The sequence below is a fragment of the Notolepis coatsorum genome, assembly GCF_963971535.1.
Source record: "Notolepis coatsorum genome assembly, chromosome: 13".
Taxonomy (NCBI): Eukaryota; Metazoa; Chordata; class Actinopteri; order Aulopiformes; family Paralepididae; genus Notolepis; species Notolepis coatsorum.
In genome coordinates this window covers 125,297,930-125,442,108 of record NC_140177.1, presented here as the reverse complement: position 1 = coordinate 125,442,108, position 144,179 = coordinate 125,297,930, and the positions used below count along the sequence as shown (strand labels likewise).

General features: G+C 44.0%; 4 protein-coding genes across 4 annotated transcripts in view; 3 read left to right on the top strand and 1 right to left on the bottom strand.

Moving 5' to 3' along the window:
• Positions 1 to 1,095, top strand: part of eif3f (eukaryotic translation initiation factor 3, subunit F) — a 19,838-nt gene extending 18,743 nt beyond the window's left edge. Inside the window, exons 7-8 of the mRNA XM_084326994.1 lie at positions 587 to 700; positions 920 to 1,095. Coding sequence (XP_084183120.1) covers positions 587 to 700; positions 920 to 997 — 192 coding nt within the window. The 3' untranslated portion in view covers positions 998 to 1,095. The remainder of the gene's footprint in view (positions 1 to 586; positions 701 to 919) is intronic.
• Positions 1,096 to 1,221: 126 nt separating this feature from the next.
• apooa (apolipoprotein O, a) lies at positions 1,222 to 2,317 on the bottom strand. Its single transcript, XM_084326995.1, has one exon. The coding sequence runs from the start codon at positions 2,282 to 2,284 to the stop codon at positions 1,643 to 1,645; it is 642 nt and encodes a 213-aa protein (XP_084183121.1). The 5' UTR covers positions 2,285 to 2,317; the 3' UTR covers positions 1,222 to 1,642.
• An 864-nt stretch (positions 2,318 to 3,181) lies between these two features.
• dnaaf6 (dynein axonemal assembly factor 6) lies at positions 3,182 to 10,523 on the top strand (the record flags this gene model as incomplete). Its single annotated transcript, XM_084327794.1, has 5 exons — positions 3,182 to 3,188; positions 4,899 to 5,004; positions 8,971 to 9,067; positions 10,049 to 10,134; positions 10,282 to 10,523. 5 exons carry the CDS (start codon positions 3,182 to 3,184, stop codon positions 10,409 to 10,411), a joined length of 426 nt encoding a protein of 141 aa, XP_084183920.1. The 3' UTR covers positions 10,412 to 10,523.
• Positions 10,524 to 30,257: 19,734 nt separating this feature from the next.
• Positions 30,258 to 142,892, top strand: pip4p1a (phosphatidylinositol-4,5-bisphosphate 4-phosphatase 1a). Its single transcript, XM_084326900.1, has 7 exons — positions 30,258 to 30,426; positions 32,263 to 32,456; positions 54,353 to 54,459; positions 61,364 to 61,469; positions 121,319 to 121,371; positions 128,437 to 128,527; positions 141,582 to 142,892. The coding sequence occupies exons 1-7, from the start codon at positions 30,306 to 30,308 to the stop codon at positions 141,723 to 141,725; spliced, it is 816 nt and encodes a 271-aa protein (XP_084183026.1). The 5' UTR covers positions 30,258 to 30,305; the 3' UTR covers positions 141,726 to 142,892.
• The last annotated feature ends 1,287 nt before the right edge of the window (positions 142,893 to 144,179 follow it).

Sequence of the window (144,179 nt, the reverse complement as noted above, 5' to 3'; positions counted from 1 at the left end):
GTTAGCCACAATCTGTGCTGTTCCTTGTACTAGCTCTGTCTAGTTAGCCACAATCTGTGCTGTTCCTTGTACTAGCTCTGGCTAGTTAGCCACAATCTGTGCTGTTCCTTGTACTAGCTCTGGCTAGTTAGCCACAATCTGTGCTGTTCCTTGTACTAGCTCTGGCTAGTTAGCCACAATCTGTGCTGGTCCTTGTACTAGTCACAAACTAATGCAAGGTCAATGGGATCAAGCTCCTGTCTTTAAAAGCCGACTGAAGCTAACTGAAATCTGTTTTGTGTGCACTGTAGTGTGGAGTAAATTTCAGTTCACTTTAGTCCGCTTTTACCAAACTAGTATTAGCCAAGCTAGTGCGAGGTACAGCATGGACTGTACCGACACCAATCTGCAACATCGTTGAGGAGTAAGAACAGGGCTATGGTGGTAAAAAAAAAAATGAACTATGCCTTTTAACCCTTTCACTACCACACCACAGGTTAACCTTCTGTAGTGTGAAAGTGTTAGCTGTCTGTAGTGCAGTAGTGAAAGGGTTAACCTGTATTGTGGCAGTGAAAGGGTTAAGTTAGTTGTGGCCTGTCTTTCTCAGTCTGGCAAAGTGACGGCAGATAACGGCGTCGGACGCTTCCTGATGGACCTGATCAACAAGGTGCCCACCATCTCAGCCGAGGACTTTGAGACCATGCTCAATTCCAACATCAATGTAGGTGTCGCCAAACTGTTGGAAACCTGAAACTTTTATATGAATTTATAGAATAAGAAGTTGAGATTTACGATACTTGCTTATACCAGTGTATCCTGCTTGCTTCTCCGTCCTTTTATCGTCGTTCACTGTAGCGTTTTGCACATTAGCTCACTCTGCCTTGATCAAAAGCCTTTTCAAAGACTGATTCCTGTTTATTGTTTTGTTTTTCTGTTGCAGGACCTGTTGATGGTGACTTATCTGTCCAACCTCACCCAAGCACAGATCGCCCTCAACGAGAAGCTGGTGCTGCTCTGAGCACTAAATGAGTTAGCATTTTCTTTGAAGTGATTGATATTTAATTTTTGTACACCTTTTCTTTTTTTTGGCTGAGAAATAAAGGTGTCAAACAGTCACTTATTGGTCTTCCTTGATGCTTTAGTCACTTATACCAATACTCAAATTAATGTTGTCAAAAAAAACACAATTTCTCAATGAAAATACAATGATATAGGGGGGGGAAGGTATAAAGAGACTTTAGATAATGTTATGTTTTTATGGTGATTAAGATGTACACACATGTACTTATTTACTATTGTCATATTGCACAGAAAACAGATTTGACATGGACCATTCAAGGTATCCGATTCAGCAGTGTATAGGCAATAATTATTTGATACGATTCTTAGGCAACATACAATTAGGATACATTTGTAACTAACGACACAGACTCTAAATATGTATAAATATACATTCAAATCAGAATTGTAATTGAGATATAAACCCCTGTGTAAGGCCATACCCCTCCTGAGATACAAAGAGCTTTAGTGCAAAAAGCTGGGCATGACAAAAGTCACAATTATTGCTAGTCTCATGACGTACATTAGACCATTAGTACTAGTGCATTAACAAGAACGGCTGCTAATCTGCTATGGGGTTGATCTGGGTACACCGCCACTGTGATTAACATTCCGAGCCAGTGGCCGTGCTCTTCTCCGGCTTCTCTTGTTCGAGTTGCTTCTCTGCCACTGGTTTGCTGTTGGTTTTCGCTATTTTGTCGATGGCAACGTAGCTCTTCAGTGCCCAGTCATACACCGCGTCCCCCACCGACTTGGTGAAGGCGACCGCCGCCTCGGGGTAGTACAGGGAGGCGCCCACGGTCACCAGGCCCGCCGGGTAGACGAGCTTCTTAATCCTGGAGCCTCTGGCGAAAAACAGGCCCACGACACCGGCGAAACCGATCACTCCAGCCCGGGGGTAGAAATCCGCCGGGCGGTTTGTGAGAAAAGCGTAGCTCTCGTTTCCAATCTCCAGGGCCCCTTGGAACCTCGGTTGAACTTTCCCGTAGGCGCCTTGACACCAGGTCGAGAGCGGCTCCGCCATGTTCCTGAGGGCGGCGAGCCCCTGCTCCAGCCGGCCCGGGGCCCCGCGGTCCTCCACGTACCGACACTTGTGCTCCAGGGCCGCGGTGTAGAGAGAGAGCTCGTCTCTGTTCACAGTGGTATTATTGATCGGTTGATTGTCTTCTTCAGTGGCAGCGAACACCGTGATCGACATGACCCGCAGAGCCCCCGACACGGCGCCCACACCCGTCACCTTGAGCATGGCTGCAGACACTACGGGGTCCGGACGGGGACAAATCAGTCGCTGCCTTTTGCTTCTACTCTCGGTCAAGAGAACTGAGCGAAGTCGTTATTATTACTACTGTAATTCCCCCCATCGCCATGCTTTCATTATTAGTTAACCCCTTTCAGGAACGATCTCACAATGAGATTAGAATTTTGATAACTATGCCACAGTTCTCAATCACTATGAATTGAAAATGGGGGACCCTGATGTAAACAAGACTAAAGTCTTTCTCTGGTCTGCATCCCCGGCTTAACAATTGTGTGTATTGAGCCGTACTGTATTGTACCCATTCTGCAATCTGTTAAATAAAGTTTTCATTCATTCAGGTGACGGGTCACTGAAACTTTGTTTAAATCGTAAACGTGGTACCCCATTGGGTATAGCCTTGTGTTTTCAAGCCACGACGAGCCAATTAAAGCATTCTTTGGAATGAAGATGTTTATTTATTTATTTTTGGCCAGTTAAAATTATAATAAAGCTATAGCCTACACGCTCAAAATATTTAGGCATAATTGATTTCGTATGCAAACAAGACTAAAGTCTTTCTCTGGTCTGCATCCCCTTAACAATTGTGTGTATTGAGCTGTACTGTATTGTACCCATTCTGCAATCTGTTAATAAAGTTTTCAATCAATCAAACTTGTGTGTCGCTCGCTTTCTCCACAAGTATGTGACGTCAATTTGGTTTCCATGGCAGCGGGGAAGCCTTGCGTCTAACAAAAAACAAAGTCTTGCGTCTCCTAGGTATAGGCAAGTGGTAATACGACTTTACTTGTGAATTATTTAGGCAAACAATGTCTTAACCCTTCGTTTTGTTCACGACTGCCTCACCACTTAAAACAATATCAACAATATCACAGCAGTTTGGTAAGAATGGATGGTCTGGGAGTATCATCATTGCAGGCACTTTCTGCCTTGCTATCTACTCGGCAGGACGACGATGACGAGGAAGATTATTGTAAAGTAAGGAGATAACTTTACATTGTTACAGTTGGTGGTAAGATTGGTTTGATTGATTGAATTTGATTGAAAACTTTATTAACAGATTGCAGAATGGGTACAGTATACAGTACTGTATCCCAGTGTACCCAACCCCCCCCCACCCAACCTCCTCCAATGTACAGTTTCTACGTCAAATGTATATACTCCCTTTTCCTGACTCCTTCTGTATCACAAACAGTACTGTATTTGCAAATCTGGTATGTCATAAATGTATAGATGTAGCAGTACTGACTATCTGTATGTCATGTATGTCATATATGTCCTGATGAATTGAAAATGGGGGACCCTGATGTAAACAAGACGAAAGTCTTTCTCTGGTCTACATCCCCTTAACAATTGTATGTATTGAGCTGTACTGTATTGTACCCATTCTGCAATCTGTTAATAAAGTTTTCAATCAATCAATCAACAGCTCAATACATACAATTGTTAAGGGGATGCAGACCAGAGAAAGACTTTCGTCTTGTTTACATCAGGGTCCCCCATTTTCAATTCACCATAACATATATGACATACATTACATACAGATAGACAGTACTGCTACATCTATACATTTATGACATACCAGATTTGCAAATACAGTACTGTTTGTGATACGAAACGAGTCCAGAAAAGAGTATATACATTTGACATAGAAACTGTACATTGGAGGAGGTTGGGTAGGGGGGGGGGGTGGGGGGGCTGTACATTGGAGGGGGGGGGGGGTACACTACAACTGAACAAGCAAAACTGTACATTGGAATATTGACAAGACCATACTTGGTAATTTACTGTACATTGGGGGGGGGGGGGGGAGGGGGTGGTTGTGTTAGGACATTTACAGGGGCCAGTTTCGAATTGCAGTCTCTCGTAGGTGCTCTTTGAGAGTGGTTTTGAAAGTGGGTAGTGATTCACATTCCTTTACAGCTTTGGGTAGGGCGTTCCACATTGATGTGGCATAATTGCGAAACGTGTTTAGTCCCTTGTTTGAGCCGTATCTGGGTTTAACATGATTAGTGGAGCTCCCTCTGGTGTTGTGATCGTGGTATTCACTGACCTTTGGGAAGTATTTTGACATGTACATGGGTACCTTGGTCGTGTAGTGTATCTTGTAGACCAGGCCCATTGCAAGTTGCTGTACTCTGGTGTATGTTCATGTTCCTTAGGCCATGTCAACCTTTTCATGTCAAGGACCCCAATTTCATATGATTTTGTCACAGGGACGGACCCGCATCTGAGAAGATAATTGCTGAAATAATTCCATAATCTATAGGTGGGGAGATGACAGTGGAGAGAGTGAAACCTATATGATCATAATAGTGATTCTTACACATTCTCTCAACGGGATATCTTCTAGTGAATAAAATATTAGATATTTGAGAACCACTGCCTTAGGCAATCTTGGCTAATAATAATTTGTAATCCTAACAGAACGTCAAACCCTCTGCCTATTTGGGTCCCGGACATATTGGCCCTCCACTCAAAGTCAGCAAAGATAGAGAAGGTAAGATTCTGTTCCTTGTTTATAATTAATTTGTTGTTAGAATTAGCTACATCGCAATAGACACACACCAGATGGCGTGCTCAAGTGTTGTTTGTTCTCCCACAGTGTCAACAACCTACATGAAGGAGAACAGTAAAGATATCTGGAGTGAGGAGGAGGTAGCGGAAGGCTCCCAGTACGATGACCTGGCTGACCTGCGTCCACAGCCAGAGTAAGACAACGTGCCTATAATACATATATAAACTGGACTTTTTTGAAGTCTTTATTTGGGCAGCACACACACAAACCGGCACTGTCCGCTTCCATTCATTGTGCTAAGCTAGGCTAACGTGCAGCCAGATAGCTTTCTACTGAACGCACAGAGAGGAAACTGGTATCTATCTTATTGTCTCTCTCTGGAGAAGACGATAAGCTAATTTCCCAAAATGTTGGCGTGTTCCTTTAAAACCTTTGTGACATAATTTGTACGAGTTAACTAGCTATTAAGTTATTATAAAATATCTACTATGGTTGCCTTTGTGCAGGCTGAGCCATAAAAGCAAGTGGAAAAGGACAGAACGTCTGTAGGACGTCAAGCATACAACGTAATAAATACATTAAAAAATATAATAAATGCAGAATATGGACTGCATTTATATAGGATTGTTTCGTTCGTTTCGTTTCACTGTTTAATTTCATGTGGAAATTAGTTTTTGGTCTCACCATTGAACAAACAACAATGACAATGACGGCAGACATTATACATATACATACATCTGTAACGGGGAAGTGCAGAGAACGTAGGAATACAACACATCAACAACAACCAAATCAAATCAAATCAAATTTATTTATAGGGCCCGACAACACACGTTAATGTCCCCATGGGCCGTACAGGTCTTCTTTAAACAAGTCAAGAAGACAACATAACAATAAGTCAAGAACAGAACAAGAACACCATAAGGTCCAAACATTTTTTAGATGAATGCAAATAAATGAAAGAATGCAAGCACTCCCAGACATACCCCACGCGAAGGTAAGGAAAAACTCACTAAAACCTAACAATAGGGAAAAAAAGCTCCACAGGCAGTGTGGAGGAGAGAAACCTTAGAAGGGCCATTCAAGGGGGGATCTCCCTTCTTAGATGTCGGTGATAGTAGTGTTGCAGACGGACAGTTGGTAAGCATGCACTCATGTGTGTAGTGAAACACAGATGAGTGCATGCAATAGCAACTGTACATTTTGAAAAATTAAAGATAGAGCTAATAGCGATAGCAACTGAACATTTTGAAAGATTAAAGATAGAGTTGATAGCGGATCTATTTGAGGCACAGGGGCGGCGCAAAGAGGGTCACGTCCTCCCCGTCTTAGTCACGGGACATTCAACACTCCGGTCGTTGCTCAGGGACAGCCGGAGACAGGGAGATAGGGGGTGGTGCAGAGAGGGTCGCGAACTCCCCGACATCATCGCGGGACATCCGGCACTCCGGTCACCACTACGAGACCTCCGGAGACAGGGGGGCACGCAGAGGGGGTCGCAATCTCCCGGCCTTCGTCACGGGACGTCCAACACTCCGGTCAACACTCCAGGACAGCAAGTCATAGGAAGACAGGGAGACGGGACAGGCGTTAGACAGCTCATGAGATTGTAGTAGGCGGACATAGCAATAGATACAAGTGGTAGGCATATATGTGAATGGAGTAGATATATGAAGTAAGCGTATTATGTGAATAGAATAGAAGTACTTAACCCAGCAATGAAACCGCGTTGACTGTTAATCTGTTAACAGTCTGTTAATCAGTTGACAGGACCACAGACAGACGGCGGTGAATAACTGATCCAAGGCCTCGGAGGTGCATGTAGAGCAGTCACTACAAGCTTGGCCAAGACCCCGAGGCATCCATCACCTTAGTCAGCGCCAGGAGACGGGTACTCAGAGAGAAGGGGGAGGGAGGGAGGGGGGGGGGGGGGGGGGAAGAGTTAGAGAGTTCCCATGTTTGTGGTGCTGCAAAGGAGCAGACATGCAGTACCCTGTAGTGCCATGTAGTACCCCGTAGTGCCATGTAGTATCCTATAGTACCCCATAGTGCCATGTAGTACCCCGTAGTATCCTGTACTACCCTGTAGTGCCATGTAGTACCCTGTGGTGCCTTGTGGTACCATGTAGTACCCCGTAGTGCCATGTAGTTCCATGTAGTGCCATGTAGAGCTATGTGGTACCATGTAGTACCCTGTACCCTAACTAAACTACCCTATAGTAAACTACCCAGTGGTACCATGTAGTACCCTGTACCATAACTAAACTACACAGATTAATCTAAAGGTCAGTCCCCGACCAGGTGAGATCAAGGTAGGTTGAAGGAGAGAGAGAAAAGATGAGTCTTAAGCAGGGATTTAAAAGCTTCGACAGAGCAGGCGCCCCTGATGACGGCAGGTAATTTGTTCCACAGGTAGGGAGCGCGGTAGACAAAGGCTCTGTGGCCGGCGGATCTCTTTTTAACCCTAGGGGTCGATAGAAGCCCCGCATTTTGTGAGCGCAGAGCACGAGCGGGCGAGTATCGGGAGATTAGATCGGATAGATAGAGCGGTGCAAGCCCATTTAAAATTTTGTAGGTGAGGAGTAGCACTTTAAAGTCAGAGCGGGCTTGGATAGGAAGCCAATGTAGCGCGGACAAAACTGGTGTGATGTGATCAAATTTTCTAGTTCTAGTTAGTATCCGTGCAGCCGCATTTTGCACGAGTTGAAGATTTTTGATGCTTGAATTAGGTAGGCCTGAAAAAAGTGCATTACAGTAGTCCAGACGTGATGAGACAAAAGCATGAATCAGGGTTTCAGCATCAGCCAGAGTTAAAATGGGGCGTATTTTTGCGATATTACGAAGATGGAAGAATGCAATTTTGGTGACATTTTTTATATGTGCATTAAATGAGAGGGAGGAATCAAAAATGACTCAGAGGTTTTTTATGGTGGAGCTCTGGGATACATGACAAGTATCAAAGTTGAGGGAGATGTCCTGAAACAGGCCTCTGTGGTTTGGGGGGCCAACAATTAACATCTCAGTTTTATCTGCATTAAGGAGTAGAAAGTTTTGCGACATCCATTTTTTGACGGCAAGCAAGCAGGCCTCAAGGTTTTGTAGTTGGGAGGAATCATTTGGCTTAATAGGTATATATAATTGGGTGTCATCAGCGTAAAAATGAAAGTTTATGCCAAATTTGCGTATGATATCGCCGAGGGGTAGCATGTAAATCGAAAATAGCAAAGGGCCCAGGACAGAGCCTTGTCCCACCGCATTGCACTGGGAGGGTCTCAGATGTTAAATCATTATAGACCACGCAGTGTGTTCTATCGGTTAGATAGGATTTAAACCAAGCTAGTGCGAGACCCCGAATGCCAACATGATTCTCAAGCCGACCTAGAAGAATCGAGTGATCGATAGTGTCAAAGGCTGCACTGAGATCAAGCAATAAGAGCACAGAGGTGAGGTTTGAGTCAAGAGAGAGCAGTAAGTCATTTGTGACTTTGGTAACCGCCGTTTCGGTGGAGTGTAAGGCTCTAAAGCCAGATTGAAATGATTCATTAAGATTATTGTTTGATAAATGGTCAGTAAGTTGCGTTGCGACGATCCGTTCTAACACTTTGGATAGGAATGGGAGATTGGAGATAGGTCTGTAATTTTTCAAGATTAGAGGGTCGAGGTTCGGTTTTTTAAGTAGTGGTTTAATGACGGCTGATTTAAAGGCCAGGGGCACCACGCCAGTAGACAAAGAGGTGTTGAAGATATTGAGTAGGGCAGGGCCTAGAGTTGGGAAGAGTTTTTTGATGAGAGTTGCTGGGAGAGGGTCAAACAGACAGGTTGAAGGTTTAGCCGCGCCAACCAGTTTAGAGAGGGCACTAAGTGAGACGTTTTCAAGGCAGCATAGCATATGACTGGAATCAATAGAATCAAAGTCACAACCACTTTTAACCAAAGTGTTTTACAACTTATGCCTCACGTTCACCCATTCACTCACACGCCGACAGCAGAGGCGGCCATGCAAGGTGCCGTACCATAGGGTCCAGATTCCCACTCCAATGCCAATTACTACTGGCTCACAAGCCTTTCTGTGTTCATTATGGGTTCTCACAGATGAGCTGTCACATTGGTGCGACAAGATGAATATTAATTGTGTGTGTGTGTGCGTGTGCATGCACAGATATGAAATCATCTTGAAGCAGACTGTGCGGACAGAGGATCTGTTCTTGGGAATGAGCAGAAAGGACCCATCTTCCATGTGTTGTGAAGCCATACTGGTAACTATTGATGTGAAGCCATACTGGTAACTATTGATGTGAAGCCATACTGGTAACTATTGATGTGAAGCCATACTGGTAACTGTCGTTGTGAAGCCATACTGGTAACTGTCGTTGTGAAGCCATACTGGTAACTGTCGTTGTGAAGCCATACTGGTAACTGTCGTTGTGAAGCCATACTGGTAACTATTGATGTGAAGCCATACTGGTAACTGTCGTTGTGAAGCCATACTGGTAACTGTCGTTGTGAAGCCATACTGGTAACTGTCGTTGTGAAGCCATACTGGTAACTGTCGTTGTGAAGCCATACTGGTAACTATTGATGTGAAGCCATACTGGTAACTGTCGTTGTGAAGCCATACTGGTAACTGTCGTTGTGAAGCCATACTGGTAACTGTTGTTGTGAAGCCATACTGGTAACTGTCGTTGTGAAGCCATACTGGTAACTGTTGTTGTGAAGCCATACTGGTAACAGTCGTTGTGAAGCCATACTGGTAACTGTCGTTGTGAAGCCATACTGGTAACTGTCGTTGTGAAGCCATACTGGTAACTATTGATGTGAAGCCATACTGGTAACTATTGATGTGAAGCCATACTGGTAACTATTGATGTGAAGCCATACTGGTAACTGTCGTTGTGAAGCCATACTGGTAACTGTTGTTGTGAAGCCATACTGGTAACTGTCGTTGTGAAGCCATACTTGTAACTGTTGTTGTGAAGCCATACTGGTAACTGTTGTTGTGAAGCCATACTGGTAACTGTTGTTGTGAAGCCATACTGGTAACTGTTGTTGTTTTCTTTCCCTTAATAAAACGACCCCATCACCTGCTTTAATTGGCATTGAATAGTGGAATCAGAATACACCAAATGATAATCAATAATTATGTATGTTCTTGAATGTTTATATTCAAGTGTACATTATTGAATATGTGTCTAATCATTGTTGCAACGTTAACACTGTTAACTCTCCTCCCCTCTCAGGTGAAAGTCAAGCTGCCAGACACCAAAGCGACAGATGTGTTCCTGGATGTAAAAGAGAAATTCCTTGATCTGCGGACACCAAAATAGTAAAGGATGCACTTTTATCCCTTGATGGGGAGAAACCCAGTCCAAATTCAAATGGCTCTCCCTTTATCTCACACTATCCAATCCCAGATGTTGATTTAACAGATCTCTCTCTCTCTCCACAACCTGTTTTCTTCTTCTCTCTACAGTAAACTAGGTCTCCATCTTCCCCACCCGGTCCACAGCCAGGAGGGAAAGGCCCAGTTCTACAGTGATCGAGAGGAGCTAGAGATCACTTTACTAATGAACCGCCCCATGGACTCTATCAACCTGCAATGAGAAAGACAAACAGTTTTCACACTTCATCTAGTGTTCAGGGAATGTTGAATGTACAAGGGAAATGTTCACTGTGATGTAAAAAAAAAAAAAAAAAAAAAAAAGAGCAACAAAACCATGCTACTCTGCCCCCTCAACAGATTCCTATATTCAAGGGAGACCCTGGGCCTATGGAGTACAGGCTATTCATCAGGGCCTTTGAACACGGAGTGGAGGACAAGACAGATAGTAACAGGGCAGGGGAGGAAACTAACTTTTTGGCTTACCAGCCAACTGGCGAGTAGATGATTTTTTTTACCAGCCAAACTGATTTTTTTACCAGCCAAAAATAAATCGCTAATTGTGATAATTACTTCTTTGTATGTCTTCGTCTAAATTTATTGTCAATCATAGTAATAATCACACCGTGTCTCTACTCTTTAACATATTTATTAGCATAAAACATTAATAACAGTGTCTCTACTCTTCACAATATTAACATAAAACATATTAACATGAAAGAGGGAACTATTCTGGACTGGGTTGGGCTGAACTGGGCAGTGAAAGATGTTGGGTTGGGCAGGGAAAGTTGGGCTGGTCTAGGTTGGACTGGGTTGGGCAGTGAAAGATGCTGGGCTGGACTGGGTTAGGCTGGGTTGGGCTGTGCTGGGTTGCACTGGACTGGGTTGGGCAGTGAAAGATGCTGGACTGGGTTAGGCTGTGCTGGGTTGCACTGGACTGGGTAGGGCTGGACAAGAGATGCTGGAATGGTCTGGACTAAATACTGGATTGAGCGGGGCATTGTGAGTGTTCATTTTCCCCCTTCCCCTCCCAAACTGTTCCTACAATTGTTTTATGTTGCATGATGAATACATTTATTATGTATTGTATTTTTGTGTTTAAATATCAACATTATCTGTCCATCCTCAATAAATACTATCAATATAATACTCCTGACTTCATCTGGTATTTTCAAACGCACACACACAGAATGCCCCTCCCCCAGTCCCCACACAGAAAGGGAGACTGCCCCCCTCCCTCCTTCCCCTCTCTGTCTCCTGTTCTCTCTCAGGGTTAGCTGCTTAGCTTAGTTAGCATAAGCAGCTAACGTAACGTTAATTTAGATATTTAACGCGACGTGGGCATAAAGGAATGGCGGCGATGCAAAGCATGTTAGATGCATTTGACCCGTTGCGGGGGAAAACTGCACAGACTTATATCGGGTCGCAAAATAGGCGCTCTGTAGTGCTGTTCTGCTGTAATGTCTACACAGAGTTTCACACTACTATCCGTATCCGGCGGATACGACTCGCCGGATTTTCAAAATAAGAGTATCGCAATATGAACCAATCCTTTTTTGTTTTGTTTTGTTTACTCGCCAGTGTAGCGAGTGGTCTTCATGAATCACTCGCCAAACATAGAAAATACTCGCATTTGGCGAGTAAAATTTCCTCCCCTGTAACAGAGACCGGCTGTACTTCATGGAGCAGTACACGGATGGACAGCCAAGAGAGCTGATAAGAAGTTGTCTTCACATGGAACCAGAGCGAGGCTATCGCGAGGCAAGGAGGCTCTTGAAAGAACATTTTGGAAATGGATACAAGATCTCAATGGCGTATATAGACAAGGCACTGAACTGGCCTACTATCAAGTCCGATGACGGAGCGGCGCTCCACTCCTTTGGCCTCTATCTCACTGGATGCCTCAACGCTATGGCTGACGTGGAGTACATGCAGGAGCTTGACAGCATATCAAATATGCGTGCCATCACAGCCAAGCTTCCGTACAAGCAGAGAGAGCGGTGGAGAAGCAAAGCCTATGCTCTTCTAGAGAAAGATCATCGTAGCGCTAAGTTCAGCGACCTTGCCGACTTTGTCAACCTACAAGCCAAAGAAGCCCTACACCCTCTCTTCGGCAACATCACAGATGGAAACAAGAGCCAAGCTAAGGCTGTGGTTACACACAGGGCAATTTTCGTTTCATTTTCAGGGTCAGTTTAGCTTTTCAGAACGCAACGTAATGGCAGGCAAGTTAGACATAGTTTTTGCCTCCTGAGCACAGTGATGTTTATACATGTAGTACAATGCCAAAGCAGTAGGTGGCAGTAGGTGGCGATGTAGTTCAAACATGAAGGCCAATCAGAAAAGTTGAATGTGCCAATACACTTCCTGCAAAAAAACAACAAACCACCATCTTTAAATGCCTCGCGTGAGCCATTTAGCCAACGTAGCATTTATTTTTCAGCAAAGAAAGTGCAATAAAAGTGCAATAAACAAAACGGATACATTCACTGTGTGTTCTGCCTCATTTGTTGATGAAACAAAACTAACATCAACACAATTGACCACCAAGAGTGGAGTTTAGTCTCACAAAAAGATCGTCGCTGATTGTTAGCTTACGTGCTAACATGATTGGAATATGCCAGTACAACAGTATAGCATTGTGGCTAGCAGCTTGGTAACGTTAATGCTAGCAGAATGAATGGATGTAAACTTTATTTAACAGATTGCAGAATGGGTACAATACAATACGGCTCAATACAAACAATTGTTAAGGGAATGCAGACTGTTGTAGCTTGGACTGGGCTCCAATAACTTGACAACACATGGTAGCCGCAGCTCCTTGGGACAGCTCTGCTGTAAACACTGGAAATAACCGTGCGGGTCTCTACTGCGCATGGGCGTTGAGCAACAACGGCTCCGTATCCGGCTTGCGCAGATTACATGGCAGCATTGTCTGCGAGTTTTGGCGAGTATCCAAAACGGAAACACAATTTCAGCGTTGCCAGTAGGGCAACGCGTTATCCTGCCAAAACGGTGTTTCTTTTTAACTTGGACAGCAAACGTAATCATTCAGCAACAAAAACGTTGCTGGATTCAGCAGTGTAACCATGACATCACAGATGGAAACAAGAGCCAAGCTAAGGCTCACAAAGATGAGAAGACTTCCAGAAAGAGCGGCGCTCGGGGAAGCTTCACAACAGCTGCTACAGCAGTCCAGAACCCGGCAGAGACTAAAGCAAGGACCAAGGGGGATACACTCTGTGCCTTCTCCAACCCTTGCCTCTTCTGCCAAGGAGAACAGCATGCCATGGAGCAATGCAACAAGATGAAGAAGTCTCTTCACAAGGAGAAGATAGATTTTCTCAAGAGTAAAGGCCTATGTTTCAGCTGTCTGAAACGGGGTCACATGAGCAAGGCCTGCCAAGAAAAGATAAGCTGCCAAGTCTGCCAGCTTACCCACCCTACAAGTTCAAGTTTCAAGTTTCTTTAATAGTTGTCATACAGAAGTACAGAATACTTTCATACAAAATGCTTCTTACTGTTACGCTCCAGAGACTGTGCTAGACAAGATAGTATCAAATAACATAGTATAGCATGTAATTTAGAAGAAGAAAATGAGGTCACAGTGTTCGGTATAGACATATGTACAATGTTCTGAGTTACCATATAATATACAATACTATGCAGTGTACTAATGTACAGCACTATATAGTGCAAAGCAGAAATGGGATGAGGTACAATTTAGGTACAATTTACAGTAAGGTGTACGAGTTGTAGTGCAATCCTTCATCAATAAATATAAAGCGTGGGGAGTGGGTGCTACAGTGTGTTTGTTTAAAGTGGGTGTGTGCTATAAAGTGTGTGGAGTGGGTGCTACAGTGTGTTTGTTTAAAGTGAGTGTGTGCGTGTGGATGTGTGTGCTATGTGCGTTTGGTGGTTGTTGTTGTGTAGTGTTCATTGTTCGTTTAGCAGCCTGATGGCCTGGGGATAGAAGCTTCTTCTGAGTCTTTCTGTGCTCGCCTTGAGACTCCGGTATCGCTTGCCTGACCGCAGCAGTTCAAAGAGGCAGTTGTTCGGGTGACTGGAGTCTTTAATGATTCTCTTAGCCTTGCCCTTGCAACGCTTGTTGTAAATGTTCTGGAGGGTGGGGAGCCCCCCTCCAATTGTGCGTTCGGCTGAACGTGTCACTCTTTGTAGTCTGCTTCGGTCTTGTGCAGTGCTATTCCCAAACCAGGAGGTGATGTTGCCGGTCAAGATGCTCTCTATTGTACATGAGTAGAAGTTCTTAAGGATCTTCTGACTGACTTGGAACTTCCTTAGGCGCCTGAGGAAGTAGAGGCGTTGTCGTGCCTTCTTCACAACACTGTCAATGTGTGTGGTCCATGTCAAGTCCTCGGATATGTAGGCTCCGAGGTACTTAAAGCTGTTGACTCTCTCAACCGGTGCCCCGTCGATGCTGAGGGGGCTGTAGTCCTTGACCCCCGACCTCCTGAAGTCCACAATCATCTCCTTTGTTTTGCTGACGTTCAGGGAGAGGCTGTTTTCCTGGCACCATCCCGCCAGGACCTTGACCTCTTCCAGGTAGGCCCTCTCGTCGTTGGCAGAGATCAGGCCCACCACCACTGTGTCGTCAGCAAATTTGATGATTGTATTGCTACTCCGCTGAGCCACACAGTCGTGTGTGTACAGGGAGTAGAGGAGGGGACTCAGAACACAGCCCTGGGGGGCCCCTATGTTGAGGGTGATGGATGAGGAGGTGCAGTTGCCTGCTCTCACCACCTGGGGTCTGCCAGTCAGGAAGTCCAAGACCCACTGGCAGAGGTCATAGTTCAAGCCCAGGTCCCTGAGCTTGGCTATGAGTATGGAGGGGACTATGGTATTGAATGCCGAGCTGTAGTCGATGAATAGCATTCTCACATAGTTCCCCTGCCTCTTGTCCAGGTGTGATGCTGCTGTGTGCAGCACATGGGCTATGGCGTCCTCCGTGGACCTGTTGGGGCGGTATGCAAATTGCAGGGGGTCCATGTTGATGGGGAGGGAGGAGCAGATGTAGCCCTTTACTAGCTTCTCAAAGCACTTCATGGCTATGGAGGTGAGAGCTACAGGGCGGTAGTCGTTGAGGCAAGCAGGCTTGGATTTTTTGGGTACAGGGATAATAGTTGACTTCTTCAGGCAGGTGGGGATGACAGCCTGTTCTAAGGACAGGTTAAATATGTCAGTGAATACTGGGGCCAGTTGGTCGGCACAGACTTTTAGGACGCGGCCGGGGATGCCGTCCGGACCTGCTGCCTTCCTGATATTCACTTTTTTAAAGGTCCGCCTCACCTCATGCTCTGTTACCCTGAACACTGCGCCTCCATCAGCAGCCGACCCCCCCCCCCCCCCCATTGCCGTGGCTTGTGAGCTGGTGTTGTTATTACCAGCATCAAACCTCGCATAGAAGGTATTGAGGTCATTTGCTAAGGAGATGTAACTGTTCAGTTTGAGGGAGGCGCCTTTGTAGTCTGTCATCGTTCTACATATTAAGAACAAAGCTGCCTATGATGAAGCAAGGCACAAGAAGGAGACATCGGATGATGCGCCCAAAGAAAATAAGCACAGGGGTGGGGAAGAAGAAGGCGAAGCCAGTTCTATGGTCAGTGGATGCATCAATGCAGAAACGAGGACCTGCAGAGCTACTGGGGCCGGCAACGTCGAAAGCATCTTGGCTATCGTTCCGGTCCACATCAAAGCCAAGAAAGGCAACAAGATGGTGGCTACCTACACGTTCCTCGACCCAGGCAGCAACGTCACTTTCTGCACAGAGAAGTTAATGTCAGCGCTTAACGTCACCGACAGGAAGACAAGTATCCTGCTAAAGACCATGGGAGGCGAGCAGGTCGTGAGCAGCCAGATGGTGTCTGGTTTAGAAGTCTGTAGCTTGGATAGTGACAACTTTCTAGAGCTACCCAACACCTTCTCTCAGAAGTCAATACCTGCTCGTAAACAGAACATCCCACTGCAAGAGGAAGTCGATAAGTGGCCCCATCTCAGTGAAGTGCAAATACCGAAGATCCAGGCGGAGATAGGCCTTCTCATCGGGACTGACGTACCCAAGGCAATGGAACCATGGCAGGTGGTACCCAGCGTGGAAGAAGGGCCGTACGCGGTGAAAACGCGACTGGGCTGGATCGTCAATGGCCCCCTCAGAGGAGAAAAAGGCCATGAAACTACCAGTGGACTCATACAAGTCACGTCCAACCGCACATCCGTGGCCACGCTAGATGAACTTTGGAGTCAACAGTTCAAGAACGACTTCCCAGAGTGTCAAGACGACCGGCTTGAGAATTCGAGGGACAACATCCAGTTTCTGGAACTGGTCTCGCAGTCTGTGAAATTTACAGAGGGACACTACAGCATCGGCCTACCACTGAGGAACGCAGTCTTCAAGATGCCGAACAAGTAGTAGTTGAACAGCGAGCTCTCAACTTAAAGAAGAGGTTCACAAAGAATCCCCAGTTTCACGCTGATTACTCAGTGTTCGTCGACGACTGGATCGCAAAGGGCTACGCAGTCAAGGTTCCCAGTGAGGAGCTCAGCCGCAGCGATGGAAAAGTTTGGTACTTGCCACACCATGGCGTGTACCATGCCAAGAAGAGGAAGATCCGTGTGGTGTTCGACTGTGGGGCATCATTCCAAGGCACCACCTTGAACAACCAGCTGCTACAGGGGCCGGATCTAACGAGTACTCTCCTGGGTGTCGTCACTAGATTCAGGCAAGAGGAGGTGGCTGTCATGGCAGATGTGGAGGCCATGTCCCACCAAGTCAGGGTGCCGGTCAAGGATGCTGACCTTCTCCGGTTTCTCTGGTGGCCTTCCGGTAACATTAGCCAAGACCTAATAGAGTACAGAAGGAGAGTACACATATTCGGTGCCACCTCATCTCCTAGTTGTGCCAGCTTCGCCCTACAAAAGTGTGCACAAGACAACAGAGAACAGTACAGCCCTGCAGGGGTCGACACAGTGCTGCACAACTTCTACGTTGATGACTGCCTCAAGTCAGTTCATTCAGAAGAGGAGGCTGTGTCCCTGTGCAACGAATTAAGGGCTATCCTTGCCTCAGGAGGATTCCGGCTTACTAAGTGGGTGAGCAAGAGCCGAGCCGTGCTGTCCGCTATCCCGGCTGAGGAAAGGGCCGAACCTCTGAGGGAGTTAGATCTGGATCTGGACATGCTCCCGGTCGAGCGAGCTTTGGGAGTCCGGTGGTGTACTGAGAGCGACAACTTCAAGTTCAAGATTGTCCTACAAGAAAGACCACCCACAAGAAGAGGCATCCTCTCTATAGTTGGCTCAATCTACGATCCACTGGGCCTCCTAGCTCCAGTGGTCTTGACAGCGAAGAGGATCCTCCAAGAGCTCTGCAGATTCAAACTAGGATGGGATGACGACATCCCCGAGCACCTCGCTCTACAATGGTCCAGCTGGATGGAGGACCTTCGTCTGTTGGAGGATTTCAGAGTGCCTCGGAGTTTCAAGCCCAAGGGCTTCGGCGAGGCAACATTCAACCAGCTGCATCACTTTGCAGATGCTAGCCAAGAAGGCTACGGAACGGTGAGCTATCTGCTACAGAAGAGTGATGACACCACTCTCTGCCTTCGTCATGGCGAAAGCGAGAGTGGCCCCGCTCAAGCCCCTCACTATCCCGCGCATGGAGCTAGCAGCCGCTACCATGGCAGCGCGCATGGACAGGACCTTGAGATCCGAGCTGGAGCTCCACCTAAACAAATCTGTGTTCTGGTCCGACAGCACCACTGTGCTCAAATACATCGCAAACAGAACCAGTAGGTTTCGCACCTTCGTAGCGAATCGAGTGGAGACCATCTTGAAGCTGTCAGAAGTAGGACAGTGGCGGTATGTAAATACTGCAACAAATCCTGCTGACCACGCGTCGAGAGGACTCAATGTGGAATCATTCCTGCGCAATGAGACTTGGATACAGGGACCGGAATTCCTCACCAAGCCAGAAGAGGAATGGCCTCAGAACCCAGAACACCATGGGGACCTAAACACGGAGGACCCAGAGGTAAAGAACGCTGTGGTCAGCGCTACTTCTGAAGCTGAAGAGCAGTTCGACACAGTTCAGCAGTTCCCGGAATATTACTCCAGTTGGAACCGTCTCAAGAAGGCAGCCGGTTGGATGCTGAAGCTTAGAAGCACTCTGCTGATGCTGTGTCGCAAGAGGAAGGAGATTAATGCTTCGCTCACACAGTCTGAGGTACAGACACAGATGGAGATCTTCAAGGCAAGCCTGGAGAAGACCAACCTCACTGTGGAGAATATAAAGGAAGCAGAGCTCGAGATCATTTGTTACAGTCAGCGACAGAAATACTCAGAAGAAATCGCCACGCTTCGGAAAGGTGACTACGTCAAGATGAGCAGTCATATCGCTAAGCTCAAGCCAGTACTGCAAGATGGAATCCTCAGAGTAGGTGGAAGACTTGACAAATCGGCGATGCCTGAATAGGCTAAACACCCAGCCATCCTACCTAAGGATCTCCATGTGACGGAGCTTATACTCAGAGACATCCACCAGAATGTGGGTCACAGCGGTCATAACCACGTATTGTCCAAGCTGCGACTCAAGTTTTGGATCCCTGGAGCTCACGCAGCCATACGAAGAGTCCTCTCCAAGTGTGTAACCTGTCGACGCACACACAGTGCTGCTGGACAACAACAGATGGCGGATTTACCCCAGGACAGGGTTCTTCCAGATGATCCCCCTTTCACCAACACTGGGGTAGACTACTTCGGTCTGTTCGAAGTCAAATGCGGCAGAAGCGTTGTGAAGAGGTGGGGTTGCATCTTCACCTGTCTGGCTATCCGTGCTGTCCACATTGAGGTGGCATCGTCGTTGGACACCGACTCATTCATTGACGCTCTCCGTCGCTTCCTCGTGAGAAGAGGCCAGGTGAAAACGGGACTAACTTCGTTGGAGCGGAGCGCGAGCTAAGAAGAGCTATGGAACAATGGAATAGCTCCAAGATCGAGAACACTCTACGACAGAGGGGAATCCAATGGATTTTCAACCCCCCGACCGGTTCTCACCATGGCGGAGTCTGGGAGCGGATGATCAGGTCAGTCAGGAAGATTCTCAGCACCACCTTAAAGCTCCAGACTCTGGATGAAGAAGGCCTACACACCGTCTTGTGTGAGGCAGAAGCCATCATTAACAGTCGACCGATAACCAAGGCTTCTAGTGATCCGGACGACCTGGAAGCGCTTACCCCCAACCACCTCTTGCTCCTCCAGTCAAAGCCTTCGCTGCCTCCAGGCCTCTTCGTGAAAGAAGAGCGCTACTCCCGCAGGAAATGGAAACAAGTCCAGTATATGGCAGACATATTCTGGAAACAATGGACACAGGAATATCTACCTCAGCTCCAAGAGAGACAGAAGTGGGACACGTGTGTCACGCAACTTCGCTGAGGGAGACGTCGTCCTGATCATCGACAACTCTGGCCAGGGTCATCGAGGCGGTTCCTGACCAGCACGGGCTTGTGCGCCGGGTCCGTGTCAAGACGAAGACGACCACTTTAGATAGACCTATCACTAAGGTCTGTCTTCTCCAAGAAGCTGCATGAGGCGGTGGTAAAGACCGTCCTCCTATGGTGTGCCATGTACTAGTGACCTCTGGCACCAGGTATTGGTTATCCAGCAGCAGAGACACTTATCAGTTAAAATAGTGTTTGGTTTAGCTCCTTGTTTTTTAGTTGTTAGTAATTGTCTCTAGATTAGAAGTACAATTAGGGGCCGACTAGAGGAGCCAAAGCTATATGTTTAGGTTATTGTATTATGAATGTTTATTTTTATAACCTTACATTGAAACGGCATTAGGAATATTGATTGGATTTTTAGATAAAGTCATTGAACCGTCTTATTTGTCATAATAGAACATTCTAGAACATTTGTGATGTCACAGTATGATGTCATAATCAAACATTCTAGAACATTTGTGATGTCACAGTATGGTCATAATCAAACATTCTAGAAGATTTGTGATGTCACAGTATGATGTCATAACCAAACATTCTAGCCTTGCCTACCGTTTTGCTGTGGAAAGAGCCGGCAAGTTGATTTACGGCTTTCAGGTGTGGAGGAATTTGTCATGTGTCGAGTCGGCGGTGATTTTGGAGACTGGGAAAATACAGTTTTCTTACCTTGTAGTAGTGACGTGAATATTTAGGAAAATAGCTTTAGGATCACTTCTGTATTGATTGATTGATTGAAAAGTTTATTAACAGATTGCAGAATGGGTACAGTACAGTACAGCTCAATACTTCCTAATTTATGCAAATGACATGTCGTCAGCCTGTGACTGCAACTTGTTCCTGTTTGCGGACGACTCAGCCCTGCTGGTCTCTGACAAGAACAAGTTGCAGGTTGAAAAAACCCTCAGCTTGGAACTAGGCAAAATCTGCATATGGCTCGCTGATAACAAACTATCATTACACATGGGCAAAACAGAGTCCATTCTCTTCGGTTCAAATAACAAACTCAGCAAGACCGACGGCTTCTCAGTTACAGTGGGTGACAATATTGTCACAAGGAAAGACGAAATTACCTACCTGGGTTCCATCCTAGAGGCAAATCTTTCCTGTGACAAAATGGCATCCAATGTAATAAAAAAAAGTCAACCAACGAACTAGATTCTTGTACCGGATCTCCTCTCTGGTAAACAAGAATACCCTGAAGACTCTGGCAGGAGCACTCATTCAAGGGTACTATGACTATGCGTGCACCTCATGGTACCAAAGCACCTCAAAGGCGCTTAAAACAAAATTACAAACATCACAAAACAAACTGGTCAGACTACTACTTGACCTGAACCCCAGAACCCACCTCACCCCTGCCCACTTTGACAACCTAGGATGGCTTAGAGTAGAAGACAGAGTACAGCAACTTGCAATGGGCCTGGTCTACAAGATACACTATACGACCGGGGTGCCCATGTACATGTCAAAATACTTCCCAAAGGTCAGTGAATACCACAACCACTACACCAGAGGAAGCTCAACAAATCATGTTAAACCCAGATTCGGCTCAAACAAGGGACTAAACACGTTTCGCAATTATGCCACAACAATGTGGAATGCCCTACCTACCCAAAGCTGTAAAGGAATGTGAATCCCTGCCCACATTCAAAACCGCTCTTAAAGAGCACCTACGGGAGGCTGCAATTCGAAACTGGCCACCGTAAATGCCCAAAACCCCCACCACCTCCTAATAGACAGTCTCCTCCCCACCGCATGTATATATTCCCTCCCCGCCGTATGTATATTTCTCTCCCACCCACCCACCCCCTCCTAATGTACAGTCCCCTCCCCATCATATTTATATACTCTGTCAGGATCTAGGGGTAACAGTACTGTATATTTGAATACCGTTTATGTTACAAATGTATCAGTACTAAATACATATATGTCCCTATGCCATAAATGTCATGTATGTTGTGTATGTCATAAATGTCTATATGAATTGAAAATGGGGGACCCTGATGGAAACAAGACAAACGTATTTCTCAGGTCTGCATCCCCTTAACAATTGTATGTATTGAGCCGCACTGTATTGTACCCATTCTGCAATCTGTTAAATAAAGTTTTCATTCATTCATCATTCACATACAATTGTTAAGGGGATGCAGACCAGAGAAAGACTTTCGTCTTGTTTACATCAGGGTCCCCCATTTTCAATTCATCATAATATATGACACACACGACATACAGATAGACAGTACTGCTACATCTATACATTTATGACATACCAGATTTGCAAATACAGTACTGTTTGTGATACAAAAAGTGTCCAGAAAAGAGTATATACATTTGACGTAGAAACTGTACATTGGAGGAGGTTGGGTAGGTGGGGTGGGTTTGGGTGGGTGGGTGGGGGGGGACTGTACATTAGAGGTGGGGGGGGGGTTGGGTAGGGGGTGGGTGGGGGACACTGTACACTGTACATTGGAATACTGACAAAGCCATACTTGGTCATTTACTGTACATCTGGGTTAGGACATTTGTAGGGGCCAGTTTCGAATTGCAGTCTCCCGTAGGTGTTCTTTGAGAGTGTTTTTGAAAGTGGGTAGTGATTCACATTCCTTTACAGCTTTGGGTAGGGCGTTCCACATTGATGTGGCATAATTTGCTAAACGTGTTTAGTCCGTTGTTTGAGCCGAATCTGGGTTTAACATGATTTGTGGAGCTCCCTCTGGTGTTGTGATCGTGGTATTCACTGACCTTTGGGAAGTATTTTGACATGTACATGGGTACCTTGGTCGTGTAGTGTATCTTGTAGACCAGGCCCATTGCAAGTTGCTGTACTCTGTCGTCTACTCTAAGCAATCCTAGGTTGTCAAAGTGGGCAGGGGTGAGGTGGGTTCTAGGAGTCAGGTCAAGCATGAATGAATGAATGAATGAATGAATGAATGAATGAATGAATGAATGAATGAATGAAAACTTTATTTAACAGATTGCAGAATGGGTACAATACAGTACGGCTCAATACACACAATTGTTAAGGGGATGCAGACCAGAGAAAGACGTTTGTCTTGTTTACATCAGGGTCCCCCATTTTCAATTCATATTGACATTTATGACATACACAACATACATGGCATTTATGGCATAGGGACATACAGGTATTTAGTACTGATACATTTGTGACAAACGGTATTCAAATATACAGTACTGTTACCCATAGATCCTGACAGAGTATATACATATGATGGGGAGGGGACTGTACATTAGGAGGGGGTGGGTGGGAGAGAAATATACATACGGTGGGGAGGAGACTGTACATTTGGAGGGGGTGGGTGGGTGGGAGAGAAATATACATACGGCTGGGCGAGGATATATACATGCGGTGGGGAGGAGATTGTCTATTAGGTGGGGGTGGGGGGTTTGGACATTTATGGTGGCCAGTTTCGAATTGCAGCCTCCCGTAGGTGCTCTTTAAGAGCGGTTTTGAATGTGGGTAGGGATTCACATTCCTTTACAGCTTTGGGTAGGGCATTCCACATTGATGTGGCATAATTGCGAAATGTGTTTAGTCCCTTGTTTGAGCCGAATCTGGGTTTAACATGATTTGTTGAGCTCCCTCTGGTGTTGTGGTTGTGGTATTCACTGACCTTTGGGAAGTATTTTGACATGTACATGGGTACCTTAGTCGTATAGTGTATCTTGTAGACCAGGCCCATTGCAAGTTGCTGTACTCTGTCGTCTACTCTAAGCCATCCTAGGTTGTCAAAGTGGGCAGGGGTGAGGTGGGTTCTAGGGGTAAGGTCAAGTAGTAGTCTGACCAGTTTGTTTTGTGATGTTTGTAATCTTGTTTTTAGCGCCTTTGAGGTGCTTTGGTACCATGAGGTGAGCATAGTCGTAGTACCCTTGAATGAGTGCTCCTGCCAGGTAGGAGATCCGGTACAAGAATCTAGTTCGTTGGTTGACTTTTTTTATTACATTGGATGCCATTTTGTCACAGGTAAGATTTGCCTCTAGGATGGAACCCAGGTAGGTAATTTCATCTTTCCTTGTGACAATATTGTCACCCACTGTAACTGAGAAGCCGTCGGTCTTGCTGAGTTTGTTATTTGAACCGAAGAGAATGGACTCTGTTTTGCCCATGTGTAATGATAGTTTGTTATCAGCGAGCCATATGCAGATTTGGCCTAGTTCCGAGCTGAGGGTTTTTTCAACCTGCAGCTTGTTCTTGTCAGAGACCAGCAGGGCTGAGTCGTCTGCAAACAGGAACTATTATGTTGAGACAATGAACACACGACCGTGTAGTTTCATAACTTTATTCGACTGACGTTTACGTTACAACACCAGCCCTACCTCGAGCGCTAACCACGCCCGTCTATTAAAGGCACAGTAGCCTACAGTGTAACTGCTAGTATGTCACAACCTACACGTAGCATAACAGGACATAACATTTTTCCCCCCTTCCCTTTTGCAACAGCAATAGAACATTCCAGTCCATGAACAGAAACTGAACACTTCAGTCCACCAACCCGTGGCATTTACCCAGTAACATAGTCCCCATGCCAAGCGGGTGGAGCCTTCACCCTCTGAGGGCGAGCAGGCTGGGGAGCAGGGTCTGGTGGTTGTGGTGGGTTAACTCCCACCCTGGTTGCTTCCAAGCGGGGCTGCCAACTGCGGGTTGCAGCTTGGCTCAGGGATGATGCGGGCAGTGTCGGGGCACCAACCTTATGCAGGCGGTTTGAGTGCCAGCGAGAACCATCATCTAGTCTGTAGGTGGCCGGACCCAGTTGACGGGTCACTCGGAGGGGTGCTGACCAGTATGAACTCAGCTTGTTCTTGCCGTTGGCGTGTTTAATCCTGACCCAATCCCCTGCTGACATAGCGGGGGTCTGTACTCTGTGAGAGGCATCATACCTCCGTTTCATCTGAGCCTGTGAGCTTTGGACCTGATCTCTGGCCTTCTCGAGCCCAGGGCTCTCGCATGCAGGGGCCGGTTCAGCTCTCAAGCAGTCTAGTGGTTGTTTCATTTCTCGCCCAATCATGAGCAGAGCCGGAGAGACCCCTGTGGTGGAGTGCTTGGATGCCCGGATGGTCAGGAGAGTTTGGGTGAGTGCAACGCTGAAGGTTTTCCCCTCCTCCAGGCAGGCTCGGATTCCATTCTTCAAAGATTTGTTTAGGCGTTCAACGCCGCCGTTACTTTCAGGATGGTAGACCGACGTCCTGATGTGCCTGATGGACCTCAGTGACAGGAACTCTGAGAACTCTGAGAACTCTGCCGAAAAGGAATTGAGGCCCATTGTCTGTGGTGACGACACTGGGCAGGCCCCAGCGCCCAAACAGCTTGACGAGGTTGTCGGTGATGCTCTGTGTGGTGATGGAGCTGAGTTCGATGGCTTCTGGCCACTTTGAGTGTAGGTCGTGCACGACCATCAGGTAGCGGGCATGTGCCGGGGCCCCATGAAGCTCTCCGCATAGGTCAACCTGAATGTGCTCCCACGGCGCGGACGGCCACGGGGTCGGGGTGAGGGGTGCTGTAGCCGGCTGGCCCGTTTTCCCACTCAGCAGGCAGCAGGTACAGTTGCGCACCAGCTCCTCTACGTCGCCGTCTATGTGAGGCCACCACACTGTGTCTCTGCAGTGTTGTTTCAACTTAACCACCCCCAGGTGGCCGTCGTGCGCCATGTGCAATACCCTGGCCCTCAGCGCCTCTGGTATAATAGCGCGGTGACCGCGGGCGAGGCACACCTCCCCCCAGCAGGAGAGCTCGTCGCGGACTCGGCTGTAGGGGAGCAGTCTGTCCTCCACCGTGGCTGGCCAGCCGTCCTGGATATAGGCACGGAGATTTGCAAATGTCTCATCTTCAGCCGCAGCCTGCTGCAGCTCAGCCAGCGCGACTACTGCGCTGAGTGGTCCATGCAGCATGTGGACCGAGTCCACGTCGTCCTCCTGTTCAGGACTCGCCTCACCCGCCTCTTTTGTTGTAGAGACGGCTCTCGAAAGAAGGTCAGCTACCGTGTTAGAGCGCCCCGGCATAAACTCGAGTCCGAAGTTTACCTCAGTAGCCTCATAGGCTTGTGCCCCGCCCCTCGGGTCGCCAGCAGCGCTGTCAGAGACTGATGATCTGTGCGAATGGTGAACGCCCTGCCATACAGGTAGACATGCCAGCGTCCGCAGGCCCACAGACAGGCGAAGGCCTCCCTTTCCCCCACCGAGTATTTCTGCTCGGCTGGTGTGAGGGCCCGAGAGGCAAAAGCCACTGGACGCTCTACCCCTCCATGAACCTGGGATAGCACGTCGCCGAGCGCCACCCCAGAGGCGTCACAGGTGACCAAGGTGGGCGCGGTCAGGCTGAAATGCGCCAGTGTTGGCGGGGACGTGAGCTGCTGTTTGATGACGCGCACAGCCTCCCGGCAGGCCGGGGTCCAGTCCCATACCGCATCCTTGCGTAACAGCTGGCGCAGAGGGGCCGTCGAGTCAGAATAGTGTGGCATGAACCGGAGGTAGTAGGCAGCCATGCCCAGAAAAGAAGACAGCTTGGACGGCGACTGCGGGTCCGGCAGGGACAGGATTGCTTCGGTGTGGGACATGATCGGGGTGATACCCTCCCTGGAGAGCATGAACCCCAGGAACTCGACCTCAGTAGCTCCAAATGTACACTTCTCCGCGTTGAGTGTGACCCCGTGTTGCTTGAAGCGCTGGAAGACCTGCTCCAGGCGAGCGTCGTGGAGTGCAGCGGTGGGCGCATGCACCACCACATCATCCAAGTAGATGCTGACCCCCTGGATGCCAGCGTAATTTGCTTCCGCTGTGGGGAGGGGATACTTCTCAGGGATGATGGCTTTGTTTACGTCTGTCAGATCGACGCATAGACGCAGTCCGCGCCTCCCCCGTTTCTTGGCTATCACCAGGTTGGACACCCAGGGAGAGGCGTTGATCGGTTCTATGATGTCCTCCTTCACCAGATGATGAATCTCCTCCTCCACCGCATCACGGAGGGCCAAGGGAATGCGCCGCAGCGGCTGAATGACGGGTCGGACAGACGTGTCCACCGAGGGCTGGTGCACAAATCCAGTCATACAGCCCAGGCCTTCGAACAGTGTCGGGTGATGGTCAGGCCAGGACGCGGTGACCTGCAGGACGCGTAGACCCCCAGCGTCGGTCAATGTGAAGTCCAGAGCATGAAACAGGTCTAGCCCCATGATGTTAGCCCCTCTCCGTGTGATGTAGCCCCTGTGTCCACGAGGAGTGGTATGGAGGCCCCACCCACACGACATGTGCAATGACTGAATGAGGCCTGTGGCTTTGTACTGTATTGATGGGAACAGCCCCAGACTGTGCGTGATCAGGAGGAGAGTGACACCAGCGCGCAAAATGGTTAACCCTGTTGCAGTTACGGCAGCGCTTGCCTAGAGCAGGGCAGGACAGGTCCCTGGTTGCATGCTTAAGGGAGCCACAGTTACCACAACGCCTTTGTCCATTCTCCCTCTCCCTCGGCGCCCTGTCTGCCACTCTCTGCACATCGAAGCTGTCACCGTCTGCGCCAGCTGCCTCCTGGGCCACGTTCTGAACTCCGGGTGGAGGTGACGTCACAGGCTCATGCACCGCGTGGGAAAACTTGCGCGCCTCAGAGATCGCTGTCTCCAACTGTTTTCCAATCACTACTGCATCAGCTAGTGTCATGGCGTCCGGCTCTAATAACAGTCTCTCCCTCAGTTGAGCACACAATGTTCTTTCAATCAGCTGGTCGACTATGAGTCCATCCTCCAAGTTCCTAAAATCACAATGCTTGGCTAGCTCCCGCAAGGCAGACACATATTGCGAAACAGTCTCACCAGACCTCTGTGCTCTCTGGCGGAACTCAAAACGGTACATCCGACGGCTTCTTCCCGAGCTAAAATGCGACTTCAGAGCCTCGGTAGCAGTAGAGTACTGATCGTCGGCTAATGTAAGCGTAGCATAAATCCGTTGCCCCTCCTGTCCGAGGCAGTGTCGCAGAAGTGCGCACTTTCTAGCTTCTTCCAGATCCTCCAGTCCCAACGCCAATAAATAGTCCTCCAATGACGTTAGCCATCTAACCCATGGAACCGCTGGGTCACCGGGAACAGGTATAAATGGTGGTGGCGGTGGTAAAACGAAATCAGCCATCCTCGTTCGCCAATTATTATGTTGAGACAATGAACACACGACCGTGTAGTTTCATAACTTTATTCGACTGACGTTTACGTTACAACACCAGCCCTACCTCGAGCGCTAACCACGCCCGTCTATTAAAGGCACAGTAGCCTACAGTGTAACTGCTAGTATGTCACAACCTACACGTAGCATAACAGGACATAACAGGAATAAGTTGCAGTCACAGGCTGCAGCAGTAGTCTGACTAGTTTGTTTTGAGATGTTTGTAATTTGGTTTTTAGTGCCTTTGAGGTGCTTTGGTACCATGAGGTGCAAGCATAGTCGTAGTACCCTTGAATGAGTGCTCCTGCCAGAGTCTTCAGGGTATTCTTGTTTACCAGAGAGGAGATCCGGTACAAGAATCGAGTTCGTTGGTTGACTTTTTTTTATTACATTGGATGCCATTTTGTCACAGGAAAAATTTGCCTCTAGGATGGAACCCAGGTAGGTAATTTCATCTTTCCTTGTGACAATATTGTCACCCACTGTAACTGAGAAGCCGTCGGTCTTGCTGAGTTTGTTATTTGAACCGAAGAGAATGGACTCTGTTTTTCCCATGTGTAATGATAGTTTGTTATCGGCGAGCCATATGCAGATTTTGCCTAGTTCCGAGCTGAGGGATTTTTCAACCTGTAACTTGTTCTTGTCAGAGACCAGCAGGGCTGAGTCGTCCGCAAACAGGAACAAGTTTCCGTCACAAGCTGACGACATGTCATTTGCATAAATTAGGAACAGTGAAGTGTAAAGAAAGACTTCGCTGTGGAAGAGAAATAAACCATTTGGATATCTTTGTTTTACACTGGAGCGGCTGTGGACATTATTTTTCTTTATCAATGAACGTACTACTCACGAGTAAGCAACTTTAACCAGTAGAGTGGAACGTCGGACTACATGGGCAAAACAGAGTCCATTCTCTTCGGTTCAAATAACAAACTCAGCAAGACCGACGGCTTCTCAGTTACAGTGGGTGACAATATTGTCACAAGGAAAGATGAAATTACCTAGCTGGGTTCCATCCTAGAGGATAATCTCTCCTGTGACAAAATGGCATCCGATGTAATAAAAAAAAGTCAACCAACGAACTCTATTCTTGTACCGGATCTCCTCTCTGGTAAACAAGAATACCCTGAAGACTCTGGCAGGAGCACTCATTCAAGGGTACTATGACTATGCTTGCACCTCATGGTACCAAAGCACCTCAAAGGCGCTAAAAACAAAATTACAAACATCTCAAAACAAACTGGTCAGACTACTGCTTGACCTTACTCCTAGAACCCACCTCACCCCTGCCCACTTTGACAACCTAGGATGGCTTAGAGTAGACGACAGAGTACAGCAACTTGCAATGGGTCTGGTCTACAAGATACACTACACGACCAAGGTACCCATGTACATGACAAAATACTTCCCAAAGGTCAGTGAATACCACGATCACAACACTAGAGGAAGCTCCACAAATCATGTCAAACCCAGATTCGGCTCAAACAAGGGACTAAACACGTTTCGCAATTATGCCACATCAATGTGGAACACCCTACCCACAGCTGTAAAGGAATGTGAATCACTACCCACTTTCAAAACCACTCTCAAGGGACACCTACGGGAGACTGCAACTCGAAACTGGCCCCTGTAAATGTCCGAACACAACCCCCTCCAATGTACAGTAATTTACCTAGTATGGTTGTCAATATTCCAATGTACAGTTTTGCTTGTACAGTCGTACAGTGTTTCCCCCCCCCCCCCCAACCCCTCCTACCCCAACCCCCCCCCCCCCCCTCCAATGTACAGTTTTTACGTCAAATGTGTATACTCCCTTTTCCTGACTCCTTCTGTATCACAAACAGTACTGCATTTGCAAATCTGGTATGTCATAAATGTATAGATGTAGGCGCAGTACTGTCTGTATGTCATATATATATGTCCTGATGAATTGAAAATGGGGGACCCTGATGTAAACCAGACGAAAGTCTTTCTCTGGTCTGCATCCCCTTAACAATTGTGTGTATTGAGCTGTACTGTATTGTACCCATGATTCTGCAATCTGTTAATAACGTTTTCAATCAATCAATCAATCAATCAATCAATCGGCCTCATAAGTGTTCGAAAACATGCATACACTTAAAAATAAACAAAATGTTCTTTCTTATGTGACTGACATTATTTTCCGGTCAAGATTTCTGGTTGTTGTTGACCAACACGGTTCTAATGCATAATGCATTGCACACCACCCAATTCATAATCTCAGTAAACACATTTATTTCATTATAATAAACATCCCTTTGGGACTGTGGTCCAACTGTACAAAGGGGCGGTGCCACATCCCCACGCACAGTTACCGCAGCAGCAGCAGCGATGGTGTGATCATGTGACGCATGCGTTTCCGACACAACAATACAACAAGCACCGTATCCTCGCGTTTCACGGTCCTAGTCCTCCACGCCTCGCTCTCTCGGTATGGCGGACGGCGAGAGGTCCCCGTTACTGGCAGACCTGGGAGACGGTGCACTTGGCAGCAGCGGTAACGGAGGAGTGTCACCCGGGGCTGCGCCCTATGGTCAACCCAACAAACCACACAGTGAGTATCCTCCACCACGGTGCTCCATCTCTCCACCCTGACATGGCACACTGGTTAGCTCGCCGACTAGCTAGCTAACGTTACACTACATGATGACAGTGACACATGATGGTCCTGTCGTTTACATGTTTGAGTTGGCTAGGATACAGGCGTGCAAGACAGTGTTGCTCAGAGACAGCCATGCTTTTAAAGCAGTCATTTGGAGGATTGTTATGTGTGATCATATGAACGCGATGTGCAGAAGTGGCTAGGGTCAGATGGTAGTGCCAGTTAAAGGAAAACTCCAACATTTTGGGAAATTAGCTTATTTGCCATCTACCCTGGAGTTAGACAAGAAGATACATACCTTTTTCTTCTCTGTGCATGCAGTAGGAGTAGGAAGACGTTGGGAACTAGGCTAATGGAGGAACCTATTTCCAGTGACTGACGCTAAGCTAGGCTAACGGTGCGCGTCTTCCTACTCCTACTGCATGCACAGAGAAGAAAAAAGTATGTATCTTATTGTCTAACTCCAGGGTAGATGGCAAATAAGCTAATTTCCCAAAATGTTGGAGTTTTCCTTTAACGTTATTCATCAGAAGCTAGCATGCATTTGCTAAGCTAATCACTGTCGGCTAACTAACGTTAGCCACCAACATATAGTTAGCCTCTTTATTGAAGCTCCCAGGTTTGCAGCTCGGCAGTATTATTGCTTGAACTGAATGAGATTGTGGGGTCGCTAGCTTGTGAAGTTGCTTGCATCTTTACAAGTAACGTTAGCTGCAATGACACCTGCTATTCTAGCTAACGTTATAAGCTCAGCCACCGAGGAACACCTGATTTGATTTGGCACATATACAGACATTACGTGAGTTCCTGAGGGCTACTGCGAAATAATACCGCGACCAATTGCATCTCACAGAGGGAGGGATCGGGGTGCCTAAAATAAATACATTGGAAAGGCATGGAGCTCCTAAGTGACTTTTGTGAAGGTTGAAGACTTAAGCAATCCTACATGGGTTCTTATCAGACTTGCTATACATGTTTTGGCTCAGGGCAGGTAGAACGTCATCTCTCTGGGTAGGTGATTGGGGGGTCAGTCACACGCACCCACACACACAATATAATGTGGTCTGATTCCACTGAAACATTTTTGTTTATTTGGCTCTGTAGTCCAGCACATTGGATTTGAAATGGAACAATGACTATCGGGTTACAATTCCTACATGGTTCACCATGAATGTAAAAACACCCTCAAATTAAACCTGAAACTCTGCACTTCAACCTCCATAGTCATTGTTCTATTTCAAATCCATTATGCTGGAGTATAGAGCCAAAATGACAACAAAGTAACACTCACTGTACTCGGACTTAAGGACTCCACTGTACACTCGCTGACCCCCTGCATTCCAGCAGTGTGCTTCTAAAGCTCCTTTCAGTTGAACTCTAAAACCAAATCTCATTTTCTTGTTAATCCTAATTCAAGAGGGTAAAAGCGCTACTTGGGATACTCGATTGTGTGAGTTAACCCTTTCGTGGCTCTGTGTGTGTGACCGATCTTACGTGACTCCTTCTGCGTTGTGTTTAAATGTCGATGCCCCGAGGGAGTTTTGAACCCAGGTCTCCCACGCCGCGGCCGACAGCATAGACCGCTATACCAAGAGCTGAATTCACTTCTTGGGTAACGTGTCTGTGTCTTTTTAAGGGGAAGTGAGTTTAACTCGCAGTACCGCTTACTGCCACAGTCACTTCACAACACACGTCCGTCGTGACTGTGGACATTACTCACAGGCCTCTGTTACATGTGCAGGTTTTTTTTGGGTCACTAGTCTCATTGCCTTCTCTTCTCTCCCGAAGGCTTTCCACCGTTCCCCAGTCCCACCGAGCCCTCTGTGCTCCTGGGGGAGGACCCCCCACCCTACTCGCCCCTCACCTCCCCGGAGAGCGGCAGTGCCCCGGTCATCAGCTGTCGGGTGTGTCAAAGCCTCATCTCTGTGGAAGGCAAGATCCATCAGCACGTGGTCAAGTGTGGGGTCTGCAACGAAGCCACGGTGGGTAGCGACCAGAGCTCGAATCTGTTCCGTCAACCTGGCCCCACGATGGAAAGAGTGTTCAGAACGGCACCAGCCAGGTTAATTTCTTAGGGCCATGGTGAAATTGATCCGTCACAAAATGGAGATAAAGCGGATGGAAGGTGTTACTGTCTGTTGGGTTTGTATTTACTTTAGAACCCCATGTAATTGCGCGTTTGTAGACTCAACACTTTTGGATGGTGATGTATCCGTCTGTTCCAAAAGGTCACCCTCCTAACTTTTCTGTCCATCAAACGCAAGACGCAAATCTGGCGTGATGTGTCTGACATCATGGACAGCCCTGTGCAAAAAAAATTAATAAATAAAAAAAGACAGACACAATGGGTCAATGTAGCTGTACCCTTAGCTGCCAAACTAGTTTTTAGAATAATATAAATGACCTATCTGAACTAGAGCTGTCCCCAAGCCTGTTTTTGGGATTCGAACATTCACCAGAGTTTTTTATTTTAAATTTTTTAATCCTCTCTTTCTCTGTTTTCTCCCCGTCCCAATTTAGTCGTTGTGCCAATTCCCCCCCTCCCCTACCTGTTTGTTGTGTGCATGTTCTCCTACTGGTCGGTACAAGGGAACCCTGAAGTCATCCGCACGCTTCCTCCGACACGCGCGGCGACAGCCAGTGACTCTTTTTTCACCTGGCAGCGAGGACTCTCATTGGTGAAGTGTAACGCGTGGGAGGTCACGCTGCCTTCATAAAGTCCTGCCTCCACTGAGCAAGCGCCCAGACCTGACCTGTCCACAACGCCAGATTCCCACCCATGACTTGCCCTCCCCCTAACCCAGCCAAACGGGTTAGTATAGCGATCAGCCCAAGCCCCAAGCAATGCTGACTTCGGGAGTCGAGACCGCAGCCTCTTGCATTGGTGACGAGCGCAATCTCCGCTACGCCACCTGCCCGCCTTCACCAGAGTTTTTTGAATGGACGTTCGAACCATAGTTTTTAATCATGCAAAAAAAATCTGGTTTCAGTACTGTCGAGTCTTGGCGCACATTTATGCATATAACGTAGCACATATGTGCACATTGCTGCGTTAAAGGAAAACTCCAACATTTTGGGAAATTAGCTTATTTAACATCTTCCCTGGAGTTAGACAAGAAGATACATACCTTTTTTGTCTCTGTGCGTGCATTTAGCTTTGGGAACAGTCGCTCCGTTAGCGTAGCTTAGCTTCATCACTGGAAGTGGGGGAGGACAGGAGCCTGACGTTCCCTACAGGGTCTTACAGTCACCAAATACACTCCAAATACAACTCTAAAACGTTCCTGTAAACATGTTGTGACCCGTGTATTCACCACGTGGAGAAATAAAAAATTATTGAATTAGACAATTACGTTTTATAAGCAAATATACTCTGAACTATTTTTTGCCTAACCACGCGAGTCTCTGGGCGCAGTCAGTGGTTTCAACGTGAAGCCGTGTTTGTTGATATTCTTATTCCTTCAAAGGATCCGAACCGATTGAAGTTTATGGATACCATGACTTAAAATCCTCTTACCTTGACGATTAAAAGCCTCCCCAATTTAGAAAACAGTAATCCAATGGCTGGTATTGATAATATAATACTAACTACTGCACGCTCGGAGCTAACCGGAGCTAACACAGAACAGGATGGTAAAGCAAATATAATGACTTCCTTTCTGGGGTTTTCAAAATAAAAGTGCAACGTTTATAGCAGCGGAACATTTTTATTTTGTACATTATCTAACGTTAACACGAACCTAAACTAACTTTAGGTTAGTTGTAACATTAGTTTAGGTTCGTGTTAACGTTAATGTACAAAATAAACGTTTTCCTCTGGCTTGCTGCAAGCCCTCGGACATCTATGCCCACGGAGCTTTCAGTGTACACAAGCGAGCGGCACCGCCTGCATCCCAACACGGAGACAAACGGAGTAGTACCTGGCTGCAGTGGAAAAGGAACGAAGTACCAGGTGCCTAAAGCGGGTCGAGTCGAGTAGGTACTATGCAGTGGGAAAGCGCCATTAGACTTTTTTTTTGTGCGCACTGTGCGGTAATAACCGCGGCGGTAGGAAATATTTCGCAAATTCGTGCGGTAAGGAAAATATCAATACCGCGGCAGCTCTACTTGTTGTATAGAACCTGCAGGGGAGGTAGTGCAATACCCGTGGTACGCTCGGCTGAGCGCACCACTCTCTGTAGGGCCTTCTTGTCCTGTGCCGTGCTGTTTCCATACCAGGCAGTGATGTTTCCAGTCAAGATGCTCTCTACAGCTCCGGAGTAGAAGGACTGGAGTATCTTCCTCTGAGATGTGGACCCCCAGGTACTTAAAGCTGCTCACCCTGTCCACGGTAGCCCTGTTTATCCTCAGTGGTGTGTGTCTCCTGCTGACCTCGCCTATAATCCACGATCAGCTACTTGGTTTTACCAATGTTCAGGAGCAGGCTGTTGTCCTGGCACCAGCGTTCCAGTACCTCAACCTCCTCCCGGTAGGCCTTCTCGTCGTTGTCCGAGATCAGCCCCACCACCACCGTGTCGTCTGCAAACTTCACTATGGAGTTGGAGCTGAACTTGGCCACACAATCGTGTGTGTAGAGTGAGTACAGCAGGGGGCTTAGAACACAGCCCTTGATTGTCAGTAACTGCTTTCCTTAGTAAGACATCATATGTTGAGCAGATGGATTGCAATGAAATAAATGGACAATCGAGCTGGAATTAATGTTAGAGTCCTCTTACCTGTGGCCCATGCGTCTGGAGAAGAAAAAATTCAATTATTTGATGTCGATCTGCTATATCCATTTTCCGTTTGTATGACGCAATAAACGCCGAAAGCATATTGATTCTTGCGTCTCGAAAGCGATCAAATGCACTTGAGTGTTTGTCTTGATCAACATAAGATATCTCTGCCGGAGGATTTACCCCGATGCACAGAGAGCCACATCCGGTTTAGAGTGGAGTGCAACTTGCCCGAAATCCACCAGGCGGCGGTATTGAGGCATTGAAATATCAGACAGGGTCCAGCTGGCTCCCGGAGCCTTCCTGGATGAATTATGAATGCCAATAGCGAATAAAGGAAATAACGATCATAAAAACTAGTAAACTCGTTGTTGGCGTTATTCGATTGGTGGGCAATAACGAGTAAACCCGTTTTTGGCGCAGGATGTGTTCATTAAGATTCGAACGCCAACGTAACGAACGTAGGTCAGAACGTTCAAACGTTTGGGCTCAGCCTTAATCTGAACACTGGTTGGGTACCAGCCATATTTGCTAGTAGAACTAATAGATTTACCAGCCACAGACAAATCTATGGTACCAACATAATCTGGATATTAGGGGTGGGAATCGCCAGAGACCTCACGATACAATACTATCGCGATACTTGCGTCACAACATTTTTTTTTTTTTTGGATCAAATTTAATTGATTAACTTTTTTCAACTGCAAAGTAAAACTTTGTCAACATGTTTTATCTAATAAAATAAAGTTCAGTCTGTTCATCTCACTTCAATAATTTTTATTGCAGAACATGGTATTTTCTCAAGCAGACAGATGTAAACACTGTAATCTGTGTTGCATGTACCTGACAAACTGAACTGTTTGTATTAGTCATATTCCAACTTAATAGTCATATTCCAACTTAACTGAATGCACATGTGTGTGTGGACCAGTGATGGGAATAACGGCACTATAAGTAACTTTGTTACTAACGGCGTTCGTCTTTTCAGTAACGAGTAATCTAACGGATTACTCTTCCAATCTTAATAACGTCGTTACCGTTACTACAAAAAAATGCGGCGCGTTACTATGAATGAACCTGTTTCTTTCATCAGACATATCTCTGCGCCGAGAGGCAATAATATGTTCTTCCTTGTTTAGTGGACAGTGCGCGAGCCAAGCATACATGCTGACGATTGGCTGAGGTTGAATACAATGTCATGGTAAGCCAATCAGAGGTGGAGGTGGGCGGGTGTCTAAAGCATCCAGAGTCTGACACACAGCGCGAAAAGACAAGCGATCACTGATCAGTCAGCATGAGACCGCGGTCCGTGTAGTGTACGTTTTGAGCTCAAAAACGAATCCAACAAACAACACAAGCGACTCAGTCAACATGAGACCGCGGGTCCATGAGCGTTTTGTGTTCACTCTTTGCAGCGCAGGGCACTGAGTGGCTCTACTGCAGTGCTGACAGCCTTATCAACAGTGCTGCACTTCCTGGTTTAATAGCACAGGCTTCAGGTCCTCAGAGATATATATATCTCTGTATGTCATGCATGTCTTAAATGTAATGATTAGATTAGTTTAGATGATTCGATTAGATTCTTATATCTGTATGTTGTGTATGTCATTGATTGAAAAGTTTATTAACAGATTGCAGAATGGGTACAGTACAGCTCAATACATACAATTGTTAAGGGGATGCAGACCAGAGAAAGACTTTCGTCATAAATGTCATGAATTGAAAATGGGGGACCCTGATGTAAACAAGACGAAACTCTTTCTCTGGTCTGCATCCCCTTAACAATTGTGTGTATTGAGCCGTACTGTATTGTACCCATTCTGAAATCTGTTAATTAAAATGTTCAATCAATCAGTATATATTTGTTATTTATTTTTGGTATAGTGCTTAACAAGCATAATTTAATGTTGCCCAGTTGTGGCCTGTTGAGGGGCAATACATATCAAAAGTTCCAAAACATCTATTCTGTTTGTATTTGTATGATCCACTATATAAACATAGTAATTATAATATCTACATAGCCTACATGGCATTTGATTGGAGGCTAGTCTCACTTTGTCCCACAGCAACATTAAAATAGTTTAGATTTGTGTATGTTTATGTAAAAAAAAATCTTGAAAGTAACGCAATAGTTACTTTCTGAAGTAACTAGTTACTTTTATAATTTGTAACTGAGTACGTAATTTAGTTACTTTTTGGAAGAAGTAACTAGTAACTGTAACTAGTTACTTTTTTAAAGTAACTTGCCCAACACTGGTGTGGACTACTGTACTATTACAGGTATTGAAATGAACAATGCAACTTCCTTATACTAAATTCTTTTTAATTTAAATTTTTTATGAATAATTAAATATCGATACTTGGCGTCCCTGTATCGATACAGTATCGCCACGCAAAGTATCTCGATACTACTATGTATCGATTTCCCCCCCCACCCCTACTGGATATGTACACAGTTACAACACATACACAGGGTTCTTTCCCTAGACTATGGTATAGACCTGTTAGCTGGTATAGACCTGTTAGCTGTCCACGTCAGACTTGCGCATCAAGGGGGCAAAAGGAACGTCATCCTGGTCAGAACAACGGGGCAGACTACAATATATTTGCATTTGTTAGCCATGCTAGCGATCTAAACAATCAATCCATGCCAAAGCTACATATGTAAAAGGTGAAAGATTCACACTCGCAGCCATGCTGATTTGGCAAAATGACATCCAGCCGTTTTTGTTTTAAACAACTTTTAGTCAGGGGAGTGTCCTGGTTTCTCCATAGAGCCATCTTGTACTTTTTTTTAGCGCAGCAGCTCATGCAGGTAGTGGGCAACTTAGTCATGTGACTCAGTTGGTATTGCTGATTGGCTCGAACATGGTATGTTTGTAAACAGCGAACAGGTCTATAGGGAAAGCCATATGACAACGTGGCAGCGCCACCATGTGTTAATAAAATGTATTATTAACTTATACACTATACTTATACACCCCTCTGGACCACCCCCTAGTTGAGACTCAGCCCCTCTCAGGACCACCCCCTAGTTGAGAGACTCAGCCCCCCTCCGGACCACCCCCTAGTTGAGACTCAGCCCCCCTCAGGACCACCTCCTAGTTGAGACTCAGCCCCCCTCAGGACCATCCCCTAGTTGAGACTCAGCCCCCCTCAGGACCACCCCCTAGTTGAGACTCAGCCCCACTCCGGACCACCCCCTAGTTGACCACCCCCATCTTATTAGAAAATCCTGGGGAAAGCCCTGACATAGGAGCATAAAGACAGAAGTGTGGTGCTGCGTATACATATACTACATACACACACAGAGTTGTGTTTCTTCCTGGTCCTTGTGCTAAGCTAGGCTCGGCTATCTCTCTGGAGGTACTGGACAGTGGACACACGGAGATGAAACTGATATCAATTATCTTGTCTGACTCTGGGGAAGATGGCAAATATGTGTATTTCCCAAAAGGATGGAGTGTTCCCTTTTTAAAAAGAAGGAAAGGGAGATTCAGCCTTTAGGATACCAGGATGTACCAGAGATGATTGTTAAAAGAAATGCTTAAATGATGGTAGAGTATAGAGGTAAGCAAGTCCCAAGTAAGCAGTACGGTAATAGCACATCAGCCGTCAACATGGAACAAATCATCACTAACTTTGCAGCCCCGGTGAGAACCTATAGGGCAGGGCTATTCAACTAAATTGTTCAGGGGGCCACATTGTCAGAAACCCAAGGGGCCAGGGGCCGGACTGCCACGGCGCCTCCCCGTGCTATGAGTACACTTGACACAACACGCAACCACATTTTCACAACTTTTATTTAACTACATTGCAAAAGTAGTATACTTTTCAAAAAAAGTGCTTCATTTATGTGCCACATCTGCAACATCTCCTGCAGAAAGTGCTTCATTTATGACTGTGCAACAACTGCAACATCTCCTCTTCAACATTTCAATATAAAAATAAAATAAAAAACATGAGTGCATGATGTGCATCTGAACATTCTAACATCAACACTTGAACAAAAAACACATTTATAGTGCAGCTGAGCTTATGAAAAAGTGCTACATGTCTGTGCAACAACAGCAAATCACAGCATCTTATTAGCACTTATTGTCCACTCTTAACTCTCAAACATCAGGGGGGGTGGGGGGCAGACGGGCCTAGCCTACATACACACATCTAATGAGAGAGATTGCACTTTGACTGGGCAATGGCAGAGAAAGAGGGTTCATAGGAAGTGAGGGCTACCCACAAACAGTGATGCAAATGCTAATTTGTCAAGGAGGCACGGTTGCTTGTTTTAATGGCATTCATGTGAGAGAAACTGGATTCACAGGTGTATGTTGAGCCAAACATTGTTAGCACAGATATTGCCAGCGTTTTTATTTTGGGGAATGTGTTGACATGAATACACTTTATCCAAAATGTTGTGGTGGATTCAGGGAGCGAAATTAAAGCCCGCCAAGCGCCATTGGCGGGCAGATTTTACGTTTGGCGGGTGGGACTGAGAGGTCTGTCCGCCATGTGGCGGGCAACGAAACAGTCATGTGAAAACCGATCGAATAACATGATCCAATTCTTAGCGGAGTTCTCACTCGCCGTCAAGCACACAGACATGCAACGCGCTGCTCCTCCCTCCAGCCCCTCCCAACCCCATGTAAACAGAGAGGCTAGAGTCTAACGTTAGCTACCGTTACAAAATGACCCAGTCAACTATTCACTTTTAGTTTAATACTGAGGCATTGTCCGTTATCTAGCCGGCTAGCTACTGATAGCTCCCGATATCAACAAATGCTCCAGCAAGTCTAGTAGTGCATAATACCTCCGTTGGATAGGTAGCTACCTAGTACACGTTAGCTCCAGTAGGGTCCAGCTGCAGCGCTGGAGAATCCTTGCTGGAGCTGGAGGCTACAGTATAGGGTCCAGCTGCAGCGCCGGAGAATCCTTGCTGGAGCTGGAGGCTACTCGAGTATACACACAGACAGTGGAGCTGTTTGCAGATAGCGAGCATTTTGACTTGTTGCGTGGTGGCGATGTCTCGCAGATAATACAACTACAAGTATGATTATATAATATATATATTTTATTAAAAAAATATATATACGTTACAACTAACCTAAAGTTAGTTTAGGTTCGTGTTAACGTTAGATAATGTACAAAATAAATGTATTCCGCTGCTATAGACGTCGCTCTTTTATTTTGAAACCCCCCAGAAAGGAAGTCATTGCTCTCGTTATCTGCTTGAGTGTCCGGTTAGCTCCGTTAGCGTGCAGTAGTAAATAGTATATCAATACCAGCCATTGGATTACTGTTTTCTAAATTGGGGAGGCTTTTAATCGTCAAGGTAAGAGGATTTTAAGTCATGGTATCTATAAACTTCAATCGGTTCGGATCCTTTGAATGAATGAGAATGTAAACAAACACGGCTTCACGTAGAAATCACTGACTGTGCTCAGAGAGGAGTCGTTCGGCAAAAAATAGTTCAGAGTATATCTGCTTAGAAAACATAATTGTCGAATTCAATTATTTTTAATTTCTCCACGTGGTAAATACATAGGTCACAACATGTTTACAGGAATGTTTTGGAGTTGTATTTGGAGTGTATTTCGTGACTGTAGGGCACTGTAGGGAACGTCAGGCTCAAACCCTCCCCCACTTCCAGTGATGAAGCTAAGCTACGCTAACAGAGCGACTGTTCCCTAAGCTAAATGCACGCACAGAGACAAAAAAGGTATGTATCTTCTTGTCTAACTCCAGGGAAGATGTTAAATAAGCTAATTTCCCAAAATGTTGGAGTTTTCCTTTAAGCAATAATAATATTAATAATATGATGTTATTGAACGTTGAAGTTAACCACCCTCACGCCAGCCCACGATGAGCTCCCTGACCACAGAAGAGCTAAACTTGCACACACTGTCGCATTTGGACAATTAAAGGACTGCAGTCTGTTTGGATTTAAGCAAAACCCTCGCGCCATGAGTCGACTCGCCACCAGTGACTTCATCCAGCACAACGAGACTACGAGATACGGAGGCACTTCTTTGGGAATGTAATATAAAACGGGGTGAGTGAGTGTTGACATTTCTTAATCCTAATGCAACTGGCTCACGTTGATACATGGTGCCGGGCTGCCGGCCGGGCTAACTAGCTACCGTTAGCTCACGTCGACACCCAGCCGCTTTCCCTCAAAAAGGTTTTGACCTCGGGGTTCAAGGGGACCTATTGTGAAAATAGCTTTTTCATGTGTTACATTGTTTCTACAGAATGAGGGCTTGTCCCAACACTGAGAAAATGTCATGTGCATTATGCCTTTTCTGCAGTTAAGCTGTGATGAGAACCCTCCCCTTTGAAATTAGCTATTCAGAGTTGCAGCCACAATTGTTGTAGTTAATAACGTGCATGTGAAGATATCTTAATAAAATGTACAAGATAAGATAGTGGCTCATGCATAAATCTTCTCTTTTCTACCTAAGGTTGAACCTAAAATATGTTTCTGACAACATTTCTAACAACAAGATTGATATGCTATTGCGTCGTATTATCTGCAACGTCTAGTCTCAAAGTTGGATCTGAATTTATATTAACTTGTTGAAAAGGACAAAAATATGTCCTACTGTTATACCCAAATAACAAGAGGTTGAGTACTGCACCCTGCACTGGAGCTAAAGCTTGGACAGACTTTGAACCAAAGGATTTGGCCCCAAATACCACTGTTACGAAATAATGACAGAGAAAACACTGTTCACATCACAATGCCGTTATTGACACAGCGTATTTTTCATAGTGCCACACATGTAGGCTACGTCACTGTATAGTACTATCATTTCAAACCTGCTCGCTCTGATTATAGAACTCTGATTATACCTGTTGATATCTGCCGACTCCCGTCGGTATGTGAGTATATAGGCTGAATAGGAAACTTGTGTTGCTATACCTATTTTTATTACTTTATCTGCTCTTATTATGTTTATTTACTCTCTCAAACCGTTCAGTGTAGCGCTGTAGACGACAACAGAAATGTCCCCTCAAACTGCACCGAAAGCCAATCCCTTCATTCAGCCCATTTTCAGTTGCCTGAACGGCAGAGCGTGTTTGCATGAACACTGGCACCAGACACTGGCTAATATCCCGGGTTAAGGTCTTTGTCGGGATAAGCCGTTCATGCGCTTCATATCCTGATTATGATTAATCCTGTCAATTCGCGAGTACACAGAATATATTGTGAATGTTACCGTGAAAATGGAACTTGCAGAGACAAAAAAAAAAAAAAAACTGGTAAACGGGAGAAGGTGTTTGGTCACACGCTGCAGTATTCCCCGGCTAATACCGGCACATCCCAACTCTAATATTTGGGTTTCTCACAGACTGCATCGCGAGTTAATCCCATCTAGTAAAAGGGATACAGCATGTACGTCACGCTATAGACGGAATCCTCAAGCATCTTGAATAACGGTGGAATATTAAATTAAGACACCTGGGCCCTCATTCATCAACGTGTTCTACGCACAGATCTGTGCTTACCCTGTGCGTACGATCATTTCTAAGCAAAGAGTGGGATTCATCAATTTCGATTTGAACTTGACTCCGTGCTTACATCTACGCACAGGTCAGACCAGGCGTACCTGGCGCCCAGTGGAATATCGTTACTACGCATAAGCACTCCTCAGTCCTGCATTAGTTTCAAGGCGGAAATAAGCTTCCGTGCATTAGTGTTCAACTTCTGTATGACCCGTAATTCATTATAGTTCATTGTAAAATAGCGACAGTAGTGTAATTATAACGGGCTCACACGCGAACAAGAGGTTGGCCTGCTTGTTTGGCACGGGGGGGCAGACGCAAAACACCAACCTCCAAACGCGATTAGATATTGTTTCAAATAAAAAGCAAATTATTTTGTGCGTCATGTTTCCAAATAAGATTGGTCACGAAATGCTTTCTACTTCAATTTGTTGGTTAGAATAGATGACCTCCGTTGAAACTTCACTGAGACTAACAGTCTATTTGTGAGCTCCCGCACAGATGTGATGATAATAATAATAATAACAATAATAATAATAGCTTCATTTTATATAGCGCCTTTCAAGAGACCCAAGGTAGCTTTACATAGATAAGGGGGGGGGGGATAACAAAGTAACAAACATAGTGGACAGACACACAACATATATGATGATGGATTTCATTCAAGATCCTCTCCACCCTCGGGTCTTTGCCACCGCGGCACGGTCCATCGTGATATTGGAGATGGATCGAGCAATAGACTGTTACTGTAGCTGTCAAAGCTCCATCACAAATGCAGTTATGTGAATAGAAAGGGATTCCACTCAGTCAATGTTGCGATGCGCATTTGCCTGATACATGTTATTGCTGGATGCCGGGAGGAAGGCGATGCTGAATGTTTTCAATATCTGCTACATCATACATGGCAGTAAGATTCATTGTTCTTGTATATGCTCTCGTATTATTGTTTATGTAGGCTACCCAATACTGACATCAAAATAGATTGTAGTATGCCTCTAGAAATCATATGCAGCAGGTAGAAAATTGACGGGAGATCCATCGCGATTTGGAATCAAATTGAGGAGAACTTTAATCCCTGGGTATTAATCAAACAACACGGGAAAAGGCAGTCATATTCCAGCGCGGTCTTTATTAGCAGACAACAAAATAGATGCCTCTAAAAATCATATAGCCAATCGAACACAACTAATAAAGGCATTCATATTACAGCACGGTTATAATGACACACAACCAACGCCAAACAGTGGTCAACGAACGGTCTTTATTAGTATTTTGAGCTGTCCAGGCAGAATTGCAGCAATGGTCTTAGGGAGCCGTTGATATCTGACATCACCGTTTACAAATCCGCCTTTTATTTATCCCATAATACGCGATAGTGTCTTCTTGGTTCGACAGCAGTGAATTCTCCGTGGAGTTTCTCAGAGTTCCGCTCGGGTCAGTCCATTATTTCACATCCCATGGGGGGTGTTTCCTCACTTTCATGACCATATATGGATAATCATGCACGAGCATTGACGGTAGAACAAAGTGGTATTCATCAACACGGAGGAGCATAGAGCCTGCGTACGCAGTGTGTGATGAATCCCGACTTCCCTGTGCGTACACTAGTTCTACATTCCGTGCTTACGTGTGGAAATAGGTCATGTTCTACGCACACATTGATGAATGAGGGCCCTGGGGTTCCTGTGCCACGCCCAGTAGTCCTGATATCTTCACCGTACAGCTTCCAGTCCTGATATCTTCACTGTACAGCTTCCAGTCCTGATATCTTCACTGTATAGCTTCCAGTCCTGATATCTTCACCGTACAGCTTCCAGTCCTGATATCTTCACTGTACAGCTTCCAGTCCTGATATCTTCACCGTACAGCTTCCAGTCCTGATATCTTCACCGTACAGCTTCCAGTCCTGATATCTTCACTGTACAGCTTCCAGTCCTGATATCTTCACCGTACAGCTTCCAGTCCTGATATCTTCACCGTACAGCTTCCAGTCCTGATATCTTCACCGTACAGCTTCCAGTCCTGATATCTTCACCGTACAGCTTCCAGTCCTGATATCTTCACCGTACAGCTTCCTCCTCCTGATATCTTCACCGTACAGCTTCCAGTCCTGATATCTTCACCGTACAGCTTCCAGTCCTGATATCTTCACCATACAGCTTCCAGTCCTGATATCTTCACCGTACAGCTTCCAGTCCTGATATCTTCACCGTACAGCTTCCAGTCCTGATATCTTCACCGTACAGCTTCCAGTCCTGATATCTTCACCGTACAGCTTCCAGTCCTGATATCTTCACCGTACAGCTTCCAGTCCTGATATCTTCACTGTACAGCTTCCTCCTCCTGATATCTTCACTGTACAGCTTCCAGTCCTGATATCTTCACCGTACAGCTTCCAGTCCTGATATCTTCACTGTACAGCTTCCTCCTCCTGATATCTTCACTGTACAGCTTCCAGTCCTGATATCTTCACCGTACAGCTTCCAGTCCTGATATCTTCACCGTACAGCTTCCAGTCCTGATATCTTCACTGTACAGCTTCCAGTCCTGATATCTTCACCGTACAGCTTCCAGTCCTGATATCTTCACCGTACAGCTTCCAGTCCTGATATCTTCACTGTACAGCTTCCAGTCCTGATATCTTCACCGTACAGCTTCCAGTCCTGATATCTTCACCGTACAGCTTCCAGTCCTGATATCTTCACCGTACAGCTTCCAGTCCTGATATCTTCACCGTACAGCTTCCAGTCCTGATATCTTCACCGTACAGCTTCCAGTCCTGATATCTTCACCGTATAGCTTCCAGTCCTGATATCTTCACTGGACAGCTTCCAGTCCTGATATCTTCACCGTACAGCTTCCAGTCCTGATATCTTCACCGTACAGCTTCCAGTCCTGATATCTTCACCGTACAGCTTCCAGTCCTGATATCTTCACTGTACAGCTTCCAGTCCTGATATCTTCACCATACAGCTTCCAGTCCTGATATCTTCACCGTACAGCTTCCAGTCCTGATATCTTCACCGTACAGCTTCCTCCTCCTGATATCTTCACCGTACAGCTTCCAGTCCTGATATCTTCACTGTACAGCTTCCAGTCCTGATATCTTCACCGTACAGCTTCCAGTCCTGATATCTTCACCGTACAGCTTCCAGTCCTGATATCTTCACCGTACAGCTTCCAGTCCTGATATCTTCACCGTACAGCTTCCAGTCCTGATATCTTCACCGTACAGCTTCCAGTCCTGATATCTTCACTGTACAGCTTCCAGTCCTGATATCTTCACTGTACAGCTTCCAGTCCTGATATCTTCACCGTACAGCTTCCAGTCCTGATATCTTCACTGTACAGCTTCCAGTCCTGATATCTTCACTGTACAGCTTCCAGTCCTGATATCTTCACCGTACAGCTTCCAGTCCTGATATCTTCACCGTACAGCTTCCAGTCCTGATATCTTCACCGTACAGCTTCCAGTCCTGATATCTTCACCGTACAGCTTCCAATCCTGATATCTTCACCGTACAGCTTCCAGTCCTGATATCTTCACCGTACAGCTTCCAGTCCTGATATCTTCACCGTACAGCTTCCAGTCCTGATATCTTCACTGTACAGCTTCCAGTCCTGATATCTTCACCGTACAGCTTCCAGTCCTATCTTCACCGTACAGCTTCCAGTCCTGATATCTTCACCGTACAGCTTCCAGTCCTGATATCTTCACCGTACAGCTTCCAGTCCTGATATCTTTACCGTACAGCTTCCAGTCCTGATATCTTCACCGTACAGCTTCCAGTCCTGATATCTTCATCGTACATCTTCCAGTCCTGATATCTTCACCGTACAGCTTCCAGTCCTGATATCTTCACCGTACAGCTTCCAGTCCTGATATCTTCACCGTACAGCTTCCAGTCCTGATATCTTCACCATACAGCTTCCAGTCCTGATATCTTCACCGTATAGCTTCCAGTCCTGATATCTTCACCGTACAGCTTCCAGTCCTGATATCTTCACCGTACAGCTTCCAGTCCTGATATCTTCACTGTACAGCTTCCAGTCCTGATATCTTCACCGTACAGCTTCCAGTCCTGATATCTTCACTGTACAGCTTCCAGTCCTGATATCTTCACCGTACAGCTTCCAGTCCTGATATCCTCACCGTACAGCTTCCAGTCCTGATATCTTCACTGTACAGCTTCCAGTCCTGATATCTTCACTGTACAGCTTCCTCCTCCTGATATCTTCACCGTACAGCTTCCAGTCCTGATATCTTCACCGTACAGCTTCCAATCCTGATATCTTCACCGTACAGCTTCCTCCTCCTGATATCTTCACTGTACAGCTTCCAGTCCTGATATCTTCACCGTACAGCTTCCTCCTCCTGATATCTTCACTGTACAGCTTCCAGTCCTGATATCTTCACCGTACAGCTTCCAGTCCTGATATCTTCACCGTACAGCTTCCAGTCCTGATATCTTCACCGTACAGCTTCCAGTCCTGATATCTTCACTGTACAGCTTCCTCCTCCTGATATCTTCACCGTACAGCTTCCAGTCCTGATATCTTCACCGTACAGCTTCCAGTCCTGATATCTTCACCGTACAGCTTCCAGTCCTGATATCTTCACCGTACAGCTTCCAGTCCTGATATCTTCACTGTATAGCTTCCTCCTCCTGATATCTTCACCGTACAGCTTCCAGTCCTGATATCTTCACCATACAGCTTCCAGTCCTGATATCTTCACCGTACAGCTTCCAGTCCTGATATCTTCACCGTACAGCTTCCAGTCCTGATATCTTCACCGTACAGCTTCCAGTCCTAATATCTTCACCGTACAGCTTCCAGTCCGCCTATTGCTTAATGACAAGCATAGAGTGCTGCTTTTGCTTCCGCGTTTTCCCTGATTGGCTGCGCCATGCCCCGCGGCAGGCGCGGCAACCGCAGAGCAGAGCGAGCGGAGCGGCAGAGCGCGAGCGGAATTAGGTAACCGCCGCAGTAATCAGCCAAGATTTTCATTCGGCGCTTCAGCTCACCTGGCAGAGCAGCGGTCCTGCGGTTCGTTGTTGACAAGTTCGAATCCCATGAATTTTTCTTTTTAACGTGATTTTTTTTTAACGTGTATTCTTTCGCCGGTTAAGGTTAGGCATGGTTAAGGTTAAGGTTGGGCATTGTTTCGGAGTTGGTTAAGGTTAGAACGGTTAAGTTTAGGTGCTGTTAAGGAGCTGGTTAAGGTTAGAGTTTGTCTTAGAGACAGCCTATTTCCGCACTGCCGCTCTCCCGCGTTGCCGCGGTCACATGGTCAAATTGTCACATTCTTGCACTCTATGCTTGTCATTAAGCAACACGCTTCCAGTCCTGATATCTTCACCGTATAGCTTCCAGTCCTGATATCTTCACCGTACAGCTTCCAGTCCTGATATCTTCACCGTACAGCTTCCAGTCCTGATATCTTCACCGTACAGCTTCCAGTTCTGATATCTTCACTGTACAGCTTCCAGTCCTGATATCTTCACCATACAGCTTCCAGTCCTGATATCTTCACCGTACAGCTTCCTCCTCCTGATATCTTCACCGTACAGCTTCCAGTCCTATCTTCACCGTACAGCTTCCAGTCCTGATATCTTCACCGTACAGCTTCCAGTCCTGATATCTTCACCGTACAGATTCCAGTCCTGATATCTTCACCGTACAGCTTCCAGTCCTGATATCTTCACTGTACAGCTTCCAGTCCTGATATCTTCACCGTACAGCTTCCAGTCCTGATATCTTCACCATACAGCTTCCAGTCCTGATATCTTCACCGTACAGCTTCCAGTCCTGATATCCTCACCGTACAGCTTCCAGTCCTGATATCTTCACCGTACAGCTTCCAGTCCTGATATCTTCACCGTACAGCTTCCAGTCCTGATATCTTCACTGTACAGCTTCCAGTCCTGATATCTTCACCGTACAGCTTCCAGTCCTGATATCTTCACCGTACAGCTTCCAGTCCTGATATCTTCACCGTACAGCTTCCAGTCCTGATATCTTCACCGTACAGCTTCCTCCTCCTGATATCTTCACCGTACAGCTTCCTCCTCCTGATATCTTCACCATACAGCTTCCAGTCCTGATATCTTCACTGGACAGCTTCCAGTCCTGATATCTTTACCGTACAGCTTCCAGTCCTGATATCTTCACCGTACAGCTTCCAGTCCTGATATCTTCACTGTATAGCTTCCTCCTCCTGATATCTTTACCGTACAGCTTCCAGTCCTGATATCTTTACCGTACAGCTTCCAGTCCTGATATCTTCACCGTACAGCTTCCAGTCCTGATATCTTCACCGTACAGCTTCCAGTCCTGATATCTTCACTGTAGGGATGTCCCGATCGCCTTTTATTGCTTCCGATCCGATCCCGATCATGTGATTTTAAATATCTATCGATCCGATCGTTTCCGATCCGATCTTTCACATTAGTAATCAATTTTGACGCATTTGTCAGAAACTGGCAGAGCGAGACAAGCCCATCTGTTGCCTATAATAGTCCGGGGCGCGAGAGCGGAGGCTTTTGTTATTACATTCACCCTGAGAAATGTGCTTCTGCTTTATATGAGAAATATTAAAAGTTTCAATATATGTTTGCACATTAGTATACATTCAGTGTTCGACTTACGTAATGGTCCATTCTGGTCTGAAACGCCGACGATAATCCTCAGTCACGTAACGTTATCCTCCAGGTGAAAAGTTAAGTCTGAAAACTTCGCCTCCAGCCTGTCCTTGCAAACATTGCAACTGGCTTGACTTTCTATTTTAAAATGCTTAGTTCCAAACCTCTGACATTAAGTCTAGCTGCTCAAGTCAGTGGATATTAACCGTGTTTCGGGAGCGACGTGTTGTACTGTTGTTGTTGTGATGTGGTCGAGCGTGTAGCGTCTAAATTAAAGGGGTGTTTGTTGCAACGGTGAAAATTAAAGGGGAATGTGTTTGGTGTGGACAATTATTCTGCTCTGTGTGACAATAAATACATTAATGATGATATATTATATGTAATTTAAAACCAAAACTAAGGCCTCCGTATGAGTTTAAGACGTGGACATGGTCATGTTTGTTGAATAAAATTTTTCTTTTTTTGACTGCCGATTTTTATTATTATTTTTTCCCGATCCCCGAGCCTCTGAAAAGCACGTGATCGACGCCGATTCCGATCACGTGATCGGATCGGGACATCCCTACTTCACTGTATAGCTTCCTCCTCCTGATATCTTCACCGTACAGCTTCCAGTCCTGATATCTTCACCGTACAGCTTCCAGTCCTGATATCTTCACTGTACAGCTTCCAGTAGGGCTGGGCGATATGGAAAAAAATCATATCGTGATAACGATATGATAATGTTATCATATTTCTCGATATTGATAATTATCGAAATTGTTATAAGTATAAAGAAAAACAAAATTTTTTAATTTTTTTTTAAACAGATGTATGTTTATTTTGCAGCAATTATTTGTCATTGCCGCCATCTTTAGTGTTACATCCCCTCACACTCCAGTTCTCAGGCTGCAGCTGGTTTAAAAGCGAAAGTAAACCGGCTTCTCTGCTGGCTGTGGCTCCAGGGGAGTTGAACAGTTCTGGCTCTGCTAGTTTATTTTCGATCTTTTGGCGCTTTTTTGGTGGACACGTGACTCGTGACTGGAGTCTAGTTCTGCTACCACACATAGCCTACTGTGTACAGACTGTTTCAAACTGTATTTTAAATTAGAAAGCAAACAAAATAAATGGACAAGAGAAAAATAGATCTCAATTTGGTCATTAGTCATTTGGACAAGCAAAGCAATTACTTTAAAGTGGAGATGAAGCAGTGAGCAATGTGATCCTAGTTTGTTTGTTGTGTACCTTGTGTAAGACAGGGTTCTATAATCAAATGTGAAATCTATCTTATTTGTCTGAAAAATATAATATAATATCCCTGTTTTCAACATGGGCGCCGCCATTTTGTTGCTGACGTCATGCTGGGGGTTGGGTGTATACACTCTGGTTAGCTGCCTATATTGAATGGGTCAGTCAGCAAATAAAATGTTGCCTACAAAACAACGGGACCGCGGTGGTTCTGTTTGTATTGCTCCTGGCTGTTCAAACTAATTTTACCATGTGAGAGAGAGGAAAGTTGGTTAATTTCCACAAACTACCAGTGAAAAAAACAGTGTTGTTTACATGTTGGCTCGGGCTGGCTGCACTCAGGCGGCGCGACCAGCCTGTTGGACAGGGAAGGAGGATCTGCAGCGAACACTTCATTGCCTCGGATTATGTTGTTGGGGTGGGATGTTTGTCCAGAAGACCACTAATCAGCTGAAGCCGGACGCGGTTCCCTCGGTCTTCGACAGACAGACCGGCGTTAGCTCTCGGGAGCGATCGCTAGCTAGTTGGCACCAGCCGGGGCCCGGCGTTAGCTCTCGCTAGCTAGCGTTAGCAACCGGAGCGTCGCGGAGCATTCAGCCTGCTGGCTACCTAGACCCACTTCAACCAGCGTCGCGGAGCATTCAGCCTGCTGGCTACCTAGACCCACTTCAACCAGCGTCGCGGAGCATTCAGCCTGCTGGCTACACAAGCTGTGTAGCCAGCAGGCTGAATGCTCCGCGACGCTCCGGTTGCTAACGCTAGCTAGCGAGAGCTAACGCCGGGCCCCGGCTGGTGCCAACTAGATAGCGATCGCTCCCGAGAGCTAACGCCGGTCTGTCTGTCGAAGACCGAGGGAACCGCGTCCGGCTTCAGCTGATTAGTGGTCTTCTGGACAAACATCCCACCCCAACAACATAATCCGAGGCAATGAAGTGTTCGCTGCAGATCCTCCTTCCCTGTCCAACAGGCTGGTCGCGCCGCCTGAGTGCAGCCAGCCCGAGCCAACATGTAAACAACACTGTTTTTTTCACTGGTAGTTTGTGGAAATTAACCAACTTTCCTCTCTCTCACATGGTAAAATTAGTTTGAACAGCCAGGAGCAATACAAACAGAACCACCGCGGTCCCGTTGTTTTGTAGGCAACATTTTATTTGCTGACTGACCCATTCAATATAGGCAGCTAACCAGAGTGTATACACCCAACCCCCAGCATGACGTCAGCAACAAAATGGCCGCGCCCATAATGCTAAATGCTTCAGAAATGTACACAACAAATCGTTTTTTCTTAGAAACTGCTTATTTTTATAACGTGACTTCTTCTGTGGCTTATCTAAATACTAATGTGATGCTATGAATATGTATTTATCGCACTGCTTCATTTCCACTTTAAGTTGCAGGCAAGAAAGACAAGTCTGTCCACTTTAAAACTGCCCTGTTGCAGGTCACAAAAAAAAAATAAAAAAAAAACGATTTTTCGATTTTCTTTTTATTCGATATCTATTATTAAAATATATCTCGATATTTATCGTTATATCGCCCAGCCCTAGCTTCCAGTCTTGATATCTTCACCGTACAGATTCCAGTCCTGATATCTTCACCGTACAGCTTCCAGTCCTGATATCTTCACTGTATAGCTTCCAGTCCTGATATCTTCACCGTACAGCTTCCAGTCCTGATATCTTCACCGCACAGCTTCCAGTCCTGATATCTTCACCGCACAGCTTCCAGTCCTGATATCTTCACCGTACAGCTCAGGGTTTCCGTTAGAAAAAATTGTTGCCGGCCTCAGTGTCCGGTAGATTTCAATCTACCGGTCAAATGAGAGAAATTCCGGTCAGTTTATTGAGCTTAAAAACAATTGATAGGCAAAAGAATGACAACAAAACAAAAGAATGACATCATCAAGGCATGTAGATTTATAATATTTTTACTTAAAACTAGGCTACTTTTGCATATATAGTCATATTCCAAATAAAATAAGTCCCGAGACTCCGTGCTGCTGCCGACTTTAAATCAAATAGGTGTCTGTGGGCAGTCTGTTATAATCACATTTTTATGAGCTAACGAATTCCGTTATATTGGACATTTGTATTAATTATATCAAGCGAAGAACTGAGAAATTTGGCAGAGAGAGACGGCAACATTGTGGGTTTGCGTGACGACTCTGTCTCTCTCCACCTCCCAACGACTTATTTGCGAGAGTATGTCGATGCAGAGCAGCAGATTCAGCTGTTTTTGGCTCTTTTCTGGCTCTATCTGGGGACCGCACAGCAGCGCCCCCCACCCAACAGGTGAATTGCCAATGGCTGAATTGGAGTACTGCACTGTGCTGCACTGTGCTGCTGCTGCTCCGGCTCTGCAGCTTCACATGCATTCGCAAACTCTGCACTAAGCTCTCGCTGACAACGTCGGTGTCATTATTAGAAGCAACGATGAAACAAATGTAATTGTTTCGTTCATCGCATAGGCTATTTAATTTTAGCCTATTTTAATACAATTCAAATAATCAAATTGTGCTTAGAAGGAATTCCAACAGATTTTGCCGGTCAAATACCGGTAATTACCGGCTAACGGAAACGCTGGTACAGCTTCCTCCTCCTGATATCTTCACCGTACAGCTTCCTCCTCCTGATATCTTCACTGTATAGCTTCCAGTCCTGATATCTTCACCATATAGCTTCCAGTCCTGATATCTTCACTGTATAGCTTCCAGTCCTGATATCTTCACCATATAGCTTACAGTCCTGATATCTTCACCGTGTGTTACCTCTTAACACTTTGAGAGCCAGCCGTGTTTTCCTTTTTACCCCCTTGAATGCCCAAATCCACTCCAATGTTAACGTTAATATCGCCTAATCTATGTTTTAAATTATGGCTATGTGTCTAATCTGCCCGTCGCTTATCAAAGACTCATTTTCCAGTCAACATTGTCAAAGCAGATTGTTTTTTTATAGCTTCATTTCAGTTTGATAGCATTTTGAAAATCACTAGTTTTCGCGGAACACATTCTATGATAATCGTCTTTTACTGGAATATTCTAGAACGTTGTCATTTGTCGGCCTATGAATAGTTTTCAAATAAACGCTAGATAATCGATAGTATATGTGTGCGCACGCACGCTCGTGCCGCGCGCTGATAATCGCTGCTCTTATTTCCTGATGGCTTTTACAGTCAAAACAGCCATATCACATATAGGGGAAACGCTTATATATCCGTGAAAACTAGTCTGATTATCCTAAGACTGTTAACATAGATTCCTTACCTGAGATCAGATGGTATCCAAATGGTTTATTCCAATTTCCGATCGCCATTCGAAAAAATCGCTCATTTGATTGATCCATCGTGTATACAGTAAAACACATATTCGCCACGGCACCAAGGCTCCAGAATGAACTCTGGTAGACCCCGGTTACATCAGTGAGAAGTAAAATGTGGAGTCAGAAATCCTTTCTCCCATTCACTTTCATTGAGTCCAATCCAAAAGGGTGATTTACCATTTGGGAGACGATAGGGGGCGCTTTTTTCACATCTGAGCGCCTGGGGTGACTGGATCTCCAACGGTAGGCTCGCTTGATGCAATATGATTTCAGATCGCTAATATAAAATAAAAACAAGAGTATTCTCGTGATGGGCATTCAACCCGCGGGGGGTAAACCCGAGAAATCTCGGGCGTGGCATCCAAAGTGTTAAGACTCGTCCCGGGGGAGGTTTAATTGCCTTGTTATCCATTGGGCTTCTTAATATAGCCGTCTCTTTTCTCCCTGCCTCCTCTGTCTCCTCCTGCAGCCCATAAAGAACGCTCCAGCGGGGAAGAAGTACGTGCGCTGCCCCTGCAACTGTCTCCTCATCTGCAAGGTCACCTCCCAGAGGATCGCCTGTCCTCGGCCATACTGGTGAGGCTGTGTGTGAGTGTGTGGAGGAGGAGGAGGAGGAGTTGAGTTGAGTTGTTTATTTTATCTCGAACAATCAACTATATAAAAAAAGGATAAACTAAAGAAAAAAATTTAAAAGTAAATCTTACATTCTTCATTAAATGATAAACAAATGAGTTTGAGAAGGAGCAGAAGGAAGCAAATGCTTATCTAGTCCTGCCCCTTCCTCACAATATCATACATCAAATAAAATCTCTTACAAACCTAAAATAACAAACAAAATAAACATCAATAAAAAAAAAAAAATTTGTAGAAATAAAAAGAATATATAAAATAAAAATTTTAGAGCTCGTTTTTGTACTCATCAATATTTTTTAACTGTACAATGTTCTTGCTCATTTTAGTTTCTTCATCTAAGGCAGCGATTCCACAGGATTACACCACAAAGTGAAATACACAAACCTTTAAGTAGTGCGGACATAGGGTTGTTTTAAATTATAATTCCTTCTTAAATCATATTTTCCATCTCGATCGTAATATTTTTTTTTTATTATTACCTGGCAGTACATTATTTCTTGCTTTGAACATAATTTGTGCAGTTCAAAATTTCACTATGGGGAGGAGGAGTAGGAGAAATGGAGCAATGGCAAGGTAACGGCAGACGCTTCCCCACGTTGAGGCGTTGCCCCTGAGGATAGGTTTCCCCACGTCGACGCGTTGCCCCTGAGGATAGGTTTGATAACAGCTGTGAGAGAGGACCTGTGGGAGGGAAAGGGTCTCATTAAAACCCATCATCCACGCGTTTCGTCTGGCATGCGCTCTCCACTGTGATCGCTGTGTCTGGCATGCGCTCTCCACTGTGATCGGTAGGGTTGGGCATCGTTTGGATTTGAACGATTCCTGTTTTAAACTATTCTCGATTCCGATTCTTTGAGGTGCAGGTCAGCTTATTTCGCAGGAGTTTTTTTTTTTTTTTTTTTTTTTGAAAAATCTTTAATTCCCAACCCTAGTGATCGGTGTGTCTGGGCAGGTGCCGGTTTGTAAGGAAGTAAGTAAGGCTTTATTTGTATAGCACCCTTCCCAGTACAAAGAGTGCTTCACAAGTTTAAAAACTAAGAAAATTAACAAGGCAATTCATAAAAAAAACATCCAATGTAAATGCAGTGTAAAAACAGTGCTTCACCAGTTTAAAAAACAAAGAACAGGTCAATTTATAAAAAAACATACAATATAAAAACAGTTATGGAAAAAACAGAAGAAACTAAATCAGTACAGTACGTGGCCAAACGCCAACCTAAACAGGTGGGTTTATAGCTGCCCCTTGAACGAGTCCACAGAGGGGGAGGCTCTAGAGACCTGAGAGCCTCTTGTGTTCCATCAGGCAGGTCCTGTTTATATTTAGGGATTGGAGAGAGAGCGAGAGAGCGAGAGACTCTCTGATCATTTAACCGTGTTGATGGGAGACGGGTCACATGGGTAACGTCATTCCAACAAAAGTCACGCATTATTCTATTAGAATTATTCTGTCAGCCTTTTGGTGAATGAGGGTCATTTATTAGCTTATTATACAACTCTTACCTGTCGGATGCAAAGACATTAAAAGAACACGGCAACATTTTATTAAATGGGAAATTGTCTTACCGTCTTCTCCAGAGAGAGACAAGAAGATCGATACCAGTTTCCTCTCTGTGCGTTCAGTAGGCTGCATGTTAGCCTAGCTTAGCACAATGAATGGAAGCGGACAGTGCCGGTTAGCCTAGGCATTGTCCAACTAACGCCTCTCCCGAAGGCTAACCGGCACTGTCCGCCACAGCGTGTCTCTTCTCTTAAACCTTTGTGATTCTGCCTAAAGCCAAGTGTGTTTCACTCTTATTTCATTGGTTGGAGGAGGGTGGTAACTTATGGGTAGGGAAGGTTGAATGCTTGGAGAGAACAGGTAAGTTTTGAGTCGGAATTTAAATGTGGAGAGTGAGGGAGAGTCTCTGATGGTCTGAGGGAGGGTGTTCCAGAGTCGGGGTGCAGCACGTGAGAAAGCCCGATCACCAAAACGTTTGAGTTTGGATGATGAGGGAAGCAGTGGAAGACGACCGGAGGGAACGGGTGGGGCGGTAAGGGAGATGGAGGTCAGTCAGGTAGGGGGGGGGGGGGGGCAGGCTATGGAGGGCTTTGAAGTTGAGGAGGAGTAGTTTGAAATGTATGCGTTCCTTAATCGGGAGCCACTGGAGAGAGTTGAGGACAGGAGTGATGTGGTCACAGGACCGTACAGTAGACATCCACACTACACAACTGATTCTACTCTGGGTATTCAGTAGGTGGTGTCGGAGAGGCAACTACCCATAGTAGTAGCTCAAATTGAGTCAATTGTTGTTGTTTTTTCTGGTAAATGAATCTACTAATCGATAAAATAATTGACAGATTAATCAATGTGACGTTCAATCATCAATCAAACTTTATTACATACCTAGCGTCCAGATTAAAAAAAAAGAAAAGAAAAAAAACACACAGAATAGATGACGTACAAACACAATAAAAGATGAAGGTTTAAACACTCTGCGTTAATGGAGCTCATAACCTAAAAATAATTGTATTCCTGAATACAAATATTAATATCTTTAATAAAAAGATGTGTCAATCTCATTATCTGTGCTTTCCTGAATACATACTCATCCTTACTACTCATTGGCATGTCTTTCCAGAAAAGACACCATTTAATAGAAAAAAGAAAAGTAAATAATATTTGTCAGCAACAGTGTCATGTTATATATTTAATTGCTACAATCGGATAGTGAAGAATATCCGATGATAATAACATGTTTTCAAAGTCATCTAACGATGACTGGTATCTATGGTGGTATTAAGTACTCATATCGGTACTTGTTATTGGCAAGTACCCAAATGTAGGTACTAGTACTTGACTTGACGTGTGTGTAGTATAGAGTGGTGTACAATATGCTCTGAACAGGGACATCTGTACACAGACTAAACATACGTGAGAGACCGTCTGCTTGTGTATACGTCATGCTGCATTGCCTATACATATTATCATCATTTGTTCTGTAATAAAATGTCCACGTCACATATTCACACACAGACGGCGGAGGCAACCATGCAAGGTGCCAACCTGCTCATCAGGAGCGGTTGGGGTTAAGTGTCTTGCTCAAGGACACTTCGACACTGCCCGGGAGGAGCGGGAATATAACCGGGAACGTCCGGATTACCAGATGACTGCTCTACCTCCTGAGCCACTGTCGCCCCACAAAAAGATTATTATCAGACCATTTGAAATCAGGACTTTTTAGACACTTCATCCATATAGATATATCTATACTTTTGACGGTATGCTGGCTAGAGCTATGGGCCTGTACTTATCTAGGGTGCCAACTTTACTAGCTTTGTCCTTTGTCCTAACTGGCACTCATAGAACAGACAATATTGAGTCTAGTAACGATCCATGAATCATAAAGCCAGTAAAATAGCGGAGAAGTGCTATCCTCGGACTGGCACATTGAAGCTGTTCAGCGGTAACATGATCTAGAGTCCGCTTGCTTTATCAGACGGCTCGTTTACAGCTTGCTACCTCGTGTGACGTAATCATCATTGAGTCGTTACTCTCGATGTTATCCGCCTCGTTCAAATCACCAGGGGCGTGCGCAGACCATTTGGGGGGCAGTGGCTCAAGCCCCCCCCCCCCCCCCCCCCCCCCCCTTCTGCCCTATCTGTGCACGCCCCTGCAAATCGCATCGTTGAGACGTTGTTTCCTCATAGCCCGTTTAGCAGTTTACCAGTGGAGAAGAAGGGTCTGGTAGAGGCTATTAGTACTGAGGACTGTAGGGGAGAAAAACATTCTGGGGTTGTTAGTATTCCTCTCACAGTCATCACGGGCAGTACTAATGCTGCATTCATCACAGTACTAATGCTGCATTCATCACAGTACTAATGCTGCATTCACCAGACAGGCAGTGCTAATGCTACATTCACCACAGTACTAATGCTGCATTCACCACAGAGGCAGTGATAATGCTACATTCATCACAGTACTAATGCTGCATTCATCACAGTACTAATGCTGCATTCACCAGACAGTACTAATGCTGCATTCATCACAGTACTAATGCTGCATTCACCAGACAGGCAGTGCTAATGCTACATTCATCACAGTACTAATGCTGCATTCATCAGACAGTACTAATGCTGCATTCATCAGACAGTACTAATGCTGCATTCATCACAGTACTGCTGCATTCATCAGACAGTACTAATGCTGCATTCATCAGACAGTACTAATGCTGCATTCATCACAGTACTGCTGCATTCATCAGACAGTACTAATGCTGCATTCATCAGACAGTACTAATGCTGCATTCATCACAGTACTATTGCTGCATTCATCACAGTACTAAAGCAGCATTCATCACAGTACTAAAGCAGCATTCATCACCGTACTAATGCTGCATTCATCAGACAGTACTAATGCTGCATTCATCAGACAGTACTAATGCTGCATTCATCAGACAGTCACAGTACTAATGCTGCATTCATCACAGTAAAGACGGTACTAATGCTGCATTCATCAGATGGTACTAATTAGGGCTGAACGAATCGATTTTAAATTGAAATCGCGATTTGAAATGATGCAATTAGCAAATCACAAAAAAAGAAAGAGAAATCGCAATTTATTTTTTCTTTTTAAATAGGAAGTCCCATTGAGATACAAGATCTCCTTTGCAAGTTGTTGTTATTGTTGTAGGAATGGTTTGGGAGAGGGAGGTAAGGGGTTTTAGATTGTGTGTTGTGAAGTTTAGACTTCAGAGAGGGAGAGTAAAGTACAGAAAAAAAGGTACCGTTGGGTACCAGTATCGATTCCCAGGTAAAAACTTAAATGTTCAGGCTCGGTGTCCCGAACAGACCCACCGCGTAGGCCAGATGCAAGCCGCATTTTACAATAAACCTCTGTGGGGCTGCTTAAAAAAAACATTATAATCTCAAATTTAATCGCAATATCTGTCAGAAAAATCGCAATTAGATTATTTCCCAAAATCGTGCAGCCCTAGTACTAATGCTGCATTCATCAGACCGTACTAATGCTGCATTCATCACTACTAATGCTGCATTCATCAGACAGTACTAATGCTGCATTCATCACAGTACTAATGCTGCATTCATCAGACAGTACTAATGCTGCATTCATCAGACAGTACTAATGCTGCATTCATCACAGTACTAATGCTGCATTCATCACAGTACTAATGCTGCATTCATCACTACTAATGCTGCATTCATCAGACAGTACTAATGCTGCATTCATCACAGTACTAATGCTGCATTCATCACAGTACTAATGCTGCATTCATCACAGTACTAATGCTGCATTCATCACAGTACTAATGCTGCATTCATCACCGTACTAATGCGGATAGACGAGTTTCCGACCCAAATTAAATGTTGGCACCCGAATTGTGAGGTCATGCCCTTTTTATAGTAGTAGTATTATAGTAGTGTCTCCATTTGCTGATTGAGCCACAAGCTGAACTAAAGGTGGACAGAAAGCTATGCTTTTTGGTAGAAGGCAGTAGAGAGAGAGTGTTATTTATCTTACTGATCAGTAGCGGCCAGAAAAACTAACCTTTTTACTGTCTTATAGCACTCTTCCTACTATACTAATATCTCTTTACTATTATGCACTCAACACTGCAGCACCCACGTTTCAGCACTGTTTTTTTTTAACATCGTTACTCAGCTGTTTTTTTTTATTTATTTTTTTGTCTTTTTCCCCCTCCATTTTCCTCCGATTTTCTCCCATCCCAATGTTAGTCGTATGCCAATCCCCAGTCCCTTCCTGGTCGCTGCGCACTTACCCCCCACAGTCAGATCATCTGGGAGAGTGGAGGCTACCACGTGCTTCCTCCGACACACGTCCAGCCAATCACCGCTTCTTTTCACCTGGCAGCGCGGATTCTCATTGAGAGGGCGTAGCGTGTGGGAGGACCACACTATCCCCCTCACGTCCAATCCGCGCTTAGCAGGCGCCCCGACCGAACTGTAGGAGTCGCTGTTTACAACGACCCGGACCCACCCCGCCAGCTTCTCCCACCCTCTGATACAGCCAATTGTATCAGTGCAGACGGCCAGCCAAGCTGGTGACAACCCCGGAGCTGTGAGCTGGATTCGAACAGGCAAATCCAGCTCAGCTCCGGGGCTGGTGACGAACGCAATCTCCGCTCGGCCACCTAACCGCCTGCGTTACTCAGCTGTTTTAAGAGTTGTACCCTTCCTGCTGACTTGTCGTACAGAACTTGTAAGTCGCTTTGGATAAAGCGCTCAGCCAAATGACTAAATGTAGTAGTTTCTGTGTTTTTATTATTGTGTAACAGTGTTTCTTGAGGAGCACATGCATGGGTTTTCGAGGCAGAGGACAGTGCCATTACAAACACCTGCTGAAGGGGGTGATGGTTGACCAATAGGAGCACCAGGCCCTCTTCCAACAGCCAGTGAGCCAGACTACATGTAAACTAGGGATGCACCAATCCGACTTTTTCAGTCCCGATACCGATACCTGGGCTTTGGGTATCTGCCGATACCGAGTACCGATCCGATATCCATTGTTCAATTAATAAACTGTATGCCTCACTGTGTGGAAGAGACTGGGATCATTCTTTTGTGCAAGGCAACATCAGGCTTGACTTAAAACATTACTTTCATAACTTAGTGAAACAAAATGTAACAAATTAACACATAGATATAAATATACTCAATTGTTATTTCTTATTATATTATATTATTATTATTTTTTTATACAGATACCTGATCCAGCTATTTTAGTCATATCGGGGCCGATATCAATATCCGAACTTGTGCATCCATAATGTAAACCGGTGCATAATGACTTTCAGGCTAAGTGTGTGTGTCTGTGTGTGTCCCCACCCAGTAAGAGGATAATCAACCTGGGCCCAGTCCACCCAGGTCCTGCCAGTCCGGACCCCCAGCCGGCAGGAGCGAGGGTCTCCTGTGGACACTGCAGCAACACCTTTCTGGTAGGACCCTCTCGTCTCTGGAAAACCACAATAACACTCATATTTTATGTCTGTGCCTCTAGACTGGTGCTTCTCAACCTTTCATGTGTCGAGGACCCCCACATTGCACGTTAAGGCTGTGGCCCCTCATTGGTTATGATTTTGTGTCTGGGGGGACCCCCCCCCCCCCCCCATCTGAGAAGATTTGGGATATGATTAACCCTTTACTATCGCACTACAGATGGTTAACCGTCTGTAGTGTGATAACAAGCAGGCAGAAAAGTGGCAATTTTTTAACTTGAACTTGAGGACTGCATACTCTTTTTTGCAAACCAAAACAACATACTTTATACTTATAGCACATGCATGAACCTGGCCTTTTTGGATAGAAAAAAATCACTTTTAGTGCTAGTGTTAGGTCTGAACTTGAGTTGTAAAAAAAACTTGTTACTAAAGTTTTTCTGTAGTAGTTAGTAGTCCAGAGGTAGTATTTCCCCATAAGGTGGTATGGCTTACAAATCCACACAGAGCTATAGCCTGAAGCCTTATGACATAAAGATCCATTCAGAAATGAGTGATTATGAGTGATTTTGGTAAACTGTGTAGACTTCAATTCATTCTGCTGTTTTTTATCGATTCCTGTTTTCGTGTTTCTTCGTGTTTTTAGTTTTTTTTATTTAGATCCCCATGTGGGGTATCATTGGAAAGCCACACTCATTGGTTACAACGATGCACAATCATTTTCGAGATCGGATCTAGATTGACGGAACTGTTGCAGCCTGAGTCGGGAGTGGTATTTTGCGCAATACCGTGTACTCTGCAGATTTGTATTTAGTCAGATTTTGTCGCTATCGATAGGCAACAAATAAGCCTTCAATTCGATATATATATTGTATTACAAAATATGCACACCCGAGCCATAAAGTGCCGTTTGCAAAAATCCGAAAAATTTCCCATATGAGGGACGCCTATTCTTTAATTGGAGCCGAAGAGTGCTTCCGCGTTTTCCCTGATTGGCTGCGACACGCCCCGCGGCAGCGCGGCAGCCCTCTGCCGCGGAGCGGAGCGGCAGAGCTTGCGGCATTATGTAGCCGTAATCCCCGATGTTTTTCCATCGACGCTTAGCTCAACTGGTACGCCACCGTGCTGTGGAGCCTGCCGTGCGGTTGGTCACAAGTTCGAATCACTTCAATTTTTTTTCTTTCTTTTTTACGTTTATCATCTCTCGCTATAAACGTGCATTCTTCCGCTGGTTAAGTTTAGGCATTCTTTCGTAGTTGGTTAAGGTTAGGGTTAAGTTACGGTTAGGGTTAAGGATAGGCATTATTTCGGAGTTGGTTAAAGTGGAGATGAAGCAGTGAGCAATGTGATCCTAGTTTGTTTGTTGTGTACCTTGTGTAAGACAGGGTTCTATAATCAAATGTGAAATCTATCTTATTTGTCTGAAAAATATAATATAATATCCCTGTTTTCAACATGGGCGCCGCCATTTTGTTGCTGACGTCATGCTGGGGGTTGGGTGTATACACTCTGGTTAGCTGCCTATATTGAATGGGTCAGTCAGCAAATAAAATGTTGCCTACAAAACAACGGGACCGCGGTGGTTCTGTTTGTATTGCTCCTGGCTGTTCAAACAAATTTTACCATGTGAGAGAGAGGAAAGTTGGTTAATTTCCACAAACTACCAGTGAAAAAAACAGTGTTGTTGGCATGTTGGCTCGGGCTGGCTGCACTCAGGCGGCGCGACCAGCCTGTTGGACAGGGAAGGAGGATCTGCAGCGAACACTTCATTGCCTCGGATTATGTTGTTGGGGTGGGATGTTTGTCCAGAAGACCACTAATCAGCTGAAGCCGGACGCGGTTCCCTCGGTCTTCGACAGACAGACCGGCGTTCTCCGATTGGGCGTCATGGCCAATCGGAGAAACGCGACGCACTCTTCGGCTGGGATAAATATAGACTTATGAGGGACGTTGCAGCTTAAGAGGTTCCTTCTGTAGTGTGGTAGTGAAAGGGTTAAGTCCAGAATTCCATAGCTGTTGACAATGTAGCTGAGGAGCCAACCGTGGAGTGAAAACTATGATCAGAATAGTCACTTATATATTCATGTCTTTGGGATAACTTCTAGCTAATTAAATAGTGAGACTTTTATTTATTTTTTATTGGGAAATTAAAGCGACCCCCTGAAACCCCCTCAATGACCCCTGGGGGTCCCCTGGCCCCCACATTGAGAACCACTGGTCTAGAGTGCCTCTCTCCTCTTTTACATTCAGCCGGTGTTCCCTCCCAACCCTACACAGAAATCAAGGGGCACAGACAGTGTAACGCCTGGAAGATTACTTTGTTGGCCTTGTCACTTCAATAGCTTTGCGTAGTTGTACTCAGGATAATTTTTTTATACACCAATGTTGATCATCCCAGCACTGTTTGAATATGTCTCTTCCTCAAATAAATGGAGCTGCCTGTTCTGTCACTTGATGGACTCTGCCAAGGACCTGCGACTCCCAAAACTAGTTTCCTAGATCAAAGTCAACTCCCAGGTTGCTGCTTCCCGGCTGTATATATATATATATACTTAGCTTCATATCACAGCTGTATATGTACCTCACTTCATATCACAGCTGTATATGTACTTAGCTTCATATCACAGCTGTATATGTACCTAGCTTCATATCACAGCTGTATATGTACCTAGCTTCATATCACAGCGGTATATGTACCGCTACATTTTGCTAGCTTCATATCACAGCTGTATATGTACCGCTACACTTTGCTAGCTTCATATCACAGCTGTATATGTACCGCTACACTTTGCTAGCTTCATATCACAGCTGTATATGTCAGGGATGTGATTTCTCCGGTTTAAAACGGAATTCCGTTTTTTCTGACCTAAAATAGTGACTCACGTGAATCATGCAGCTATTTGCTGTTTTCTGAAAGGCGGCCATTACTCTCTAGCTCTACACGAGAGTAAGCTTGACTCTACAACACTAACCTGCGGAAACTTTTCCGAGACAGTAAGTTCATTTGACTTATTCTAGTCTAAAGAAACATATATATTACTATTGCTATTGATAATTCTAGGTAACATGACGAATGCGTTTGTTAATCAGAACGTTATTACGCGACAACCACTGTATGTATTAGGGATGTGCATCTCCTCACTGAGGCCGATGCGATGCGCATCTCGATACGGTGCCAACGATACGATACATTAACGATACATTTGAAGCACCGGGCGATGCGATGCGATATGATTCACCCCCTGTTGAGATACGATACGATTCGATACGATTTGATTCAACATAATGCGATTCGGGGCGATACGATGCGATTCAACACGATGCAAAATAATGATACAATTTTATGGTATGACAGAGGATTTGGTTGTATTCCTTATATGCAGCTTATATTATTATTAAAAATAAAAGAATCTGCTGTAAGACAATTTATATAAAAACTCTTGGGTGCCTAAGAAGACTTTTGCATAAACTGTCTTTTCTTTTTTTCTTTTTTTTATATATTTTTTTTTTATTATTGCAAAACAAAAAATTATTAAAAGTCAGTACTCAACACACAATGCATAATGAAACTTTCAGTAAAGGTGGTTAAAATATATGCAAGTACAGAAACAGGATAAAACAAAAATAGTCTATAATAACATTTTAACCGTATACAGTGTATATCCAGCGAAATTACAATTATATAAATGTTAGTATATAATATACCCCTAATACCTATTTTCTAAAACCCTACACACATATGCTCCAGCTCAAACCCCCCCCTCCCGGACCCCCTCTTGGATAGTACCTCCATTATCCCTCACTCCTAACCAGACACTACCATTATAAGCTAGCTTTTATTCTCTCCACCACTTCTAACCACATTGACATTTTGGATTCATTGAGCCCCAGAATTCTTGCTGTAGATATTTCTTGATATATCACATCGAGATATGTAAGAAACCACACTTTTCGGCACATTTTTTCCGGTTGAAACCAACGTGATGCGATCAGTTTTTTAGCTACTGTGATACCCGATAAAACCAATCTTTTTAGTTGTGGATTCACTGCAAACTCAAAAACATCATTCAATAGTAATACCGCGGGGTGTACAGGTATATTCCAAAATACGAGTATTGATAATTGTTGGGACACATCTTTCCAGAATGCCTTAACTGGTGGGCAGTCCCAATACATGTGCATAAATGTTCCTTCGTCCCCATTTGTACATTGGGAGCATTTGGAGTCTTGTATAAGCCCCATTTTGCACAGCCTTATAGAAGTCAAGTATGTCCTGTGAATATAGTTCAGATTGATTTGTTGATGATCCGGGTTCCTTGATGTAAGTCGGACATTTGCCCAGGCTCCTTGCCAATCAAAGTCATATTCCAGGTCTGGTATATCCCTCCTCCAGACAGTGTCTAGTTGAAGGGTTTCATACGAGGACGTTAGTAATTGATAATAAAAACCTGATACAAAACCTCCCAATGTATCTCTTTCATAGAAAAATGTGTGGTATCTGTGGTGTTCAATTGGTATGAGTAATGGAACACCGTGAGATCTCATACAAAGTCGTAACTGTATGTAAAAAAGCCATGTGGACTCGGTGAGGTTAAACTTTATGCATATTTCGACATAACTACAGAGGCCCTTGTTATTAAAAATATCCCCTAATGAGTGTATGCCTTTCTCTTCCCATATAGGGAATCTTATAGGTCGTTTTCCCATTAAGAGTGCATTGTTATTGAATATGGGAGTGTGATTATGCCATTCTTGAGGGTTAGGATATTTCTTTTGTGTTTCCCGCCATGTTCTGATAGCATGGGTAATTATTGGGCCAAATTCTCGCTCACAATGCTTGATTGAAAGTTTAGTGTGTGCTATGTCTTTCAGTCTCTGTGGGGCTACCATGTTTTCTTCTAATTCTCTCCAAGATACCAAAGCCTGGGGGTCAAACCATATCTTCAATGGTCTTAATGTGAAGGCTTTAAAATATTGTAAAAAATCTGGGACTGCCATGCCACCGTCTGCTTTATTTCTCTGTGCGGTGGATCTTTTTATGCGAGGTGGTTTGTTATTCCAAATAAATTTGTATGTGGAGGTTTGTAATCTTTTCCAGTAGCCCTCTGGAGGAGGTAACGGAAGCATTGAGCTGAAGAAATTGATTCTTGGTAATACATCCATCTTAACTATTGATACCCTTGCCTGTACTGAGTTTTTAAGTTTTGCCCACCTGTCCAGGTCGTCTTTGATTTTGTTCTGTATTTTTGTGTAATTGTGCTTCACCGTTTGTCTTATGGTGGGAAATATTTCCACACCCAAGCATCTGAAATGTTTGACCATGGGTATCGCACCTGGGAGGGTTGTGTCTTTTTTTGCACTGGTGTTAAGAGGAAGAAAAGCCGACTTAGGCCAATTTATTTTAAATCCCGATAAATCACCAAAGTTTTCTATCAACTTGAGTATATGCGGCAATGTGTTGTTGGGGTTTTGCATGAACAATATTACGTCGTCCGCATATAAACTAATTTTATGATGTGTGCCCTTGATTACTATTGGTTCTATGTGTTGGGATTGTCTTATAAATTGTGCTAAAGGTTCTAATGATAGATCGAATAGTCCGGGACTAAGAGGGCAACCCTGTCTGGCTGAGCGTGATACCGGAAAGATATCGGAGATGAATGTGCCTGTTGTAATCCTGGCCGATGGGTCCTTGTATAGTACTTTAATCATATCAATGAATCCTTTTCCTAACCCCATCCTTTCTAATACTGCCCATAGAAACGACCATTCCAACCTGTCAAATGCTTTCATAGCATCCAGGGATAGTATCGCCTTAGGTGTGGTGTCCTCTTTGTCTGCATCTAGTACGTGCAGTATTCGCCTTATGTTATCATTGATCAGGCGACCTTTTATGAAGCCTGTTTGGTCCGGATGAACTAAAGACGTCATATGCTTTTGCAATCTGATGGCTAATATCTTAGAGTACAGTTTGACATCGGTTCCGAGGAGGCTTAAAGGACGGTAACTACCGCACTCAGTGGGGTCTTTGTCTTTTTTGTGAAGAACTGAAATGAGTGCGATATTTTGGTGTTTATGGAAGCTTCCCTCTTTGACTGAGTATAAGATCATATTTAGTAATAAGGGTCCAAATATGTCCCAGCAAGAAATGTACATTTCTGATGGGATACCGTCAATTCCCGGAGCCTTGCCGTTTTTCATTCCGGATATGGCCTTCTTGAGTTCTTCTAATGTGATCGGTACTTCTAACTGTTTAGCGTCGTCTTCCGTAAGTTTAGGGAGAGTAATTTGATTAAGATATGTGTCTAATTTGTCTTGATCAAAGGTCGTTTCTGAATTATATAAATCGGAGTAGAATTCTTTGAATGTATCGTTCATTATTTTGGGTTCTGTTACTAGAGCTTGTTGTTTCCTAATGGCGGTTATATCTGCAAATTTTGCATTAATTCAGAACATCAGAAAAAAGTACCGTGAAGGAAAAAGCAGACGATTTTGAGAAGATAATAGCAAAAACATCCATCGGATCCCTCACTGCTCCAATAACATCAACTGACACAAGCAGTTCAATTACACAACCCGACTTCAACTCTCTGACTATCCTGATAAAAGAACAGATGGTCGCTTTCAAAGCACACGTAAAAGAACAGATGGTCGCTTTCAAAGCACACGTTGAACACATCGATACTAAATTCGAAGAGGTTATGAGAGCGGGCGCTTTACAGTCCATGCGAATCACGACAGTGGAGAATACGGTGACAGAAATTACACGGGCAGTCAAGGCGAACGAAGGTGGCATGACAGAGATGGGAAAAGAGATGGAAAGAGTGAAAGAAGAATATCGGAGGGAAATACAAGGGCTTAAAAACGAAGCGACGGAGAGGCTACTAGAAACCCAACGCTACCACAGGCGGAATAACATCCGCATTGTAGGGCTTGATGAAGCAGTAAACTGCGAAGATCCCAACTTTCCAACAGTGTTATCAACGATTTTGGGTAACATCGATCCAAACACAGTGCCAGAAGTGGACCAAGTTTACAGAATCGGTTCTCGGGGGCAAAGAATCAACGGGCCAAGAGTCATCATTGTCACCCTGCGGAAGACTACAACAAGGGATGACATCATCAAATTTGCTCGCAACCAACGTGGGAATCTGAATTATGGTGGTAAACCAATATTTATCTACGAAGATTTGAGCAAAGATGCCATCATCCGACGTCTACCATACAAGGAGGTGATGCAAAAGCTGTTCAAAGCCGGTTACAAGCCAAGGCTATCATACCCGGCGCTGTTATCATTCTTGGGCAGTGACGGCCGCAGGTCAGGTATATACACACCTATTGAAGCTGAGGATTTTCTGAATCGAAATGGAGCAAATAACCCAAGGCAGGACGAAAATGCCGGAAACAGATAAGCCTCTTTCTCAATGTATACCAGTGTTAGAATGACTTTATTGTGTTCATCAAGGTAGCAGACGATATGCAAGCCGTCTATAACAATGTGTACTGTGTATAATACGATTCATAATACATTATAATTTCAGTCTCTGGTCTCTGAGGAGACAAATACATATCATTGCAAAAAGATCTATCTGGAATATTCTGGGTTTATCGCTCAAATGCCCTGGGTCTCTTAGATCATTCTGGAACATAAAATAGTCTAGGCACTAGTATACTCTACAACCTTCTAGAATATAAGGCACCATGACAACGAAGCCTACAACTCTAACAATAAACATCCGGTGTGTATACACATAGCAGATAATAAATTAAATGAAGTTCAATCAGTCCTTAATAATATTTTAAAAATTAACCACACTTAAACGTATGAACACTACAAGGTTATTCTAACAATTTAAGTAATCACTCCATTGAAGGCACATTGAAGCTCTAAAAGGCGCTGCTTTTCTATCTTATCTAATCTGTTAATTCGGTTCTAGTGGCTTCTCCACGTTGATAATTATTCTATCTCTCATTCCTTATCTATATCTTTCCATTGATTTTTATTTTATTTAATTTTTTCTTCTCATTACTCTATATTTTTTTAAATATATTTTAACTTACATTGTTCTTTTCCAATGTTCTTCACATTAAGGTGTCAATATTGCTCTACAATCTTTTCCTTTTTTCCTTTTTTCCACACGTTAGTAGAGGGTTCAAATGAATATGTCGATAAGTTTATTCTCTTTTTTTATTTTATATTTTATTTTTTCTGTCATTTATCACAATACTTCATTACAGTAAGGGAAGGTGCAAGACCAAAAGCGACATTCTATTGCAATAGAATGGAAATGTTAGATCCTATGGCAATTAGCATAGGAAGATTAAGATTACAATGCTCAGTTTGGGCAATCCAGTGGACTATGGGAGAAAGTCAATCGCGGAGGATGTGTTCTTGGAACACAGGCCTGTACGACTTTCTGGGTGAGGGGAAAATAGGGGATTTTTATTTGTATATATATATGTTTTTAAGCTCAGCTCTCAACGGGACCTCATTAATTGGATGTACATCTATTGTAGCTTCACACTCCAGAAGCATTACCAAAAACTACACAAAAACATGCATAGATTATGGCTAGTTTGAATATAATGGTATGGAACACCGGTGGGATAAACAAACAACACAAACGCAAAAGCGTGCTCACACTGATGAAAAAAGAACATGTGGACGTGGCTCTATTAAGCGAAACGCACATTTTAGAGGAAGACATAAATACGTTAGCGGATAACATATACCATAATATTAGTCACTCTTCTTTTGTTACGAGAACTAGAGGGGTAGCCATAGTCGTCAGACGCAAATTAAATATCGAATTGAAAGGGGTATGGTTGGATGCTGAGGGGCGCATAACTATAGCTAGGATTATACACAATAACAGGAAAATTGCATTCGCAGCGGTATATGCCCCAAATTTGTACGAAGTGGGTTTCTTCACTTCACTAACCGGAGAAATGTTAAACCATCCCGAGTACTCATATATAATAGGTGCGGATTTTAATGCCATTTGGAACCCAAGGATGGACAAAACTTACCTTACCTTTTCCAGCGAACAAAAAAATTCATCTAAAGCATTAAAAGATTGGTCGAAATCAACAGGGGTAACTGATTTATGGCGTTCACTTAACCCCATGACCCGCAAGTACTCCTGTCGTTCGACGAGACACAACACACTATCCAGAATTGATTACGTCTTTGCATCCCCGAGAATATTTGATAAATATGAAGTGGAAATGACACCCAATGCGCTATCAGATCACTGCTACTTAATCCTGAAAGCAACATTTGGTACACTATCTTCCCGGGCCCCAAGATGGCGTTTTAATTCTATGCTGCTTAACAACAATGAATTCATTACACAAATTAAAGAAGCTCTCACAATATTCCAACGGGATAATGCTAACTCGGTGCAAGATCCCAGAATATTATGGATGTCGGTAAAGACTATGATCAAGGATTTCTCGGATAGATTTTCCTCCATATTGCGCAAAAATCAAAACACAAAACTATCTGAAATGGAAACGCTTTACTCAACGCTTTTTAATTCTTTAAAATACAACAACTCTACTAGACTAGAAAACCAAGTTAACATTCTAAAGACAGAGATCAAAGCAATATACAGACAAAAATCGGAATTGCAAATACGCAGCACAAGACAACAGCAGTACTTCCAAGGCTCTAAACCTAGTCACCTATTAGCCATGCGACTAAGAATTAATAAACTGTCTTTTCTATCCACTTTAGCGAGAGATATAATTAAGAAACGAATAACCAATAAATGTGAAGTTATCTTTGAACCCCTGTTGTCAAGCGTCTTCAATATACCCCCCCCCTCCTCACTAATGGTACTGGTGTTGCATAGTCACGTTAGTTAGTTAGTTAGACACTCGTTTAGCGTTAGCTGAACGGCTAACTGGCGTTAGCCAGAGGCTACTAGCGTTAGCATGTCTCCTCGACTTCCACTGTTTGTTGATAACTGTGACGTGGCTCCCGCCTTATGTAGTAGCAAAGCAATAGTATCTGCTGTGTGTGTGTGCAGTCACAGTGCACTGCTGACAAGTGGATGAGAGGAAATTATATAAATGCATCGGTTTTTGACCGATGCAAAGACGCTACAACAAGATGCATCGCAAGTTCAGCCTGACATTTTTCCGATGCGCACTAATTCCACCGGTGCACTCGCATCGTGAACGTGTATGCCGGCGCACCGATGCAAATCGATGAATCGTCACATCACTAGTATATATGTGTGTGTGCGCGTTCTTGCTCGCGCCGCTCGCTTTCCATGTATGACAAATGTACATATGAATGCGTTTACATTTACACATAAATGCAGCTATGGCATATATTACTATTGATCAATCTAGGTAATGTGAAGGCCACAACTAATGCCTTTGTTTGTTAATCAGAACGTTATTTACGCGACAACCAGCGTGTGCTTGCGCCGCTCGCTTTCCATCACTGTAGTGTCTGCTGTCTTCATAACCACACTGTGTGTCTGTGTACTAGTACTTTATAAAAATTGTCCTGTGTAACCTGAGGTAAGTTAGGCTAACTAACATCTCGAATAGCTAGCTAGCTAACGTTACAACAAAACCGGGAGACGTCTGGGAGATCATGGGCATGAAAAACGGGACTATGCTTCTCGGGACGTGAATGAGCTATGATGATATCGATAACCAGGGTGAACACTATGCATACACCGCTGCGGGATAGTTATATCTAGCTGGGTCACGTTAGCTTGATACACATTGCCACAGCGGTTTTGAGAATACACTGCTAGCCTAGAGCCATATGAAATCCGCGTTCACGGAATCGCGGACGGAATCGCGGAATTCACCAATAAAAATGGAATCAACTGCAAAACGTGGAATATTGCAGAATTTGACCTAATCTGGACTGAAATTCCGTTTTTGGGTGGAACGTTTGCAAAGCAAACATGACCGAGGCTGGGACGCTAGAGCGGGTTACACACAACACGCAGCAGTGCTCAAGCGTCTCGCTGCTTTGATGTTAACATCGTCAAGAAGCTAAGAAATTCCGCAATAAGCCCTCAATTTAGAGCAGAACAGTATCCTAATGACTTTTATGCCTCCGGCGATAAGGTGTTTAGCTAATTCTGTCAACGTACCGCGGACTGGACCCGCAAAAACACAGCTATGTAATGTTAGGACATAGGACTAATGGATGGAAATGATAGCTTCTAGCTAAATCTGCTGTACCCATCCATTTGTTTAATGCAAACGATTGTCATTACACACTGTCCTTTATAAACTAAATAAACTTAAATAGCTATGTAACGTTACAGTTCATAGGACTATAGATCGAAATGATAGCTTCTAGCTAAATCTAGTGCACCCATCCATTTGTTTAATGCAAACGATTGTCATTATACACTGTCCTTTATAAACGAAATAAACTAAACTAAAGGTGCCTAAATTATGCATTACTATTTCATCACAATATAATAGATATAGCTAGGCTACTGACATTGTCATTGTGATAATGTGAGTAGTAGCTAGCTGTATCTATTGTTTACACTTGAAATGTGCGTTTTTTTATTTTGTCACAATATTATTTGAAAATTATTGTGTAAAATTGAACTGTATTTCTGAGTTGCAGCACTTAAAAACATTAAATGGACTGTTATATCTTATTCAATTGTGGACATATATTCATTCCCACTTATTAGACACTATTTCTGATGGTAAAATGAGCATAAAAAGCAAAATACAGAATTCTGAAATATTAAAATGGAAAAAACGGAATTTGGGAAAAAATAAAATGGAATTTGGAAAATAATAAAACTGATTTCATATGGCTCTATGCTAGCCAATCTACTTGACTACAGTGTACCATCCAATACTTTTTAACGTGTAACATTACGTTATATTATAATTAGCGATGCAGATTCGCTGGATTTGATCCTTTTTAATGGTTCGGGATTCGGTCGAATCCTTCACAAATATTGGACAGAATTAGGGATGCTCGATATAGGCTTTTTTACCTATACCGATATTGTCCAACTCTTAATTTCCGATACCGATATCAACCGATACCGATATATGCAGGGTTTCCCCCCCCCAAAAAACTCTAATTTCAGGTAATTAACATTACATATCTCTTGTCGTGTAATTAACACAACATTATGCATACTTTGACAATAAATAAAATAATAATTTGTTCTTACTTGCTTGCCTGGGTAAATAAAGGTTAAATAAATGCAAAAAATTTAAATAAACAATTTCCGATATCAAATTTTTATGCCAATATCGGCCGATAATATCGGTAGGCCGATAATATCAGACATCCCTATACAGAATATAACGTTATTTAATTAACAGTGTAAAAAAATAACCATTTAGCTATGATTAATAATTGTGTCACTCATAGCTTTCAGCATCTTATCACCTTGTGTTTATTCTTTATACTCACCCTTAACACAATGTCTGCCACACAGTTTGACCATCTTATACCTCTCTCTGCCAGTGCTGTAAGCCTATGGAGTCGCTCACCTTCTTTGCAGGGCTATAACTTTTTAAATATTATAGCTATATCGACATTACTATGTTGCTATACTATGTTGCTATATTCAACATCGGGTATCTATCGTTCCGGATGTGGGAACGTTATATTTTTCCATTCATACATTGTCGTGTTAATACCGTCGTGAATATAAGGATGTTTTTAGAGTGTTCTGCAGTAATTCCTAGAACGCAAGTTATAGGCCCGACTCATATGATGCATAATCGATTGGCGTTTCGTTCCTATACACGCTATATTAAAAAATTCAAATGCATATGATCGGTATACATTATGCTCCATCATGCGTGAAGGAAAGGGGGGGGGGTCGTTTATGATTCCTTGATTGTCAGTAACGGCTTTCTTTAGTACGACATCATACGTTGATCAGATGGATTGCAATGAAATAAATGGACAATCGAGCTGGAATTAACGTTAGATTACTCTTACCTGTGGCCGATGAGTCTGGAGAAAAAATATTCCAATTATTTGATTTCCATCTGCTAGATCCGTTTTCCGTTTGTACAACGCAATAAACGCCGAAAGCATATTGATTCTTGCGTCTCGAAAGCGATCCAATGCACTAGTGTTTGTCTAGATCAGGGGTAGGCAACCCTAGGCACGCGTGCCTGCATAGGCACGTGGGGGCATTTGCATAGGCACAGGGGGCAGCATTAAAAAAAAATGAAAATTATAATTTTTTTTTTTTTTTTTTTTTGCTTTGAAATATTATAGTGAAATATTTTGCACTGTTGTCGCATTTATCTTGTTGAAATCCTCCCACAGGTTCTTTTTACTACCACATATTTAATTGAGACCCTTTATTTATTTATTATTTCAATTTAGCTGGAAATACATTGCTACGTCATTCAGTAACATTTGCAGAGCCTTATAACAAAAACATTATTACGGTCACCATTGTGACCAGTGGGATTAATCAACAAATTGTATTATTTATTTTTCTATTTCATTGAACATTGCACATGTTAAAAGCCATTTTTTTAACTCAAAATGTGAGTATTACCAAGTCAACTTGTGTTCTTAAAACAATGACAATAAACATAGTTTTATTAGGTTGAAATAATGTGGTTGTGTACTTATTTTTCTGTTAACTTATTATGGATTGAAAACTGAACCTTAATGCACAGTAACTGAACTCAATATTTTTAAGTTCTGGTAACTTATTATTATATATTTTTTTACAGTGTAGTCTTGCGATCAATCAAAACTTATTTACACGATATACCTCACATTCACCCTCCATTCACATCCTGGTGTTCTCCATTAGGCCTGTAGGTGGAGCTATGACAGCACACGTACAGTACACACACCAATGGTGTGTGATGTGTCCATAAATGAATGGGCAAATGTGAGTGAAATGGTCGCACTGTATGCAGCTGTTTGTCTGCATTGCATCCCCCCCCCCCCCCCCCAACTCAGATTTAGGGTTGATACAACCATCATAATAATATTGTTAATAATAACAATAACAATAATGATGTAATGTAAAAATTATCATTAAAAAGACCTGATTATGAGAGAAAAAAAATTACGATGCATGGAATATTGTTGAGGCACACTAGTTACAACTATATTTCAAACAGGCACCAAAAAGGTTGCTGACCCCTGGTCTAGATCCACATAACAAAAGAGCTCTGCCCGGAAAGTTTTTGCCGATGGACAGAACGCACCATCCGGTTGAGAGTGGAGTGCAACTTGCCCGAAATCCACCAGGCGGCGGTATTGAGCCATTGCAATATCCGACAGAGTCCAGAGTTTCCCGGAGCCCTCCTGGATGAATTATGAATGGCAATAGCGAATAAAGGAAATAACGATCATAAAAACGAGTTAACTTGTTTCTGGCGCTCAACGCATGGCGCCCAATAACAAGTATACTCGTTAACACTTTGAGTGCCAATGGCGAGAAATCTCGTTGTTGGCCGCCATGCGTTGAGTGCCAAGGACGAGAAATCTCGTTATTTAATCGTTATTGCTTTTATTAACGATATCCATTCATTTTTCATCAATCCAGCCTCATGTTATCATTGGGACTGTCTATGAACTCGAAAAAGGCAAATACCGCCCGCTATCGTCTCCCGGATGGTAATACACCCATTGGATTGGACTCAATGGGAATGCATGGGGGGGGAAAAACCCGGATTCCTCATTTTACTTTATCAGGCAATGTAACCCGAGACTACTGCATTCATTGGGGACCCTCAGCGTGGATTATGTGTTTCGAGGTCTAATGTTGGATCAATAAACACAATCGATATTTGGAATGGCGATCAGGAATTGGAATCTTTTTGCAGAACATCTTATCTGAGGTAAGGAATCTATTTTACCAGTCTTGGGGTAATCCGATGTTTTTTTCACATATTTAACAACGTGTCCCCTATGTGTTTTGATTGATTGATTGAAAAGTTTATTAACAGATTGCAGAATGGGTACAGTACAGTACAGCTCAATACATACAATTGTTAAGGGGATGCAGACCAGAGAAAGACTTTCGACTTGTTTACATCAGGGTCCCCCATTTTCAATTCATCATAACATATATGACATACATGACATACAGATAGACAGTACTGCTACATCTATACATTTATGACATATCAGATTTGCAAATACAGTACTGTTTGTGATACAAAAGTGTCCAGAAAAGGAGTGTATATACATTTGGCATAGAAACTGTACATTGGAGGAGGTTGGTTGGGTGGGGTGGGGTTGGGTGGGTTGGGTGAGGGCTGTACATTGGAGGTGGGGGGGGGGGGTTGGGAAGGGGACACACACACATTTTACACTGTACATTTGAATATTGACAAAGCCTTACTTGGTCATTTACTGTACAACTAGGTTAGGACATTTGTAGGGGCCAGTTTCGAATTGCAGTCTCACGTAGGTGTTTTTTGAGAGTGTTTTTGAAGGTGGGTAGTGATTCACATTCCTTTACAGCTTTAGGCAGGGCGTTCCACATTGATGTGGCATAATTGCGAAACGTGTTTAGTCCCTTGTTTGATCCGAATCTGGGTTTTACATGATTTGTGGAGCTCCCTCTGGTGTTGTGATCGTGGTATTCACTGACCTTTGGGAAGTATTTTGACATGTACATGGGTACCTTGGTCGCGTAGTGTATCTTGTAGACCAGGCCCATTGCAAGTTGCTGTACTCTGTCGTCTACTCTAAGCCATCCTAGGTTGTCAAAGTGGGCAGGGGTGAGGTGGGTTCTAGGAGTCAGGTCAAGTAGTAGTCTGACTAGCTTGTTTTGAGATGTTTGTAATTTGTTTTTTAGTGCCTTTGAGGTGCTTTGGTACCATGAGGTGCAAGCATAGTCGTAGTACCCTTGAATGAGTGCTCCTGCTAGAGTCTTCAGGGTATTCTTGTTTACCAGAGAGGAGATCCGGTACAAGAATCGCGTTCGTTGGTTGACTTTTTTTATTACATTGGATGCCATTTTGTCACAGGAAAGATTAGCCTCTAGGATGGAACCCAGGTAGGTAATTTCATCTTTCCTTGTGATAATATTGTCACCCACTGTAACCGAGAAGCCGTCGGTCTTGCTGAGTTTGTTATTTGAACCGAAGAGAATGGACTCTGTTTTGCCCATGTGTAATGATAGTTTGTTGTCGGCGAGCCATATGCAGATTTTGCCTAGTTCCGAGCTGAGGGCTTTTTCAACCTGTAACTTGTTCTTGTCAGAGACCAGCAGGGCTGAGTCGTCCGCAAACAGGAACAAGTTGCAGTCACAAGCTGACGACATGTCATTTGCATAAATTAGGAATAGTAGCGGTCCTAGTATGCTTCCTTGTGGAACACCACAGCTCACTGTGAGGGGGGGGATAGTGTACCGTTTACTTCCACCATCTGTTCCCTCCCCTCCAGGTAGGATTGTATCCAGCTCACTGATAAACTATCAAAACCAATTGCTTTTAGCTTGTCAATCTCGAATATCATGCAGTATCTGTCTCTAATCCTTTCAATCTCACCATTGTTACACTCTACCGCCCTCCAGGTACACTCGATCACTTCACAGATGAGCTGGACATGCTTCTTAGCTCCTTACCGGAAGATGGTACCCCTCTCCTTCTACTGGGCGACTTCAACCTGCCTGACTCATCTCAGTCAGTCATAGTAGTCTCCCTCCTACAATCGTTTGACCTGACTCCCACTGCCATGCCTCCCACCCACAAAGCAGGCAACTCCTTGGATCTCATATTTTCCCGTAACTCCAGCATCATTAACACCACGGTAACTCCCCTACATGTATCTGACCATTCCTTCATATCCTTCTCACTAACTCTCATGCTTAACCGAAAGGTCTTCACCCCAACTCAAACAGTCTCACTCAGACGCAACCTGCCCTCCCTATCCCCCTCCACCCTCTCCTCTGACATACTATCCGCTCTACCTTTGAGTGACACCTTCTCTGCTCTCTCCACAGAGATGGCAACCTCCACCCTCCTTTCAGCCCTTGCAACCTCCTTCGACAAGCTCTGTCCCCTCGTTGAGAAACCTGCCCGCCGTTCCCCACCCAGTCCATGGCTGACAGATCCAGTGAGAGAACAAAGACAGGTCCTGAGAGCAGCTGAAAGGAAGTATAGAAAGTCACGCCTCACTGCTGACATCGACACATATCACAACCTCTTGTTAACATTCTCCAAAACCATCACTAATGCCAAAGCTTCTTTCTTCCACCATAGGATCGAGGCCTCTGCCAAGAATCTTCGCAAACTGCATGCTACCATGTCCTCCCTCCTCACTCCCCCCCCACCCCCCCCTCCCTCATCTTTCTCTGCCGAAGACTTTGCGATCTTCTTTGAGGAAAAAGTGGAGAACATCCGCAGCTCCTTCTCCCAACCCCCACCCATTCCAAATGCTGAATCGAGAACCTCATCCTTCACTCTGTCATCTTTCTCTCCCATTACAGAAGCAGAGACCCTGACACTGGTAACGTCAAACCGTCCGACTACTTGCCAGCTGGACCAGCTACCCTCCCCACTCCTCCAGACCATAGCACCAGACATCCTCCCATTCCTAACTGCAACCATCAACTCCTCACTCAACTCGGGGGTGGTCCCCACCTCCCTAAAACAAGCCAGAGTCACGCCGCTCATAAAAAAACCAACCCTGAACCCTACCGTCATAGGCAACTACCGTCCTGTCTCTCTTCTCTCCTTCCTTTCTAAAACACTTGAACGTGCTGTATCCAACCAACTTACTGCTTATCTCTTACAGAATGACCTCCTAGACCCTAATCAGTCAGGCTTCAGGACTGGTCACTCCACAGAGACAGCCCTCATTGCGGTCACAGAGGCACTTCACTTAGCAAAAGCGAAAGGCCTCTCCTCTGTCCTGATTCTCCTAGATCTATCTGCAGCCTTCGACACAGTCAACCACCAGATCCTCCTTGCGGCCCTCGCAGGAATGGGAGTGGCTGGCTCTGCGCTGACATGGCTGTCATCATACCTCAATGACCGCTCCTACCAAGTGTCATGGAGAGGGACCCTGTCGGCCACCCGCCCCCTGCGGACGGGTGTCCCCCAGGGCTCGGTTTTAGGACCCCTTCTCTTCTCCCTCTACACTAAATCACTGGGTAACATTATCACGTCTCATGGCTTCTCCTACCATTGTTATGCCGACGATACTCAACTCTTCCTCTCCTTCCCTCCCTCAGATATCCACGTCTCTGAGCGGATCTCGGCCTGTCTGTCCGACATCTCAGCCTGGATGACGTCCAACCACCTCAAACTGAACCTAAGCAAAACAGAATTGCTCCACCTGCCGGCCAAATCCTCCCCCCTAACCGACCTTTCAATCACAGTCGAGAATACAGCTGTGACTGCGTCCCCGACCGCCAAGAACCTTGGTGTTGTCCTCGACGACCAGTTGAACTTCTCTGCTCACATCGCAGCGACGACCAGAACCTGCCGATTCCTCCTGAGCAACGTCAGAAGGATACGCCCCTTCCTGACAAAAGAAGCCACCCAACTCCTCGTCCAATCAACAGTCATCTCCCGCCTCGACTACTGCAATGCACTGCTCGCTGGCCTCCCGGCCACTGCCACTAAGCCTCTTCAACTCATTCAGAACGCAGCGGCCCGCCTGATCTCAAACCTACCGAAGTCGGCCCATGTCACCCCACTTCTTAGGGACCTGCACTGGCTCCCCATTGCTGCACGAATCCGCTTCAAGGCCCTCGACCTAGCATACCGTGCGGCAAAGGGAACCGCTCCCGCCTACCTCCGGTCAATGGTCTCTAACTACACACCCTCAAGACCCCTACGCTCTGCATCTTCTGGCCGCCTCAGACCTACTCCTATCCAAGCTCCGGGAGGGTCATCAAAGAGAAGTCGCCTATTCTCAGTCCTTGCCCCACAATGGTGGAATGAACTACCCACCCCAGTTAGGACAGCCGAATCACGTCCAATCTTTCGCCGTCGACTAAAGACGCACTTCTTCAACCATTATCTGAATTAAAAAAAAAAAAAAAAAAAAACAATAAAAAAAAATCTAACCCTAACTAACCGTACTGTCATGCACTTGTCCTAATAAACTAACCTACACTGTAGCACTCAACACTTTGATGAACATTGTTGCTCAGCTGATAGAGTTGTGCCCTTCCTGATGGCTTGTCGTACAGAACTTGTAAGTCGCTTTGGATAAAAGCGTCAGCTAAATGACTAAATGTAAATGTAAATGTAAATGGTGTGATTGACAGTGTCGAAGGCCTTTTGTAGGTCCAGCATGACCATGCCGCAGTATTTGCCCGCGTCCACCTCTTGTTTGATGTGGTCGTTCAAGTAGAGAAGGCATGTGTCAGTGGAGTGGGATGTTCTGAAGCCAGATTGGAATTCGTAGATTAGATTTTTTTCCGCGAGGTACTTTTCGATCTGTTCGTATACTATTTTTTCCATGACTTTCGAGATGGATGTAAGGATAGAAACAGGGCGGTAGTTACCCGGGTCTAATTTGCTGCCCTTTTTGTGCAGGGGTGTTACTCTCGCAATTTTGAAGTCCTTGGGGACGTGTCCCTGTTTTATGGAGAGGTTTATTATGTGTGTGATGACTGGGGTGATGGCTGCTGCTGAGTCTCTGAGGAATTTGGAGGGGATGTTGTCATGGCCAGTGGCCTTGTTTGGTTGGAGGGCGCTCAGTTTTTTGAGTACCTCATCTGTAGTTACTATTTCCAGTTTGAAGTCGTCTTTGTGGACGCCTAGGTTCTTGTAGTATGCTACTATGTGTTCTACCCCATACTGCCCTGAGTGGGAGGGTAGTTTGTTTACCAGTGTTGTGGCTATGTTTGTGAAGAAAGTGTTTAAGTAATTGGCTACATCCAGCTTGTCTGTGATGAGCGTGTTGTCCGTCTTTATGTTTATGTTTGAGAACCTGGTTTTGAGTTTTTTACTGCAGCCTAGTTGATTGTTGAGTAATTTCCAAAGTTCACGTGGTTTATTTTTGTTTTCCTCGGTTTTGTCATTGATGACATTTTTTTTAGCAGTTTTGATCATGGAGTTTACGTCATTTCTTAGTCTTGTTTCTTTCTAGTTTGAGTTCAGTCACGTGGTCTTGGAGTTCACTGCTCGTGCTTTTGGTAAGCTTTGACTGACTTTTACGAAACTCAGAGCATTTTTTGTCTCTGGCTTTCATAGCGGTCAGTATTTCAGTGTGCATCCATGGCTCAGCGCGATTTTTTACCCTGGTGGTTCTTAGGGGGGCCATGTTGTTTAGTATTGATGAAAATTTGGTTTTGAAGCCAAGCCAAGTTTCTTCAACCAGTGTACCATTGAGTTCATCTGACCAGTCCAGACTCTCCAGTTCAAGGTTAAAGGCCTCGCTAGAGTAGGTTTTGAGGTCTCTAGATGTGACTGTTTTGTGACAGCCAGCCTTTAGTTTTAGCTTTTTGCGGGTACAGAATATCATATAATGATCACTTAACCCGCATGCTATAACCCCTTTATTGGATATCTTGGACTTGTCAGAGGTCAGTATGAGGTCAATGGTAGTCTGAGTTGATTCACATATCCTTGTGGGTTGGGTGATTAGTTGGCTGAGGCCGTGCAGATCACAAAACCTATTGAAGGATTTGAAGACGGGTGCATCTTTTTGTTGCATATCCGTGTTCCAATCCCCAATAAGAATTTTTTCCGCATCCTCAGCTCCAGCTAAGCACACATCCATAGTATCATAAAAGCCAGTTTGATCTGGCGGTCTGTATATTGTGCCGACTAGAACAGATTTTGCCCTTTCAAATAAAATTTCCACCCATACGGTTTCAATTGTCTCATGATGAAGGTCAGTACGGGTAATGAATTTGGTGTCCTTATGTATGTACATACAAACACCACCTCCATACTGGTTTCTGTCATTACGGACTATAGTATAGTTCTCTATTTCTATTTCAGGGTCTGTTATAGATGGATCAAGTTTAGTTTCAGTAAAGCATAATAAGTCTACCTGTGTGTGCGTGTATGACGTTAGCGCTGACCAGGTCATAGATAATCGATTTTTCAGCCCGCTTCTCTAGCGTGCATGAGTACACATATACTATCGATAATCTAGCGTTTATTTGAAAACCATTCATAAATCAGCCCGAAAATGAGAGTGTTGTGTGTATTACACTAAAGGGCGATTTCCACGGAATCTTTTTATTTTTCTTCTAGAAATTTCCAAAAACTTCCATTTTTCAAAACGGTATAAAACGGAAATGTACAGATGAAAAAACTATCTGTTTCGTACATGTTGACTGCAAGTCATTGATAAGCGACGGGCGTATTAGACACATAGCCATAATATAGAATATAGAAATAGCTCTGCGAAAATCATGAAATATCGGAAAATCTGTCCCAAAAGGCTGGCATTCAAGCGATAAATAGTGCGCCCCCTGCTGGCACTCAATGTGTTAATGGCGCAGAAACGGTTCATCTTAACACTTTGATTACCGGCCATTAACATGGTAAAACGTGGTTAAATTCCACCACCCACTTCAATGATAGCGTTGTGAACGCATAATCTCTGTCTTAAATTATGGCTATGTGTCTAATCTGCCCGTCGTTTATCAATGACTTGTGTAGCTAAGGGGCTACACAACCCTGACTGTATTGAGATATGTTAGATTAAACCACTACTAAAGAATATTAATTTAGCCAGACAGTACAGTTAGACAAAATGGCGGACACTCCATTGACTGCGCGGGGACAGGGATAGTTGAACAAGCATCATTTTTAATGTTAATAGCAAACATACATATTATTTATTACGGTTCTCCTTTAATACTAGAATGTCAGTGCAACAAAGTCAACGGTAACGAATGGTTCCTAGACTACGGATACTCGACCGGTGGAGCTCTGAAGGGTGTGCGACGAAACGAGGCGATACAGGGAAAAGCAAGATGGTGGCTGGAGACGATGGTTTCTCTCTAGAGCTCCTGCTCCAGGGAAACTGTAGACTGGTCGGATAATCCTGTCGTCGCTGGGAGAAGGGGTCTCGTACGGAACCGGTCCTTGTATTCCTAGCGCCCGATGGCAGGGTTAATAGCTATTAATCCAAAAGCCCGTTGGCATAGATGGTAGCTAGCTAGCTTCGTTTGTACGTGAAGCTAACCCGCAGACTGTCTCCAATGAGTAGTTATATCCAAACGGCGTTGGGTTTAACTATAAGTCTCTCCACGTTACTTCGCTTACACAAGTCACTATACTGTGCCAATAATGGCTCGACAATATTATAGTTGTATCTAAGTAGCCATTAGCTCTCTATAACGATACACCGCTATCGGTCTGTGTACAACTGCACCAGACGTCTTTACTCTCGCTCTGTTAGTTTTCCTGTTATGCTGCTGCTGCTGCTGCTACTGCTCCACGTCGTCTACCCAACGTACTCTATATTAGTTCCCTGTTGGACTCAGCCTGTTCACCGGTACAGAATCAATGCGCTCGCTCTGGGCTTGTCCGGGCATGTTTGAACATGTCTAGAAAACCTGTCTAGGGGGCGTACGCCCTGGCGCCTACGGCGTTAAGAATGGGACACAAGGGAGCTCCAGTAGCTCACCGCATATCTCGGCGCTATTTCTGCGTCGGGGAAAACCGTGCTGCGTCACGGATCTGGTGGACTCCGAGTTCGATTCCCGGACCCGCCGTCATTTGCCAGAATGTCTTCCCCTGATCTATATCCCGTTTCACCCTGTATCTGTCGGTCATGCTTGACCAGAAAAGCGACAAACGCTAATAAATAAAGTTTAAAAAAAAGGAATGGGACACAATAAGGCGAACGAAGAATACTGTTTAGGCAAACAGATGACGTAAAGATATATATCTTATATATATAAACAATATATAAGTTATACAAAATAATAAACGCAGACTTTCAGTGTTAATCTGGACCTTCAGAACAGCCGCCCCCTAATTAGTCCGCACCTAATTAGTAAATAAAATGTGGGGCACAGATTAATATTAAGGATCAAGTCAACTTCTCCATAATGTGCTATGGGGAGTTGGAAATAATCTATAAGGTCAGTGGGTTATCGTCGTCGTCAGGGGGGTCAGGGAACGCAGGAAGCGGTGTCAACTTGGCTACTGGTCTGGTATAAGTCCGCCCTTGGACGATGACTTCTGCCGCTCTGACCTTCCCATCTGAACCATTAATCACTCTGCTCACACGGCCGGCTGGCCACGTAGCTCGGGGTAGTGACTGGTCTATTATCATCACAACGGTACCCACGGTCAGGTTGTCCCTGTCTTTCACCCATTTCTGACGGGCTGGAAGGGAGGGTAAGTAGCGTAGGAGGAAGCGGGCCCAAGACTGGTCGGCCAGTACTTGGCTGTGTCTCCACATTCTCCGTCCGTTCCTCCCGTCCTGTCTGTACACCGTCTGAGAAAGGGCAGGGTCCGGCCGCCCCATCAAGAGGTAGTTTGGGGTGATGGGTTTGATGTCAGCTACGTCGCTTGGAACGTAGCCGAGGGGCTTGGAGTTCAGAACTCCCTCTTCTCGAGCCCTCAGGTAGGCCACTGATCCGTACGCCACTTCTGAGGCGTCGCTGAAGACGTGCAGGTCTGTCTGACACTTCTCCAGTCGCACGGTAGGGCGGAAGTAACTCCGCGGGATGGCCACCTCGCGGAGTAAGACAAGTTCATCCTCCCACTCTCTCCATGTGGTAGCTAGGTGCTCGGGTATGGGGTCTTCCCAGCCCTGCTCCTTGGCCCACAGTTCTCTCACCAGCATCTTCGCCCGGGTGGTGTAGGGGAGAATACACCCCATGGGGTCGTACTGGCTGGCGAGTGTTCGGTACACACTCCGCCGAGTGGTCAGTCTAGTCGTGGACGTCTCCTGATCCGTCCTCAGAGGTGTGTGTCGGTAGTGAAGCGAGTCCGTCTTGAAGCGCCAGACGAGGCCCAGGGTCATCTCTTGCGCTTCGCCTGGGGTGTGCGCCATCCAGGTCTCGCTGCTCGCGGCCTTGGTCTCTGGGGGGAGGTGCCGGAGAACTTGAGGGTCGCTACTGGCCCACTGTCGGAGGTCGAATCCACCTTTGGCTAATGAAGCCCGTAGCTTCATTAGGATGCTCTCTGCTTCTTCTGTCGTGGATACGCTCTGTAGGCAGTTGTGCGTCGCTCCCTTAGGCACATGCAGAGTGGGCATCCCGTCCCGTCTCAAGAGTGGGGTTGCGTATCTTAGCACTCCGTCGACCTCGACTCTCGTAGTCTTCTGCTCTAGTAGAGCGATGGCATACTTGTCCTCTTTGGACCGAACCATCTTGCGTTCGGTCTTGAATGGCAGCGCGTCTAGTGTCCATAGCCTCTCAACGTGCTGTAGGAGTGTTGTCTGTGTCGCTCACCTTGGTGTAAAGGCAGCGTGTGGACATTGGTCGGCTGGAAAGCCCGAAGAGGGGGCCCTGGAGCGTCCACCCCAGTCGGGTCTTAACTGCGGCTGGGCATCCTCTGGGTCCGATGTGGGCCGCCTCGGTTGGGACAATGAGGTCCGTGTGGTCGGAGCCAATGAGTAGGGTCGGTGTAGCTCCGCTGATGAGCGGTATGGGCAGTTGGCGTAGGTGGTCGTACTTTTCCCTCAGCTGTGGGATGGGGTAATCGTAGCGTGACAAACCTATGTCGTAGCTTGTGAACCCCTTACTGATGGCGTACCGCTTCTCAGGCTGGTCGATCGCTGCAATGGTGAACGAGATGTTTTCACCTTTGATTGTCTTTAAGTCTTGACGAATGGTACGGAGGGTCATGGTCTCTTCTGGTCCCCGCAGGTCCAACTGGGTTGCGGCGGAGGCGAGGAGGAGTGTCTTCTCCGACCCGTCGTCAAGGACAGCGTAGGTGTCGAGTACCTTGTCCCCGTGACTGAGGAGTACTCGTACTACCTTGAGGAGCACTCTGGTGGTCCCACTCTTCGCGGGGTCGATGTAGAGTACTTCTGCTCTCGAGCTGCTTTGTGGAGCTGATTTTCACTTGTTGATCTCGTGCAGTGCCTCGAGGTGAGCGCGGTCCCACTTGTTAGCCTTAATCCACTGATTCATTTCGGCGGGGTCAGTTTCTTGTATGCGTCGCACTGTGACAGCCAGTGTTCGTTGTCGCAGTATTGACATGTGATCTTCCATTCCTCTTTGGCGGGGGGGTTGTGACTCTTCTGTTGTGACACCGACTCGGCCTGGTACATCACTGTGATGGGCCTACTTTGGTCTTCTGGTGGGCGCTTGTTGCTCTCGTGCAGTGCTTCGAGGTGAGCGCCGTCACACTTGCCACACTTCTTCTTAAGGCGGCATATCTTTAATCCACTGACTTACTTCGGCGGTGGTCAGTTTCTTGAATGCGTCGCACTGTGACAGCCAGTGTTCGCTGTCGCAGTATTGACATGCGATCTTCCATTTCTCCTTGGCGGGGGGGTTGTGACTCGTCTGCCGTGACACCGACTCGGCCTGGTGCATCACTGTGATGGGCCTGCTTTGGTCTTTAAACCTCCTCGGTCCCTCTTTAATGTTCGAGCCACCCCATGCGAAGGTGTCAATTCTTAGGCTGCTAACCTCCCTGGCTAGGAAGTCAGCAAGGTCCAGGAGTGACTGTTCTGGGCCATTCGGGTCACGGTAGTTTCTTTTCCGCCGAAAACGTTCTTGGCGGAATGGGGGGAGCTTCTCCAATATGCGCTCCACGTTGGAGTTGGCGTACAACTCGTACATCCCCTTCTCTCGTTGGGACCCGAGCATCCCTACCAGGGACTGTACTTTGGCTCGGTTGTCTTTAGCTGGGGGGAGACGTTCGATCTCACGTCTCTCCTGAATGACATAGTCCCATGTATGTCCGTAACGTGCGTCGAGGGCAACCAGGGCGTCAGAATAGGGAGTTTGTGAATTGGAGTATGCCAGCGCTATGTTGTGCGCTCTAGTTACCTTGAGGTGCTTAAGGAGAATGGCATACTTGTATGACTCGTCCTGTACTCTGGACATAATTGTCTCTAGGCACATACGCAGCTCGGTATACTGCGCTCGGTCTTCTCTTGTGAAGTCTGGGAATGTGGGCGTCCCAATGTAGTGTGCCATGGATGGCTGCGACACTGACGCACGTGGGGGGAGAGGCATCCCCGGCGAGTCTCCCTGTACGTTGGGTCGTTGGTTCGTGCTGGGCGGGAACCAGGGGCGGGGTTCCCAGGCACTATTCCTCGGTGCCGTCTGGTGCTCGAACTCCCCACTGGGACGTGTTGGGGGTTCATAACGCAGCGTGTCGGGACTGAGACCGGGGCTGCGCTGAGCCTCCTAGTCTGAGATGGGGTAGTGCGGGTGGGCTTTCTGTCCTCCCTCGTCCTCCGTCAGGCTTTGTAGTCGCTCGGCTAGTTGCTCTGCAACGTAAGCAGGTTCTTCCCATAGGCGGGGTCCCGTGTAGCTTTGTCGGGGAGGGGAGGGTGCCCTCGACCCTTGTCGTGATGATCTCCGGGAGCTCCGGGTGGAAGAGTGGGGTGTCACCCTCTGGAGCGCTTGCTCCATCATTTGTGCTTGTAGGCGGTCTCGTTCTGCCTCGCGCTGCACATTGGCGCGGTCTCGCTCCATGGTTTCTTGAGCCTGGAGGCGCCTCTCTTCCAGTCTGAGATGTTCGCGTTCACTCTCGTTGCGCCTGGAGGCGTCTCTCTTCCACTCTGGAATGTTCACGCTCACTCTCTTGTTGCGCCTGGAGGCGGTCTCTTTCCGCCTCCAGGACCACTCTGTCTTCTCCCGCGCTCCGAGGTCCATCTCGGGGGCGCGGTGCTCTTTACTCTGGTGCGCTCCGAGGTCCATCTCAGGGGCGCATTCTTTACCTTCTTGCGCTCCGAGGTCCATCTCGGGGGCGCGGCGTTCTTTACTTTCGTGCGCTCCGAGGTCCATCTCGGGGGCGCGGCGTTCTATGGGTATAGTCAAGTCATGCCCCGCTTGTCCTCCCCCGTAAGCTAAGTCAGTTTCACTTAAACTAGCTTGGGTCTCTACCTCTGGGGTTGACGGGTCGATAAGGTTGGGCATACTTGAGCTACTAATGTTATCCTTGCTTAACGTCCTCGTAGATAAGCTAGGAGGTAAATCTACAGCGTAGTTCTCCAAGTGGGGAGGGGGCTGACGCTGGCGCCTAGGGCGCTCTAATGGGGGAGAGCCGATTGGAGAGTGTCCGCCGCTGGCCATATTATCACTAATATGATTATTATTACTGATACCATCCGGCTCGAAGGACCAATTGTAGCTAAGGGGCTACACAACCCTGACTGTATTGAGATATGCACGGGGACAGGGATACAAGTTGAACAAGCATCATTTTTAATGTTAATAGCAAACATACATATTATTTATTACGGTTCTCCTTTAATACTAGAATGTCAGTGCAACAAAGTCAACGGTAACGAATGGTTCCTAGACTACGGATACTCGACCGGTGGAGCTCTGAAGGGTGTGAGACGAAACGAGGCGATACAGGGAAAAGCAAGATGGTGGCTGGAGACGATGGTTTCTCTCTAGAGCTCCTGCTCCAGGGAAACTGTAGACTGGTCGGATAATCCTGTCGTCGCTGGGAGAAGGGGTCTCGTACGGAACCGGTCCTTGTATTCCTAGCGCCCGATGGCAGGGTTAATAGCTATTAATCCAAAAGCCCGTTGGCATAGATGGTAGCTAGCTAGCTTCGTTTGTACGTGAAGCTAACCCGCAGACTTTCTCCAATGAGTAGTTATATCCAAACAGCGTTGGGTTTAACTATAAGTTTCTCCACGTTACTTCGCTTACACAAGTCACTATACTGTGCCAATAATGGCTCGACAATATTATAGTTGTATCTAAGTAGCCATTAGCTCTCTATAACGATACACCGCTATCGGTCTGTGTACAACTGCACCAGACGTCTTTACTCTCGCTCTGTTAGTTTTCCTGTTATGCTGCTGCTGCTGCTACTGCTCCACGTCGTCTACCCAACGTACTCTATATTAGTTCCCTGTTGGACTCAGCCTGTTCACCGGTACAGAATCAATGCGCTCGCTCTGGGCTTGTCCGGGCATGTTTGAACATGTTTGAAAATGCCTACGGCGTTAAGAATGGGACACAATAAGGCGAACGAAGAATACTGTTTAGGCAAACAGATGACGTAAAGATATATATCTTATATATATAAACAATATATGTTATACAAAATAATAAACGCAGACTTTCAGTGTTAATCTGGACCTTCAGAACAACTTGTTTGCAGTCAACATTGTCAAAACGGATTGTTTTTTAATCTCTTAATTTCCGTTTTATAGCATTTTGAAAAGCCCTCGTTTTCAAGGAAAATATAAAGATTCCGTGACTGGAATATTCTGGAATACACAAACGTTGTAATTTTTCGGCCTATTTATGAATCGTTTTCAAATAAACGCTAGATTATCGATAGTATTATGTGTACTTATGCATGCTATAGAAGCGGGCTGAAATATCGATTATCTCATTTCCTGATCGCTCGCACAGCCACACACACACATAGGGCAAACACTGATATATAGGTGAAAACAGCTCTGATTATCCCAAGACTGGTAAAATAGATTCCTTACCTTAGATCAGATGTTATCCAAAAAGATGATTCCAATTCCTGATCGCCATTCCAAATATCGATCGCGTTTATTGATTCAGCATTGGGTACTGTAAATACATAATCCACGCGTTTTCCGAGCCGGCGATCACTTGGTCTCTTCAGTTGGCCTTGACTGAAAAGTAAAATGAGGAAACTGCCCCCCCCCCCCCCCCCCCTTCAGCAGTCTAAAGTAAAAACTACAATCATCTGACTTCCGGAGCTCGACATGTGATGTCGTGCAGCCAGAAGCTCAGCAAACAACTATCATAATTGAAGTTAATCTACCATGTAATTGAATCAAACCTATGCTTAATTTATATATATAACATTTTCCACCACTCTGCGAACCGAATTTAATCAGTCGGTAAAGTTTATACACTAAACGGCGATGCCTCGTCGTGGTGGGAGACGAAAAGGTGCTCAAGTTATGGACGCTGACGATAGCCGTGAGTCACCTGAAGACGACTCACTTTCCTCTGGGTCTGACACTACCCAAGGGCCGCCTGAGATTGACTCGAGGTCTGTGGATAAGATTATGTCGGCTATTGAAACCCTGGGAGCAAAGATGGATACACAGACGGCCACTATCCATAAAGAAATAGCTTCGATTCGCCAAGAGCTACATACGACCGTCAGCGCTCTACAGTCTGCTAACTCTCATAATGCTAAACGCATTGACGACATAGAGGGAAATGCTACAGAATGCAGCTCATCTATCACGGCTCTGGAAACTATAGTTGGACGTAGAGCTGCCGCGGTATTGATATTTTCCTTACCGCACGAATTTGCGAAATATTTCCTACCGCCGCGGTAATTACCGCACAGTGCGCACAAAAAAAAAAAAAAGTTTGAATGCATTTTTTTTTTTTTTAGTAGTCTACTCTTATAGCCTGCCTCTAGTCTAATGGCGCTTTTCCACTGCATAGTACCTACTCGACTCGACCCGCTTTAGGCACCTGGTACTTCGTTCCTTTTCCACTGCAGCCAGGTACTACTCCGTTTGTCTCCGTGTGGGAATGCAGGCGGGGCCGCTCGCTTGTGTACACTGAAAGCTCCGTGGGCATAGATGTCCGAGGGCTTGCAGCAAGCCAGAGTTTAACACAGTTTCAATCAATCAATCAATCAATAACAACATTAACCAGACTCTCGTTGCGTCTATTCTGCCAAAGCTAACGTTACCTCTCATTGTGTATTCTACCAAGCAAACCCGGGTTTAACGTTACCTCTCGTGTATATCGGCTGACGGTAGTATTAACAACAACAAACTTAACACATCAGCGATCTTGTTGTGACACTAAACTCTCCGCTCGGTGGTAAATTGGGTTGATGTCGGTTTTGTTTCATCAATAAATAAGGCAGAATACACAGTGAATCCATTCTTTTTTGTTTATTGCTTGGTTCTGTCGCAAACAAATCCTGAACGAAATGCATCCTTAGCGAGGCAGTAAAGATGGCGGCGCCGGCGTTCTGTTTTTGTTCAGACTGAGGCTACAAAGTGTGACGCGTCTCTCTTCTGACCAGTCAGTGGTCTGCAATGTTTCACATGACTTTTCTGGTACCACTTCTACCCAATAGGGTCGCTTGGAACCGAGTAGGGTATATCTGCAGAGCCGCAAGCCGCAAGCCAACTTTATTATTATGATAAAAAACAGCGGTGACGCGGTATTCAGCCTAACTCTGCGGTGAGCGTGATGCAACAGCGATACCGCGGTAATGCGGTTATCGCGGCAGCTCTAGTTGGACGGCTACAGTCGGATATGCGCAGTTTGAAGGACAAATGTTTGGACTTGGAAGGCCGCAGCCGGCGCCAGAACATTCGCCTGATTGGAATTGAGGAGGGCAGCGAACAAGATGGGGATCCACGACAATTCTGTGCAGCTGTACTGAAGGAGATTTTGGACCTTGAGGATATTCCACGGTTGGACCGTGGTCACCGCACACTGGCACAGAAGCCACGGGATGGAGAGAAACCCAGGCCGTTTATAACGCGAATACACCATGGAGACGTCAAAGATCACATCCTCCGACTCTCAAATCAGAAGAAACAGCTATTCTACAAGGGGAAGCGGGTATTTATCTTTCCCGACTACGCACCGGAGATTGCCAGGAAGCGGGCCGCCTTCACAGCGGTGAATCACTTTCTTTATGAATATGACAAGCCATACGTCAAATTCGGCCTCCGCATTCCTGCCATACTCCGGATCACATTCAACGGAGTGTCCGATCTGGCCATGTCCTACGTGAAAGAGAAGATTCGATCAGCACCATGACATGAGTATGGTCAAGGTAATGGCTGTATAAGCCACAATTTTGTTTCGAACTTGAGAGGCTATTGTACCTATTTGAATGTAGATTATCACCTAAGTCAGGGATCGGCAATAGGCGGCCCGCGGGCTGAAATTGGCCCGCCAGCAATAATTTCTGGCCCGTCAGTTTATTTTGAGAATATGATATTTATTTTATTTTAATAATTTTTTTTAATTTTTTTTATTATAATTATATTAATATTATTTTATATATATATATGCATACTTTGTTTTATCCATGTTGAGAGTGAATAACAGGTGAGTGCAATGTACCGTGTATATAGGCTTGCTCAAAGTGAGGTGGACAGCGCTGCAAAAACAATGCAATTAACTTTAAAGAAAAAGAGTGCTTGAAGAAGCTCCTGAAATGACGGCGCTATAGGTATTTGAATTAAATGAAAAATACAATTTGGCATTAAACAGTAATGCAATTAAAAACAATGCAAAAACAATGCAATTAATTTTAAACAAAGAGTGCTTGAAGAAGCTCCTGAAATTACGAGACATTCATATGTTGTCTGGAACCCTGAGAAGCCACTCTCACAAAGATAGGTAGTGCACAAAAAAAAAAAAAAAAAAATTAATTTTTTTTTTTTTTTTTTTTTTTATGACTAATCGACGCAACAATTTCTCGTTGACGATTTTTTATAATCGACGTCGTCGATTATGTCGACTAATCGTTGCAGCTCTAATAGAAAGTAGGTCTGCATCCCCTTAACAATTGTGTGTATTGAGCCGTACTGTATTGTACCCATTCTGCATCTGGTAATACAATTTTCAATCAATCATTCCAATAACCACTAACTTTATAATTAAAAACTAAAGAAAAGTTGGATGTGTTAGTTGGTTGGATGTCTTAGTTGAAAGGCAGTTGGATGTGTTAGTTGGGTCGATGTCTTAGTTGAAAGGCAGTTGGATGTGTTAGTTGGTTGGATGCCTTAGTTGAAAGGCAGTTGGATGTGTTAGTTCCAATAACACACAGTTGGATGTGTTAGTTGGTTGGATGCACTTCAAGCTGCTTCCAATAACACACAGTTGGATGTGTTAGTTGGTTGGATGCACTTCCGAGCTGCTTCCACATGGAGGCAACTTGTCTTTTTTGTAGTTGTGGGAACTACTTTTTCTGGCGGATGGTTTTTTCAATAAATCTTCGATTAATGTGTGTTTATTGTATAGCAATAAGGTTGGATGAATGTGGCAGTTGTATAAAAGCATTACACCACTTGCAGTCGTGATTTGTGAACAATAAACCATGCCTAGGGGGGTCTAACGACCACCCCTAGGCATGGTTTATTGTTCACAAACCACTCCTGCGCGTGATGTAATGCTTAAATAGAGTAGTCATCAAACCTAGAGGTGAAGTTGGCTCGTAGCTGCTTGATGAAGTCAACCATCATCTCCGTCACTTGTCCCGATGCCTTTTTTAGTGTGGTGAAATGTAGGAGCCTGCCACCAGTGGATATGTCTGTCTCAAACATCTCCAGCTTCCTCGTGAACGATTTGAGCTTTTCAACCATGTCCACGATGGTTTTATCTCTCCCCTGTAGCTGAAGGTTAAGCTGATTTATGTGGCCAAATATATCCGACAAAAATGCTACATTGGATATGAACTTTATGTCTCCCAGGAAGGCAAGGTGGTCAGCTGCTGCCTTGCTCTTGCTCAATGCAAGGAACGCCTTGACCTCATCCAGTAGCGCACAGAAGCGGTCCAATGCTTTGCCTTTGCTCAACAGCGCACGTCATTGTGTAGCAGCAGGTCACCGTGGGTGGCATCTTCTGACTCAGCCACAAGTTGTCGGAAAAGCCGATGCTGGGTGCTTGACGTACTTCTGACAAAATTAATGACTTGCATCACTTTATCCATAACGCCCTTTAGCTCGCCACTGAGCCTGGCACAAAGGACACTTTGGTGGATGAGGCAGTGCAGCCCATGCATTTGGGGGGCGAGTTCCTTCAACCTGCTAACTAGACCTCTGTGCTTTCCCACCATAGCAGGAGCCCCGTCTGTCACGATTAGATTAACCCTCTCAAATGACAGTGAATGCAGCCTAAACAACTCTTCCAGTTTAGAAAACAGAATATCTCCAGTGGTGTGCCCTTCTAATGGGATTAGAGACGGCAGCTCTTCCTTGAAATCCTTTCCATCAAAATATCTCACATACACGCACAACTGGGCTACATCTGTGCAGTCAGTGCTCTCATCAATGGCTAAGGAAAAGTTATTGGCTTGACCAATACACTCAATAATTGTACCATGCACCGCGTCTGACAGTGCTTCTATGCGGCGGCAAGCGGACCCTGCAGAGAGGGGCAGCTGTTTCACTGACGCAATTATTCCATCCATTGATTTGTCAGTGGCAAGTTCCTCAAACAGTCACCATCATCTCCTTGAAAACCTCTGCGTCTGTGAATGGCTTGTTGTGCTTTGCGAGCAGCCACGATGCCTTTAGAGACGCACTTGTCACTTTTTGTTGGTCTGTGAGGCCTCGCACCAGGATCCTGTTGCTGTGTGCATATCCAGCTTTCAGCGCTTCAATTTTGCGCTTTCGTGCCTCTGTCTTTGGTGGGAAGAACATTTTAAAGTTGGCATGTTTTGTATCGTGGTGCCGTCTAATATTGTATTCTTTGATAACAGACAGACCTTCATTGCAGATCAGACAGGTGGGATTTGCATGAATGAATCCAGGTAAGATGAACGCGTAGTTGTCTGTCCATTTATCTTTAAATACTCTGTTTTCACTCAATTTTCCTCTTTAAGTTTTTCGATAGTGACATTTCGATGTTTTTACATTAGCTAGCAGGCCTAGCAGCAGGTGAAATGTAAATGTCTATCTATGTCTGTCACTATAGTCAATTGAAATGCTAGAAATGATCACGTGGACTCGGAGAACCAATGGAAAATTCGTATAGTTTCTCTTTTCCGGTGCAGTGATCCCCCACGGCGTGCGCCAGCTAATTTAATTCAACTAAACCACGTTAGTTAAATTTAGTAAAAACAATGGATAGCAAGCCAAGAATTCTTTGCAAAGAGGAAATACCAACTCAGGAGCCAGAAGAGGAAACTACGACTTCCAAGACACAAACAAAACGAGGAGTCATATTTAAAATACGGGTTTATCGCAACCGGTGTCTCACGCGTGTTCACATGGCAACACGAGGCCGATTGATTGATTGATTGAAAACTTTATTAACCGATTGCAGAATGGGTTCAATGAAGCAAGCAACTGTGTTCAAGTTGGGTGGACATGGGTGGGCATTCAACGCGAGTGGACATTTGACATATTTCAAACATTAGCATGGATTTTGGAGGACCGAAGCCGAAACGATAATAAGCCCAGGGCTGCCTGCATTATGCCTGGTGAGTTGTACATTCGATGTATAATACACCCGCCGTGGTGCTTCAAATCAAATGCACCCTACTGATCTGTTCATGTGTTATAATAATAATAATACATTCGATGTATAATACACCCGCCGTGGTGCTTCAAATCAAATGCACCCTACTGATCTGTTCATGTGTTATACTAATAATAATACATTCGATTTATAATGCGAGCACCTGCATTAAAATCAAATGACTGATCTGTTCATGTGTTAGCACTGTGTGAGAGGCACTTTATAATAGAAAAAAGACAGTGCAAACATGTATATGTCGTTTATTTTGACAGAGTTAAACATTTTTCATTATCATTGGCCCGCCACACAATGGCTTGGGGAATATTTGGCCCGTGGGCAAACCTAATTGCCGACCCCTGACCTAAGTTGTACCATATTCAAGCGTCCAGCAGATGGACCCAGGCGCTCATTTTTGGACTTGATTTACAGACCAGACAATGAAATCCATTCCTTTCTCTCCTTTCTCTCCATCCTACGCATCAGGCCCTACTAAGTTTTATAACGTGGAACTATTTGTGAACACAAAAGGACACTGGACATTGAAATGCCTTCTCTGTTAATATTACTATTAGGCTTGACAAATTAAAGGACACTGAACATTGAAATGCCTTCTCTGTTAATATTACTATTAGGCTTGACAAATGAAAGGACACTGAACATTGAAATGCCTTATCTGTTAATATTACTATTAGGCTTGACAAATGAAAGGACACTGAACACTGAAATGCCTTTTCTGTTATTACTATTAGGCTTGACAAATGAAAGGACACTGAACACTGAAATGCCTTCTCTGTTAATATTACTATTAGGCTTGACAAATGAAAGGACACTGAACACTGAAATGCCTTCTCTGTTAATATTACTATTAGGCTTGACAAATTAAAGGATACTGAACATTGAAATGCCTTCTCTGTTAATATTACTATACATCTGTATATTATATATAGACTATAGATTTAGATTAAAAAAAATAAAAAGGGGGGGGGGGGGTCCTTTTACTACCCCCTCTTCTTTCTCTGTTTCCCTACCTCTCTTTCTGAAGGTGTTTAACATTTTTTATTTTTTTTTCCTCATCTCTTTTTCAAACTCCATGCTCCATGTATTATGGCAACTGGGGTTATTCGTTAATATAAAATACCACGGTAGTGACCAAAAATATATTTTCTGGTACCTTGACAAAGCATGGTACTGTAGGTTGCCTGCACTGCAATAGGGATATACCCTTTTCTTTTGTATTACTGATGTTTGCTTAGCTATGGGTTTGTTTAGGTTAGCCAGAAAAAACCCTAGCTAGTTGGGCCAATTGCCCTGGGGACTATGCACTTCGAATGGGGTAGTGCTGGAGGGTGGGGGGTTAAGGTGGGTTTTGTGTCAAATGTTGTATTTTAGCTTTTTCTGTTTTACCTTTTCACACCATTTATTGATACTAGTTTTAATTTTTTCCTTGTAGTTTGTATTTATCAAAGTCTCAGAGTCCACTTGAAATTACACTTGATAGGAGCCATGTTCCATCACCTACAGATGTTCCATCTGTTTAGCATAAACTCATTGGGCTGTTATGGCTAATCATACAGGGACCCCCCTGATTGGGAACAGGTGTTTGACTAATTTTACTAACTGGAACGTGAAGGGACTGAACAACCCTATTAAACGCACTAGGGTACTTACCCACCTCAACCTGAAAAACGGATATAGCCTTCCTCACTGAGACGCATATACGAACTTCCGACAATACTAATCTGAAACAGGGTTGGGTTGGGCAGGTATTTCAGTCAAGCTATCAGAGTAGGACCAGGGGTGCAGCGATTCTAATTCAAAAATCAATTCCGTTTGTAGCATCCAAAATAGTTTTTGATCCTAATGGGCGCTTTGTTATTGTTGTTGGTAAGCTCTATCAAACGCTTGTGATACTCTCTTGTGTATACGCCCCCAATTGTGATGACTCTCGATTTATGATATTTTCTGTCATCTATACCACATATAGACACTCACCAACTGATCCTGTCCGGGGATTTTAACTGTGTGGTTGACCCTATACTGGACAGATCCTCTAGGAGGAGAGCTGCCAACTCTAAAACATCTGAGCACTTAACACTTTGGATGCCCAACCCGAGTTTTCTCGGGTTTACCCCCCGTTTTTTTTTTTTAGCGATCTGAATTCATATTTCATCAACAGAGTCTACCATTGGTAAATCAGCCACTCCAGGCGCTCAGATGTGAAAAAAGCGCCCCCTATCGTCTCCCAGATGGTAATTCACCATCGTTCTAGAATATTCCAGTACAGGGCGATTAATCATGGAATCTCTTCTTTTTTTCCGTGAAAACAAGGGCTTTTCAAAATGATATAAAACGGAAATGAACCGATAAAAAAAACAATCCGCTTCGACAATGTTGACTGGAAATGGGTCATTGATTATACGACGGGCAGATTAGACACATAGCCATAATTTAAAACATAGATTAGGCGATATTAACGTTAACATTGAAGTGGTGCTGGGCATTCAAGCACTAAATGTGCGCCCCCTGCTGGGCATTCAAAGTGTTAAAGGGCTTTTTGGAGGTGTGTGCTATGTCAGACCCCTGGCGATTTCTATACCCAACTAAGAGGGAATATTCTTCTCACCCGTCCACCATACTTTCTCGCGAATAGATTAATTTCTTTTGGACAAAACCTTATTCCCCTTGGTGCAGTCATGTGTCTACAATAGTATAGTAATTTCTGACCACACCCCTGTAACATTAGCATTAGCTTTCCCCAACCATAAGCCAAATAGATCCCCTTGGAGGCTTAACTCACTTCTATTGTCAGAGGAGGCTTTCATTTCTTTCATTAATTCACACATTGAATTTTTTTTAGAAACCAATTTGAATAATGAAACCTCCCCTTCTCTGATTTGGGAGATCATTAAAGCCTACCTGAGGGGTCAGATCATTTCCTACAGTGCCTTTACTTATAAGGCACGAGTAGAAAGACAATCGCAACTCCTAAAACTGATCTTGAACGCAGACAGAGCTTATGCTTCTATCCCAACTCCAGAGCTTTATAAATAACGGCTGTTACATCAGACAGTTTGATACACTCAACTGGGCAGGCAGAACGTGCTCTTCTGAAGGCTAGGCACATCTCTTATGAACAGGGGGAGAAACCGAGTAGAGCCCTCGCACATAGTTTGAGATGAGCATTTGCCACTCAGGTCATTGACCAAATTGACTCTCCGACTGGCTTAAAGACTGACCCCTCAGGTATTAATGAACAATTTCGTCATTTCTATTCTAATCTATATGAAACTGAACATCCAACTGAATCGGGCCTGATGGACACTTTCTTTGAAGGACTAGACATACCCACCGTTGATGAGGACTCTAGAGAGACCCTAGATAACTCCATTAGATGAAATAAATAATGCGGTTATGTGTATGCAAAGTGGTAAGTGCCCAGGACCAGATGGTTTTCCAACTGAGTTCTACAAAAAGTTCTCCCCTAAATTGAATCCCTTACTTGCAGCCGTTTTTGATGATAGTTTAACTCAGTTAAGTCTACCCCCAACAGGCGTCAATTTCCGTTCTCTTAAAGAAAGGTAAAGATCCTCTTAGTTGCTTCTCATGTCGTCCAATAAGTTTGCTCAACGTCGATGTTAAGAACTTAAGATCTTAGCTAAGGTGCTAGCTCTCCGCCTAGAATCTGTTTTGCCTTCTATTATCAATTTGGACCAAACAGGCTTCATCAGAAACAGACACTCCTTCTTCAATATTAGACGTGTGTTTAATATCCTGTACACAGAGACTTCAACACAGCGCCCAGAAGTACTCATGTCCCTGGACGCTGAGAAAAGCCTTCGATCGTGTGGAATGGGGCTACCTGTTTTACGCACTCCGGCGGTTCGGCTTCGGTGACGTTTTTATCCCTTGGAGTTGTACACGACGGCGACGCCACACAAAACATTAATAAGGCTATGCCTATGCTGCTATGACTAATGTGTTACCAAGTTGTCTAATTTAATTGTAATCATCTGCTTTTGTAGGTGCATTGTCTGATATAATTATAAATTATATATAATGGTTGCAACATAATTATGTAATGTCATGTCGTTGGCTGTGAGAGCAGCCCCACTGCACCCAGGCAGCGCAGCCGAGTGAAACCTTGTTGGCTGCGTCACAGTCACAAAAGGGGCTACTTAATTAATTAATCCAATCCACTTTATTTATAGAGCACATTTAAAAACAACAAAGTTTACCAAGTGCTGTACAAGTCCCACAACATAAGATAAAAAAAATTAAAAATAAAAATAAAGAAATAATATAATAAAAAAAATAATCTCGAAGCTTCAAATTAAAATCGAAGCTCGGCCCCGAAGCTTCGATTGCCAAAAAAAGCTTCAAAGGTCAGCCCTACATTCAACATATTTCCCCCTTCAGCGCGGGATGCCCTCTATCCCCACTGCTTTTTGCCCTGGTTATGGAACCTCTGGCAACGTCCGTTCGACAATGCCCAGAAATTAAAGGGATAGTTAGGACGTGGGAGCACAAAATCTCCTTATATGCTGACGATGTACTCCTCTATATATCTGATCCTCTTTTGTCTATCCCACATATCCTTGACACACTCAGGGAATTCGGTGAATTCTCAGGGTATAAACTCAACCTTGATAAAAGTGAACTTGTACCCATTAACAATGTGGCCAGCCAGGTTTCTTTTAATTCTTTGTCCTTTAAGATCACAAACGATAGATTTACCCATCTGGGTATATCTATCACAAAGTCCCACTCCCAATTACTAAAGGCCAACTTTACACCGCTCCTGGACCGAACATGCCAAGATCTTATACGTTGGTCCACCATGCCCCTATCTTTAGTTGGGAGAATTAATATAATTAAGATGAGCATTCTTCCAAAGTTTTTATACCTCTTCCAATGTGGCCCGATCTTTCTCACCAAAATCTTCTTTACAAAACCTTTTTTTTTTATCCACTTTTTCTCCCATTTTCTATATTTTCTCCCATCCCAATTTCGTATCATCCAATTCTACCCTCCCCTGTCACGAATGCTGTTTCTTGCCTCCCACAAGCCGGCTGCAATGTGGACTAAGTCATACATAGCACAAGTCCCCTCCGGTACTTGAGGTAACAGCAGTCACATCTTTTCACCTGCGCAGCTCGATCTCTCAGTGGCGAGGAGTAACAAGTGGGAGGCTCACGCTGCCCCCGACACTTCCTGATTCTACTGCGCAGGCGCACCAACCGACCTGTAGGAGTCCCTGTCCACAACGCCCGATCCCCACCCATCAGTTTCCCACCCCCTAATACGGCCAATGTGTATTAGTATGAACGACCAGCTAAACTGAAAGCAATGTGGAGCGCTGGGCTCGAACAGGCAAGCCCAGCGTCTCCGTCATTCGTGGCGAGCGCCTTGCCCACTACGCCACGTAGCCGCCCCTTCTTTACAAAACTTAACAGCCTAATTTCAACATTTATTTGGAACAACAAACCACCCAGAATCCGGAAAATATTTTTACAAAGACTGAAAATGTGTGGGGGTTTGGCCCTACCAAACTTCCAAATATATTATTGGGCCGCGAATATTAGAAGTTTACTGTTCTCGCTACATGATGCATCTGCCCCGGACGTTCCTGCCTGGTTACACATCGAAGCTAGTTATACCGCCCGCATTTCACTCTCAGCTCTTTTGTGCTCTTCAATTCCCCTGCAATCTCCCCAGTCCTGTCTAAATCCTGTAGTGTTACACTCCCTGAAAATGTTGTCCCAATTTAGAAAAAGTTATGGTTTAATCTCTGTCTACTTATGCTCCAATTGCAGCGAATCATCTGTTTTCGGCCTCCCTCCTAGATAACGTATTTGATCAGTGGTTCAAAAAGGGAGTTTTGAATACGTGACTGCTCTATGAAAGCAACATATTTGTCATTTGAACAAATTAAGAACAAGCATGATTTGCCATCACACCACTTCTTTCGTTACCTACAAGTTAGAAACTTTATACGTAGTCAATCCACTACATTTCCATCCCTGCCTCCAGATACATCACTGGACTCAATCCTGGAGATAAAACATGAGCTCAAGGGAACTATGTCTAAGCTTTATATGAACATATTCGAGATGGAGGACTCGTCACACTCAATAATAAAGGGGCACTGGGAAAAGGACTTTGAAATAGACATATCAGAAGAGGTGTGGTCAAGAATACTAAAAAATGTTCACGCTTCATCTATCTGTGCGAGACACGGGCTTATTCAATTTAAGATTGTAAATCGGCTACATATATCCCAGGGCTGTACACTGCGAGCATCTCGTCGCAAATTGCCCCCTAATCTGGCCGGTGCGAGTGGAAAATATCATCTGGGGGCAAGCTTGCGAGTAGTGATTGCAACCCTTCATTCGTTCTCGCCCCCTCTCTCTCTCTCTCTCTTGCTCTGATTGATTGAAAACTTTATTAACAGATTGCAGAATGGGTACAATACAGTACAGCTCTCTCTACATTCAATGATTTAAAGTAGCCAAACGTTACAGACAGTATAAATACTAACTGGATAGTTGATGATATAAACATTTAATTTCATTATCTGAAATATTCTAAAATCATTAAGTCTGCTATAAGCCATTATCCCTTTGTGTGTGTGATTATTATTTTCTCACAGTAGTGTGTGTGTGTATATATATATATATATATATATATATATATATATATATGTGTGTGTGTTTGGCTAAAGTGGATAGAAAACACAGTACTGTGCAAAAAAAAGGCACCCAAAAGTTTTTATATAAATGGTCTTAGATGTAAATACATTTATTAGTGTGTCAGTAGACTACTCTTAGTACATTTTCATTAAATTATTTTTTAAAGCATCTTCATGGTTTAATAATGCAAACATATGTTGCAGGGACTTATTATAATCATCATATTGGCGTGACTGTATGCATCAAAGGGTTAAATCAAGCATTTTTAAGTGCTTTAGAGGAAATGTCAAAATATTGCGATATATATCGTGTATCGTGATATGGCCAAAAATATTGCGATATCATTTAGAGGCCATATCGCCCAGCCCTACTATAATGGTAAAATAGTTATTAAAAAATTTGCCCCTAAAAAATATTCTTTGCCCCTAAATTTCTCATTTAGGGGCAAGTGTGCCCCTAGTGAAAAAGCTTAGCGTACAGCCCTGTATCCAAACTCAAACTGTCAAATGTTCCCTGAGGTTAGTCCTACTTGTAACAGATGCAAACAAGCCCCGGCCGGTCTGTATCACACATTTTGGTCATGTCCTAGCCTAGCAGACTTCTGGTTGTCCATATTTAAGCTCTACTCAGACCTGGCAGGTCGGGTACTGGAACCATGTCACTTCCTGGGTTTTCTTGGTGCTCTTTCCGACGACTTACATCGACCAAAAGCACAACTGAACTGCATCACTTACTCCTCCCTCCTAGCAAGACGTCTCATTCTTATGAACTGGAAAGATGAACATCCTCCCTCATTTGGCAGGTGGATTTGCGATGTAATGTACCATTTAAAAGTTGAAAAGATTAAATATACTTTACGGGGATCAAGTGGGAAATTTGATGTAGTGTGGCAACCCTTTATCTCGTATGTGGAACGCTACTTCTCTCACCTCCTGAAACATGAAATACTCTGAGAACTTTTTTTTTTATTTTTTTTATCTTTTTTTATTTATATATTATCTATTTTATTTGTTTAATTTTTAAATATATATATTAGAATTTTTTTAAACTTTTTATTTATTTATAAAAAATTTTACCATTATTATTATATTTATATAATTTCTTTCTACAAATTTTTTGGTGTTGGTCTGTTTTTTTTTTTTTTTTTTGTCGATAAGTGTATGTATGTCACGTTCGTATCGTCTACTGTAATGTCTAAAAAAACTAATAAAAATATCAAATATAAAGTAATGGTGTGCAGTACCACAGGGAGAGACGATAGGGGGCGGTATCTTCCCAATTGAGCTCAGAGAGAGTCTGCAACACTAACCTGAGGCTCGATTGATGAAATATGAATTCAAAATCGCCAATAAAAAATAAATACGACAAACAAACGCTATATAGCGTTGGCGGGCACTCAAAGGTCGGCATGAACTAACGACAAAAAGCATGGCTGGCATTCAAAGTGTTAAAGCTTAGAATAACAGCTATTTTATCTCAATTAGTATTTTAAATCAAGTGAATTGAGAAACATGTTTAAAGTGTTTACATTGGAATTTAATTTAATACTAAAACTTGAGTTTTCTATTTTTTCCCCACCATAGCATAACTAATGAACCATGGTCAAAGTACCATTTAATAGCCCTGAAGTCAAGACCATTGATGGGGGGGGGGGGGGGGACAAATAGCTTCAAATGGAGCTGGTTACAAGAGACAGTCGATGTAGAAGCCGGAAACACATTAACACTGGAATGTTTTAGTAAAACTTACCAACCAGGCAAGGTTGATTGATTGATTGAAAAGTTTATTAACAGATTGCAGAATGGGTACAGTACAGTACATCTCAATACAATTGTTAAGGGGATGCAGACCAGAGAAAGACTTTCGTCTTGTTTACATCAGGGTCCCCCATTTTCAATTCATCATAACATATATGACATACATGACATACAGATAGACAGTACTGCTACATCTATACATTTATGACATATCAGATTTGCAAATACAGTACTGTTTGTGATACAAAAGTGTCCAGAAAAGGAGTGTATATACATTTGGCGTAGAAACTGTACATTGGAGGAGGTTGGTGGGGTGGGGTTGGGTGGGTTGGGTGAGGGCTGTACATTGGAGGTGGGGAGGGGGGGGGGGGTTGGGTATGGGACACACACACATTTTACACTGTACATTGGAATATTGACAAAGCCTTACTTGGTCATTTACTGTACAACTAGGTTAGGACATTTGTAGGGGCCAGTTTCGAATTGCAGTCTCACGTAGGTGTTTTTTGAGAGTGTTTTTGAAGGTGGGTAGTGATTCACATTCCTTTACAGCTTTAGGCAGGGCGTTCCACATTGATGTGGCATAATTGCGAAACGTGTTTAGTCCCTTGTTTGAGCCGAATCTGGGTTTTACATGATTTGTGGAGCTCCCTCTGGTGTTGTGATCGTGGTATTCACTGACCTTTGGGAAGTATTTTGACATGTACATGGGTACCTTGGTCGCGTAGTGTATCTTGTAGACCAGGCCCATTGCAAGTTGCTGTACTCTGTCGTCTACTCTAAGCCATCCTAGGTTGTCAAAGTGGGCAGGGGTGAGGTGGGTTCTAGGAGTCAGGTCAAGTAGTAGTCTGACTAGCTTGTTTTGAGATGTTTGTAATTTGTTTTTTAGTGCCTTTGAGGTGCTTTGGTACCATGAGGTGCAAGCATAGTCGTAGTACCCTTGAATGAGTGCTCCTGCTAGAGTCTTCAGGGTATTCTTGTTTACCAGAGAGGAGATCCGGTACAAGAATCGCGTTCGTTGGTTGACTTTTTTTTATTACATTGGATGCCATTTTGTCACAGGAAAGATTAGCCTCTAGGATGGAACCCAGGTAGGTAATTTCATCTTTCCTTGTGATAATATTGTCACCCACTGTAACCGAGAAGCCGTCGGTCTTGCTGAGTTTGTTATTTGAACCGAAGAGAATGGACTCTGTTTTGCCCATGTGTAATGATAGTTTGTTGTCGGCGAGCCATATGCAGATTTTGCCTAGTTCCGAGCTGAGGGCTTTTTCAACCTGTAACTTGTTCTTGTCAGAGACCAGCAGGGCTGAGTCGTCCGCAAACAGGAACAAGTTGCAGTCAGAAGCTGACGACATGTCATTTGCATAAATTAGGAATAGTAGCGGTCCTAGTATGCTTCCTTGTGGAACACCACAGCTCACTGTGAGGGGGGGGGATAGGGTACCGTTTACTTCCACCATCTGTTCCCTCCCCTCCAGGTAGGATTGTATCCAGCTCACTGATAAACTATCAAAACCAATTGCAGGTTACTTGCAACCTGTGCAATAACACCATAAACTATGGCTCAAATGGGAAGAAGGCACTCCAAATGCATGTTAAACACCAAAAACACCTGAAAGCATACACGATCCACCAACAAAATATGAGAATTGAAATAACACCAGCAGACGATGAGAGAGAGATACCTGGAGGTTAGAGAGAGAGAGATACCTGGAGGTTAGAGATATACCTGGAGGATAGAGAGAGAGAGAGATACCTGGAGGTTAGAGAGAGGGAGACCTGGAGGTGAGAGAGATACCTGGAGGTTAGAGAGAGAGGGAGAAGGGGATATCTGGAGGTTAGAGAGAGAGATACCTGGAGGTGAGAGAGATACCTGGAGGTTAGAGAGAGATTTTATCTATTTTCTTTGTCCCTCTCTAACCACTCTCCCACCTTCCTCTTCCCTGTGAACAGTTCAGTTATCTGTCTATTTCATACAAATAAAATGTGTTCATTCATTCAAATGGAGTGTTTGTTTATTTCAAAGAAAAAATAATGGTTTCGAAAATGTTCAGTTTTTTTTTCTGAAGGCACAATCACATCCCTGATATGTACCTAGCTTCATATCACAGCTGTATATGTACCGCTATGCTTTGCTCGCTTCATATCACAGCTGTATATGTACTTATCTTCATATCACAGCTGTATATGTACCGCTATGCTTTGCTAGCTTCATATCACAGCTGTATATGTACCACTACACTTTGCTAGCTTCATATCACAGCTGTATATGTATCATTATACAACGGCATGCAAATTTCTCGATTCTAATTGGCTGAAACGGTCAACTTACACGTGGGTATCTGTAACAACCCCACGCTCTTGGTCCCAGGACCCGCCCACAACCGCATTACTATCACTCCGCCATGTGAGTTTTTAGAAGTGAAGCAAGATGGCGGACAAGCCAGACAGTAAACATTACGAAAGGATATGGATCAATAGGGTCATAAAGACTAAATGAAAAACGATTCTGTCACGGCGAATGTCTTAGTTTCTTAAACAATGTTTGATGGTGTAATTGATGGGTCATGAGTCATTGTGGAACAAAATAAAAATCGCGTGAATTGATTGATTGATTAATTGCAAAAAAAATATGTAAATGATTTTTTACCTACTTTCTATAGAAGCCGCTGGGAGGTGCGCTGTTTTAAGTAGGGTTGGGTATCGTTTGGATTTGACCAATTCCGATTCTCCTTATCGATTCCTGTTCTAAACGATTCTCGATTCCGATTCTTTGAGGTGCAGGTCAAAACAGGTCACAACTTATTTCGCAGGAGAACATTTATTTGAAAAATCCTTTTTTTCCATATTATTCACATAATATATATTGTAAAATATATATATATTTTACATACACTGTAAACTGAAAAGGCACACGTGTACATGGAACTCTTATAACATTGCAAGTTGGCAGCAGTCTAAAAACAAAGAGCTGCAGCCCAGGTGGGTGTTGAGATATGAAACAAAATAAAAGTCATGTGACAAATTAAATAAAGAGCAGGGAGGCGTCTCCAGCCTTGGCATGTGCCAGCTTGGTTTGCCTCTTGTCATAGTCCACCATGCAGTATGTGTATTTGTGTGTTTGTATGTGTGTGCTCCCCTCTCTCCCCTCTCCCCCCCTGCTCCCCTCTCTCCCCCTGCTCCCCTGCTCCCCTCTCCCCCTGCTCCCCTCTCCCCCTGCTCCCCTCTCCCCCTGCTCCCCTCTCCCCCTGCTCCCGTCTCTCCCCCTGCTCCCCTCTCCCCCTGCTCCCGCCTCTCCCCCTGCTCCAGTCTCTCAAACTTCAATAACTGTAACTGTAAAACTGAAAAGGCACATATGTACATGAAACTCTTAACTTAATAAACTGAAACCTGCTGAAATAACATTGCAAGTTGGCAGCAGTCAGTCTAAAAAACAAAGAGCTACCGGGCCGTCTCTCAAACTTAAATAACTAACTGTAAACTGAAAAGGCACATATGTACATGAAACTCTTAACTTAATAAATGAAGTAAGTAAGATGTGGTTGACCTCACTAAACTGAGAGATTAGATTAGATTTTTCAACCTGGTACCAAGATGGGATCAATGTGTTAGCTAAATAGTCCCTTGTAGGGGGGGTGTACTTTGGATTAATTGAATGGATCATAGCCCTGCAAACACAAAACAAACATAAGATATACAGTACACAGAAACACCCTGTAACCTCTGTGTCACTCTTATTTGCATTCAACTCACAAGTTCGCTTGGGTCATTCATTCATCTCATCTATTGACTTGCATCACACAAATGCATTTTTATATATGTATGGCTGTTCTCACTTCTCAGCCTCACTAAGACTTGCTAGTCAGTGACAGACAGTGATAAGACAACGTGAATGTATCTATATTTACATGAAGGAGAGGGAGGGATAGAGAGAGAAATATAGGGAGGGAGGGAGCGAGAGAGAGAGAGAGACATAACGATTAACATGCCAAAGACAAATCTGTCAATACAGTTAAACCTGAACTGTTACTGTAACGTTAGGTCAGGGGTAGATAACTATTAGTAGCTACCCTACCATGCTAAGTTAGTTAGCTTAACGTTATTCTTATTGCTTACCGAAATGTGGGCGATTCAACATCTGAAAAGGGATGCAGCCTTTTCACCACATAAGCAGTTACTCTCTGTGGCACTCTGCAACTCGCTCCTTCGACAGCTTTCCCCTTGCTGCCAAAGTGAATGGGGTGTCGCGTTGCGGTAGGGCTGGGCGATATAACGATAACTATAAATATCGTGATATATTTTAATAATCGATATCGAATATCGAAATTAAAAAAAAATCGAAAAATCGTTTATTTTTTTATTTTTATTTTTTTACCTGCAACAGGGCAGTTTTAAAACAGAGACAGTGGACAGACTTGTCTTTCTTGCCTGCAACTTAAAGTAATGGCTTTGCTTGTCCAAATGACAATACTGACCAAATTGAGATTTCTTTTTCTCTTGTCCATTTATTTTGTTTGCTTTCTAATTTAAAATACATTTTGAAACCGTCTGTACACAGTAGGCTATGTGTGCTAGCAGAACTAGACTCCAGTCACGAGTCACAGTGCACATGTGCGGTGGTTTGTCCACCAAAAAAGCGCCAAAAGATCGAAAATAAACTAGCAGAGCCAGAACTGTTCAACTCCTCTGGAGCCACAGCCAGCAGAGAAGCCGGTTTACTTTAGCTTTTAAACCAGCTGCAGCCTGAGAACTGGAGTGTGAGGGGCTGTAACACTAAAGATGGCGGCAATGACAAAGAATTGCTGCAAAATAAACATACATCAGTTGTTTAAAAAAAAAAAAAAGAAAAAATGTTTTTTTCTTTTTTCTTTTTCTTTTTTTTTATACTTATAACAATTCGATAATTATCGATATCGAGAAATAAAATAAAATTATATCGTTATCGCGATATGATTTTTTTCCATATCGCCCAGCTCTACGTTGCGGTTGAAGAAACTACCCAGCTGGCTGCGGTCGCTGGCTGGTAGCAGCAGCAGCCGGTCCAGGCTGGCTGACGTTAGAATGAGCATCACGCTGCGAGCGTTCAACAACTATGAACAGATTTGACACCGTTTTAGCAATTGGTAGTCTATAACTTTAGCTAGTTTGCTGTATGTTAAGATTAATAAAGCAACCATAATTTCCATGTACCTGATTCCGTTTGCAACGAGGAATTGCTGGCTGCAGGTTGACTGTCTGTAGTGGAGGACGCGACGGGAGCAGGAGAGCGAAGCAACGAGTTAAACACAATGCACTCGTTAATTACTATACCATGCCCGCGAAGATGTTTAGCCATGTTTGTCGTGCATCCTCCTTTGTTGGAAATACGTTTGTCACGGGTGTTGCACTGTGCCAACCCGTCCTTTATTAACGTGAAATGAAGCCAAGCTTTCGAACGGCGTTTCCTCTGTTCCATGTTTTGTTTTGCGACTACTCCAAGAGGATGTTCTTCTTCATTGGTGTTTTTTTTTTTTACTAGCGGAGCACGGGAGGAGTAATTACAACCCCCAGAAAACCAGAAAACAAACTAGTGCGGGCATTTAGGATGGAATCGAAAAAAATTATCGAAATGCAAACATGTTACTTCCGGTTCCAGAACCGGAAGTTAGGAACCGGTTCTTTTTAGAACCGGTTCTCGGTGCCCAACCCTAGTTTTAAGTGAGTGTGGACTATTGAATTGATTGATTGATTGCTAATTTTATTACTGTCCGCCTTGTTTCCAACTGGTTAAGTTTAGGCCTTCTTTCGAAGTTGGTTAAGGTTAGAGTTTGTCTTTAGAGCAGGGCGATAGACCACCAGCCCTGGTTCCAAACTCTAACCTTAACAAACTTCGAAAGAGGGCCTAAACTTAACCAGTTGGAAATGGCTAATTTTATTACTGTCCGCCTTGTTTCCAACTGGTTAAGTTTAGGCCCTCTTTCGAAGTTGGTTAGAGTTTGTCTTTAGAGCAGGGCGATAGACCACCAGCCCTGATACCAAACTCTAACCTTAACCAACTTCGAAAGAGGGCCTAAACTTAACCAGTTGGAAACAGCAAATTTTATTACTGTCCGCCTTGTTTACAACTGGTTAAGTTTAGGCACTCTTTCGAAGTTGGTTAAGGTTAGAGTTTATCTTTAGAGCAGGGCGATAGACCACCAGCCCTGATTCCAAACTCTAACCTTAACCAACTTCGAAAGAGGGCCTAAACTTAACCAGTTGGAAACAAGGCGGTCAGTAATAAAATTAGCAATCAATCAATTCAATAACCCACGCTCACTTAAAACAGCGCACCTCCCAGCTGCTTCTATCGAAAGTAGGTTTAAAAAAAAAAAAAAAAAAAAACTCTTATAGGGCAAAGATAACTTTTTTTAAATTTGTTTTACCTACTTTCTATATAAGCGTCTAAGAATGAAGTTTTATAGAAAGTAGGTTAAAAACTAAAGAAAAGTTGGATGTGTTAGTTTGCTGGATGTCTAGTTGAAAGACAGTTGGATGTCTTAGTTTGTTGGATGTCTAGGTGAAAGACAGTTGGATGTCTTAGTTTGTTGGATGCCTAGTTGAAAGACAGTTGGATGTCTTACAGTAGTTTGTTAGATGTCTTAGTTGAGAGACAGTTGGATGTGTTCGTTTGTTGGATGTCCTACTGAGAACAGTTGGATGCACTTCCGAGCTGCTTCCACATGGAGGCAACTTCTTTTATTTTTTTTTGGGAACTACTTTTTCCTGCGGATGGTTTTTTCCAATAAATCTTCAATTAATGTGTGTTTATTGTATAGCAATAAGGTTGGATGAATGTGCCAGTTGTATAAAAGCCATTACACCACGCGCAGTCGTGGGTTGTGACAATTAGACCATGCCTAGGGGGGTCTAACGACCACCCCTAGGCATGGTCTAATTGTCTAACGACCACCCCTAGGCATGGTCTAATTATCACAACTCACTCCTGCGCGTGATGTAATGCTTAAAAAGAAAAGTTGGATGTGTTAGTTTGTTGGATGTCTAGTTGAAAGACAGTTGGATGTCTTCGTTTGTTGGATGTCTAGTTGAAAGACAGTTGGATGTCTTAAGTGTGTTGGATGCCTAGTTGAAAGACAGTTGGATGTCTTAGTTTGTTGGATGTCTTAGTTGAGAGATGGTTGGATGTCTTCGTTTGTTGGATGTCTTACTGAGAACAGTTGGATGCACTTCCGAGCTGCTTCCACATGGAGGCAACTTCTCTTTTTTTTGTTTTGGGAACTACTTTTTCTGGCGGATGGTTTTTTCAATAAATCTTCAATTAATGTGTGTTTATTGTATAGCAATAAGGTTGGATGAATGCGCAAGTTGTATAAAAGCCATTATTACATGGCGTTTTCACATTCGCCAAAATGCTTGCTTGTGATTGGTCAATAGCCCCCCGACAGCGGTCATTATTTTTCAATAATGACCGCTGTTTTTTCAATAATGACCGCAGTGCGCAGCTGTTCGCAATCAAGCCCACTGACACACACTGTTTCAGTGCAATTAGACACTGCTGGTGTTCTGCTGCCGGCGATGACAGAGGGCGGAGCGACGAGCGGAGCCAGAACGCAGCCAGAACCAGTGTTGCGAGTCGATGTAAAATGAATTAGGTATATTGTTAGTAAGTTAGCCATGTAATAAGCGGGATAATGTCCCACATCAGTGCAGCAAATCAGAGAACACCTGCCGCGGCTGCACTGACAGCGGAGCCAGCCCAGAACAGAGGCTGCCCGCGATAATAATAATCACTTTATTTGGGCTGACAGAGCCACAGAACAACTGCGATTTGTCAAATGAATTAGGTATATTGTTAGTAAGTTAGCCATGTAATAAGCGGGATAATGTATAGCCTACTCGGTCATTGTCGCAAAATAATTGACCTTCACTACGTTTAAAACACCTCGGCGCGGCGCCTCGGTATTTTAAACTCTGTCGGTCAATTATTTTGCGACAATGACCTCGTAGCCATACATTATCCCTTACTTACACCACGTGCAGTTGTGGGTTGTGAGAATTAGATAACGACCACCCCTAGGCATGGTCTAATTCTCACAACCCACTCCTGCGCGTGATGTAATGCTTTACTACACTTTGCTAGCTTCATATCACAGCTGTATATGTACCGCTACACTCTGCTAGCTTCATATCACAGCTGTATATGTACCGCTACACTCTGCTAGCTTCATATCACAGCTGTATATGTACCGCTACACTCTGCTAGCTTCATATCACAGCTGTATATGTACCACTACACTCTGCTAGCTTCATATCACAGCTGTATATGTACCGCTACACTTTGCTAGCTTCATATCACAGCTGTATATGTACCACTACACTCTGCTAGCTTCATATCACAGCTGTATATGTACCACTACATTTTGCTAGCTTCATATCACAGCTGTATATGTACCACTACACTTTGCTAGCTTCATATCACAGCTGTATATGTACCACTACACTTTGCTAGCTTCATATCACAGCTGTATATGTACCTAGCTTCATATCACAGCTGTATATGTACCACTACACTCTGCTAGCTTCATATCACAGCTGAATATGTACCTAGCTTCATATCACAGCGGTATATGTACCACTACACTTTGCTAGCTTCATATCACAGCTGTATATGTACCTAGCTTCATATCACAGCGGTATATGTACCACTACACTTTGCTAGCTTCATATCACAGCTGAATATGTACCTAGCTTCATATCACAGCTGTATATGTACCTAGCTTCATATCACAGCGGTATATGTACCACTACACTTTGCTAGCTTCATATCACAGCTGTATATGTACCACTACACTTTGCTAGCTTCATATCACAGCTGTATATGTACCACTACACTTTGCTAGCTTCATATCACAGCTGTATATGTACCTAGCTTCATATCACAGCTGAATATGTACCTAGCTTCATATCACAGCTGAATATGTACCTAGCTTCATATCACAGCTTTATATGTACCACTACGCTCTGCTAGCTTCATATCACAGCTGTATATGTACCACTGCACTTTGCTAGCTTCATATCACAGCTGAATATGTACCTAGCTTCATATCACAGCTGAATATGTACCTAGCTTCATATCACAGCTGTATATGTACCACTACACTTTGCTAGCTTCATATCACAGCGGTATATGTACCTAGCTTCATATCACAGCTGTATATGTACCTGGCTTCATATCACAGCTGTATATGTACCTCACTTCATATCACAGCTGTATATGTACCTAGCTTCATATCACAGCTGTATATGTACCTCACTTCATATCACAGCTGTATATGTACCTAGCTTCATATCACAGCTGTATATGTACCTAGCTTCATATCACAGCTGTATATGTACCACTACACTCTGCTAGCTTCATATCACAGCTGTATATGTACCTAGCTTCAAATCACTCTGTATATGTACCTAGCTTCAAATCACTCTGTATATGTACCTAGCTTCAAATCACTCTGTATATGTACCTAGCTTCATATCACAGCTGTATATGTACCTAGCTTCATATCACAGCTGTATATGTACCACTACACTCTGCTAGCTTCATATCACAGCTGTATATGTACCTAGCTTCATATCACAGCTGTATATGTACCACTACACTCTGCTAGCTTCATATCACAGCTGTATATGTACCTAGCTTCATATCACAGCTGTATATGTACCTAGCTTCATATCACAGCTGTATATGTACCTAGCTTCATATCACAGCTGTATATGTACCTAGCTTCATATCACAGCTGTATATGTACCGCTATGCTTTGCTCGCTTCATATCACAGCCGAGCAAATTAACATAGACTGAAAGTTACTTTAGATCTCCCGGGCGACGGTACATTATGTAATTTAATTTAACTTTTATATAAACATTTTATATTACCTAAACATAACACCTGGGCAACACTTAGCCCCAAAGTTGTTGAAATGGTAAAATTTCAAGTCTGTCTGTTTACTGGGCGCTGCCATGATGACTCGAATCGAATGAAAATTAACTAATTGTACGTTCTAATCCAAGATATGTCAGCCCCCAGAAAACAGGCAGACTCTTCATTGAGACTGTAAGAAGTTGGACCATTTCAACAACTTCAGGGTGAGTCTGACAAATAAGTGGCCCGGATTTTATGTTTAATAATAATAATAATGGCTACAGTTGAATTTATATAGCGCCTTTCACATACACAAGTGCTTTTCAATAAAATGGGGAAGGGATAACGGTGGCCTAAAACTGAGAAACAAATTACAAAAAATGGAACAGAGCAAACGGAACTACAACAGAACAAAACAAAATGGAACAAACTGAGTGAATAGGATGCTCAGGAGCATCAGAGACCATATGCCTGGGTGAAGAGTTGGGTTTTCAGCAGGTTTTTAAAGTGGATTTTGGATGTCCATGGGGAGGGAGTTCCAAAGGGTGGGGGCAGTGACACTAAAAGCCCTGTCCCAGAAGGTCTGCAACCTGGCTTGTGGGATGGTGAGTAAGCCTGTGTCAGAGGAGCGGAGATTCCAGGAGGGGGTGTAGGTGTGGAGAAGGTCGGATAGGTATTGAGGGGCAGTGGTGTGTAGGGATTTATAATGCGAGCATGAGGATCTTGAAGGTGACACAAGATTTTACAGGGAGCCAGTGAAGGTGTATGAGGTTGGGGGTGATGTGCTGCCAGGGTTTGGTGCGGGTGAGAACCCCGCTAGCACGGTTCTGAACGTACACGTAATATGTATGCTTCTGAGTAAGTAAAATAAGATTACATGTAGTGTTGGATACCTTCACATTTGAACCGGTACCTGTGAATCGATAACAGTACCCAATGGTACCTTTTTTCTGTACTTTAGTTAGTCTCTAAAAATGTAATCTACCTACCTCCAAAAAAATTATATCCAAACTTCAAATAATTTATTATTTATTTAGAACAATTTGTTAATATATACTAGGGGTGGAACGGTTCGCATTCGAACCGTGCACCGTTCGATACGACCTCCACGGTTCGGGGCATGTGTGTATTGTTCGGTTATAACGTTAGCCGCAAGCCAACAGCGGAAATGCTCACAGCGAAGTGACTCTACGACACAAGATCCATTAGTGGGGAAGGGGGGGTATATTGACGAGGCTTGACAACAGAGGTTTAAAGATAACTTCACGTTTATTAGCTGTTCGTTTATATTATATCATCAGGGCTTCTCCAGGTTCCAATGCTGTGTGTTACTGTTGATTATTTACTTCCTAGTGTGATGTCACTTCAAATACGGCTAGCAAGACTCTCAAATAGCAAAAGCGAGTCAAGTTGATTAGGTACCATGCAGTGAAAAACCGCATAAGAGAATACTTCATAATGTTTCATGCAATTAAAAAGTAAATATATATTTAGTACACATGATTTATTTATTTTAAATAACAGTGACTTTTCCTTTTTGATAAAGTCTAGTGCTTGTTGAGCATATGCATACTCTGTGCATCCTCTGTGCATCCCCTTAACAATTGTGTGTATTGAGCTGTACTGTACCCATTCTGCAATCTGTTAATACAATTTTCAATCAATACTTTATGTTGATGGCCTTTGTCTATAATGTGGCCACAAAAAATTAAATTATTTTGTTTGTTTGCACTAAGTTAATACTTTGACAAATGTTGCATATATTTTTCAGTCGGTTCGGTCTTTGTATTTAAGGCAAACCGCTGTAAACCTTATCTTTTACCAAATAAATGAGAAGCATGTTTAAATCAGCAATGCCCCTCTTGCTGTACCAACATCTCTCCTAACTCTAACCCATGAGTCGGAAACCTCTTTAGCCAAATCTTTTTATTTGTATTTTTTAGCTTTCTTTTTAATAATTTTTTTTCTCTTATTTTGGAGATCGGTGTCATACTGTGACACTGAAATGAAAAAATATTTCATCAACTAAAATATTTAGTCAACAAAAATATTTCATCAACTAAAATATACAGTACGTCACACCCCGCGCCTCTCCCTGCCGTCTGCAAGTGGCTAATCTTGAGTTTCCGACCCCCCAGTAAGCTAACCATGGATAAATTCAAAAAAAGGAAAGTCTGAGGAAAATAGAGGGTTTAATTCAGCATGGACAGATTAATTTGCTTTCACGACTAACGATGCAGGCTTACCTGTATGCCTGATATGTGGTGCGAAATTTGCGAACAACGAAAAATTTACTTTTTATTTGATAGATTTTCCACAAATAAGGGAAGGACTCAAATAGAGCTGCATAGTTCAGGGTTTTATTTCAAAGTAGGTCTACAGATGCCAGTGTTTTTCTCTTTTTCTGTGTTTTATTTCAAAGTAGGTCTACACATGGTGGTCTTTTTTCAAAGTGGACTACTTTTTATTTGATAAATGTTCCACAAATAAGGGAAGGACTCAAATATACCTGAATAGTTCAGGGTTTTATTTCAAAGTCGGTCTACAGACACCAGTGTTTTTTCTCCTCTTCTGTGTTTTATTAAAAAATAGGTCTACACAGCTCAACATTTTTCTTTTTGTTGCTTTATAATTCCATTAACTGTGTGCTATAAGTATAAAGTATAATAAATCGCAAATTACTTTGGGTATGCAATTGTCAGGCGTTTTATGCTAAATGTGGGGTATGCTTGGGGATATATAAAACGTTATACACTGTGTTATCTTCATTTGAAGGGTAAATAGGTTGTGTGGCTCCCTGAGCATTTAGTTTTGTGGGACGGGGGAAAAGTGGCTCTTTTGATAGTAAAGGTTGCGGACCCCTGCTCTAACCGGTTACTGTCAAAATAATGTGCCTGATGTCAAACTGCCTCATTCTTTCAGTTTTTGCATGACTACGTCCTTGAGAATAACTGAAAAGGGGCGGCTAGGTGGCGCAGTGGGCAAGGCGCTCGCCACCAATGCAGGAGATGCTGGGGAGAAAAAATAGAAAAATGGGGAGAAAAAGTAGACAAAAAAAAGGAGAATAACTGAAAAGTTGGATAATTTTTTGGCTATATATATATTTCTTTTTTATCTTTTCCCCCCTCCTTTTTCCGATTTTTCTCCCATCCCACTGTTAGTCGTTATGCCAATTCCCAACCCTTTTCCTGGTTGTTGCGCACCCCCCCCTACTGTTGGTCCGGGAGGCCGGAGACTGTCTGTTTTCATCCGACACACGTGCAGCCAGCCGGCAGCCAGCCTGGCAGCGCAGATTCTCACCGGGAGAGTGTAATGTGTGGAAGGTCGCACTACCTCTCTCCAGATCCTACCCTCGCTGTGCAGGCGCCCCGACCGAACTGTAGGGGTCGCTGTCCACAACGCTCAGGACCCACCCACGGCTTCCCTCCCCCTAACTCAGCCAAACGAGTTAGTATAGCGATTGGCTATATATCTTATGCTGATGTATGGTATTTTTGGAGTGTTGGATTAAAAAAAAAGAAGAAAAAAAAAAAACGTATCGAACCGAAAACCGTTAAACCAAAACGGTGATCCGAACCGTGAATTTTGTGAACCGTTCCACCCCTAATATATACTGTATATAATATTGCAGTGAGCATTGTCTGCATCTAGCTTTGTAAAGTGTAACAACACTTGCGACCGCTTACGGCTTGCCATTGCCCCGACTGCTTTGTTGTTGAATCAAGTCAAATCCTAGGTAAGCGTGTATTGTGCGCGTGAACATGCGGGCCACTTCATAGGTTTCGTGGTAAACTAAACGTTGACGTCATCGGACTTAAAAACAAAAATATATATATATATTTTTTTACACTTACCGAAATGTGGCACCGGCTGATCTCATGTGAATCGGTCCTCTGTAGTCTGTAGTACCTTCGGGTCGGTACCCATCCCTAATTACATGACATACTGTCTCCCTGGGAGATCTAAAGTACATTTCAGTCTGTTAATTTGCCCGGCTGTGATATGAAGTAGGGACGGACACGAGTGATGTTTCCCCAGATCTAAATCTCTAATTAACCCTTTCACTACCACACTACAGAAGGTTAACCCTTTCACTACCACACTACAGACTCTTAACCGCCTGTAGTGTGGTAGTGAAAGGGTTAATCGTAGCGCTCGGGTAATTGTTTAGGGAAATCTATTTTTAGAACGCATAAGAGCACGACGGCAGCTATATCGATGCACAGCGATATATACCTGATGCTTAATGTGTATCGTCAGTCAAAACGGTCAGTTACCATTTGTAATAATTACATTACCTCCACTCTGTTGACTCTGAATGGCATATTTCTTCCCGTATGAATGGTCTATTAGCGCTACTCAAAGTGGACGACATGCTGTTGGCACAATTTGGAAATGCTCAAACTCAAACCGAGGCTTTCTGCGTCATGCCTTCGCTCTACCTAGGTGCCGTGCCTCGCCTTAAAGGAACAGAGAGAGACAAGAAGATAGATACCAGTTTCCTCTCTGTGCGTTCAGTAGAAGGCTATCTGGCTGCACGTTAGCCTAGCTTAGCACAATGAATGGAAGCGGACAGTGCCGGTTAGCCTTCGGGAGAGGTGTTAGTTGGACAATGCCTAGGCTAACCGGCACTGTCCGCTTCCATTCATTGTGCTAAGCTACGCTAACGTGCAGCCAGAGCCAAGCGCAGTAACTCCATATGTCCGAACGCATCCGGCACAGAGAATTGACCTGTCTCAAAACCCTGCCCCTTTTCTTGATCCTCCAATCACAACTGTCGCTTACCTCGGACAAACCAAGTTTGTCCGAGGTAAGCGACAGTTGTGATTGGAGGATCAAGAAAAGGGGCAGGGTTTTGAGACAGGTCCATTGCATGCTGTGTGCTACATGGGGTTGAGTACCGGACTCTGTACTTTAAAGGGTACCGACCGAATTCTGTTTGCACTACAGAGTACTAGGCTTGGGCGGGATCATTTTTTTCATACCGTCATACCTTGCTGACATAATACCCCGGTATGGGTATTATGGTGGTATGACTTTCATTTTCATCAGCGGTGGGGGGGGGGGGGGGGGCAGAGCTAAGTTACCAATATACTCGTTATCACCATACATAACGCTTATATTGAATTATGTTGACATTAGGGCCGTTCTTTCAACCTAAAAGTGCACTTTCTTCAACCTCGAACCTAAATTCCTTAGCAACCCGTGTTGCCAGAGTAATAAAAAAAAAACAGTGCGCACGTTTGAGACACAGATATGAAACGAGTCATACGGAACAAAGTCCGTGGAACTTTATAAGTCCGTGGCCGACGTTAAATCATTCATGTAGTATGGGCGATACATAGATCACAGTAGTTTATATGGATCATAATATTCAAACACGCTGAAACTTACCGGAGCTTCCTCTGACCGTTGGGTGGTCAGCGTGGAGCAGAAAGTTCGTGATTATGGGATGTTGATATATGCATCCATTTCCAGGTTGTATAATAGTATATACGTCCAAATCATGTTGTTTATCGAGTTATTGGCAACGGATCGCTGTCCAGTGTGTCGAGCTGGAGTCCCGCTAACGATAGCGAGTGCCCGGACCGAATGCCTGTTACTGTTCCGCAACTGTAAGTTACTTCCTGGGTAGGCCTGATTGGCCCCGACAGGCACGTGACAGGCGCGGCCACGCCCCGCGGCAGCCTCAGGACGCGCAACAAGGCTGCTGAGAGCTGTCGCGCGGAAATAGGCTGTCTATTGCCATTCTCTAAGACAAACTCTAACCTTAACCAGCTCCTTAACAGCGCCTAAACTTAACCCTTTAACCTTAAGCAACTCCGAAACTATGCCTAACCTTAACCTTAACCTTGCCTAACCTTAACCATAAGGCATAACCAACTCCGAAAGAATATTGCCATTCTCTAAGACAAACTCTAACCTTAACCAGCTCCTTAACAGCTCCTAAACGTAACCTTTCTAACCATAACCAACTCCGAAACAATGCCTAACCTTAACCAACTCCGAAACAATGCTTAAAGTTAACATGCCTAAACTTAACGGCGAACGAATGCACGTTAAAAAAAATTAAATAAAAAATTGAAGGGAATCGAACTTGCCAGCAACGGACGGTAGGATCCACACCAATGCAGCGCTGCCAATTGAGCTATTTCTGGATAGTGAAAAAGGGCGTATTACTGCTACATAATCTACATAATGCTGCCGCGGAGCGTGCCGCGCGGCAGAGAAAGTTGCGCGTCCTGAGGCTGCCGCGGGGCGTGGCCGCGCCTGTCACGTGCCTGTCGGGGCCAATCAGGCCTACCCCGGAAGTAACTTACAGTTGCGGAACAGTAACAGGCGGACCGAATATGGATGAGCACCACTTCCGGCGTGTCACTTCCTGTTTGGGCGATCCGCCGATCGGCCACCAGATGGCGCTCTTGAACCGTTGGAGAGTTGAGAGGAGATCAACAGGAGATCTCAAGTCTCCGTGGGTGAAATATGATTGCCATCACAGATTTTTGAAATATTGATCTCAAAGACGCCTTACGGCGTCATTGGCAGATTACGCATGGCGGAGAATGACGTGGTAACACGTCATTGGCGAATAAAGGGTTAAGGTCACCCTCATTTTCAATGTTGTCGAGATTTACAGAGATTTCAATGCATACATCATTTTTTTTACAATAATAATAACTAGGGATGCTCGATATTGACTTTTATACCGATATACCGATATTGTCCAACTCTTAATTTCCGATACTGATATCAACCGATATCAACCGATACCGATATATGCAGGTTTCCCCCCCCCCAAAAAACCTAATAATTTCAGGTAATTAACATTACATATCTCTTGTCGTGTAATTAACACAACATTATGCATACTTTGAAAATAAATAAAATAATAATTTGTTCTTACTTGCTTGCCTGGGTAAATACATGTAAAAAATTAATAAAAAATTATAAAAAAAAAATTGAAAACAGATACCGATATTTTCCGATATCACATTTTTATGCCAATATCGGCCGATAATATCGGACATCCCTAATAATAACTTATCTATCACCTTTCACACATGGACCGCAGCCCAAATAATACTCAATGAAACCCTAAAAGAAGGTGATTACACCTGTCCAGGTATCGTTGCATTGGCTCCCAGTCTGGGCCAGAACTTCTGTACCTATAATATCTCCATGAGCTTTCACTATCATATCTAGTAGATGTGAAACTATTTCTTTGTCTTTCTCTTTGCTCTTTCAGTGGACAGAGTTTACAGACCGGACGCTGGCCAGATGCCCGCACTGCAGGAAAGTGTAAGTTGTTTCACCATCCATCACTGTGCTGTCTGTGTGTGTAGGGATTTCCCAAAGTCTTTCAGAGCATTGTTCCATAACAACAGCAGTGGCTCAGGGCGGCTAGGTGGTGTAGTGGTCTAAGGCACTCGCCACCAGTGTGGAGACGCTAGGATTCGCGTGTTCGAATCCAGCTCTCCACATTGTTTTTCAGTTTGGCTGGTCGTCCGCAGTAATACACATTGGCCGTATTACGGGGAGGGAAAAACTGAAGGGTGGGGATCGAACGTTGTGAACAAGCGACTCCTACAAGTCGGTTGGTGCGCCTGCGCAGTAGAATCAGGAAGTGTCGGGGGCAGCGTGAGCCTCCCACGCGTTACTCCTCGACACTGAGAGGTCGAGCTGCGCAGGTGAAAAGATGCGACTGCTGTTACCTCAAGTACCGGAGGGGACTTGTGCTATGTATGACTTAGTCCTCACTGCAGCCGGCTTGTGGGAGGCAAGAAACAGCGTTCGTGACAGGGGAGGGTTGAATTGGATGATACGAAATTGGGATGGGAGAAAATATAGAAAATGGGAGAAAAAAGTGGATCAAAAAAAAAAACAACAGCAGTGGCTCAGGAGGTGAGGTAGAGCAGTCGTCTGGTAGTCTAAAGGTTCCCAATTCGATTCCCACTTCTCCCGGGCAGCGTGTCGAAGTGTCCTTGAGCAAGACACTTAACCTCTAATTGCTACTGATGAGCAGATTTGCACCTTGCATGGTGTGTGAATGGGTGATTGTGAGGAACAAAAATTGTAAAGCGATTTGGATAAAAGCTGTTATATAAATGTACCATTTACCTTGTGTGGTGGTACGATCCCTCAGATTTTCCTCCTCGGCTGTTTGGATCCTGGATTTTCTCCTGAATGAAATTAATATATTTTTTTTAGGTGTGGAATAAAAGTATTTCTTAACCCAAAAAATAAGTAAAATTAATGTTTACTTGTTGCATGCATGTATCCCCTCCCGACTTCCCATTTCCCCACGTGGAATGCACCCGATTGGATAAATGACATGCTGGTGCTCTAGTGCGACATCTAGTGGCTGAATGTTATCCAAAGCACCTTTTTTAAAGAATACAACATAACAAAACAACCTACTTCTTATTCAGTAGAGCCTTAGGCCGACATGTATGTGGCAGTTACTGCTGACCCGGAAACGGCAACACGACACGCATAACGATGCAGGTGACGAGTTTTACTCATTGGCTGTTACACAATACTTTGGGTTGATTTAAAGCAGTGGTTCTCAACTTGGTCTAGCCTCGGGACCCAACATTTTCCTTAGTCATTAAGTCGCGACCCCAACATTTTGAACCACTATGATTTATGTAAAAAAAAATGCAGTAATACGCAATCTTTCAAAACATGAAATAAACACAAAAAAGTGCAACAAAAGTGCAACTATTGCTAGTAAAAACCCAATGAAATAAAATAATAATCAATAATATATGCTTCTTAGCAGATTTCTTAGCTTAACATAACAGACCTAAGTTTGGGGGAACTAATGGGATAACTGGGGTTGCAACAAAAGTGCAACTAAGGGCTAAAAACACAATGAAATAAAATAATAATAATAATAAATAATATATCCTTCTTAGCAGACTTCTTAGCTTAACATCCCAGGGAACTAATGGGATAACTGGGGATGTTGTTTGCTCCTGACAAGAGTCTCAAAGTCTGGGGTGATGGTAGACAAAGCAACTCCGAGGTCATGCTCGATGTCCAATCTGTTCCTCTGCTTTGTCTTCAGCTGGACCAGAGCTGAGAAGCCACTTTCACAAAGATAGGTAGTGCAAAAAAAAATATTTTAACACACATGCGACCCACTCAAAATGGCCCCACGACCCACTTTTGGGTCGCGACCCACCAGTTGAGAAACACTGATTTAAAAGATAATGCGTGTGATTTAAAAAAGCCTACGAAAAGACCAAAACCCACAATGCATTTCTTCTACTTACCAGAATGATCCAGCCAGCTAACACCAGATTATAGCTCATATCCAGAAGTCCTAGGACTCCATTGTTGTCCAAAAACTGCTTAACCCTTTCACTGCAACAATACAGAAGGCCCTTTCACTGCAACAATACAGAAGGCCCTTTCCCTGCAACAATACAGAAGGTTAACCCTTTCACTGCGACAATACAGAAGGCCCTTTCACTGCAACAATACAGAAGGTTAACCCTTTCACTGCGACAATACAGAAGGTTAACCCTTTCACTGCCACACGGCAAAGGGTTAACCCTTTAACAACCACACTACAGAAGGTTAACTCTTTCACTACCACACTACAGACTGTTTACACTACCACACTACAGACGGTTAACCTTACACTACAGACTGTTAACCGTCTGTAGTGTAAGGTTAACCGTCTGTAGTGTGGTAGTGTAAACCGTCTGTAGTGTGGTAGTGAAAGGGTTAACCATCTGTAGTGTGGTAGTGTAAGGTTAACCTTCTGTAGTGTGGTAGTGAAAGGTTAACCGTCTGTAGTGTGGTAGTGAAAGGTTAACCGTCTGTAGTGTGGTAGTGAAAGGTTAACCGTCTGTAGTGTGGTAGTGAAAGGTTAACCGTCTGTAGTGTGGTAGTGTAAGGTTAACCGTCTGTAGTGTGGTAGTGAAAGGTTAACCGTCTGTAGTGTGGTAGTGAAAGGGTTAACCTTATGTAGTGTGGTAGTGAAAGGTTAGTGTGGTAGTGAAAGGTTAACCTGTAGTGTGGTAGTGAAAGGGTTAACCTTCTATAGTGTGGTAGTGAAAGGTTAACCTTCTGTAGTGTGGTAGTGAAAGGGTTAAACAAGTCACAGATCTATAGTGTTAGCTCTGGTCGGTGTAATGCATTCCGAGTATTGTAGTTTTTCCTGGAACTGTTTTCATGAAGTGACATCAATTGCTTCGGAAGTAGAAAACGATACGACCTTCTCCTTTAATCTCTTAAATATGCTGTAGGGAGTTTCTCCATATTTAAATTGGGTTTTCTTAATTTCATATTTCATTCCAGAAACAAATTATGGTGGCAAGTAAAAGCATAATCAAATTACCAAGTGTATGTATTTGGCATTTCAGCAGACTCTCCCGGGAGCATGTATTGATCACATTAAAGTCTGAAGCATGTATTGATCACATTAAAGTCTGAAGCATGTATTAATCACATTAAAGTCTGAAGCATGTATTGATCACGTTAAAGTCTGATTGACCATGGTACATATGGACATGGTCTCACAATTTTAAACATGTTCAATTATATGTAGTTGATAAGGAATTTATCAGAGGTGGTAATAATAATAAATTTTATTTGTATAGCGCTTTTAGGCAAAACAAAGAACAGAGAAACATAGAACCACAGGGAAACAAGCAACAGTCATACACAGTATGTGGGAGGGGCAGGAGACGGAGAGAAAGTAGGGAAGAGGAAAGGGAGGTGGTAGGTTGGAGGAGGGTGGGTTATGTGTATCGAAGGTTACAGGTAGGTGACAGTGGTGTGAGCCACTAAAACTGTACTGACTCATAATCACAGGACGTAGTCATGGTTGCTTTCTGTATATTATGCCAATGCTAAAGGTGTCAAGTTACCACATATTGGACCATGATCAGTTTGACCTATCGGTGACGTCACACACATGCAACTAAAGATTTCGGGGAAGTAGAGAAGCTTTCCCTCTCCAGGGGAAGAATGCTATTTATGTACAAATAACAATCTGTATAGTCAAAGTCATGCCTCCAAGAGGAGTTAACTGTAAAAGAAAACACATTTTTGAGTGGAGGAGACCTTTTAATGAAACATCATACATGCTACAGTACAGTGTCAACCTTGTAGCAGATACATATTTACTGTTTCTGTTTATTTATTTTCTAAATTTGTTCACCTTGCATCCTGCAATCATTTGTATTCACTATTAATGAATGCAGAATCTATTCTCTCTGTTCAGACTTGTGTACACTGATGTATTTTCTATAGGCTATACCAGTCTAAAATTCTGACGTTTATAAAATCACAATATATTGCAGTGTTTTATAGTACGTAATAATCACAAATATATTGAACCGTAACTCCTGTTATATGTATTGTATGGCCAGATTCTTGCCAATACACAGCCCTATGTAGTGTCCAGGGAATTATTAGTGGGGCCCTGAGCAGCTACATGATGACCTGTCTAGTGGGGCCCTGAGCAGCTACATGATGACCTGTCTGATTATAGTGGGGCCCTGAGCAGCTACATGATGACCTGTCTGATTATAGTGGGGCCCTGAGCAGCTACATGATGACCTGTCTGATTATAGTGGGGCCCTGAGCAGCTACATGATGACCTGTCTAGTGGGGCCCTGAGCAGCTACATGATGACCTGTCTGATTATAGTGGGGCCCTGAGCAGCTACATGATGACCTGTCTGATTATAGTGGGGCCCTGAGCAGCTACATGATGACCTGTCTGATTGTAGTGGGGCCCTGAGCAGCTACATGGTGACCTGTCTGATTATAGTGGGGCCCTGAGCAGCTACATGATGACCTGTCTGATTATAGTGGGGCCCTGAGCAGCTACATGATGACCTGTCTGATTATAGTGGGGCCCTGAGCAGCTACATGATGACCTGTCTGATTATAGTGGGGCCCTGAGCAGCTACATGATGACCTGTCTGATTATAGTGGGGCCCTGAGCAGCTACATGATGACCTGTCTGTTATTAGTGGGGCCCTGAGCAGCTACATGATGACCTGTCTGATTATAGTGGGGCCCTGAGCAGCTACATGATGACCTGTCTGATTATAGTGGGGCCCTGAGCAGCTACATGATGACCTGTCTGATTATAGTGGGGCCCTGAGCAGCTACATGATGACCTGTCTGATTATAGTGGGGCCCTGAGCAGCTACATGATGACCTGTCTGATTATAGTGGGGCCCTGAGCAGCTACATGATGACCTGTCTGATTATAGTGGGGCCCTGAGCAGCTACATGATGACCTGTCTGATTATAGTGGGGCCCTGAGCAGCTACATGATGACCTGTCTGATTATAGTGGGGCCCTGAGCAGCTACATGATGACCTGTCTGATTATAGTGGGGCCCTGAGCAGCTACATGATGACCTGTCTGATTATAGTGGGGCCCTGAGCAGCTACATGATGACCTGTCTGATTATAGTGGGGCCCTGAGCAGCTACATGATGACCTGTCTGATTATAGTGGGGCCCTGAGCAGCTACATGATGACCTGTTAGTGGGGCCCTGAGCAGCTACATGATGACCTGTCTGATTATAGTGGGGCCCTGAGCAGCTACATGATGACCTGTTAGTGGGGCCCTGAGCAGCTACATGATGACCTGTCTGATTATAGTGGGGCCCTGAGCAGCTACATGATGACCTGTCTGATTATAGTGGGGCCCTGAGCAGCTACATGATGACCTGTCTGATTATTAGTGGGGCCCTGAGCAGCTACATGATGACCTGTCTGATTATAGTGGGGCCCTGAGCAGCTACATGATGACCTGTCTGATTATAGTGGGGCCCTGAGCAGCTACATGATGACCTGTCTGATTATAGTGGGGCCCTGAGCAGCTACATGATGACCTGTCTGATTATAGTGGGGCCCTGAGCAGCTACATGATGACCTGTCTGATTATAGTGGGGCCCTGAGCAGCTACATGATGACCTGTCTGATTATAGTGGGGCCCTGAGCAGCTACATGATGACCTGTCTGATTATAGTGGGGCCCTGAGCAGCTACATGATGACCTGTCTGATTATAGTGGGGCCCTGAGCAGCTACATGATGACCTGTCTGATTATAGTGGGGCCCTGAGCAGCTACATGATGACCTGTCTGATTATAGTGGGGCCCTGAGCAGCTACATGATGACCTGTCTGATTATAGTGGGGCCCTGAGCAGCTACATGATGACCTGTCTGATTATAGTGGGGCCCTGAGCAGCTACATGATGACCTGTCTAGTGGGGCCCTGAGCAGCTACATGATGACCTGTCTGATTATAGTGGGGCCCTGAGCAGCTACATGATGACCTGTCTGATTATAGTGGGGCCCTGAGCAGCTACATGATGACCTGTCTGATTGACGTCATTGCAGATCTGTCTGTACACACTTCCAAATCAAAATCAAATCAAAGCCCGCGGCTGGGTGGCGCAGCGGACATTGCACTCGTCACCAACGCAAGAGACACCGGGTTCGACTCCGGCTGTCGGCATTGCCTCCGGCTTGGACCAGCCGTCATACTAACTCAATTGGCAGAGTTAGCGGGTGGAAGTCGATGGGTGGTAATCTGGATGTTGTGGACAGCGACTCCTACAGGTCGGTTGGGGAGCCTGCACAGCAGAGACAGGAAATGGCGGGGGTAGTGTGAGCCTCCCACACGTTACACCTCGCCAATGAGAGTCCGCGCTGGCAGGTGAAAATATGTGACGGGCTCCCTCCACATGTATCGGAGGGGACATGTGATGCAAGGCTTCTATCCTCCCTACAACCGGCCAGTGGGGGGCATATGCGAGCAACGTTCAAGACGGGGGAGGGGAGAATTGGCACAGTGAAATTGGGATGGTAGAAAAATAGAAAAAGAGGAGAAAAAGTGGATAAAAAAAAATCAAATCAAAGCCCGCAATCGCAAGTTAATGTCCCCATGGGCCGGACAAGTCTTCTTTAAACAAGTCAAGAAGAAACATCACAATAAATCAAGAATAAAAACCCCACAATGAATTCCAAAATGAATGCAGTTAGTCCAGCGATCTCCATTTGATATCATAAAACTGATTAAAAAAAACAACTTGTGTCATTGTAGTAGTCATCAAGTATTTACAAAGCAAAAATCCTTCCTTTATTTCCCCTTTTCCCCCCATTCATACCAAACATATGAGAGTAGACAAGACATCTACACAAAGTAGAAATGCTATAGTATTGTTGTATGTATACCTAATTACTTGTGTCTTGATGTCTCACGCTTCAGCCATTCTGTAATGAATGTTTAATTTCATCTCGAGGCACCCTGTTGAGAACCATTTGTTCTACTTTATATTTTAACCCCCCCCCCCCCCCCCCCCCTTCCTTTTTTGTCACGCAGCTCCTCTATTGGTCAGCGGTATCCCCGGAGGCGGAGCTTGTGGTGTTTTCTACTATGCTTGCTATTCAGCATCTCCACTGCAGGGCTGATCGTGAGTGGAAACTCTTATTCACCATGTTATTCGTTATCAATATTAATTTACCTTTCGTACACTGTAAACAACAACCTGAATGAATGAAATGAAAAACCGATCCCATGGTAAAGGGATAGTTTGGACTTCTGTTTTTATACAGTCGGGTCCATAAATATTCAGAATTTTGTCTCTGCACAATGGATTTGAAATGAAACTATCAATATGTGCTTTAAGTGCAGACTTTCAGCTTTAACTTGGGGGTATTTATTTCCAAATAAGTTGATATGAACCAGTTTCAATAAGCAGAACTGGAATTGGTTTAAATCTAAATGATGCCCAACCCTGCTGGAAAAAGGTATCGGTACAAACATTTTTCACTGTGCTCCAAAATGTCTGTGTGGTAGTTCGGACTTTTGTTTTTATACAGTTGGGTCCATAATTATTTGGACATCGACACAATTTCCATAATTTTGTCTCTGTACACCAGCACAATGGATTTGAAATGAAACAATCAATGTGCTTTAAGTGCAGACTTTCAGCTTTAACTTGAGGGTATTTATTTCCAAATAAGGTTGAACGGTGTAGGAATTACAACAATATCTATATGTGCCGCCTCCTTTTTAAGAGACTAAAAGTAATTAGACCATTGGTTGTTCAGCTGTTCCATGGCCGGTGTGTGTTATTCCCTCAGTACTTAATTTACAAGGAGCAGATAGAGATAATTGCTTTCAGCTCTCAATATCATGTCCAAAGAACTTAGTGCGGTGGCTTAGCACCAGATTTGAGAAGGATGTGGACGCGCCGGACAAAAGCACCAAATTTGTCCCACGTGTTCCTCATCATCATAGCTTTCATTTTTGGGTAGGGGCCACGTCATCATGATGGATTTCAAGATGGCCGCCATGTAAAATCATTAATAAATATCTTGGTCCATAGCATGCTCAATATTTGAGCGAACACAAAGGTATTGGTATCCCTGTAAACTAGAGAAGCTAAGCTTTACATTGGTATCATTTTCATTAAACCCAACTGTTGGGAAGGTGGTTTTAATAGGAATTGATTCAAGATTATGTTAAATTTTTGCCTAGAAAAAACTGCCATGCTCATCTTCCAAAAGGTCCCTTGGCCGTTCACATGAATATATCAGAGTGAACATTGGTTTTATAGGTACCCACAAGCCTCTTCTTTCCAGACATACTCACTTTGTCCAACTTGCATGCTATTTGGGGCAATAATCAAGCAGGTTTGTGTATGTGGTACAAATGTGTCGAACATTCTAACGACTGCCAAAAATGTGAATGTTGGGTTAGGCTTTGTTGTTAGAACGTTGAACATAGAAGATACATTTTGGTGTCAAACTACACATTTTCTGGGTCAATAAATGTGTTAATGCTATGAAGAATGTCACCAGATGAATATTTGTACCATTCTAACAACATATTTACATAATTTATTACTTGTTTAACACTTTCAGTACCGGCCATTAACATGGTAAAGCATGGTTAAATGCCACCACCCACTTCAATGATAGCGTTGTGAACGCATAATCTCTGTCTTAAATTATGGCTATGTGTCTAATCTGCCTGTCGCTTATCAATGCCTTGTTTGCAGTCAACATTGTCAAAACGGATTGTTTTTTAATCAGTTCATTTCCGTTTTATAGCATTTTGAAAAGCCCTCGTTTTCAAGGAAAATATATAGATTCTGTGATGAAAGGCATTTACTGGAATATTCTGGAATACACAAACACGTTGTCATTTTTCGGCCTATTTATGAATCGTTTTCAAATAAACGCTAGATTATCAATAGTATATGTGTACTTATGCACGCTATAGAGGCGGGCTGAAATATCGATTCTCTCATTTCCTGATCGCGCACACACAGACACACACACACACGCATAGGGCAAACGCTTATATCTCTGTGAAAATAGCTCTGATTATCCTAAGACTGGTAAAATAAATTCCTTACCTGAGATCAGATGTTATCCAAAAAGATTATTCCAATTCCTGATCGCCATTCCAAATATCGATCACGCTTATTGATTACAGGGTTGGTACTGTAAATACATAATCCACGCGTTTTCCGGGCCGGCGAGCACAATGGATTCTTCAGTTGGCTTGAGGGAAAAGTAAAATGAGGAAACTGGCCCCCCTGTCAGGATCTGAACTTTCTGGACAGTCCTCTGGCGCCCCCGGGCGGTCTGTTCGCGGTGCTACAGGCCGCCGCCGTTCATATGGACTTTTGTGTACACATATTGTCAAGTCTGTTGTCTGTCTTGCTCCCTGTGTATCTCCCATTAGTTCAGATGTTCTAGTCTCTCTTGTATTCCCCGTGTTGTTATGTTACAATGTTTATTCCTGCCTGTTAGTTCAGTGTCTAGTCTCCTTCCCTTGTATTCATGTGTCCTGCCTGTCAGCCCCCAGCTGTTCCTTGTCAATTATAATTAGTCCTGTATATATTCATGCCGCCCCTGTCTTCCAGTGTCGCATCATTGTTTTGTTGTTAGGTTTTTCCCATCAGTACCCTTCCGTGCTGTGTGTATCTCAGTATCTCCTGTGTCAGTACCTTCCCGTATTTGTAGTCCATGTTTTCCAGCATTGCTGAGGTTTTGTTTCCCCCTGTAACGTGTGCCTGTTGGCTGTACTCAGTAAACCTATTATTATTATCGGAACGTCGCCTCATCTCTCTCACTCCACTTTGTCCTGCGATTGAATCCTACACCTCTCCTGAACTCCGAATCCTCACACCCCCTACGTCAGTGTAAAGTAATGGGGTGCAGTTACACAGGGAGAGACGATAGGGGGCGGTATCTTCCCAATTGAGCTCAGAGAGAGTCTGCAACACTAGCGTGAGGCTTGATTGATGAAATATGAATTCAAATCGCCAATAAAAAAGAAACGACAAACACTATATAGCGTTGGGGGCACTCAAAGGTCGGCATGAACTAATGACAAAACGTGTCCGTGGCACTCAATGTGTTAACAGTCAGACATACATGAATCGAATAGACATTTTATTAGGATCACTCGTTACATTTATTATTATTATCATAACTCTTTAGCCCGTATAGGCGTATTTAACTGTTATGGAGATATTTTTGCGGGTCTTGTGCAGTGGTCTCGTGCCCGTATTACAAAAAGATGAATTATTAAAAATTAAAAAATGAATACCAAAAACGGCCTGTAGAGGGCGCCATCCTGCTTCAAAAAAATGTATCAAAAATGAATAAACTTAGATTCTCTACCTCCTCAGGGGTATGAAGGCACATCATGTGACGACTTAGATTCTCTACCTCCTCAGGGGTATGAATGCACATCATGTGAAACACCTATATTACAAAAGGATGAATTATTAAAAATTTAAAAATGAATACCAAAAACGGCCTGTAGAGGGCGCCATCCCGCTTCAAAAAAAGGAATAAAAAATGAATAAACTTAGATTCTCTACCTCCTCAGGGGTATGAAGGCACATCATGTGACGACTTAGATTCTCTACCTCCTCAGGGGTATGAATGCACATCATGTGAAACACCTATATTACAAAAAGATGAATTATTAAAAATTAAAAAATGAATACCAAAAACGGCCTGTAGAGGGCGCCATCCCGCTTCAAAAAAATTTATCAAAAATGAATAAACTTAGATTCTCTACCTCCTCAGGGGTATGAAGGCACATCATGTGACGACTTAGATTCTCTACCTCCTCAGGGGTATGAATGCACATCATGTGAAACACCTATATTACAAAAAGATGAATTATTAAAAATTTAAAAGTGAATACCAAAAACGGCCTGTAGAGGGCGCCATCCCGCTTCAAAAAAAAGGAATCAAAAATGAATAAACTTAGATTCTCTACCTCCTCAGGGGTATGAAGGCACATCATGTGACGACTTAGATTCTCTACCTCCTCAGGGGTATGAATGCACATCATGTGAAACACCTATATTACAAAAGGATGAATTATTAAAAATTAAAAAATGAATACCAAAAACGGCCTATAGAGGGCGCCATCCCGCTTCAAAAAATGAATAAAAAATGAATAACTTAGATTCTCTACCTCCTCAGGGGTATGAAGGCACATCATGTGACGACTTAGATTCTCTACCTCCTCAGGGGTATGAATGCACATCATGTGAAACACCTATATTACAAAAAGATGAATTATTAAAAAAAACGACTGAAAAAATGTATAAATCAGGCTAAAAACTAGATTAAGACGTGACCCCTCATACCCCCTCAGGGGAACGGGTGAACATCAGCTAAAAAACATAGATTAGACATGACTCCTACTACCCTCCCAGGAACATGGGTAAACATCAGTTAAAACACATAAAAATAAATAGCCTATAAACTTAAAAACTTAGACTAGACATCACAAACAAATCTGGAAACTGGAGTGGTCCCTTGAGCCCATAATGGTTCTCTTTTCTGCCTCTAGACCCAGTAGGAAGCCAAGCAATGGATGAGGACCGTGCACCCCCCCAGCCGCCGACCACTCTATACCAAACTAGTACTAACCTACTGGGGAGTGGCCGCCCGCAAAAACCAAAGCCTTAACCGACTTCGAAAGAGTGCCTAAGCTTAACCAGTGATAGAAACAGGCGTCACACGATTGGCGCAGATGTCACATGACCAGAAACGTCAGTGGCCAATCAGATCGCGCAAACCGAACACGGAAGTGCAACCCCGTCAGGGGAAATATTCACGCCGCTAGCAAAAGACAGGAAGTGGTGAAGGCAGCGTGACCTCCCACACGTTACACTTCACCAATGAGAGTCCGCGCTGCCAGGTGAAAAGAGAGCCGCTGGCTGTCTCTGCATGTGTCGGAGGAAGCATGTGGTAGTCCTCAGGGCTCCCTAGACCGACCAGTAGGGGGCACATGCGCACAACGACCAGGTAGGGGAGGGGGGAATTGGTACAACGACTAAAATTGGGATGGGGGGAAAGTACAGAAAAATCAGGCGGAGAAAAAGGATTTAAAAAAAAAATATATATATATAGAATATCAGGCATAAAATGATTATGCGATTAAAATGCGATTAATTAGATTAATTAATTACAAATCCTGTAATTAATTAGATACATTTTTTTAATCGTCTGACCGCACTAATAATAATACATGTAATTTATTGAAGTTCCTATGTCTCTGTGCCACCTCCCTCCGCCATAACTTTACGAGATAATTTGTTCTTATAGTAACGAGTGATCCTAATTAGGGATGCTCGATATTGGCTTTTTTACCGATGTACCGATATTGTCCAACTCTTCATTTACGATACCGATATCAACCGATACCGATATATGCAGGGTTTCCCCCCCCCAAAAACGGAATAATTTCAGGTAATTAACATTACATATCTCTTGTCGTGGAATTAACACATCATTATGCATACTTTTGATAATAAAAAATATATAAATGTGTTCTTACTTGCTTGCCTGGGTAAATAAAGGTTAAATAATAAAAAAAAAAAAATTAAACCGATACCCATCATTTCCGATATCACATTTTAATGCCAATATCGGCTGATAATATCGGTAGGCCGATAATATCGGACATCCCTAATCCTAATAAAATGTCTATTCGATTCATGCATGTCTGACTGTTAAACAAGTAAAAAATTATGTAAATATGTTGTTAGAATGGTACAAATATTCATCTGGTGACATTCTTCATAGCATTAACACATTTATTGACCCAGAAAATGTGTAGTTTGACACCAAAATTGATCTTTTATGTTCAACATTCTAACAACAAACCCTAACCCAACATTCACATTTTTGGTCAGTTGTTAGAATGTTCGACACATTTGTACCACATGCACAAACCTGCTTGATTATTGCCCCAAATAGCATGCAAGTTGGACAAAGTGGGTATGTATGGAAAGACGAGGCTTGTGGGTACCTATAAAACCAATGTTCACTCTGATATATTCATGTGAACGGCCAAGGGACCTTTTGGAAGATGAGCATGGCAGTTTTTTCTAGGCGAAAATTAAACATAATTTTGAATCATTGCCTATTAAATCCACCTTCCCAACAGTTGGGCTTAATTAAAATGATACCAATGGAAAGCTTAGCTTCTCTAGTTTACAGGGATACCCATACATTTGTGTTCGCTCAAATATTGAGCACGCTATGGACCAAGATATTTATTAATTGGCAGAACCTTGATTTTACATGGCGGCCATCTTGAAATCCATCATGATGACGTGGCCCCTACCCCAAAATGAAAGCTATGGTGATGGGGAACATGTGGAAAAAATTTGGTGCTTTTGTCCGGCGCGTCCAATTTTTTTTGCTAAGCCACCGCACTAACTGTCACTATCAGTGAAGCAAGCCATCATTAGGCTGAAAATCCAAAAGAAACCCATCAGAGAGATGGCCAAAACATTAGGTGTGGCAATCAACTGTTTGGTACATTCTTAAAAAGAAAGAACGCACTAGTGAGCTCACAACACTAAAAGACCCAGAAGACCACGGGAAAAAACTGTTTTTTTCCCCAGGTGTAGAGCGGAGAGCTCAACCTGAGAAACCCCTCTGTGTGGAGAGAGGAGCTCAACCTGAGAAACCCCTCTGTGTGGAGAGAGGAGCTCAACCTGAGAAACCCCTCTGTGTGTAGAGAGGAGAGAGGAGCTCAACCTGAGAAACCCCTGTTTGTAGAGAGGAGAGCTCAACCTGAGAAACCCCTGTGTGGAGAGGAGCTCAACCTGAGAAACCCCTGTGTGTAGAGAGAGGAGATCTCAACCTGAGAAACCCCTCTGTGTGTAGAGAGGAGAGAGGAGCTCAACCTGAGAAACCCCTCTGTGTGTAGAGAGAGGAGATCTCAACCTGAGAAACCCCTCTGTGTGTAGAGGAGAGAGGAGCTCAACCTGAGAAACCCCTCCAGGTGTAGAGGAGAGAGGAGCTCAGCCTGAGAAACCCCTGTGTGTAGAGAGAGATCTCAACCTGAGAAACCCCTGTGTAGAGAGAGGAGATCTCAACCTGAGAAACTCCTCCAGGTGTAGAGGAGAGAGGAGCTCAACCTGAGAAACCCCTCTGTGTGTAGAGAGAGGAGATCTCAACCTGAGAAACTCCTCCAGGTGTAGAGGAGAGAGGAGCTCAGCCTGAGAAACCCCTCCAGGTGTAGAGGAGAGAGGAGCTCAGCCTGAGAAACCCCTGTGTAGAGAGAGGAGATCTCAACCTGAGAAACTCCTCCAGGTGTAGAGGAGAGAGGAGCTCAACCTGAGAAACCCCTCCAGGTGTAGAGAGGAGAGGAGAGGAGATCTCAACCTGAGAAACCCCTCTGTGTAGAGGAGAGGAGAGGGGAGCTCAGCCTGAGAAACCCCTCCAGGTGTAGAGGAGAGGAGAGGGGAGCTCAGCCTGAGAAACCCCTCCAGGTGTAGAGGAGAGGAGCCTAAATCGGCAAAGTGCCCCTTTTTGAGTCTGGTTTTGCTTCCACATACAGCCTGCCATTTAAGCTAAGAGGAGAGACTCGAGCTTCCATGAGATATTAAATATGCCAAGCCATAGCCAGCTAATGACGAAATGTGGATAATAAGGGATTTACGACATCCTAATCTTTTTATGTAATGACACTTGCATAACACGATGTCTTCAATGTGTGTCTCATTACCTGCTACATGAAGCATTAGAATCAGATGATGTACAGTAGGAGGTGTAGGGTGATGTGCACAGCTCATTACCTGCTACATGAAGCATTAGAATCAGATGATGTACAGTAGGAGGTGTAGGGTGATGTGCACAGCTCATTACCTGCTACATGAAGCATTAGAATCAGATGATGTACAGTAGGAGGTGTAGGGTGATGTGCACAGCTCATTACCTGCTACATGAAGCATTAGAATCAGATGATGTACAGTAGGAGGTGTAGGGTGATGTGCACAGCTCATTACCTGCTACATGAAGCATTAGAATCAGATGATGTACAGTAGGAGGTGTAGGGTGATGTGCACAGCTCATTACCTGCTACATGAAGCATTAGAATCAGATGATGTACAGTAGGAGGTGTAGGGTGATGTGCACAGCTCATTACCTGCTACATGAAGCATTAGAATCAGATGATGTACAGTAGGAGGTGTAGGGTGATGTGCACAGCTCATTACCTGCTACATGAAGCATTAGAATCAGATGATGTACAGTAGGAGGTGTAGGGTGATGTGCACAGCTCATTACCTGCTACATGAAGCATTAGAATCAGATGATGTACAGTAGGAGGTGTAGGGTGATGTGCACAGCTCATTACCTGCTACATGAAGCATTAGAATCAGATGATGTACAGTAGGAGGTGTAGGGTGATGTGCACAGCTCATTACCTGCTACATGAAGCATTAGAATCAGATGATGTACAGTAGGAGGTGTAGGGTGATGTGCACAGCTCATTACCTGCTACATGAAGCATTAGAATCAGATGATGTACAGTAGGAGGTGTAGGGTGATGTACAGTAGGAGGTGTAGGGTGATGTACAGTAGGAGGTGTAGGGTGATGTACAGTAGGAGGTGTAGGGTGATGTACACAGGGCCGTGCCCTACCATGGATGGATGGATGGATAGATATATAGAAGAATTGATAGATGGATGGATTAATTGGTAGATGGATGGATGCCATGGCTAGATGTATAGAAGAATTGATGGATGGATGCCATGGCTAGATGTATAGAAGAATTTATGGATGGATGCCATGGCTAGATATATAGAAGAATTGATGGATGGATGGGTGGATGGATGGAGGGCTATATATGTAGAATAATTGATAGATGGATGGATGGCTAGATATATAGAATAATTGATAGATGGATGGATGGCTAGATTGATGAATTGATAGGTGGATGGTTAGATATATAGAAGAATTGATAGATGGATGGATGGATGGCTAGATCGATTAATTGGTAGATGGATGGATGGCTTGCTAGATATATAGAATTGATAAATGGATGGATGGCTAGATATATAGAATACTTGATAGATGGATGGATGGCTAGATATATAGAAGAATTGATAGATGGATGGATGGCTAGATATATAGAAGAATTGATAGATGGATGGATGGCTAGATATTTAGAAGAATTGATAGATGGATGGATGGCTAGATATATAGAAGAATTGATAGATGGATAGATGGCTAGATATATAGAATTGATAAATGGATGGATGGCTAGATCGATGAATTGATAGATGGATGGATGGCTAGATAGATTGATGAATTGGATTAATGATCTGTTTTAATCACAGTTTGAATTTAATCATAAATCCATGGCAGGGTTTCCCATTAATTACCTAGACTGTGGCGGCCCGCCTAATTAGTCCCGCCACAGTTGTATAATGAACTCAAAAAAAATTGTAATAAAAAAAAAATATATATTTTTATTTTTTTGTGCACTTTTTTTAAATATAAAGTTTGCCAATAGGGATGTATCAGTAGTATTGTCAGTGGTAGTAGTCGTAATTAGGGATGTTCCGGTATCGGAAATTAAGAGTTGGACAATATCGGTATATCTGTATCGGTAAAAAAGCCAATATCGAGCATCCCTAGTCGTAATAGTAATCCACTATATATTTTTATTTTCTAAAAAAAATAAACCAGTTCAACACAGGTAACCACTTTTGCTTAATTTCTTTGATGGCTCAAATCAAGTTTCAAGTTCAAGTTTCTTTAATAGTTGTCATACAGAAGTACAGAATACTTTTATGTATGCTCTAGTCTAGTCCAGTGGTTCCCAAACCTCTCCTCGAGACACCCCAGCCATTCCATGTATTTGTTAAATTCTACCACCAGCACACCTTGATTCAACTAATAAAGGGCTAGTTAAGTTGAATCAGTTGTGCTGGTGGTGGAATATATCAAATACATTGAACGGCTGGGGTGCTTCGAGGAGAGGATTGGGAAGCACTAGTCTAGTCGATATTGTGTTTTGAGCACAAAGTTCATCATAGATCTAGCCTCTTTATTTTGCTCTCAAAGTGCACTAGATTGATGCATTTAACTTTAAAATGTACACCAAAAAAAGGAGGGTCGGAGGTTCACCCTAGTGCACTGCAACCCTGCCCGAGCCCGACGGGGCCCTACCCGGCCCGACTGCTTCGGGCTGGGTAGGGCTTTTTTTTTTTTTATAAATAATTCGGGCTTGGCCGGGCCGGGCAGCCCCCTCCTTTTTTTTTGTTTTTTTTTGGTTTCAGTTTCTATTTTGCGCCGTGACGATGTAATAATGAACTCGAGGAGAGTAGAACAGTGCTGGCTGCTGAAGGACGGTAGGTAGCCATGGAAGAATTGAAGCAGAAACTAGCTAAGGGGGAGCTTCTAAAAGTTGCTAATGTGACTGGGAAGTCTAGTTTGTGGAAGCACTTCGACCTGATTGTAAGTAGTACAACTAAGGAGCCTATTGGAAGTGTGCAGTGTAGGGAGTGCAGCGCAATTTTAAAATATGACAGCAAAAAGACTGGCACGTCCTCCCTCTTGCGACACGTTGAACGCGGTGGCTGCGGTCATTTGAATGCTAGCCAGTCACAACAGTTGCCACTGACGGCCTTCCTTCCAGCAGCAGTGCCAATAAAAGTTAAATCTGCAGTAATAATAATAATAACTCGCACACTCGGTGTTCAGCATTCCCGCAAGTAGCAGCAGCAGCGAGAGAAACTTCAGTGCCGCGGGGAGAGTAGTGGATAAAAGGAGAACCACGCTGAAGCCATCTACGGTGGACTCTATTCTTCTCCGCCACGACGCATTTAAATTCTAAAGGAATTAAATGACTAATGTAAATAGTTCAAGAGAGAGAGGCAAGGTTGGCCAAATAGGCATTATGCCCTGAAAGGTCGATTATAATTTATTATTAGCATATACGTTAAAGTTCTTTGTTATTAGATTTTGGACAGCTGGACTTTGTTCAAAGCGGTAGGCCAATGCCATAAGCCAAATATTGTATTATTATTTTCTGATTTATTATTATAAGTTATTATTTTCTGATTTATTATTATTTGCTGGTGTGGGGTCACGCTGCCCTGTTCTGTTGTGCTTTCATATAAATGTTGCTCTGCTCGAAATCTGATTTCTGTTTGTTTGTATAGTGACTGAGGCTATTGTGTCGTGTGTGTGCGTCAAAGAAGATTCCATATAGCCTTCAATACGTTTTAAATGTTTTATTGACCATAGTTAATTAATTGACTTCCCATATTTGCGACACAAAGCTTTATGCAATGCAGCATATCTCGCCCTGCGTGTGTGTAACATTTAGCTCATGTGTATTGTAAATCTAAAATAAAATAAGCCAGGCTGGCAAAGGTGGCAAAGCTGGCACGCCAGTACCTCTGTATACTCACAACATCGGATTTGGTAGCATCCTAGCAGTGATTTTGGACTGATTGTGACGAGGCACCGTGTCAGTCTAACGCGAGCGCTGGGAAATAGAGGCATTTGCGAAATAGGCTATAGAATGCTTGTTAGTTTTCAGCGTGATATGTGTTATTTAGTTAGACCTATTGGACATTTTCGTTTTTGTTTATTTATTAACACTATGATCGCCGTGGACGAGATTACACGTCATTCCTAGCCATGCTCATTCTGCCGAAGACGCCGTAACTCGTCTTTGATGTCAATATTTCAAAAATCTGTCATCGAAATCATATTTCCTTTCCGGAGCCCTGAGACACACTGCAAAGATCCACTCAACTCTCTAGCGGTTCAAGAGCGCCATCTGGTGGCCGATCGGCAGATCGCCAACCGGAAATTAACCTTTGAACCAGTAGTGCTCATCCTATGTGGTCCGGGCACTCGCTATCGTTAGAGAGACTCCGTGTTGACACAGTGAACATCGATCGGTGCAAATAACTCGAAAAAACAACATGATTTGGACGTATATATTATTATACAACCTGGAAATGGATCGGGCATTTCTCCATCCCATAATAGAAAAAATTCTGTTCCACGCTCATCTGCCAGGGGCCACGGTAAGATTCAGCGTTATTTTCTAACGTCTTCTATACTAACTGATCTGATGAACATATGACCCACTCTGGATGAATCATCTAACGCTGCCCACAGAATTATAAACGATCCCCCGCCCATCCAGTCATCATCAGATGATGCGTAGAAACTTCTAGAACCACGTCCAGTTGAAATTTTTTATCTCGCACAGATTCCTACCAAACTGTATTTGATCATCAATATAATGCATTTGGGGCTATAAATCACGTTCTGAAGAAAGCTGCAGAAAACGATAAAAACATACTTATACTTTAGACCATATTTTAGTATGAATATGTGAATGAAAAAGTTTAACGTTGCTACACCCTGAACAATACATATAGGACATTGAATGGGCCATAATAATGGCAATTTAGCAATAGAATTTAAAAAGTTATAGCCCTGCAAAGAAGGGGAACTTCTCCATAGACAAATAGAGCTGGCGAGGGATGGTAAATTATGAATTTAACCCATGGCGATTAAAGTGTTAAGTTAATATATAAACAGTGTTTCGAATATTTAAAACAAAAAAATTATTTAATATTTGGCTATATAATTAATGCTTCTTTAGTTTTCACTATCTGTTATTTATGTAGACCTATTGGAACATTTTCGTTTTTGTTTATTTATTAAGTTCATATAAAACCGTGTTTCGAATATTTAAAACGAATACAAATAAAAAAAGAAATTTTAAGTCTAATATATATATATAAAAAAAAAATCAGGTTTTCACTCGGGCTAGGGCTTAAAATGTTATTTACAGTCGGGCTTATTTTCGGGCAGGGCCTGAAGTTCACAGGCTCGGGCTGGGCACGGGCTTCATTTCAAGGCCCTTGCAGACCACTAGTTCACCCCCCATAGTTTCTGAAAATCCTGTGGGAAACACTGCATGGTAACTAAAAGCAAGGATTTGTGTCTTGACCGATCAAAAAAACTCAAGAGGCAGTTTGCCAAAATGACTAAAAATCCCTTCTGTTTTGTGCCTCCTTCCTCCTACCCCCTTCCTCCTACCCCCTGCCTCCCTACCTCCTTCCCCCTACCTCCTACCTCCTTCCTCCTACCCCCTGCCTCCTTCCTCCTACCCCCTTCCCCCTCCCCCTCCCCCTCCCCCTCCCCAGGCCGGCACGTGGGTGAAGGCCCAGACCTACCAGGGCATCTACGCCTCCTGGGCCGCGCTGCTGCTCCTGGTGCTGGTCACGCTGGGCCGGGCCTTCTACTGGGCCTGCATGCGGGTCAGCCAGCCCCTCCAGAACTACACATAGACCCGGCCTGCGCCCTGCCACCATCCCGCCCGGCGCCAGACAGCAGGAGAGGAGGCTTAACAAGAAATTATATATATATTTATTTGATTTGCTCTTTATCGCTCTTCTTTTAGTCAATGTTCAATGTGTTTCTAAACCTGAATTTACTGAAGTTACTAAGCGCGGCGGTACTACATATCTTAATGATTATTATGATGATGCGTATAGCCTAATATATATATATATATATATATATTCTAATCTTGTGGCCAGTGTGGGGTTAATTGTAAAATCTTTTTAACACTTTATTTTATTTTGTTCTCCCTCTGCCCCCCCCCCCCCATCCACTGCACTGCAGCCACTTCTAACACAAGGGGCCAGTAGAGAGTCATAGATGATGACATAGCCCTCGTTATGGGTATGACCCTTCCTCAATTCCTAATTCTTAAGTTGAGTATTTGGGCATTTAACATTATTATGAATACATAATAAATTAATATATATATATACATATATATATGATTTATTTTGAAAATAAGTGATGAAGTCGGATAGAGCTGAAATCGATGCCAGTAAAAGCTGTGGGACGATGTTTGCCTCCATTTGAACAAAGATCAAGTATGACTTGAAGGGTGTCGGCAAGACGATGCCAGTGACATGTGAAGCTCTGATGTTTTTAAGTTGGTGTTTATGCTGCATTATCCCCTGGGACTGACTTTGATCCAAAGCAGCTTGGAAGCCTTAAAAAAGAAAAAAAAAAGGAAAAAAAAATTGTTACTAAGAGAATAATTCAACAGCCTCATTTACACACACAGACACACACACACCAAAAATAGGATGTTTTCTGGAGTTATAAAGCTTGGGTAAATTAATTTGTCAAAGGAACCCTGTCCTCCTTGGAGGTGGGAGGCCCGGCCCTGTGCTTTATCCTGGTTGGCTATGCTTGCTGCTCATCCTGTCCGAGGCCCAGTGGGGCGAGTGGGATTGTAAATGAGTGAAGCCCCTCCCCTTCCTGGCTTCACTGAGGATGTGGAACATGCATACCTCACCATAGACCGCTGCACTCCCGCGTTATGCGGAAGCTCATGGAGCAGAGAGTGGAGGGAGAAAATGAATGAATGTGGATGAGAGCCTTGACATTAAGTGGTTGTAGATACGGCTGTGGGGGTGCTGTAGACATGATCCAATAGACCTTTATATACGCCTGAGTCTCCTGAACATGGTGAGACCAGTCCCAAGTCGATCGGCACTTTCTCTGCCGAGCTATAGTCGCGTCCCGCACCTACTCCCGAACTCTGCATGCGCAGATTCATGAACCTAGTTCTCTGGACAATCCAGAGAGACTCTGGGCAATCTGAGCATGCAGAGTTGGGGAGTATAGGTGTGGGAAAGTGACTATAGGTTGACGAGAAAGTGCCGATCGACTTGGGACTGGTCTCTCCGTGTTCAGGAGACTCGGGCGTATATAAAGGTCTATTATTGGATCATGTCTCCAGCACCCCCACAGCCGTAGCTACAACCACTTAATGTCAAGGCTCTCATCCACATTCATTCATTTTCTCCCCCCGCTCTCTCTCCCCTGATTTCAGAATACCGGAAGTGTTGGTGGTCTATGGGGCAGAGAACTGTCAAAGAAGTAAACGCACCTCATGTTGCATCTCAGACTCAACTCAATCTAACTACTATATATAACAGTCTGTGGTTCTGAACGTGGTAATACAATTATTATAATTTCTTTTTTAACAGGTATATTTTTGTTCAGTTGTACATATATTTGTTGTTGGTGTAAAGATAACTAAGCGAATTATGTTTGCACTCCGTGCTTTAACACTATGATTACTGGAGAACTTTTTGTTTGTCTTTTTAATTTAAGAGGGTTATTTTTGCAACTCTTTCACTTTTCACGTTAAATATTTAATGATTTGATGACCTACTAACCTAATACGCCTCTGGACACTGGATCGTGTGTCTGAATCTTAACTACAAAAAACACACACACACACACACACACACACATAAATATGCACATACACGTTCAGTAATCATCATATTCCAAAATGATGATATATCACATTCCCGGAGTAATGGCATTTATTTACACAGCACCTTAACCCTTTCACTACCACACTACAGAAGGTTAACCTTTCACTACCACACTACAGATGGTTAACCGTCTGTAGTGTGGTAGTGAAAGGGTTAACCTTCTGTAGTGTGGTAGTGAAAGGGTTAACAGTGAGACAAACTGTACACACACACAGCTAGATGGAGATGATTTTACACTGCTTGACTGAACTGAGGTAGTAGCAGACAACTATTAGTTATCTTTTTGGAAAATATCATGTTATTTATTATTCTATAATGATCATGTTTTATCCATGACTGTACAAATGTAATGACCATGTGTTACAGCGCCGACAGTGGAGAGAACCTGGCTGATGCTCTTTTGGGAGTTTTGTTTACAACACGAATAAAGAC

What these genes read in the sequence shown, in the direction of transcription:
- apooa (XM_084326995.1), bottom strand. Translation starts at nt 2,284, where the DNA reads ATGCTCAAGGTGACGGGTGTGGGCGCCGTGTCGGGGGCTCTGCGGGTC.
- pip4p1a (XM_084326900.1), top strand. Translation starts at nt 30,306, where the DNA reads ATGGCGGACGGCGAGAGGTCCCCGTTACTGGCAGACCTGGGAGACGGT. An exon ending in ACTGCAGCAACACCTTTCTG is followed by an intron (nt 61,470 to 121,318) that starts GTAGGACCCTCT and finishes TTGCTCTTTCAG; the next exon opens with TGGACAGAGTTTACAGACCG. An exon ending in TGCCCGCACTGCAGGAAAGT is followed by an intron (nt 121,372 to 128,436) that starts GTAAGTTGTTTC and finishes TTTGTCACGCAG; the next exon opens with CTCCTCTATTGGTCAGCGGT.